The sequence below is a fragment of the Bos taurus genome, chromosome 1 (assembly GCF_002263795.3).
Source record: "Bos taurus isolate L1 Dominette 01449 registration number 42190680 breed Hereford chromosome 1, ARS-UCD2.0, whole genome shotgun sequence".
Lineage (NCBI taxonomy): Eukaryota > Metazoa > Chordata > Mammalia > Artiodactyla > Bovidae > Bos > Bos taurus.
In genome coordinates, this window is record NC_037328.1 from 144,051,804 (window position 1) to 144,173,699 (window position 121,896).

At 51.0% G+C, this 121,896-nt stretch overlaps 3 protein-coding genes and 1 long non-coding RNA gene across 10 annotated transcripts; 3 read left to right on the forward strand and 1 right to left on the reverse strand.

Annotated features, from left to right (window-relative positions):
• The first annotated feature begins 6,417 nt into the window (after positions 1 to 6,417).
• On the forward strand, positions 6,418 to 81,029 carry TRAPPC10 (trafficking protein particle complex subunit 10). Of its 4 annotated transcripts, none has more exon segments than NM_001205885.2 (23): positions 6,483 to 6,641; positions 24,510 to 24,591; positions 28,371 to 28,506; positions 36,825 to 37,021; positions 39,255 to 39,450; positions 41,246 to 41,357; positions 43,799 to 44,046; positions 50,506 to 50,652; positions 51,222 to 51,336; positions 52,166 to 52,242; positions 52,996 to 53,087; positions 55,226 to 55,366; positions 55,662 to 55,774; positions 58,475 to 58,989; positions 59,788 to 59,929; positions 61,426 to 61,584; positions 62,390 to 62,619; positions 70,315 to 70,415; positions 71,822 to 71,948; positions 72,951 to 73,121; positions 75,305 to 75,482; positions 77,332 to 77,526; positions 77,838 to 81,029. In NM_001205885.2, coding segments are annotated over 23 exon segments (3,780 nt in total). In that variant the 5' UTR covers positions 6,483 to 6,574; the 3' UTR covers positions 78,077 to 81,029.
• Positions 81,030 to 82,319: 1,290 nt separating this feature from the next.
• PWP2 (PWP2 small subunit processome component) lies at positions 82,320 to 96,146 on the forward strand. Of its 2 annotated transcripts, XM_002685144.7 has the most exons (21): positions 82,320 to 82,371; positions 83,617 to 83,729; positions 84,669 to 84,763; positions 85,024 to 85,123; positions 85,704 to 85,847; positions 86,731 to 86,866; positions 87,023 to 87,246; positions 87,449 to 87,592; positions 89,060 to 89,130; positions 89,439 to 89,575; positions 89,899 to 90,047; positions 90,194 to 90,341; positions 90,617 to 90,767; positions 91,352 to 91,532; positions 92,461 to 92,608; positions 93,097 to 93,205; positions 93,679 to 93,744; positions 94,220 to 94,438; positions 94,585 to 94,735; positions 94,878 to 94,952; positions 95,095 to 96,146. In XM_002685144.7, the coding sequence occupies exons 1-21, from the start codon at positions 82,354 to 82,356 to the stop codon at positions 95,273 to 95,275; spliced, it is 2,760 nt and encodes a 919-aa protein (XP_002685190.2). In that variant the 5' UTR covers positions 82,320 to 82,353; the 3' UTR covers positions 95,276 to 96,146. The 2 variants fall into 2 exon arrangements, with proteins under 2 accessions (XP_002685190.2, XP_024852459.1); XM_024996691.2 differs by lacking the exons at positions 82,320 to 82,371; positions 83,617 to 83,729; positions 85,024 to 85,123 and having other exon boundaries at positions 84,674 to 84,763.
• Positions 95,515 to 97,459, reverse strand: LOC132345944 (uncharacterized). The gene is made up of 2 exons (XR_009495546.1): positions 97,209 to 97,459; positions 95,515 to 96,161 (listed from the first exon to the last, which is right to left on the reverse strand). It is a non-coding gene; the product is annotated as an uncharacterized lncRNA (long non-coding RNA).
• A 29-nt stretch (positions 97,460 to 97,488) lies between these two features.
• GATD3 (glutamine amidotransferase class 1 domain containing 3) lies at positions 97,489 to 106,258 on the forward strand. 3 transcript variants are annotated; one of them, XM_059881750.1, is made up of 7 exons: positions 97,489 to 97,673; positions 97,901 to 97,953; positions 99,484 to 99,597; positions 100,403 to 100,522; positions 102,491 to 102,583; positions 105,035 to 105,190; positions 105,721 to 106,258. In XM_059881750.1, exons 1-7 carry the CDS (start codon positions 97,515 to 97,517, stop codon positions 105,848 to 105,850), a joined length of 825 nt encoding a protein of 274 aa, XP_059737733.1. In that variant the 5' UTR covers positions 97,489 to 97,514; the 3' UTR covers positions 105,851 to 106,258.
• The last annotated feature ends 15,638 nt before the right edge of the window (positions 106,259 to 121,896 follow it).

The window sequence follows — 121,896 nt, forward strand, 5'->3', positions numbered from 1 at the left end:
TATAAAGTTCTGGGAGAGGCTGTTTCCTTAAAGAGATCTAGAAGTGGAATTGTTGCATCAGAGGATGAAAGGGTGTAACTGCTTTTTAAAAAGCTGGCATCTCAGAGAATCCACTGAAGCAGAGAAACCTCCATGCAGGGGTGCTGAGCTGCTCGCTTCCCCACACCCTCACCTCTCTCATTTCCCACTGCCCAAGTTTTCTTTTTTTTAATTATTAATTTAGTTGAAAGAAAGGTTATATGGCATTTCCTCTCTAATTCACGAAGGAGATATTTCTCCACATAACTATTCAGTTCAGTCACTAAGTTGTGTCCAACTCTTTGCGACCCATGGACTGCAGAACACCAGGCTCCCCTGTCCTTCACCATCTCCTGGAGCTTGCTCAAACTCATGTCCATTGAATTGATGATGCCATCCAACCATCTCATCCTCCATCGTCCCCTCCTTCTCCTGCCTTCAATCTTTCCCAGCATCAGGGGTTTTTTCCCAATGAGTCGGCTCTTCCCATCAGGTGGTCAAAGTATCGGAGCTTCAGCTTCAGCGTCAGTCCTACCAATGAATATCCAGAGTTGATTTCCTTTAGGATTGACTGGTTTGATCTCCTTGCAGTCCAAGGGACTCTTAAGAGTCTTCTCCAGCACCATAATTCAAAAGCATCAATTCTTTGACTCTCAGCCTTCTATATGATCCAACTCTCACATCTGTACATGACTACTGGGAAAACCATAGCTTTGATTCTATGGACCTTTGTTGACAGAGTGATGTCTCTGCATTTTATTATGCTGTCTAGGTTTGTCACAGCTTTTCTACTTCTATTTCCCTCTGTGGACCATGTGCTCCCCTGAGGAGCACGGAAGGCTGGATTAAGTATAAGGGAACACTTGCCCTGAGGTCAGGACCACCCTGCCTCACTCCTCAGAGTGCTACATGCAACAATGCTCCTGCACACCAGGTGAGGGAAGGAAGTGCAGTGAGAAGCAACGGAGTGCCATGAAATGGGAGTGTTCACTGACCAGGTTCTCTGTGTGTTATGGCTTCAGAGTCAGGTGAGTTTATTAAAATTCCACTTTGAGATCATGTAGAGTCATATGCTGTTGTAGAGAGGTCCCACACACCCTTTACATAATAGGGAAAATAGGGAAAACCAAATCTGACTCTGTGCGGGTCTCTTTCTTTCACTTTAACCTGTGTGTTCTATTGCTTTTGCTACAAGTTAGTCACTAAAGGGATGCTGCCTATAGCTTGAAGTACACATAGTGCCCCAACTCCAGGAGCCCTGCCTCCAATGCCTGAGGTTAAATTGAAATACCTTTTTTTTTTTCCAGCTCGCAGGAAACACCCTGACCAGGACCGCCTGTAAAAAAGAAGGTGGTCTTCTTTCCTGCAGGAAAGAAGAAATGAACACATCCCCTCTGGGAGTCTGGCTAGAAGGAAGAAATAGTTGCAACAATTTAGGGCCTTTTTAAAAAAAAAAAATCTTTTCTTCCCCACCTACCCCCCCCCCCCCCCCGCCGCCCCCCGCCCCCCCCATTTTGCTCTGTGAAAGAAACTAGCATCTAAACCTGGGCAATGGGACTTCCCTGGTGGTCCAGTGGCTAGGACTCCATGCTCCCAATGCGGCTGGGTCGGTGGCGGGGGGTGGGGTCAGGAAACTAGATCCTACATGCTGAAACTACAATCAAAGATCCCGAGTGCCCCAACGGAGACCTGCACAGTCAAATAAATAAGTAAATATTAAAAAAAAAAAAAGATAAAGCTGGGCAAGATGGTTCTTTGGGACACTAGTCCACCCTGTCCTCGGTCTGCTGGCTTTCTGTTGGTCTCTCAATTTATTGGGTTGTCGAGCGGTATATAGTGCAAGCCTGGACTGGGTAAAATGTCCTGAGTTTCCGGCAGTGGCAGTGTCTTGTAAAACTCTAGCACAACATCACAGCAGGGAGCTGACACCAGTGCTGCCCAGACGCAGGACGCTGTGTGCCCCCAGGGCCCCTCCTCCTGCCCTTCTGTAGCCACATCCACTCCCTCCTTACCCCAGCCCCTCCTTAACCCCCAGCAGTCACTAAACTGTCCTCCATGTCTATAATTTTGTCATTTTCAAGAGTGTTCCAGAAACGGAATTCTATGATATATAGCCTTTGGGGACTGGAGTTCTTTCATTCAGCATAATTCTGTCAAGATCCATCCAGGTGGTTGTATATATCAACATTTTAGTCTTTTTGCTGCATCCACGGTGCCAATGGACCACACATTGTCAGACTAGTCACCCATCAAAGGACACCCGGTGGTTTCCAGTTTTCAGCTACTAGGAATAAACCTGCTGTGAGCAGCTGCTGCCTGGCCTTCGGTTTTGGTGCAGCCCTCTGTGGTGAGGGCCTGAGTGGTGGGGCAGAGCAAACTCTGTGAGGCCTCCCTTCAGACGAAGCATCTGCAATATCCCAATACATAATTGATCAGGCTCTCTGCAGCCTGGAGACAGCGTAACGGGCTACCAGGAAAGACTGTTCGGGCTCCAGTTCCAGCAACCTTTGAAAAAGCAAATGCTATCTCAGGAGAAAAGGATCCAGGGAAAAAACAAAAACATTCAGTGGACATCAGTTAATAGGAATAGCATCATTTTCACCAGTATTAAAAGGGATCACTAAACCAGAATGTGTGCTAAATTCAACCGTTTTCTAAATTCCCATGTGAAAAATAAAACCTCCGATAGGTCTGCTTAGGGGAAAAATAGCTCACTTACCACTCGTGAGCTGGAGTGTTGCCTAGTAGAGTTTGGAAGAACTTTGACCTCCCCTTCCCTCTGTCCAGAAAGAAAATTCTTCCAAACAAGAGTTGGCCAGTGAGGCCAGGACACAGCATTGCCATGAAGGAAGAATTTTTAGTGTCTGTCTTTTCAGAGTCTCGGCATTTACTTCTCTGTTAGAATAGATTAAGACGTGGAGACCTGGCCTTGGAGTCTACATTTGGTATCATTCGTTTCATTTTATTTTTATGTTTCTTATTTGAGTAGATGTGAAGTGATATGTTGTTGTCACTTTAATTTGCATTTCCCTGATACCTAATGGATGTTGAGCATCTTTTCATGTGATAATTGGCTGTTTGTGTTGAATCTCTCTCTCTCATTTTTTTAAAGTTTTGGTCGTGCTGCAAGACTTGCAGAATCTCAGTTCCCTGAACAGGCACTGAACATGGGCCCCAGCAGTGGAGGCACAGAGTCCTGGGAGCTCCCTGAGTTGGTCTCCTCTGATTTTTCTTCCTTCTGCTGTTCCTTTCCTGCCTCCTTTTGGATTGGACAAATATTTTATATTATTCCATTTTACTTCCTTTGGAGAAGGAAATGGCAACCCACTCCAGTATTCTTGCCTGGGAAATCCCATGGACAGAGAAGCCTGGTGGGCTACAGTCCAGGGGGGTGTAAAGAGTCGGACATGACAGAGTGCGTGCGCGCGCGAGCGCACACACACACACACACACACACACCTCTTCATATACACATTTCTCATCTCCCACTTATCACCTCACGCCTGAAATTTCTCACTTGACAACGTAACCCTTCACAAACGTGTGATGTCCTTTATCCACACATCCTTTATATTATCACTGTCATATCATTTACTTTTTTTTTTAAGTATTTATTTATTTGGCTGTGCCGGATCTTACTTGTGGCACGTGAGATCTAGCTTCCTGACCAGGGATCGAACCCATGCCCCTTGCACTGGAGCACAGAGTCTTAGCCACTGGACCATGAGGGAAGTCCCTCATTTACTTCTATATACACTTTAAAACCATCACACAAAGTTATTAAGCATGCTTTAAACAGTCAGTTGTCTGTTAAGAAAGCTATGGGAAGATGAAAAAAAGCATAATTTATGTTTCCCCATTTGTTGATTATTTCCAGGGCTATCCTTTCCTTCCCATACATCTAAGTTTCCAGTGTATTATTGATATATTATTTTCTTTCACCCTCAAGAGCATCCTAAAGTGGGAATTCCACCCCCCCACACCAAAAAAAATAATATCCTAAAGCATTTCTTGTAGTCTCTACCTGTTGGCCACAGATTCTTTCAACTTTATCAGGAAATAGCTTTATCTGTTCTTTTATAGCTTTTTTTTTTTTTTGCTGAACATATAGTTTTTGGCTGAGTTTTTAAAATTCAGCACTTTAAAGTTTTATATAGTGGGTTTTTTGTGTGGTGAAAAGTTAGTCGAAATTCTTATCATTTTCCCCCTGGAAGTAAGACAAGAAAGAACTTGTCTTTCTTGGCTGGATGCTTTCAAGACTTTTTTCTTTATGGTTTTCATCAGTTTGACTGTAGCGTGCCTAGGTGATTTTGAGATCACTTGGTGTCATTTCAGGTACCACAGCTCTTTATGTCTCTGCAGAGAAGAATACAGTGAGAGCAAAGCGGCAGATGAGAAGTGATTTATTAGAACAGGACACTGTGAGGCTTACGAGCAGGCGGACGAGAAAGGCCATACCCTGATAACTTAGGGGACACAGTTTCTAATCAAAGGAAAAGTGGGGAGGAGAGGAGAACTTCTCTTTCTCCAGTAGACGCCATGTTTCCGTCATCAGTTCCTCCTCGGGTGGGGCAGAGTTTACCTGTCCCTCCCTAGATGGTCAGGCCAGGAGTGTCATAGCACTTTGGAAAAACACTTTCAGGTCTCAGTACAATGAACGTCTTTCATTTTGAAGTCACCTTCCCATAAGTGATTTGTTTTCTGTGTGCACAGAGCTTGGTTTGGGGTCACTGACTTGTTGACACCATTGGGCAGAGTGCAGGCCCCTTTTTCTACTATTGTTTTATTGTTCTGTGGGCATTGTGTAAAAAACCTGTCTTGGGGGCCAAAGAACTGTTTCGGGGGCTCCTAACTCACTCAGCTCACTGGGTAGGATGTGGGTCTCCTGTCACCATTGTTTTGTTGTTTGGGGGCGTGTCTCGTGTTTCTGTTGCAAGATTTTGTTGTTAAGCAAACCTGCTTTCTTGAGTAATCATTAACTTACTACTAGTGGGATTAACTATTTAATCACCTATTTTGTCCATTCTGTCCCTGTCAAGTCTATTTGCAGGTATCCTACTGAAGTTGTCCTGAGTTTCTGAATCTGTAAGTCAACATTTATCATCAAGTTTGTGGACTTCTGCCCTCTTCTCACTCTCTTCTCAGCGGGTCTCTTGGAATCTCATCCAGAAAGTGCTGAGGCCAGCTGGCATGGGGCACGTACAAGGTACCCCCCCCCCCCACCCCCGCCGACTTCTCATTCCCCATCCTGAGATCGGTGCTCTGCCTCACAGGCTCCAGCTGTCCAGGATTCTGCCCTCTGCCTGCTCACCCAGCCACAGAGCACACTACGCACACACGTTTAGCAACTGTGTTCACACTCAAACTGTTTCACATACATTTGTTGCTTTTGTAAAAGGTACCCCAAACCTACTTTCCTTTCATAAGAAATGTACATGCAGTTAAAGTAAGGTTTTATTTTGTGCATTCCCCAAAGGTGCACAAGCCACGGAAGGCCCTGGTGGGTATGGAGAGGGGAGCAGGTTGGGGACAAAAGTAAAAGGCAACCCCTACTCCAAGAAGTTTTCAGTGCCATGGAGACAGGAAACCAGAGTTGTGGAAATTCAGAGATGGTTGCTTCCAACCAGAGAGAGAGGATTTATGGGGGTTGATCTCCCAGGTGAACCCTGAGGAGGTGGTGCTGGAGGGTTCAGGTTGTACCGAGAAGGTATATAATCTTGTTCTACTTCACGGCAGCAATAGTACTTCATAAAACCAGACTGACAAGAAACACAAGACCAAGAGTTTTGCAAGGGGTAACTGCCATTTGCTCAGTGGTGGGAATTAACCCGGTGTCTTAACTGATCCCCCCAGGCATCAGGTCTTTGGTAAAGATAACAATGCTAGGTTATGGGCGACAGTCCCACACCTGTTAGAAACTGACATGCCCATGTCCACTTGCTGTTCTTGGTGACTCCCGGGCCCATGTGTCAGTGTTAGTGACCCCCAGGTGGCTTCCGTGTCCGCACGCGGCTGTCAGCGACCCCTGAGTCCGTCCTCGGCGTCGGGTACACGGCGTGGGGCAGGGCGGCGCTGATGTTCCTGGGCGCCCCACGGCGGCGAGTTTGGGCTGCCCTCTCCAAGCCAGCCCAGTCTGCCCGAGGGCGCCGGCTTGGGGTGGCGGCTCTCGGCCGTCCAGCCTCTACATTAGGGGCCCAGGAGGGACGCACAACTGCCCACGGCCGGCTCACGGGTGCTGCGGCCCCCAGGCGCATAGGAGCGCTCCACCAATCCTCACTCAGCCCCAGCTACCGTTCTGTCGGAGGGTTGCGCCCGCACGGCGGAAAGGCCTCCCCTTTAAAGCGCGCGCCCCGGAAGCGGTACCCGCCGCGCGCCGGCACCGGAAGTGGATGCGGCCGGCGGGCGGCGGCGGCGGGCGGCCGGCTCTGGAGCTGCTTAGCGCTGCCGGGCGGGCGTCGCTGTGGCGGCTGCGGCGCCGCTCAGGCTTGGGCTGGCCCGGCGCGGCCTCGGGCTGCCCATGGGGCGCGAGGGGCCGGGCCGGTGACGCCGGAAGCCCATGGACGCCCCTGAGGAGCCGCTGCCGCCGGTGATATACACCATGGAGAACAAGCCCATCGTCACCTGTGAGTGCCCGGCGGCGAGGGAGGGGGCGGCGGCCGCGAGTAGCGCGGCCCAGGTCGCCGGCTCCTGGGCCCCCGCGCTCTGGCCCGGCCACTTCCTGGAATAGAGGTGTGGCCGGGGCGGCGGCTGCGGCTGGGCTCTGACCCCGCGGGCGACCTCCGACCTCCCCGGGGCCGATCTCCTAGCTCTCCTGGAGGCGACCTCTGACCTCCCTGGGGACGCCCTCCAGGTTGTTCGGCTGCAGTTGATAGCGCCGGGGACGCGGGGCGGCCCTGACCGAAGTGCGCCCCGAGGGGCCCCCGCCGTGAGCCCCGTCCGGCCACAGGGTCGGCAGCTTGCCACTCGCGGCCCGTCCTTCGCGGTGGAGACTGTCTCCTCCGGGCACACTGTTCCTTCCGACCCCGCAGCGGGTCTCCCGGCGCTCGGTCGCAAGCGTGGACGAAGTTTGCGTGCGGCTGTGGTGTTAGGAGACGGGGTGTGCACTTCAGGAACGTATTAAGTGGTGGGTCTGAGACGCAGGACGCCTGGCAGAGCCGTGCATAGCCGGCCTGGCTGGGACCGCGGGCCAGGACTCTTCCCCGCCCGCGACGCCGGCACAGAGCAGAGACCCATTTCACAGATGGCGTGTAAAGGTTCGGCGAGCTCTCCGCGCTCTGGACGGAGACGGGTGTTTCGACGTTTTGGCTGTCAGTTTGTTTTTTTTTTTTTTGGTGCCACATTTATGCACCCACAAAGGAACTGTTTGTTTCTACAAAATTCCCTCTAATATTTACAGTCGTGACCTCAGAATTCAGTACTTTCAAAAGCACTGAGTTTATGGAAAGTGTTGAAATGTTGGCTGACGTTTTGCTGACTTGCAGAGAGAGATTTCAGACTATTAGGAGTTTTGACTTTTGACAGTGCTTTTGTCGTCAGTTAATTTTTTTCAGATGGTCTTCTATACTTTGAAAGGAAGCACTCTTTGTATAGCAACATCCAGGGGCAGGCACTTAGGCCATAGTAGACAGTTCTGTAGGTAGAAGATCCTTTTAAAAATTAAAGTTTCTCTCTTTCATTCTTTTTCACTTTTTTTTTCTTCTGATTAATCGATACTCTCCTTGTGTGTTTTCTCTTGTCATATTGCTGAGAAACTATATTTAAAGTCGAATTTTGTTGCTTTATGTTTAGCTGATAAACTTTCTTAGGAAAATGGACTGTTGTCACATCTGAATTTAGACGCTTGCATAATTCAGCCAAGTTTTCTCTTTTCACCCGGACACTTACCAACTGAAAGTCTTACTCAGGACTGCACCTTCAGTCTGAGAGAGCGGGTAGATGCAGTGGTCATCTGGAGGCCCTGCAGTTAATCCCCAGGTGCTTTCTGTATCCTGAGGGAAGAGGAGCCAAACTTGGATGGTGCTCGTGTTCGGGTTCAGTGTCTCCCAGATCCTGGAGACTTCTCCCCAAGTGCCCTCCATGCTCTGAGTGCTGGATCAGTATTACTTGTGGAGACATCCAGATGTCTCATTATACCTCATAGCCTTTAGCTTCCATTTTCCTGGCAGTGTTTCTGTAGGCATTGTGTAAATACATAACTGAAGAGAAGGTTCCTAAAGCTCTGTTGGTTCAGCCTTGACTTAGTGGGGAGATTGTTATCCTCTTGGTGTTAGAGATACACGTGACGTGTTTAGTTTCATTTCATGTACATGACAGACAACTCTGGGAAAGTTTCCTTTTGTAAAAGCTACACTGGTGGAGGATTTTCCCGGTGTTTAAAGCTGTTGTCTGTACTGACGGTATCTCTGTTTTCAAAGGCACAACCATTCATTCATTGGTGCCTCAGAGAAGAAAGCGGCTTCAGTAATCTTTCAGAGAGAGTTAGCTTGAAAAATAAAAAAGATCTTTTTAAATTTAAAGATTTTTTTAACTTTTAGAAGAGCTGACTTTATAGTTCACTCTTGAAATTCCATTATGGTGTGTCTGGACTGGAGCTCCAGTAAGCACTTGCTGTCCTGGTTTTGCGTCATACTTTCTTCATTTTGTTCCATTCCTTCTGCAGCACACGTTTGATGGGAGCCCCTGGTCTAAGCAGTGTAGATAAAGGTAGTAGAAAAACTGCTTTCAAAGTCCATCTGGAGGCTTGGCTGTTGTGTACATAGCCCCCTTAGCAGCATTTTAATTTTCAAAAGTCTGTATACTACTTCTTGCAGCCAGTGCACCCTCAGGAAGTCTGTGTTTGTTCATTGTAAAAATGACAGCAGAGTTGATAACTCATTTTCAGATTTTTTTTCATATAATTTAGAACATTTTACTCTGAATGAATTGTGCATCAGCCTTTCTGAGAAGAATGTAGAATGTTACTGGTTCAGATAAATTTAAGAACTGTTTATTTGCAACTGTGAGAAGAGGGGAAAGTCCCCAGAGATTAGGGGTAAACAGGATACATCATTACTTGAAAACCTTGTTAAATTATTTTAATAATATTCTGAAGCTGTCTAGAAGTTTTAATGACTTTCAGTTCATAATTAAAATTTTCCAAAGCCACTGCCCATCTGCCTCTGGTGCAGAGTGACCACCTTAGTCGAGGATCTGCTTACACTTCCAGGGTTGGAGAAACTTCTCAGTGTTGGGAGATGTGTCTGAAATGCCCGGGGTTGTCCTCCGAGCTCTCAGTGGTGCTGCTGGTGTGATGACATTGGGTGATGAATCACCTGGCTGTAGCAATTTGAACATCTATAGCATAATTTACTAATCATGAAAGATGCACCATGAAACTGAAACCAATTCAGCAGATCCGGTTAGTCTAAATTTAAGTTGGAGCTTTGATTTTTTTCCTTCAGCCACTGGATCAGTTCTCTGCTTTGGAGTAAAGACTGGGGTTTCTGATCTAAGGATACGTTAGGAAAGAGGTGTTTCCTTTCCAGCTGTCTCGTTTAGCAGGCAAAGTTATGGTAATTCCACTGATTTGTTGCTATCCTACCCAGAATTGTTCAGTTGCTAACTGAACAGTTGTGTCTGACTCTGTGACTCCATCGACTCTGATATACCAGGCTCCCCTGTCCTCCACTATCTCCTGGAGTTTGCTCAGATTCATGTCCATTGAGTCAGTGATGCTATCTAACCATCTTATCCTCTGCCGCCCCCCCTTCTTTTCCAGTGAGTCACCTGTTGGGCACAGCACAACCTCTCTAAGCAGGGGATCAGATTGGATGCAGTGGCTCGCTTTACTTGGGGTGGGGGTGGGGTGGTACTTGCCTTTCATCACAACAGTTACCCTGTTTTGTGATGATAGTGATGTCACTGAAAGAAATACAGCCTACGTAGTACTGAAACTGACTCTCCTGGGGCCTGGAATGGCTTGGTATTGCTGTTCTCCCTGTAGATTTGGGACATCCGTTGGGCCTCTGTGGGTTTGCTGCAGTATCCTGGAGCACCTGGTAAGTATGGGAACCGATGTTACTAGTATGTTAGCCCAACTCTAGGGTGGATCTGCACCAATCATTTAGATGTGAAAAACTTCCTTTTCCATTTGAACTTCAGCTCATGGGCTTGATTTGTAAGGTGTGTTACTGAAGAGTTTCTAGTGAAGTTCGGTTTATGCAGTAAGACTCAAGGGTCTGAGTTTTTTTAAGCTCTTTGAAATAAGCATGGCACACACCATGCAGGAACCAGTCTTGACCTGGAAGGGAGCGGACAGCCAGCTGGCTGGTCCACACAAGAGGTAGGAAGGGCCTTGGTCACCTTTTATTGAAAAAGCAAGTGACTTACCTGAGAATTTCTTGTCTAAACACAGATTCTTGCCAGTTGACGGAGTGCTGGTGCCTTGTCTCCCAGGGCTCCCTGGTGATCCCCCTCCCTCTGCTCTGGCCTGGGGGGTCTGGATGACGGACCCGGGCCCCACAGATCCTCCCGTCACCCCTCCCTTCACCTCGCCTTCCCTTCTGTCCTTGCTCCCTTTGGTCCCCACTGTCAATCAGATCGTCCCCGTGGGACTGCGCTTCATGTGACTTTTAAGTGTATTCGCAGTATTTAGCTCTTTGAGAATATTTGGTTTTTAAATTTAACATTGATGACCTTGGAGTCATTCTGACTTCTCTTTCTCTCTCACAACCAACATTGTCTACCAGCAAATACCATTTTGTCTTTGAAACTGATCTAGGATTCAGCCCCTTTTCACTGCTGCTCCCCCAAACCCTGGCCCCCTTCACCTCTCCCTGGGACCCCCACAGCCTTCCAGCTGGCCGGCTCATTTCTGGCCTTACCCTTGAAGCTGATTCTCTCTGGGGTTGGGGGCAGTCCCTCCAAGAGAGAAGTTGGCACATAATTCCTTGGCTTCCACCTCTCCAGGGGCCACCCACCTTCTCGGCATGGTATTCTCAGGGCTTCCTGTGGGCTCTGAGACCCTCTGTCCGTGTCCCCCAACTCCACCCCCACCTGGCCTCCTGGCTGGGCCTCACACAGCACACGGCCCAGCAGCCCCTGCCCTGTCGCTCTCCTGACCCCCTCGGTGTTTCCCTCGCGCACTGGGGCTGCTCATGTGCCACCGCCTGGGGCTGCTCATGTGCCACCGCCCAGGCCTGCGAGGGTTTGGCATCTCTTGGACTTTGCTCAGTCTTCTGGCTCAGCACCCCTGACAAACTTTTTTTTTTTTTTTTCTCATGGTTGTTGCTCTCCACCACAACCTGGGCTGCCCTGGAATAGAATGTGAGGTTCAGAACTTTATCTGCTATGTTCACGGCTGTATTTGTGGCACCTGGATGGTGCTGGGCACATAGTTGGTGCTCAGTAAATATTTGTAGAGGAAATTAATAAGTGAGCAAACATTACTCTAAAGGGGAAACTGTGTTATATGTAAGGTAGGAGCTTTGAATGGTGTAGTTATTTTCTTTAAATACATGTCTTTGTCAGGATCAGATAGCTTTGTAGGAAAATGTTTGGAGAGTTTGGGTCCTGGCCGCTGAGACTTGGTTTCAGGTAAACTACTATGCACTTACGTGGCTCTTTGTTTTTTGGTGCTGGAGCATTTTCTCTTTGGAGTTTTTGAATCGAGGAAATACATATTAATCTAGTAGAAGAAAAGTTCCATGGCCCATAATGTTTGAACTAGTCCTTCTGAGTTGTGTTCAAGTATGGTTTCTTTACTTCAGGTCAGGAGAAATGTATGAATAAACCGAGGCATTCTCAGGTATGTGATTCAGCTTCTGCTCAGGAGCATTTAGGATGAGGGACTGTCAACCTGGCATTTGGGTGAAGCCTTTGAAAAAGATACAGCTGTAACTTTTAGAAATGAAACTTTAACCTTAAAAGTATATAAATAAAGCAGGAATACATTTTCATTATGAAGAATGAAATCTAGAAGTTTAATTGTTAGGTCAGAAGGGGAGACCCCAAATCGCCCTGTGAAAAAGCTGTCCTCCGAGTTATACTCTGCCCCACTGGGTCGGAGATATCTTTTTAATTTTTGCCAGTCTAGTGGACAGGTTATAGTTTTTTGTTTTTTCTTTTTCTGAGCAGCTTTATTGAGCTTTAGTCTACATATTATAAAATTAATATCCGTTGTACGTGTACACTTTTCAGACTGTTAGTAAATGGTCACAGTTGTGCAGCCGCCACCGTAGTTCAGTTCTAGAACATTTCCATCACCCCAAGAACTGTTAGCAGTTAATCTCTGCCCCTAGGCGTAGGCACCTCTGATCTGCTTTCTGTCTCGATAGATTGACGTTTCCTAGACGTTGCGCAGAAGTGAGTCGTGTAGCATGCAGTCTCCTATCTGGCTTCTCTCACTCTGCGGTGTTCCTGAGGTTCGTTCGTGTTACACCAGCTACAGTTGGCCCCTCCTTTTCTTGCTGTCTAGTATTCCAGTGCATGGACTCCTTTATCAGATATGTGATTTGCAGATATTTTCTTCTATTCTTTGATTGTCTTTTAGTTAATCTGTCTTCAGAAGTGCAAACATTTTAAATGTTAAGTCCAGTTACCCATTTTTTTCTCTTATACTTTCAATATCGTATCTGAGAACTCTGACCAGCCCAAGGCCATCTTCCATCATAGTTGTTTTGGTGTTATACACCTGATGATTAGTGAGGTTCTTTTTATGTGGTTCTTCGTGCTTGTACCTCTTGAGAATTGCCTCTTCATCTGTGTGTATTTCAACATATACGCGGTATAGCCAAAAGCATATCTAAAAGATGGATTGGAAGAGCACTAGGGAAGATGTGCGTGTGATTTTTGTATTTTACACCACATGTATTAGTTTTCTAGGATAGCTGTAACAAATTATCAGAAACTGAGTGGCTTAGAACAACTGAAATTTATTTTCTCACAGTTCTGGAGACTATAAGTTGAAAATCAAAGTATCAGCAAGGCTGTGCTTCTTCCTGAGGCCTTGGGGGTGGAGGTGGTCCTTTGTCACCTCTTTCCAGTGCCCAGAAATCCTTGCTGTTTCTTGACTTGTAGGTACATCACTCCAGTCTCTGCCTTGTCTTCACATGGCCTTCTCTCTCCTTGTGTTTTCCCTTCTGCCTCTTATCTGACCTGACAAGTGACTTCTTGTCATTGGATGTAGGGCCCATCTGTATATGATACAGAATGATCTTATTTGAGAGTTTGAACTTAATCATATCTATAAAGACCCCTTTTCCAAATAAGGTTCATTCCCAGGTCCTGGGTTGGAGGGGGGGTCAGGATGTGGACAAATCTTCTAGGGGTGCTGGTCAGCTCCTTGATCACGGCGTCTGCACTGGCATCCAGGTGCACGTCGGCAGTGTCCAACATGTGTCTGGTTTTATAGCACTTTCTCCGTCTAGAGGCATGTCCTTACTGTGCTCCTGACCCCTGAACAAGTCCATGGTATCTGGAATTTTGGGCTTGAGATGTTGACTCAAGGTGGGATGATCTCTTAAGAAAAGATGAACCTATTATACAAACTCTCTTTCCTTTTTTCCCCCCAAGAAAATAAATGTTTTTATTTGGCTTCCTGCACACGTGTTACATGATGTTTCATTCCTCAGTGTTGTTTTACGCCCTCATTTGCCAAATTTTTTGAAGAAGTGAGCAGGGAGGGCTTCCCTGTTGGCTCAGTGGTTAAGAATCTGCCTGCCAATGCAGGAGACATGGGTTCGATCCCTAATCCAGGAAGATCCCATAGGCCATGAAGCAACTGAGCCCGTGTGCCACAACTTCTGAGCCTGTGCTCTAGAGCCCGCGAGCAGCGCCTGCTGAGCCACATGCCTCCGCTGCTGAAGCCCGCGCACCCTGGGGCCGGTGCTCCACCACAAGAGGAGCCCCCACGATGAGAAGCCCACTCTCCGCAGTGGGAGAAAACCTGTGCAACAGCGAAGACCCAGCACAGCCAGAAATAAGATAAATGAATGAATGCATCAGTAAATAAAATTATTTTTTAAAAACAGTAAACAGAAAAATTATGAAGAAACTGACAACAGGCTTATACCTTGCTTTCACCAGCGAATGTCATGTCATGTGTTTGGAAATTTTTCCTTTTTCCAACAGATCTATTTAGTGTTTAGAAGTAGTTGCATACATTTCAGAGCTGCAATTTTAGGTAGAGTCTTAGAACTAATAGTAACGCCTGTGGTGACAATTTTTACTACACTCACAGCTCACCATTTGTAGGCACTCTTAGTCTGGCTAGGTCAGCTTGAAGGTTCCTTAAGCACTGAGGTGAACAGCGGGAAGGGCCAGCAGGCAGGTCATTTTGAGGCTGAAGACCTGAGGGCCAGTGTCTGTGCCTGACCAAGGCCCCTCAGTATTGAGTGCCGCAGCGAGGACCAGGCCCGAGGTGGCCGACTCCTGGTCCACCGCAACCTTGCCAAGGGCTCGGGGAGTCAGACCCCGTCTGCCCACACAGAAAGGGCTTGTCCCTCAAGTTATCCCTGAGGGAAAGCCTTTGCCATAGAGCTAAGCAGAATTGAAACATCAGCAGCTGAAGAACTGAGTAGGGTAGCCGTACTGGCGGTTTTTAGTGTAGTCTTACTGGTTCTAAAATTAAATCCATCTTCTGAGAACTTGACAGCCAGTGCCATCGCTCCATCTGCTGTAGGATGTTCTGGCCTTTGGGGGCCATGTGCTGTGTAGTGTAGAACGAGGCCCTGGATTCACCATCAGAGCAGGTCCTCAGCATCTGCTCCTGGCTTCTTAGAGCTTACGTTCCAGCAAGAGCGTAGATTGTGTGTGTACAGGGTAAATTATATCATGTAATAGGTGATGCATGCTAGGAGGAAAGGAGAAAGAGAAAAGGGTAAGAGAAATGGGAGAATTGTTAACATCTCAAACGTTTTATTATAGAAACTTGCAAACTTTTATTAAAAAAAAATAGTATGAAGAACCCCTCCAAGCCTGTCACTCAGTTTCAACAACTAAGTGGTCAGTCTTGCTTCTTTATACCCCTGCCCATTCCTTCCAATCCTGTTGTTATTTTGAAGCAAATCTCAGGCATCGAACATTTATCAGTAAGTCTGTGTGTTGTGGACTGAATATTTGTATGCCCCACCCAAATTCCTACATTGAAGCCCAGACCACTAATGTGGTTGTATTTGCAGATGGGGACCTTCTGGGAGATAATTAGGATTGGCTTGGATTACGAGGGTGGGGACCTCATGGTGGGGTCATTGGCCTCGTAAGAAGAGGAGGAGAGGCTGGGAGAGCAAGTCAGCAAGCAGGGAGGCCTCACTGGGAAGCCACCAGGAGGCACCTTGGACTTCAGCCTCCAGAACAAGGAGGAAGACAGTTGTATGTATTGTTTAAGCCACTCCATCTGGGGTGTTCTGTCATGGCAGCCTGAGCTAAGACAGCCTGGAGCACTGAAAGATAAGGACTTTAAAAAATAAGACTGCAAAATCTTTATCACGTCTAAAAATACAATTCTTTAGTATCAAATATTGAGTGTTTACATTTCCAGTGTCTGATGTGTCTTTTTTTTTAAATTTCTTTAAATTATTTAGTGTCAGTAGGTTTTTAGATTGATGTTTTCATTCTGTCTTGACGTCTGAGTTTCCCTCTCACCCTCTGGTTCCTTATCGCTTGTTGAAGAGCCTGGGGGGGTGTGCCTTGTGTCTGTTTGCCCGCTGGCTTCTGAGGTGTGGAATCCTTGTTGTAGGAATCTTTAGTTCCTTTGCTCTCTGGTGTGACATGATGTTCCAGACTCACTTTGTGCATTTCCTGCTCTGGCCCGGGAATCAGCCCTTCTTCGGGGAGCCTCGATTCCTTCTGGTGGGAGACTGTATTTGGAGACCCCAGTCTGTGTGCTTGGGCTTCTAGTTGCTGCTGGGCCTTTATAGGGGGAAGAGCTGGGTTGTAAATTCATTCTGATCTTTTCAGTTCAAATTCAGAAATTTAGGGCTTTATTTAACTGCTCTGTCCTCTGTATTTGGTTTCTGCCTGCTCTGTCTCGTGTATTTTTTCTTCCAGTTTTCAGGCATGCTTGGGGATGATAGAACAAGGTCCTCAGACTGGATCAGGGTCCCGTGGAGCGCTCACGGGGGGCCAGAGTTTCTGATGGAGCAGGATGGGGTGGAGCCTGGGAGTGAGGACCTCTCACAGATGCCCAGGTGATCCTGGTGCTGTGGGTCCAGGGCCCTCCTCAGTCCACCTCACACAGCCTCTGATAGCCCTGTGACTGCCACCAGCAGTGCAACAATCTAGTGTGTAGCCCTGTCCTTTCTGCCCTGTGCCTCCCTGACCTGAAGCATCTCCTTCTGTAGGAAATAGTCATACGTGTTGTATTAGTATTTCCCTTTCTTAGATAAGAGATCGCAGACTGCATACACATTCCCGACTTCACTTTCCCCCCAAGATTTCTGGGAGAACAGAGTGTAGAGATGGTGCCCTCTCTTGTTTACAGTCCTTAGAGCCCAGTTACAGAGAAGGCAGTGGCACCCCACTCCAGTACTCTTGCCTGGAAAATCCTATGGACAGAGGAGCCTGGTAGGCTGCAGTCCATGGGGTCGCTGAGAGTCGGATACGACTGAGCGACTTCACTTTCACTTTTCACTTTCCTGCATTGGAGAAGGAAATGGCAACCCACTCCAGTGTTCTTGCCTGGAGAATCCCAGGGACGGGGGAGCCTGGTGGGCTGCTGTCTATGGGGTCGCACAGAGTCGGACATGACTGAAGTGACTTAGCAGCAGCAGAGCCCTGTTATGTCGATATGCCATGGTTTACTCTGGCCATCCATCAGTGGAATTTGAATGGTTTCATCTTTTGCTGTGTGACACAGTCTTGCAATCAAATATATTTTCCCCATGTATCTGTTGGGGTCTGTCACTGTGAGGATTGCTGGGGCTGTGGTAAGCACAGTTTTGCTGGTTCAAATCCCCCTTCAAAACAGTGCTCCTTTTGAAAATGATAGTGAGACCCCATTGAGAAAGTGAGTGATCTTTTCGAACGGACTTTTAAGGAGGTGAGAGGGAAATCCAGGGGAAGAGCGGTTTGGGAGAAGCCTCCGGTCCAAGTGTGCCTGAAACAAGCAAGATATCCTCCTGAATCTCAAATGCTGTGATTCAAACGGCTGTAGCTTGACTATATTCCCTGTGTTTTAAAAATACGTAAACTTTCAAAGGCTGATTTTTTGGTCTTCTTATATATAGATGCACTTATCCAGTCTTTCTTCTGTTAAATTCCTGAGTTTTGGGTCTAATGTGGTCTCTGAGTGCTAGAGAAGGTCATTACTATCCTGTCTTTCTTCTTAAAAAAAGGAGACTTTGGGACTTTCTGTCTCGAGCGGCCTCTGTGCATTGGCTGTAGTTTCTTTTCTGCAAACTCGAACAGTCCGGAACTCGGTTAACCCTCACTGAGTGCACTTCGTCCCTTTGGTCACGCCTGCGGGCAGGGTGGTGCTGGTTGCGAAGCGAGGGAAGCAGCACGGGGAGAGCGAGCAGGTGTCTGTCACCGGCAGGCTGGGGAGCTGGTGACCAGACCTGTCAGGAAAAGCTAGTGCTGAGATGGCAGGATGGGCCGAGTTGTGATTTAAGGACATTGGAGTGGGTTGCCATTTCCTTCTCCAGGGGATCCTCCCAACCCAGGGATCAAACCCACATCTGCTGCATTGCAGGCAGATTCTTTACCAGTGAACCACCCAGGAAGCCCAAGAAACAATAAAATGAGAGAAAGAAGCATCTGCAGCAGCAGTGCATACTGTTGAGTCAGAGTGGGCAGCTGTACTCTGACGAGCTGCTTGACTCACCTGGGTAGGGAGCCGTGGGTGCCTGGGCTTCCCTGTATGGGGTGGCCCTCGGGCTGCTGGGAGGACTCCGGGTGACTGAGCACCTGCGCAGTAAACGAATGGTCCCCCCCCTGACTTCTGTCAGCTAGTTCTCACCTGGGGCCAAACCCTCTAGCGCTAATAGCAAGTCCTCCCGGATCATCAGATTGGGATAGTCCATAGATTGGGGGTGGGGAGGGCAAATCAAATGCTTCTCTTTGTTTTAAATCAGTCCTATGACTTCACTTTCTATGGTTGTGTCAGTTTCTTGTGACTGCTGTAACAAATTATGTAGACTTTGTGCCTAAAAGTAACACAGAGGTATTTTCTCTAAGTCATGGAAGTCAGAAGTCTGACATGGTTCTCTCTGGACATGGTTCCTGTGGATAGGGCTGCTCCTTCTGAGGGCTCCAGGGGAGAATCCCCTTTCCGGCAGCTGGAGGTGCCTGCTCCCTTGGCTCTCTGGGCCCCAGTTCGGTCTTTCTCGTGACTCCATCTCTCTGGTTGTGGCTCTTCCCCATGTAAGGACCCTTGGGAGCACAGTGGGCCTGTCCGGATAAGCCAGGATCATCTCTTTATTTTAAGGTCAGCTGACTAGCAGCTTTAATCCATCTGCAACCTTGATTCTTCCTTGCTGTGTAATGTAACATGTTCACAAGCCCGGGGGAGCAGGACGATTCTGTCAATTTCTGAATGCCCTTGACACATGTCTGATTCTATAAGTATGAAAGCCCTGTGTCCTTCCCAACAAATAGGTGACTTTTCTGTTTAACCTTTGGCTCCCCCTGAGGCATGATTGGTAACTTTGGAGCACTCGCACCACATTTGTTAATTTATGCCACCCTTTCTGTAGATGGTTTAGTGCTAAATGCAGTCTTATGTCATCATCAAATCTTAAAATTAAAAAAAAATTACGTAAATATTACATATACATAAATACTGCATATAAATAACCATAAATATTGCAGCTACATTAGCAACAACAAACGTATAGCTTTTTGAACAGAGATACAAATATTTTCTTCTCAATTAAGAGAATAGGTGCCTTTATGTTAGCCTAGTCTAGACACCCAGTGTTGCTGAGATGCAGACGGGGATCTCTCTCTAACCTCCACCCCAGATGGAGCCAGCTCACACGGTTTGGTTGGATGTTGATTCCAGCAGGGTTGAGCTTCATGTGCCTTTCCTCTGCTGGAGGCTCTTTCACACAGAACAGGACCCTGGACTCAACCTCTGCTCTTTAAGTATCCGCATAAGACTGATTCTGCTCTGGTCGCAGTTGACTGTTAACTGAAGATCAGGATTTAAAATTGCTTTGGCACTAAATAACCTTGTGACATTGCAGTTCTAGTGGATCCTAAAATAAAAGTTTTGTGCAGAAAAATGATTGAAAGTGAAAGTTTCCATTGCTGTTTGCATTGGTGAAGGGTGAAGCCAATGCTGTGCGACTGACCTCAGCTGTGAGTGGCCCTGAGTGCGGCTGGGCGGGTCTGCTGCGCCCTCCTGGGCTTGGTCTGGACATGTTACTCGGCTCTGCTTAGACTCTGATCTTAGTGATGGTGTGTTGGCTCTAAAAGACTGGCCTACAGGTTTCTATTTTTAGTTATAATTGATTTCTTTGAAAATTAGAGTTGTTTCAAAAATAGCCAATTTCTTACTGTCTCTTTTTGTTGTTCATTCGCTGGGTTGTTTACGACTCTTTGCGACCCCAGGGACACCAGGCTTGCCTGTCCTTCACCGTCTCCCAGAGCTTGCTCAAACTCATGTCCATTGAGTCAGTGATGCCATCCAGCCATCTCATCCTCTGCCCTCCTTCTCCTCCTGCCCTCAGTCTTTCCCAGCATCAGGGTCTTTTCCAGTGAGTCGGCTCTTTGCATCAGGTGGCCAAAGTATTGGAGCTTCAGCTTCAGCATCAGTCCTTCCAATGAATATTCAGGATTGATTTCCTTTAGGATTGACCGGTTTGATCTTCTTGCTGTCCAGGAGAGTCCAGGGGACTCTCAGGAGTCTTCTCTGGCATCGCAATTCAAAAGCATCAATTCTCTAGCACTCAGCCTTCTTTATGGTTCAACTCCCACATCTCTACATGACTACTGGAAAGACCATAGCTTTGACTATACAGACCTTTGTCGGCAAAGTGGTATCTCTGCTTTTTAATACACTGTCTAGGTTTGTCATAGCTTTTCTTCCAGTATTCACTCAAATATTCTTGGGCTTCCGTTGTGGCTCAGCTGGTAAAGAGTCTGCCTGAAATGTGGGAAACCTGGGTTCGATCCCTGGGTTAGGAAGATCCCCTGGAGAAGGGAAAGGCTACCCACTCCAGTATTCTTGCCTGAAGAGTTCCTTGGACTGTATAGTCCATGGGGTCACAAAGAGTCAGACACCACTGAGCGACTTTCACTTTCACTTTTTTCCCAGGGAGCAAGTGTCTTTTGATTTCATGGCTGCACTCACTGTCCACACTGATTCTGGAGCCCAAAAAAGAAAAGCTGCCACTGTTTTCACTGTTTCCCCATCTGTTTGCCATGAGTGATGGGACCGGATGCCATGATCTTAGTTGTTTGAATGCTGAGCTTTAAGCCAGTATTTTAACTGTCCTCTTTCACCTTCATCAAGAGGTTCTTCAGTTCTTCACTTTCTGCCATTAGAGTGGTATCATCCACATATTTGAGGTTGTTGATATTTCTCCCTGATGTACTCCTTTCCCAGTTTTGATTCCAGCTTATGCTTCATCCAGACTGGCATTTCGCATGATGTAGTCTGCATATAAGTTAAATACACAGGATGACAGTATACAGCCTTGATGTACTCCTTTCCCAGTTGTGAACCAGTTCATTTTTCCATGTCTGGTTCTACTTGTTGCTTCTTGTCCTGTATACATGTTTCTCAGGAGACAGGTAAGTTTCCTATTTGGTATTCCTATCTCTTTAAGAATTTTGCACAGTTTGTTGTGATACACACAGTCAGAAAGGCTTTAGCTTAGTCAGTGAAGCAGAAGTAGATATTTTTTTGGAATTCCCTTGCTTTTTCTTCTTTCTTTTTCTCTTGCTTTTTCTGTGATCCAGTGGATGTTGGCAGTTTGATCTCTGGTTCCTCTGCCTTTTCTAAATCCAGCTTGTACATCTGGTACTGTTGAAGCCAGCTTGAAGGATTTTGAGCATTACCTTGCTAGCATGTGAAAATCTAAATGACACATCTTTATCTATATTTATTTATATTCTGTTGGACATGTGTTAGTGTCTTCTCAATATTGGTAAAAGTTAACTTTTATAATTGAGTTCCCAAGTCCTTCTGTTTTTAAAATTTTAAGAAAATGTTCAGCTGAGTTTATTGAAATGTGACCCATATATACTTAAGTCACTGAAATCATCTTTTTTAACTCCCACCCCCCAACTGGCCATGTTTAATTAGTTCTTACTTGCTTTTAACATAGAAAGTTTAAAATTATGTGATTAATACATAAATATATGCTTCTAAAAATCTCAGAGAATGCAGTCCTAATTCAGAAAATAGTGAAGGTCTGCCTCAGATATCTGAGTGCATGGACCAGAGTCTGATCACAAATGGCAGACATGGGAAGAGAGGCATAGGTAGTCAGGAGCCCAGGGCTCCGCCGGCCTTTTTCTCAGACGTCTCTTGTTGTGGAACATGGGCTTAGTAGCCTCGCAGCGTGTGTGTGGGATCATAGTTCCCTAACCAGGGATCGCACCTGCGTCCCCTGCACTGGAAGCGGATTCTTAACTACTGGACCACCAGGGAAGTCCGAGTGAATCTTAGTAGGCCTCTTGAGAAAGAAAAATAAACACAGCAGTTTTCTGAGCAAAGTTCTCTCAACACACCATCTTAGCCTTGTTTTTGCTTCTAGTAGCTGTATTCTAACAGCAGAGCCCCTGTTGTTCTCATGCCCCTGTGCAGCCCACGGGATCAAAACGAAGCTGCTCTTAGAGTTCAGACCTCAGCACGCTAGTGGCGTTTCTACTAACTGGTTGGGCTGTTTTGGGGCACTACAAAGTATTAATACACATTGTTAATTACCTTTCAAGTGAACGGAGATTTTATTCTTCTGAGGTTTTACATATAAGCTCTTTCCTGTCTGTCTTTTATGGCTCTTTCTAGCCCATTTTCAAAGATACCTCCCTCTGTTTTCCATAATACTCAGTATAAAAACTTGAGAGTATTATCATTAATAATAGCCATGCATTCTGAGAAAATCACGGTGGCTTTTCTTCACGTTCAGTCAACATAGGGTTTCAGTGGATGGGAGTGAAAAGTAGGGTGCTGTGTCAGTTTGCTCGGGGTGCTCGGGGTAACAAAATACTCCAGGCTGGGGGTGGGGGGAGCTGAAACAGCAGAACTTTGTTTCCTCGCTGTCTGGAGGCTGGAGGGCCGAGGTCAAGGTGTCAGCAGGGCTGGCTGTGAGACCTCCCTCGGTGGCTTGTCAGTGGCCATGTCTTCTTGCTGCGTCCTCACGTGGTCTTTCCTGCCCCAGTGACTGCGTGTCCACATTTTCTCTTGTAAGGATGTCTAAGGGATTTAATCAACTTCCCTGGTGGCTCAGATGGTATAGTGTCTGGCTGCAATGTGGGAGACCCGGGTTCGATCCCTGGGTTGGGAAGATCCCTGGAGAAGGAAATGGCAACCCACTCCAGTACTCTTGCTTGGAAAATACCATGGATGGAGGAGCCTGGTAGGCTACAGTCCATGGGGTTGCAAAGAGTCAGACATGACTGAGCGACTTCACTTTCTTTCTGAAGGGATTTAATCAGGGCCCATTCAAAAGCCCTTGTTCTCACCTAATCACCTCTTTCAGATACAGTCACATAACAGAGGTGCTGAGGGGTTAGGGTTTCAATGTGTGAATTTTGCTGGGACACAGTTCAGCTCCTTAATAGGGGCTGAGATCAAATGGTCACATGTTCAGCGCCCAGTTATTATCAGACGATGTCTCTGCCCTTGAAAGGTGTGTTAATTGACCTGTAATCTTTTAAAATTAAATTTAGGACACAGATTAAAGATTTATTTCATGATTGAATGTAAGAAAAATTGTTACTTTACAGCCTCCAGTTGGACAAGTTTTGTATTGTATAACAGGATTTCCTGTGGGAGACACTTGAGAAAGGGGTGTGTAGGAGGCACTTCATTTGTTTTCCCTGTTGCAGAGGTTACTTGTACCTTTATGTGAGACTTTATTGCAAGGAGCATATATATAAAAAGTTAAGTGAAAGAGAAGAAAGCTTCCCTGTGGTTGCCCTAATTTCTTTTTAGCAGAGAGTAGTCATTTTTTTTATATGTTAATTCTAGAACCTTTTCAAGAGGCAGCAGGAGTTGGCACTCAAAGATAAGAAATTAGAAGCTAACTAAAGGTTTTCTTACTTTAATGATTTCTAAGACAATTACCAAATACATGAATGCAGTGAAAACGGATGAGTTAAAACCTAAAAGCTGTTTTTATGGCAACAATAAATTATTAATAGTAACCCTTATTAACGATTTACTCTGCGTCGGGCCTTGTTCAAGGTTATTGTGTTGACTCAGTCTCACAATGACCCTGTTGGAAGCTATTCGTATTTTCCCATTTCACAGATGGCCCCTGAGGCACAGAAAGGATGGTCTTCCCAAGTGTATTCAGCTAATAGGTGGTGGAGCTCAGAAGGGACCCAGGTGGTCAACATTGCAGCATCTGTGTCCAGTCCCCATGCCCCACTGCCTCTCTGAGGATCAGCTCAGTTGCCCAGAAACATCACTCCTCTCTGTAGTGACTTGACATTGTTATGTGGTTTGGGAAAGGTTCCATTTTGTTTGTTTTCTTTTTTTTTTTTTAGGCTCGTGGTGGCAAAATAAGTATGTATGTCAGAGGCCCACATCACTTCCCAATGATTTCTTTAAGATCAATATAAATACAGTTGGAAAAAGGTTTCGCTTAACGGTAGCGGATCCTGAGTGTAAGACTGAGCCATTGATTTTGAAAGGTTCTTTCTAGGCTGAAGTAGGATGTGGCTATACTGTCATTTTAGGAGAGCTAAGTGGATTTTTCCGTTCTGTTAAGGCCGGGATGAAAGAGCTGAGTTAACAGCTGAGCTGTGAAGTCAGAGACTCCCGAGTTCCTCACTGGTCTCTGCCACCAGCAAGCTGTGTACTCTGAGCGCGGGGCCCTTACAGCTCCTCTGTCCTCGGTGTGCGGTTGGATCTGCCTCCAGGGCTTCCCATGAGGACAAGTGAGAGCAGGTGTGTTTGGTGTCCTGGGTACCAGAGAGTAGCCTGTGTGTCTTGGCTCCTGCTGGAATTTGGTGAAGAAACTCACATCCACTTGTCCTGGCTTCCTTTTCTGCCTGGAGTTCATGGCTGTTTTATCCAAGTTGAAGAAGTGGCTGTAGGAGCTGACACAGGTGCACGGCTGGGCAGGGTTGGTCCAGCTCCGCCCTCCTTAGCTGTCAGACCTCTTCCTCCTCCTCTTACTCTTAGGGAGAATTTATCTCCTCAGGGAGGCCAGGTGGGGGCGAAGTTAGATCAAGTGCTGGCTTTTCTAGAGACCACTTCTTTAAAGATACAAAACAACCTGTTTTGTGATGTCATTTTGCTAAATTATTCAATTGTGTAAAAATACCAATTAATACATTTTAGAGCCCATTTTCCCTATATTTACCTAACAGTGCCATGTTTATTCCTGTTGTAGGTGCTGGTGATCAGAATTTATTTACCTCCATTTACCCGACACTTTCCCAGCAGCTTCCAAGAGAACCGATGGAATGGAGAAGGTATGGCATCCCCCTCCTTGTTTTGTAGGTGTCAGTGTGAGTGAGTGAAGCAGTGAAAGTGAGAGCCTGAGTTCTAAGGAGACTGAGAAGAAGGGCCCGTAATCTGTGAGCCTTTTTTTAAGGAATGTGTTGTTTTCTGAACAAGACCTGCGATGATAGAAATGGGACATGTCTTCGGACTCACAGGCCCCTCGTATAGAGGTGACTTCTGACTTGTGGTGGCATTTGGTTAAGGAGATGGGCACCCATATTCCTCAGAGGAGCTGGTGCCTCTGCGTCTTAACCAGGACTTCGTCACCCTGAGTGCCTGGGCTCTTCTCTTAAGGATGAGAAAGTGGACAGAAGGATGATCTTTAAAATTAGGAGTGCCATCAGATCAGTCCTCCCATTGGCCCTGTTGTTTGTAATTGTTCCTCTAATGACTTGTTCTGAGGAAATAATTGACTTTGAATTATTTTACTGAAAAACTAACTTCTGGTAAGATTAGATATTATTTGTAGAAAATGTTTGGATTGTTAATACTGTTTATTAATAATATTAATATTGTTAATACCTGTTAATACTGGCAGTCTGATTTTAACCAAGGTGAATGAAAAATTTCCTGTTGTTATTCATGCTCGTGTAATTCTGATTCTTGCTACATTATTCCTTTCTGACCACCAGTTTTTACCCTCCTAACGTGAAGAATTAACATTCTGGATGACTTTACCAGGCTCTCTGTTGAATCTAGTCTAATCTTTGTGCCTGCTTAGTGTTACAAGGAATGTATTTATTTACCAAAATGTAATATAAAGAATGTACAGAACTGGGAGAATTCCCTTACAGAAAAATTATTCAACTATTGAAGAGGCCCAGTGCTGTGAATGAGAGAAAACAATTCAGCAAATGGAAGAATCTAATAATATCTGAAGAAATGGAGTGATCTGGAAAGGATTTCAAACAAGTATACATTATTCAAACATTCAGAAAGATAAAAGAAATGAGAAATGGGCTTATGAGAAAAAAATGGAATAGAGACCCTGCATAGATTTAATGTGCATATTCTTTGCTTCACCGTCTTGAAAACTAAATGAGAGAAGAGTACTAGAAAGGCCTAAACGTTTAAGGACAGAGAAGGCGGAGGCGGCAGCAGCGGAGACACGGATATCTTTCTGGGAGCAGAAGGATGGACAGAGGAATGGGAGGGAAAGCCCTCTGTGTGTCTGCAGAGGGGACACCCTGAGAAGCAGGCGGGTCCCTGACAGGTGAAAGGGCCCAGGACCTGGGGAGGCAAGGGCAAGACCAGGTGCAGAGGGGTGTGTGTGTATGTGTGGCTCTTTAGTATTGTTTGACATGTTAAAGTGTGTGTATTTCACTTTGGCAAAAATGTGATTGATTAGATCTTGGGAAACAAAATTGAAGCAGAAACTTGACTTCACGCACTGAACTTCTGTGTAGCTGAAGAACAGAGTGATGAATTGGGAGATTGCACTTGGGAACTCTGGAGCTGAGAGCTGAGAGCCAGAGATGGAGGTCCGAGAGGAAAGCTGAGCCGTGAAGGCCAAGTCCATAGGTTTCCATATCCCTGTAGTCGGTATTTCAGAAGTGACTGTGCAGTGAGTGGAGAGATGGGCCCTGCTTGAGGAATTGGTGTCCAGGTTTTCCCAGAAGTGAGTTCAGAGATTTCAGGGGCTGCTGGATGTCAAGCAGAATGAAAACAAAACCAATCAAACAAAAAGCCACATCAGGAAATAGGGAGAAAAGAAAAACCGAGTCTGCAGTCTCTAACAGCATTTAAAATGCAGCCTAAGATAGAGCATTTAAGAGGAGTACTTTGACTTGAAGGCTGTACCTTGACTCTTAGTTGTATCTGACTCTTTGTGACCCCATACAGTCCATGGAATTCTCCAGGCCAGAATACTAGAGTGAGTAGCCTTTCCCTTCTCCAGGGGATCTTCCCAACCAGGGGATTAAACCCCAGTCTCCCACATTGCAGGCAGATTCTTTACCAGCTGAGCCACAAGGGAAACCCCACCTTGACTTGAGTTCTGAGGAGACTGAGAGTTGAGTTCTGAGAAGCCCCACCTTGACTCTAGAGTTGTGTATTATTCACACTCACACAGCGGGAAGACTGTCTCAGCCTCCCCCTGGCCTTGGAGAGACAGGGTTCCGGCTGGGCCCGGGGTGTCCGCACACCACCACACCGTGCTCTCTAGAGCCCTGCTCCCATCTTATATTCGCTGCTGCCACAGCATGGAAATAGCTGGAAACATGCTGTTAACAGGAACGCCTTCAGGTGTGTATGATCAGAAGCTGTACTACTGTCTCTGAAGTAATTAAGGAATGTGTCTCAAGGAAAACACATGTGTCAGGAACATGAACCCTGAATTCACAGGGTGAAGGGAGCAGCTGCCTGAAAGCAAGTCATAACAAAGATTTCACTATTTTATGGTGTCAATGCTTTTAAAAATTAAAAATCTAAAATTTCAGAATGTGGAAGAAAACAGAAAGAAAACAGTGTCGTATCTTGGTCCTGTTCAAGGAGAGATATAGACACTTACTGTACTTTTTGAAAGGGAAATGAAAAGTTTATGCATATTAAAAATTAAAATGTAAATAACAACAGAAAAGAAATAGAAGATTAAACTTTCAAGCTAACAGAGAAAAAGGATGGAAAAGGAAAACTTGACTAATCTCACCAAGGACAGAAAAAACTAGTGTGAGATAGAAAATCCACAAGTTAAAGCATAATAACATTCAGTATGGTTGTTTTCAGTTTATTCATCATGGAGAATCCTTAGGTTAGACAAAAAGAATAAAATCCATCTGTAGATATGTAAAAGAGACAGCTCACTAGAGGTGGAAAATAGAGGTGTGGAAAACAGAGGTGTGGAAAAGAGATGTATGTGGTCTAATTTATTTTTAGAAGGATAATTAAGCAGTGTCCATACTCTATGATAGCCATCGATTAGACGTGTAGCTTGTGGGATCCTGGTTCTTGGATTGAGGAAAATTGGAGGACGGGACTTCCCTGGTGATGCAGTGGGTAAGAATCTGCCTTCCAATATAGGTTTGATCCCTGTTCTAGGAAGATCCTACATGCCATGGAGCAACTGAGCCTGTGAGCCATAGCTACTGAGCCTGTGCTCTAGAGCCCAGCAACTGCTGAGCCCACGCACTGCAGCTGCTGAAGCCTGCTGCCTAGAGCCCGTGCCCTGCAACAAGAAAACCCCAAGCACTGCAACGAAGAGTAGCCCCCACTTGCTGCAACTAGAGAAAGCCCATGAAGAGCAGCAAAGACCCAGCACAGCCGAAAATAAATTTAAAAATTATTTTTAAAAATTTCCTTGAGATGTCCTTTAAAAAAAATTGAAGGATGGGTGGTTACCACTATTTATGCTGTGCAAGCAGAAACCTGTTCTTTTTCACCAGACAGTTCTCTTTTTTGGATAATGCAGTTTGTTGCAAAAATATTAGAGCAGTTTAAAGCTTTGGTAGTTTCAAACTGCACTTTTGACATTTGGGAAACACTGTGCTGCTTTTATGGTGACTGTATACTGACATTTTTCTCAGAAGTCTGTACTATTGCAAATGGAGTTATGAAGAGCTTTGACACATGAACTGTGTTTAAAGTAATTTATAGCATCTTTTCAAATGGAACATATAATAGTTAAAATTCAGGGTTAGTATCACCTATGCACTTCTGAACGCATAGATATGATGAGATTGTTGTCTTTTCTCGTTTTCCTTCTGCTGAACATTCTCATGTTTCTCAGTGACTCGTTCACAATTGTTGATAGGTCCTATGGCCGGGCTCCAAAGATGATTCACCTGGAGTCTAACTTTGTTCAGTTCAAAGAGGAGCTGCTGCCCAAAGAAGGGAACAAAGCCCTGCTGACCTTCCCCTTCCTGCACATTTACTGGACGGAGTGCTGTGTGAGTATTCATTGTGGGGAACATTATAATGGGTTGAGAACTCACAGGTCTGGGTTTTGCTGAGACAGCTATACTTTTTGAAATTTACTATTTTAATTTTTTGGTATTCTCTTTTCTCCATTCTTCAGCCAAGTGTATGACTTTGCCATGGCTTAGTTCTGCTCTGGCCCAGTGCATGTACTCATCGTAATCACCAAATACAGTCACCGAATTACTTCCTACGTTTCCAGTTCTTGTGAGCCATCTCCCTGTGTCCTGGTGGGCACTAGCTATTTCTAACAGTTCCTTTCAGCTTTGTTTTCCTCGCACCCTGTAGTCACCACATGGCTGTTATTCTCCTTGAGAATCCTTGTCTGTCTCTGGTGCTGGTTGGCAGGCTCTCTGTGGGCAGGGAGCAGTCTCCTAACTCACCCCCCGAGTCTGGTGCAGGAGGTGCTTTGTGATGCCTGTTGAGAGAGCGGACACTGCTGCTGTGGGCACCCTGGCCTTTACTTGGCAGTTCTGTACTCATGAACCTGAATTCTTTCATGAACGAATGGAAAATTCTGTGGGTCATTTGTTCTATCTGTTTCAACTCTAATAAAATAAGCAGTTAGCAGTGTACAGAGTACATGAATCATTACACATTGTGACGTTTTAACCTGGATCTGAGGATGCAGAGTAGTTATTGTAGTTCTACTTTGTAGCCTTTCCCTGTGAAGTCACATGGACAGGCTTCTTCCCCGAAAACTCTTAGGCTAGTTTATGTGAGGTGTTGTCCACCAGGGGGGCTCGTTAGAGATGCGACGCCTGGGGTTTTATTGGACCAGGCACATAGGCAACCTCTGCCTGGCACGTAGCAGTGCTCTGAACTCCTGGGGAACACAGGGGTCAGCACAAGCCATGTGATGGGTGCAGTGTGTGTGCAGGGAGGCACTTCCTATGGCACAGTGATGGGAATCCTCCAACATCCAGATTGGATTTAGCACAAGGCTGGTTCTTCCTGACCCAGACATCACCACAGCCTGCACACACCTCTTCCCAAGTTATCAGAAACCCATGTGGGCTTCTCTTTTAATGCTTTACAGTTCATTGTCTTTATTTTGATGTTCAAGTTGTCTCAGGTTTGGCCAGTGAGAGTCACTTCAAACTGGCTCCTGTGGCCTTCTGAGCACTTTCTAACTTTAGACATGACAGAATATTCTGGGTTCTTGTCCCTTTGCTACCCCTGTGTTGGAATCAGCCATTTTTTCTCAAGGCCTTGATCCCCCTGGCATGGCGGGAATGGCCCTGCTGCTGTGCCAGTTGACTCCACAGGGCTCTGAAAGCACATGTCTTAGAAATCATGACTTGATACCGATGCCTCTGATTTTAGCCTAACCCCAGGGTGCTTTCTTGCCTTAACCTGTTCTGTGTTTATATCCACCCTGGCCCTGACAACATGGGCACCTTCACTTAACCTGCTCAGGGCTGCAGTATGCATAGAATGGTTTCAGAGTTGCTATAAACACGACTGCCTGAAACAGGCTGGCTGAGAAGAGTGCAGAGCCTGTGTGCAGTGCGTGCTTTCCCGGGCCTGACAGTCCACGTTCAGACCTGGCTGGGCTGGTCGCTCTCAGGGGTCGTTCTTTTCAGTGTTTGCCTAGTTGCCCTGGCATGTTTATTTTTTCATATGAACCTTAGTATTCAATTCCTTTTCTAAGTATTTTACCTTTTTTGTTGCTATTGTCAGTAGGATTTTTTTCTCACATTTTCTTCCAGTTGGTGATTTTTTGTGTATATAGAGACTGTTGGGTTTTTTTTTTTTTTTTCATGTTAACCTTGCTGAATTTTTTTTATTGTTTGAGTTTGTTTTGTCATTGGTTCTCAAAACCAGTGTCTGCAGGCCCCAAAGTCTAGGGTTTTCCAGTCATCCTATCTTGCCACCTGCAGAGTCTTACTGCTTCCTTTTCAGTTCTTATGTCTCAAATTACTTTCCTGGTCTAGGACATTGTCTGTTAGTGGTGGAGACAGTGGGTATCTTTTCCTTGTTCCTGGTTCAGTGGGAATGCCTGTGATTGGTACCCCCCAGTAAGTAGGGTGCTGGCTGTGGGAATCAGGTGGATTTGAGTCAGTGTGTGAAGGAACTTCCATCCATTCCTATTTTCTCGAGAGTTTTTTAAATTAGGAATACACTGTTGAATTCTGTTAAAGGCTTTGTCATACCTGGTGGAGATAATCATATGATTTTTCTCACTTAGATCTACTAATACGTTGAATTACATTACTGGTAATGGGTATTTTTGAACCATACTCGTATTCCTGGTGTATTCCACTTGGTCAGAGTATTATTTTCTTAATGTGACATTGGTGTCTGTTCATTTTATTTAGGATTTTTTGCATCTGCATTCACAAGTGATTGGTCTTTAACTTTTTTGTGTATTGTGTTTATAAGGTTTAGCTACTTCCCTAGTGGCTCAGACGGTAAATCGTCTGCCTACAATGCGGGAGACCCGGGTTCAATCCCTGGGTCGGGAAGATCCCCTGGAGAAGGAAATGGCAACCCACTCCAGTATTCTTGCCTGGAAAATCACATGGACGGAGGAGCCTGGTGGGCTGCAGTCCATGGGCTCGCAAAGAGTCAGACATGACTGAGCAACTTCACTATCAATGTTATGCTTGATTCATAACTTGACAGAGTTCTGAGAAATCGTCTGGGCCTGGCACTCTCATGGGATGGTTTCTTGATTATGTTCTGTATCCCTTCCATGAAAGTTGGTCTGTTTTAACCATTTGTCTACTTTGATAAACTGTGTTTTTCTTACAAATTCTACATTTCAGTTAAATTTTAAAATCTCTTTCCATTGAGACATATGAATAGTCTTTTTTCGACTTTTGAAGTGTGCTCTGTGTCAATAGTTAGTTCTCCATTGTTATTTCTTACTTTTGTATTGGTGTTTTGGTTTTTTTTTTCTTTCTTTCTTGATGAAATTAGCTAGTTTGATTCTCCCCTTTCCTCCAGAACCAGGATTTTCATTTGTTAGTCTGATAAACAGTTGGTGTGTTTTCTGTCTCATTAATTTCTGCTTTCATTTTTCACTGTCTCCTTCCTTTTGTTTTCTTATAGTTTACTTTTTCTTTTCCTAGTTGTTTTGAGTTGGAAATACATTTATCTTCATTCTTAAGTTTTTAGTGATATAGGTCTTTAAAGATGTGAATTTAAATATATCCCAGGGCCACAGCTGACACCAGGTGGAGCAGACGAGCTGTAGACTTGGGAACAGTCAGTCTTCTGGGCCAGTCTGTTCTGTAGTGGTTTGTTACAAAATCATAGATAACTGATTGAAAAGGGAAAAACCAGAAGACTGGAGATGTTTTGATTGGGACTGCCTTGAAACTGTTAAAACATTCATCTGAGAAGAATTTTAATGATGATGGATCTTCTCCTCTGGGAACCATTCTTCATGGCTTTTTAATGTTCTTTTGTAATGTGTTGTAATGTTTTTCATAGAAGTCTTGCATTCTTACTGCAAGATGTATTTCGTGTTTGTGGACATTATGTTGTTGTTGAGTCACTCAGTCATGTCTGACTCGTCGTGACCCCATGGATTACAGCACGCCAGGCTTTCCTGTCCTTCACTACCCAGACTTTGCTCAAACTCGTGTCCATTGAGTCAGTGATGCCATCCAACCATCTCATCCTCTCTTGTTGCCTTTTCTTCCTGCCTTCAGTCTTCCCCAGCATCAGGGTCTTTTCCAATGATTTGGCTCTTTGCATCAGGTGGACATTATAGATGATTTTTTTCCTCCTTAAACTTACATTTCCTAGTAGGAATCCTGTGGAGGTTTTTTTTTCTGTTTTAGTTTTGGTTATCATCTAGTAAGAAAATTTCCATGGCTAAAGAATCCCACCATGGGATTCCATGGTGGCTCAGACGGTAAAGAGTCTGCCCACAGTGTGGGAGATTTGAGTTTGATCCCTGGGTTGGGAAGATCCCCTGGAGAAGGAAATGGCAACCCACTCCAGTATTCTTGCCTGGAAAATCCCATGGACAGAGGAGCCTGGTGGGCTACAGTCTGTAGGGTCCTAAAGAGTCAGACATGACTGAGAGACTTCACTTTCACTTTTCCTTTTATTAAGAAAAATTCCTGGAGCAAGTTGACAATGTTTAGGATTTTAGATTTAGAAGTAAAATTCCGTTGTCTTATTTTAGTGGTTGCTTTCGGGTTTGTAGTCCACACTGTAAGTTACGCCTCCTTCCTTCATGTCTGCTGTGCTGCTTGAGACAGTATGCGGGGTCACAGCACTGCCTTTCTCGCCCCTGCCTCATGTGACTGTGCGTACATTCAGCCTTACGTGTGTGGTAGACCCACAGTACATGGTTGTTGTTTTTGCTGTAAACCATCAAGCGTGTTGTAAAGAGAATAAACCTGGGAAAGTGTGTCTTTCATGTCTGCCTGCGTGTTTAGCATTTCCAGTGCACCCCCTTCCTGTGTGCATCCAGGTTTTCAGGTGGTGTTCATTTCTTTCTGCCTGAAGGACTTCTTTCTGCTTCTGTATAGTGCAGGGCCATTGGTGATGAGTTCTTCTCAGCCGTTAAATATTTGAGGAGCTATTTATTTTGCCTTTATTTTTGGAGAATATTTCCCTGATAGGTCTTGTGCGAAGGTTCTCCCTGCTCCGCGCCCCCCCGCCACCCCGCTTTTAGCACTTAGAAGATGTTGCTTCACTGTCCTTTGCTTTCCATTGTTACCCATGAAACATCTTTGAATTTTGACTGTTATTTTGTACATAAAATGTCTTTCCTTTGGTGTTTTTTTTTTCCAAACTGATGGACTAATCGACGCCCGCCCTGGGTCTTGGTTGCTGCCCGTGGGCTCTCCCCAGTTGTGGCGCCTGGGTCTCTTGCGGTGGTGGCCTCTCTTGCGGAGCACAGGCTCTGAGGTGCGCGGGCTCTAGAGCGCAGGCTCAGCCGTCGCGGTGCGTAGGCCCAGCTGTCCCATGGCACGTGGGGTCTTCTCTTATCAGGGCTGGAACTAGTGTTCCCTGCATCGGCGGGTGGATTCTTAGCCACTGGACCACCAGAGAAGTCCTCCTGTGTTGTTTTAGGATTCTTTTTCTTTATCAGTGATTTTAAGCAGTTTGATTATGCTGTGCCACGGTGGACCTTCATTTCTTGTGCTTGGATTTTGGGTTTTTGTTTTTGCTTTTTTACTTTCGGGATTTATAATTTTGATCAAATTTGGCACATTTTTGGTCATTATTTCTTCAACTATTTTTTCTGTTCCTCTTCTCTCCTTTGGGGACTCCGTTAGCTCTGTGTGAGGTCACTTGACGCCTCCCGAGTCACTGCACTGTGGGCGCGTCATCAGTCTTCATCTGTGTTTCGTTTGGATAATTTCTGTTCCTGTGCCTTCACGTTAACGGGTTGTTTCTTCTTCAGTGTCTAATCTGCTCTTAGTCCTACCCAGTGTATTTTTCAGTTTAGACATTGTGGTTTTCATCTCTTTGAGTTCCTCAGGGGTCTTCTCCTTCTTTTAAAATATCTTTTCCTGTCTCTGCTTAGCATCAGTCTTTCTCTGCCTTCATGAACATATGAAATATGGCAGCAATAGCTATTTTAATGGCCTTGTCTACTAACTCTGTTATCTGTATTTACTGAGTCTGTTTCTTTTGAGTGGTTTTTCTGCTTTTTATAGATCTTATATTCTTATTTCTTTACCTGCTTGGCAGTTTTTTATTGGATGCTAGACATTGTGAATTTTATCTTGTTTGGTGCTGTTATTTTATGTAATCCCAGAAATTTTCTTTGTGCTTTATTTAAGTTATGTTTAAATTTGATCCTTTCTGTTTGTTGTTCAGTTGCCAAGTTGTATCCGACTCCTTGTGACCCCATGAGCTGCAGCCACAGCAGGCTTCCCTGTCCTTCACTATCTCCTGGAGTTTGCTCAAACTCATGTCCATTGAGTCAGTGATGCCATCCAACCATCTCATCCTCTGCCTCCTGCCCTCAATCTTTCTCATCATCAGGGTCTTTTCCAATGAGTTGGTTCTTCACATCAGGTGGCCAAAGTACTGGGGCTTTAGCTTCAGCATCCGTCCTTCCAATGAATATTCAGGGTTGATTTCCATTAGGACTGACTGATTTAATTTCCTTGTTGTCCAAAGGACTCTCGAGAGTCTTCTCCAGCACCATAATTTGAAAGCATCTTCTTTGGTGCTCAGCTTTCTTTATGATCCAACTCCCACATCCATACATAATTATTGGAAAAACCATAGCTTTGACTATATGGACCTTTGTCTCTGATTTTTAATATGCTGTCTAGATTGGAGCCTGGTGGGCTGCAGTCCATGAGGTTGCAAAGGGTTGGACAAGACTGAGCGACTAAGGACAGCATAGGTTGGAGGATACATGTGTGCATGTGTGTATGTGTCCCCACACGTGTGTTTACACCTCCATATGTAACTCTTTGTGCCCGTGCATTTGAACGTGTGCATACACACAACCCAGTTCCAGTGCAGCACCCAGGGTCAGTTCTCATTCCTTCCCTTTGTGTGTGTGTGACTTTCTCCAGCTCAGAGAAGCCAGGCACTCACTGTCCTCCATGATGGGGTTTTCCTCTCTTCACTGTGGTTTCCTGAGAGACCCTTAGCCCCACGGGTTCAGCTTGGGTTCCTCTTCTGCAGAGTCACTGAGCCTCTCTTGGAATGTTTGTTGTTTGCTCACCATCGTGAGCCATGGCCTGGGTTCTGTCCTGATTCCTCTAGGACTTCGGGGGACTCTGTCCTTCCTGCTGCTCGTTGAGGCCTCTTCTGAGAGTCCCTGCAGGCTGCCACCCACAGCGTCCCCAGGAGAGGGGCTGGTGTCCCCTTGGGGTGTGGTTGCCCCCCTTGTGGTGGGTTCTGGCAAAGGGCGCCTGGGAAGGCCTCCTTGGAACTTATCATGTTGCCTCACCTCTCCCTGTCCGGTGGGCCTTGAGATCTGCATCTGTGCTTTGATTTTGAAACTGCTGGGTCCTGGGCTGCCACCCCCTGGCCGTCTGGTTTCACTTTCCAGGGGTCAGGTATCTGTGTTCTGACAAAACACCAGCCCTGTAAAACTTCTGGTCCTAAGCACTGCCATTGTGTGGAAAATAAGCAGTTTGTGAGTGTGTTACTGTTGGATATTAATTCACAGAAATCAGAATTTTGCGGGATGGTTTTCCTTTTAACCAAAAGTTCTTTTTCAGATTGTAGTTGTTTCAGAGTTACACTGAGGACCTAGCAGTTTTTAACGTTTTTAAGTACTGCCTTTTGGAACTTTTCACTTACTGATTAAATGAAAGGGAGGGACTCGATACAGAATTTGAGATTTAACTCATTCATGGATCAGTCACATGAGTGTTATTCAAAAGAGACTACAGAAATCCAGAGGAAATATGGGCAGAATAATAAGGAATCCTTTTCTTCAAAGAGGGAAAGAATATATTTAGACAGTAGCTATTAATTATAGTTTCCAAAGGTCTGAAAATATCTGATACTGAAATGAGTTAAGCATCTTGGTTTCGATTTTCGCTCTTAATCTGCTGAGTGGATTCATGGAGCATAAGATCAGTTGTAAACAGAGTTACAAAGCAAGGAGAATTTGTGTCTCCCTGCTTCTCTCTGGAGGAGAGCTGAGGCTGGGCTTGTTGATGTCCGGGGCAGAAGGACTACCGTCTCCAGCAGGCTGCCGTTTAGGCCCCGAGTCAGGAGTAGCTTTGATTTCCAGGCCCATGTTGGCTCCGCTGTTGAGGCCATGTGAATGAGAAAAATTTCCAAAAGTCCTGGATTGTCCTCTTTGTCTGGGTCACCTCTAAAGCTGCCTTGTCTCTGACATGGCCTGCAAGTGGCATTGAGGTTGGAGTGGTTCTAGGGGCTCCTGGAGTGCCATGGGGCTGTGGAGGAAGCCACGGTGAAGCCCCCGCCCCTAGATAGCAGTGGGCCTGCAGCGGGACCGGCCGCTCCCCTTTCCTGTCATGGTGGGGCCGTGACCGGAGGGGACCCTGCCGTGTTTGGGCCCAGGGCCCTAGCCCTGCAGACCTGGGTTTTAAAATCCCAGCCTTCTTAGCAGAGTGTGTCTCGGTGGGCAGTGTGCTGGGCCCTCTGCCTTTCCAGCTCTTCCTCATGACGTTGGAGGACCTCCCCTTGGTGCCCCTGGGCTCAGGGACGACGTGCACCTGGGGCATGGTGGGAGCCTGCCCTGAGCGCCGCGCAGACTCCATGGAGTGTCCGTGCCCCAGAGCGGAAAAGCCTGCTGCTGTCTGTTATCAGGCTCTTTTGCCCTATAAACTACAGGCTGTTGATAAATCTGTGTTCACGTTGACTCATTTATTTTCAGGATACTGAAGTGTATAAAGCTACGGTAAAGGATGACCTCACCAAGTGGCAGAATGTTCTGAAAGCTTATAGCTCCGTGGACTGGTTAATTGTGGTGGTTGAAAATGATGCCAAGAAAAAAAACAAAACCAACATACTTCCCCGAGCTTCCATTGTGGACAAAATAAGAAATGATTTCTGTAATAAACAGAGTGACAGGTACGTGTGTGTCTGCTGTTAACCTCATTGGGCTGACATCTAGGTGAGATAGTTGACTGGCTTCCAGGTGATCATAAGTATTTGCTCTGTGAGTGCCTGCCCTGTGCCTGATGCTTGAGCTTGTGGTGGATGCAGCCGAGGAGACCAGGCCCCTCCTTAATTGTCTCCTTAATGGATTCCCTAAAAGGAAAATTGGGTAAAACTTTTTGTGCATTTCCAGGCTCTTGGTGAGTATTGCTGACACAGGGTCACGTGTTGTCTTTGCAGCGGCATCCCAGTGACAGGGAGGCCCCTGCGCGGAGCTCCTTGCCACACTGGTGCCTGCTCTGTGGACGCTGCTCTGCTCAGATCAGCCCCCACCAGCCCTGACTTCATCAGCTGCTTTGGGTTCTCCTTTTCTGAGTTAACAACGCTTGATGGGAATTTCTGAAGCTTAGTTTGTTTGTTGCTTTAATTAATAAGGAGAAGATCTGGAAACAGTAAACGTTGAAGGTCTTAATGAGGGACGGAGAGTGTAAAGGATGTATTGTCTGGTTGATAAGCACCAGGTCACTGAAGGAAAATATTGTTTCGGTGGTTGCTGTTCATGTAGGTTTCTTTTTTCATCCACCCCTGTAGTAGAGAACTCTGCATCTGGTCAGAAATAAACGTGGATGATTGCAATCTTTAAGGCCTTAAGGAGAAACTGCTGAGCCAGCAGACCCTAGCAGCTCATACAGTGAACAAATGATGTTACTTCCATGGTGGGATGGGGCTTAGGAGTGAGCTGCCTGGACCCCTTTATCTTTCAGGGGAAGAAACAGTATCTAATGCGGTGGAGTGAGGTGAGTGGCGTGACTGAAATTAAGGCCAGCTACAAGTTTTAAAATTTCTTTCTTGGTACTGATTACTCATCTGGTGGGCCGTCTAGACTGTGGCTGTTTCACCCTTTGTCCTCTGGTAAATCAGTCTTTCCTGCAGGGGGGATGATGGGGCCCAAAGGAAATGAAACTTAAAATCTGTTCATTTTGCCACTTGCTGGTAATTCAGGTGAAGTATTTATAGAGGAGAAATGTTGAAATTCATAGCATCAATATTTAGAAGTTATTTCTAAGTTCAAATTTACCCATCTCTCTAGATTATATTGTTTTCAAGGATAAAGAAAGTTTTACCTTTTTCACCTGTTGGATGAACAGGTTATCTTTTCCAGATCCACTGGAAACACTTGTAACTTTATACAAGCCTTTGAGATTTGTACACCGTGGATACAGAGTTTTTTGTAGTGAAATTGTATCATACCTTTGTTGCTGTTGTTCAGTCACTCAGTTCTCTCTGAGTCTTTGCAACCCTGTGTCTGTAGCCCACCAGTCTCCTCTGTCCCTGGGATTCTCCAGGCAAGAATACTGGAGTGGGCTGCCATTTCCTTTTCTATGGGATCCTCCTGTCCCAGGGATCGAACCTGAGTCTCTAGCATTGCAGGTGGATTCTTTATGAGCCACCAGGGAAGTCCCATAAGTTAAGCCCTGTCCTTCTGAGCCTTTATTTATTGTTTATTGACGCTACTCTTGAGCTCAGCTGGTGGGAGAGACAGACTAACAGTGAGAAGTGTTTGCAGGGTGCGCTGATGGCACTGGTCCTGGAGTCGGGGGGCTGAGCTCGGAGCAGCTGGGGCGGGGCTGGGGGAGGGTCAGTGAGGGTGTGTCAGCGAGCAGGGTTGTGTGGGGTGAGCAGGAACATGTTGGGTAGAAAGACAGGAGAGCCCGAGAAGCTGAGTGGGCTTGAACTGGAGAGAGTAGGAATCAGAGCTGGACACCCGGGCTGGTCCATGTTGTCATGGTCCTCAGGTGCCATGTTAAACACCTGCCTTTTAGTCTGTCAGTCACCGGGAACCCTAAGAGGTTTTTGAAGTGGACAGGGCACCTGGGGTTTGGGAACTGAGGCGCAGTCACCTTATTTTCCAGTGCACCCTGTAGACAGGGTCTGAGTCTTGTGACTCATCATAACCCCCCCATCCATTCTGCAGCACCTCTCTCATAACAGCACTCACTGACTGCTTACATAGCCTTAGACCAGCTCACGATGAAACCATTTCCTCATCTGATGTCTCATCACCTGCCTGATGTGTTTCACCAGTTCTAGAGGGAAGAAAGGAAGAGGAGGGCGGAAGCCCGTTTGCATCCCAAGATCGTGGTCACTGTTGGGCGGTGGTCTGTGCCTGGAGTGTTTTCTGCATAATCTGTTCATGTCTTCCCAGGTGTGTCGTACTCTCCGATCCCTTGAAGGACTCCTCCCGAACTCAGGAATCCTGGAATGCCTTCCTGACCAAACTCAGGACATTACTTCTTATGTCTTTTACAAAAAACCTAGGCAAGTTTGAGGATGACATGAGAACCTTGAGAGAGAAGAGGACCGAGCCAGGCTGGAGCTTCTGTGAATACTTCATGGTGCAGGTACCTGAGTGACTACGCAGAGTGAGACTGCTTCCTTCTCTTTCCCTCCCTCTTCGTTCTTGTGAATAAGGCAGCTCTCTTGCGGTCATTCATATGGACGTAGCTTATAAGACCAAGTGACAGTGCAGTGGCCAGCTTCATTCTCATGGCTTATTAAGGAAGATCGGAGGTGGTCTCCTGAGTAGGTACTGTGTCAGCTGCCTCGCTGCTTCAGAGCTTGGCATCTAGCCTTTTATGAAATGACCTTGTCCTCAGAGCAGGTCTGCTTTTGTCGGCGCCTCGGGCCTCCTGGTCGTCGACCATGGGCCTGGCTTCGGCCGTGGGGCCCAGCACTGGTGACGGCCCTGACGATGAGATGTCTACTGCCTGCCTGGTGCTGTGGTTGAACTACTTGAGTCCCAAGTGTGTTTCCGCCATAGTTTTATAACTTTGGGTTCCAATGAAAGATTGTCTTAAGCTGGTTTCTTTACTCTAGCTTACAAAAGTGTTTAGGTTTCCAGAAATTGTGGTCTATAGTCAGTTCTCTTGTTTTTTAAGAGGAAGTGTGTGTTAAGTGAACAAAGTGATGTGAAACAGAGGAGCTAGGGGGAGGAGACCCTCCGTGCACTGCAGAGGGATGAGAGTGTTGCTGTTAGGGTCCTTGTTCTTTGTTCACCATGTTTTGCCTGGAAAAGTATGATTTTCATATTTTGTAATTTTTGTATTTAAATATCACTTGCATATTAATTACTGAAGAAATAATGAACCTTGAATAAATAAAAGACCCTAATTAGAAATTTTGAAGTTTGTCTCTTATTCTGATGCTCCTGTCGTGGTGATATTTGGGTGATTTTGGGCAACATAAGGGAGTTTGAACGTGTTCATAATTCCCTGTATGGCTGACTGTGACAGAACTTTCAGATCACCCTGTCTCTTTACCCTTCAATCGTATTAAACTTATTTCCTAAGAGTAGTGACAAGGAAAGAGAAGAGTCCAAATGAACACAGTGGTATTGGTTTAGAATCAGTGTGAACTCGTGGTTGGATAACTGGATGGCTGGGTAGATAGATTCAGAAATATTGATGTATGTGTGGGTGGTGGTTAATGCGTGTGCATGTAAATATTGCTTTGCTCTCTCCTCTGATGGGGTCTGGAAAAAATGACACCTCAGTAGCAGTGAGCAGACTTAGTGCTAAGATCTTGGTTTCTAAACTGCATTCTCCAGTAAAAGTTGCCAGGGCTCCTGGACATGATTGGTTCCAGGGCTAATGTAGGGAAAATACAATATTTTGTAGAAGCAGAAAGTAAGCAGGTGCTCAAGAAAAAGGTGGAGGTCTGTCAAAGGAGCACACACACCACCTCCAGGGGCCTCCTGACATCCAAAGCAGGAGCAGTGTGTGCAGCAAATGAGTAGTGACAGACCAGAGATGCACCCCGTGGGATAGAATCAGCATCCTTGTGTCTCCATAGATATAAATAAGTAGTTGGTTTAATAAGTAAAGGAAGGAGAAGATTCCGCTATTCCATAGAGCAGAATTCTAATTAAAGAGTGTTTGTCTGGGGAGCAAGGGAAGTACCAAGGACGAGAGGCCGAGCACTGAGGCCTGGCACGTCACAGAGGGACTCCAGGAGTCATGCTGGCCTTTTCCTGCTTCTGTCTGTGCCTGGTCATTAACTTGATTTTCTGTTTCTTAGCATAAACATTGTTCAGAATGCTGCTTGCTTTTCTCTGTTGTGATCTTTCCTGGCTTCTTACTTCAAAACACTGATTTATAATTTTGTGTTTTCCTTTTTAAACTTTCTTTGGGTGACTAGGAGGAGCTTGCCTTTGTCTTTGAGATGCTGCAGCAGTTTGAAGACGCTCTGGTGCAGTACGATGAGCTGGACGCCTTGTTTTCTCAGTATGTTGTCAACTTTGGTGCTGGGGGTGAGTAGTGAAGTTTTAGAAACAAGTTCTTTTCTCACCATAGCTTTCCCCACTTCTAACTAGTATGGAAGCTGCTGTTATTTACCTAATATTAATTACCTAATCTTCCGTGGTTTTTAAAAACAGATTATGCAGGATATATTCCCATCTTGCTATAGGGAGTGAAATGAGGGTTAGGTGTTAGTCACACTTGTGGAAGAATCTTGAGGAATCAAAGTGTTGAAGGAGTTGTTTTCAGATATAAAGTGTCATTTCTACAGCTTGAGCTGTCTGTCTAGGGATGCTCCCGATGCTGTGCCTCCTTGCTAACATAGTGTGGGGGATCTTTTTCTTTGGTTAAGAGGTTGTCTGTGTGATATTTGAGTGTTCACTACAGTGAGTCTTACATGACACCATTGTAAAGGGTGTTCATCTTTTTAACGATGTCTTAAAGTTTTCTAAAAATACGAAACTAGCACAGTGACCCGTGTACAAAGAAAAAAGTTTGTAATTGTGCTCACTGTTCTTTGCTTGGTATTTATTTTGGTAGAAATGGCATCACATTATCATGACATTTGTCTGTAGCTTGTTCTTACTAGCAGTCCATCGCAGGCATCTCTTCAGGGGGACAGGTCAGGTGCTAAGCTGTTTCTACAGTAGCTGCAGAGTGCTTCACAGTGTGGGCTCCTTAGACTTGATTCAGCCACCCCTGGTGCTGGGCATTTGGGTTGTCTCCACTCTGCTACCACAAGCAGTGCTATGATAGACATCTTTATCGGGGGTTCTTTTAAGAACCTTTGTCATAGTGTCTGAAGAAAGGCGTGATTCCCAGGAGCCATTGTCGTGTCTGCTAGGAGACCTGTAGGGAGTGAGGTGCAGGGGCCGCCCCCCTGGCCTGTGGCCCCACCCTGGTTTTCAGAGTGATTCGATGTCACCCACTGAGGCCCACTTCCAGGCAGTTTTCATTCAGTTCAGCTTTGGATCTCTTACTTTGCTGAGACACAGACAAAAGCATATAACTACAGCAATTTACTAATTAGATTTTGAAAACTTAAAGGGAGTTAAATTACATTTCTTATAACTTACATACCCATGTTATACATATATATATGTGTGTATATATATGTGTGTGTGTGTGTGTCTCAGATAGCTTACATGTTTCTTATATTTCACATAGTTTCTTTGTTCTCTCAGTTTTAAAATAAACCTGGGGCAATTTAAAATCCAAAAGTAAGCCTGGACCAGCTTTTACAGTGAAATGATAAGGTGGTTCATTTTTGTTCATTCATACACATACTTCTTGAGAGCCTTCCCTGTTCTGAATACAGTAGGGAACACAACAAAATTCCTTCTTTGATGGAGTTTACATGAAAGGGAGACATATGGAAAAACAAGTATGTCACTTAGAGTCAGGCAGTGAGGGTAGCAAGTGCAGGCTGGGCAGCAGATGCAGGTGTGGGGGAGGGTGGCGCTAAGGCTGGTTAGTGTCAGATGGGGGCCTAGGAGGCCCTCCAAGAGAGGCCTGACCAAACGGGGGGGAGCCAGGAAACCCCAGTGGGCTCCGATGGGGCCTTAGCAGAGGGATCTGCTGAGGAAGGGCCTGACAGCTGGGGGGACACCTCACTTTATGGACAGTGAGCCGCTGAGTCTCAGCTCAGGTCCGTGAGGGACGCTGGTGCTGTCGCTGGCCCTGCAGCCACGAAGCTATGCCACCATGCCAGGGTAGACGTGGACGTCCAGGGAGGTGGCTGTGAGAGAGAACAGTAGATCAAAAAGTTTTTTTCCTTAAGATTGAATGACCCTGTTATTGTAGACGCTTGTGTTTAGTTTAAAACCATATTTGAGTCTTTGGGCTCTTAGAATTGGGGGGCCTTGTTGGAAATCTCCGACAGTTAGAGGAGGTTCCCCCTGCTTCCCACTACTACTGCTTCCTCGTGCCTGTGGGCCCTTCCTCTGGGAGCTGGGCTCAGGTGTTGACAGGGTTGAGTGGCAGACAGGCAGGAGGCTTAAACACGTCAGGAAGAGTGTGGGGATGAAAGAAGAAAAAGACTGTCCCGTGGCCAGGCTGCTCCCCCGCACACGGTAGGGAGGAACCCCATAGCACACTCCCGCCTGGGCCTCCTGCCTCCTCCCCGGTGACTGACTGTGGAGCCTGAGGTGTCCCTGACCCTCAGCCCGGCGGCCTGATCGCATCCTGGCTTGTTCACAACCTTCGGGGCCTGCAACGGCGTTGTGCCTTGTGGCCTCTGTCCTGTCCCCCAATGCCAGGTGCCGAGTGGGTGTTCTTGTAGTGAGCACTCTGTCCTATGTCCCTTGCTGGGTTCCCCACAGCCTCGAGGGGGGGCTGGCGCTTCGGGCCGAACAGCAGTTGAGCCGCCCATCGGTCCCCTAGGGCTCACGGTCCCACGCAGTGAGGTGAAGGAATCTGCAGTCAGCGCCTTTCACGATGTGTGTTTGTTTAGATGGTGCCAACTGGCTGACTTTTTTCTGCCAGCCGGTGAAGAGCTGGAATGGATTGATCCTCCGAAAGCCCATAGATATGGAGAAGCGCGAATTGATACAGAGGCAAGAAGCCACCCTGTTAGATCTGCGCAGTTACCTGTTCTCTCGCCAGTGCACCCTGCTCCTCTTCCTGCAGAGGCCGTGGGAGGTGGCTCAGCGCGCCCTAGAACTGCTGCACAGCTGTGTGCAGGAGCTGAAGCTCTTGGAAGTGAGTCGTCTCTTTTCCCCATTTACCCGCTTCCTGACTGTTGGTGTAGAAACCGATTAAGTAATTGCTAGAAAATACAACTTCTGCTCTCAACACAGTGCAGTTCACATTGGCCCACAGCGAGCCTCCTAGATGAGTTTCTCAGTATAATTTTTAAGGTAACCCTGGCTTGTTCTGTAGGAGCTGGGCCTCACTGATCAAGATCACTCGTCTGGGGGACACGCAGAATCAGGTTTCGCAGGCAGTGTTTGTTTTCTTTCAGAGCTGTCCTTTCAGATGCATGAATTTGCACATGAGCGTGCCGGTGACAATGTGAGTGACACACAGCAAGCTGTGCACGTTAATCAGTAGCACCCAGTTTAATGGAGATACGTTACAAGCACACGTGTGCAGGCGTGTGGGAAAGAACACAGTTAGCTGAAGGTGTTCATTGTAGCGGAACACTTGGTTTTCTGGATTAACACCCCCAGGGCTCTGGGCTCTTTCCTGCCCTTGGCGTTGGAAGCATTTTAGTGAGGTAGGGGAGCGCTAGTGACTGTCCGTTCCGGGCGTCCTCACCTTTTTTGTTTTAGTGACCTCTTTACATGGAAAACTGCACATATACACACTCCAGTTGTTACATACACTTTCAGAGGATTCTTAGGCACCCGCTCCCACTGCCTGGTTAAGAACTGAGAGGGTGGTCTAATTCCATTTTATAAAGGAAGAAAGTAGGTGTGGAAGTGGTTAGGTGACCTCAGGTAACATAATTAACTCGTCGCAGACTCGGATCCTCCCGGCAGGCTGCGGTCCTTTCTGTTGGGCTCCACGTCAGGGCTCTGGGGGCACAGTTAGTGAAGACCCAGGGCACTGGTGGTAGGGGTAGTTTTCATATCATAGACATTTCTGTTTTATGTTCCCTAAAAAGCTAAATAAGAGACTCAATAAGATAAACTATTGTGCTAATTTCTAAAGAAGAGATGCCTAGCCTAGCTGAGCCACAAACTTGAGAATTTAGGACATTTTATCAAATTATTTTTCTTCTTTGGACATCTAATCGAACATATGAGAAAAAAAGAACACTTTCCACCTTGAGGTGATGTTCTTGTGGCCACCTGTCACCGAGTAGGTTGAGATAATCTTTGGCTATTCCAGTCTAGTTGTACAGACTCCAGGGCTGAGGGGTTGCTTCATTAATGGGACAGGGCTGCCTAGAGATTTACTGACTGAGAGATTTTCTCTTGTTAGTGGGTCAGGGGAAAACATGGGAGTGTATTAAGAGCCCAAGCAGTCCAGCCTTGGCACCTTCAAATTGGGGTCACCCAGGAGGGCTCTTTAGGACTTAGTGATGGTGTTCTCCCTGGAGAGGGCATGTGGGGCACCAGGCACAGAACTCCTCTCTCTCCTTTCTCATCTGAGATCTCTCTCTAGGTTGTTTTGGGAGCTGGGGGTGGTCCTTATATCTTAAAGAAGTTTTGCGGTTGGCAATAAAGCGGTTAAGTTTTATTCTTAGAATTTCTTTAAATTTTTATGGAGACAATGAAAATTCAAGACTCAAAATTATTTATTTTTTCTGCATATTTGATTCCGCTCTCAAAACTAGAACTCATTTCCTGTGTCTGCTAGCTTTCTTTCTGGTGATTGTTGTTGACAGTCATGTCCGTGGCCAGAGGCCAGCGTAGAGCCTTGGGTTCCCCCACACAGAGCTGGGCAGAACTGCCACTGCAGAGTCAGTTCTCAGGCAGCTTGCAGGTTGGGCCAGCACGTGGTGCTTCTAGGGTTAGGTTTGGTCATTTATCCTTATTAAGCCAAAAGCATATGTATTGCAACCATTTTGTGCATTTCTTATTGTGATGTTTCTTTTGCAGAAGATGCCTGTGTTTGCTCTTTGTGGTTTGTAAAGCAAGTTGTGGTGACTTCCTTGTTGGTGCATCAGTTGATTTATAGTATCTTCTCTGAGAGTAGGAGACGCCGAGGTGGCCAGATGCCACCTCCGTGGTGTGGCCTGGGGTCGTCACCTGCGGCGGTGCCTGCTGAGGCCGGGGGCCAGCTCCCGGCTTGGCAGTGTGTGAGTGTGGAAAGGGTGCCTGCCCACAGTGCTGCTGGTGTCAGGAGCAATAGCCCTAAGGTTGCGCCAGGTCTGTGGGGGCTCAGATGACTCCGTCACAGAGTATCTCTTTGTTGTCTACAACATTTAAACCCTCCCCCACCTGTTTACCAAAAGTCTAGGGTATTCCCTGCATAAATTTGGAAAATACAGACAGATCTGCAGAAGAAAATGTCATTGCTTATTCTAAAGTAAGAGGTTCTCTTTTTGGTCTGTGGCCTTTCTGTGTGTAGAAGGACTGTTTGGACTTTGGGACTGTTAAGCAGTGTCTGCCGTTGCAGGAGTGTGTATCCTTGTCCGTCACCCTTATTCAGTGCATTCACACGTAGGATGGCCAGTTGAAGACTGCACTTGTCTTTAACACTTCTGGTGTGCATCGTCAAATTGCTTTCTAGAAAGATCGTCCCATTTTTAGTTACACTAGTAATACTCTTTTCCTGCATCTTTGGTAAGAAAAAAGTAATACGTGTATATATTTTCATCTTTACCAGATTGGTAAGTGAGAACAATATAAGGAAGATATTTTCTAGAATGTCGTTCTACGTTCGTTATAGTGACTCCCCAAAGGATTTCTGTGTTAATGTGTTTTTCTCGGTACCGGCTTGTCTTTTATCAGCATAGGTTCTGATTATGTTCACAGACAGGGCTGGCCAAGAGATCAGGACTCTTCAGGATCTAGAGCCTGGCCAGCGCCATGCGTGAGAGGCCTGCACCCAGACTGTGTGTGGGAGAAGCTGCAGGCTGAGCAGGATGGACAAGGCCTGCCATCCAGGCCTGCCAGCTGGCGTTGGCATTCCTGGGTTCAGGCCCCACGGAGGACAGAGCAGAGGCTTTGCAGAGGAGCGAACCTCAGGGTCCTCAAGTACTTGCTCATCATGTGACCTTGAGCCCTGAGGGAGGACTCGAACTGTGAGAGGAGTGGGAGTGGACGGAGCAGGAGGCAACCGGGGAAGGCGCTGATGTTGATAAGAGCCGATGAGCCTCAGGAAGAGGGAAAGAGGGTTAGAGAAGGAACTGCCCAGCACCGTTGAGAAAGCAGCTGACCACACACAGTGGTGAGGGGAGAGAGGGCCCACTCATGAGGAAGAAACGAGTCCTGCTTGACCTCAAGAAACCCCCAGTTTGTGCACAGAGCCAGCTGTGTGAGGGGGCTCTCAGAGCCCAGAGCTGCCGGGCCATCAGAGCAAGCTGTTCCAGGGCGGGGTAGGTGGGTGGGGGTGGAATCGAGAGAGGGGCAGCTTGCGTGGGCACATGGACACTGCCTGACATGTCTGGGGTGGGAGTCAAGAGGTGGTCTTGTGTGAGCTGGGTTTTAAAGTTTCGTTCATTCAGCAGTTACTTGTTGAGCACCTGTTTTGTGCTAGCCAAGCACTCACTCTAGGAGCTGTGCTTTTAGCAGCGAGCACGACAGACCAACATCACCCCTCCTCACCCTGTGAGCTGAGTCAGGACCCACCAGGTGGACGTGGCCTGGGTGGCAGGCAGAGAGAGTGAGTTTCAGGAAGAGAACTCACTGTTGAGAAAGAACTCTCGAGGAGCTTAGTCTTGGTAGAACTTAGGGCTGAGGCAGGACATGGAGGTGAGGCTCCAAAGGTCTTGGAAGCCAGGTTTGAAAGCATACGTCACCTTGAAAGTTGGCTTTTATTCTACAGCTAGTGGGGAGCCACCCTTGGGTTGAAAGCTGGGGTGCTGTGAGAGGTGAGGGCAGAGAGAGGCTCCCGATTAGGAGAAGATGCAGAGAAGAGTTGGAGACTCAGCTGAGACCTGGGGAGAAATGTGAGGTCGGAGCAAAGGCACTGAGGTAGACTTCGAACAAATGGAATATAAATGGATTCAATGAATAAATGGGTCTGAGTAACTGAATCTCATACCACCCACAAATAATTATTAGTTTATGAAAGATAAAGCAAGAAAGCTTCTGAAAGATAATGTGGGAAAGTATCTTTATGACCTTGAGATTAGCAAATGTTTCTTAAATAGGGCAGAAAGGCTTTGGCTAGGAGGGAAGAGTGTGGAAAATGGGCAGCCTGGAAATCAGAGCCTCTCGTCATCAATCAGCACCACGGAGGAGGGGTGACGGGGTGGCTAGGAGGGGACAGAGGTCCATAGGCTGTGTAGTTAAGAAGGACTCTTACCCAGAGTATGGGAAGAACCCCTACAAATCAGCTTAAAAGACTGAAAAATCAATAGAAATTAGGCAAATGAAGATATCCAGTTGGCTAATAAGCAGATGAAAAGGTGCTCAGTCTCATTCATCATAGAGAAATGCAAACTACAATAACAGTGAAATCTACCCCCCAGGTGGCTACAGTGGAAGGGCTTGATAAGTGCTGGTGAGAGCAGGGAGCACCTGGAGTCCTTTCCTTGACGAGAAGAGTAGGAATGGGCACCCGTCTTAGGAGAGCTGTTTGGCAGCATCTGCTGGAGCCAAACCTGTGCTGCCCGTGAGCCTGCGATTTGTCCCCCTCTGTCCAGGAGGCAGTGCAGGGACGCTCGTGGTGGCCTTACCGTAACTGCCAGGCCCTGGAAATAACCCAAATGTCCACCCTGTACGAGGGAAGCAGTCACTGCTGTCTGTGTGGACAGCAGACGGGTGTGGCGGCAGAAATCAACACACTTGGAGTGGACGAGGCTGTGAACGCAGAGTCTAGCTGGAGGAGTCAGACACAAGACGTGCCTGCATGTTGATTTCGTGCGTATGAGTTCATGAGGAGGCACCAGTGGTGTGTTGGGAGCTGTGTGGTGGGCATGGCCCCGCTGTGGTCCATATAGGACACTGGGGTTTGCGTTATGTTTTAAAACATAGGTTTAGAAAAGACAAAAGAATGTCTTTAATTTTATGCTTGGAAAATGGTCAGACAGCTATTGCCATGACCAATAATACTGATATTAGAAAAGGAGAGAGGTTTGAAGAAAGATAAAGAATGTTTATGAAGAAATTATTTTTAAAAAGTCTGTTGTTCACAAAGGAGTTTATCCAGAGGGCCCCAAAGTCTATGGAAAGGCACTCAGTGTCTTTCTCATTAGGGTGCATGAAGTGTCCAGTTGCCGAGAATGCCACTGGGTTCCAGGTGGACTGGCGGAGCCTTGAGCTTGCCTAGGGCTTGTCCGTTGTGGGAGGCAGGGCTTGCTGTTTGTCAGGCGTGGGACACTGGGGTGGGTGGCCGTCAGAGGAACTCAGCCTGCCACTGTCTAAAGGTGTGTGGCTTTTGGGTGAGACCCCTGTGGGCCATTGGTACTCCTCAGCCTCGCCCCCTGTGAAGCACTGCAGTTCGACTTGGGGGAGGATATGTGCTCTGGACAGGGTCCCTGAGCTGCATCCCACCGACCAGCTCTCCGTATCCCTTTGAGGTTGATCCCTTGTCTGGACGAGAGAGTCATACCACTTTATCACCTTATGAAAGTTGCTTCTGATCACGTTGTTATTTTCCGTACTGATTTTTCATTTGAAGGGTCTAAGTAGTTTGTCTCATTTTTCAAAGACTGGGCATTGAGCACGTGTGGGAGCATTTAATGGCGTTCTCTGGGCCTTTCCAGCTGGTGCCAGGTCCTTCTGTGTGTGCTCAGGGTGCGCTGAAGAAGTGTTTCTTACAAAAGTTGGTTTCGTCAGCTTGTGCAGCTCCTCCCCTGTCAGCTGATGTGGTATCACTTCTTAGTCCCCACTGTGACTAGGACCAACTGGCGGGTCTCACCAGAGCTGGGGCCCCAGCTGTGAGACACCTCATGACGTCAGTGCCCCCGAAAAGGCAGTCTGCACTGCCAGGTGTGGCGTGAAGGTGCTGTCAATTGTGAGACACTCCTGTTTCAAAGACCCTGAAGTGCAGAGGAAAGCCCACCTTAGAACCCATCACGTACAGTGGATACTTCTGAATATCTGACAGTATAGTGTTTATTACATCCCCAAGCAACAGGCGTCCATTTTTACAAACATAATTACACCTAAAAAATTAATAGCAGTTCTCAAATACCATCAAATATCTACTTAATACTAGATTTCTATGTTGATACATGATCTGAAATGTGTTCCAGTGGTCATCTGAGGTCTTAGCTTCCCACCTTCATGATGTGTGCTCTTTAAACTGAGAGGTGACCAGTTTCCAAGCCTAGAGTACGTGCTGACAGCTCGCCTTGCAGGCATCTTTAATAAGCTTTTGAGTACATTGCTGAGATCACACCCCTGCCGAGGCCCTCCGTATCATCGGGAGTGTGAGCCACTGAGTCCTTTTGGGCACAGACAGCCCTTCCTCCTGTAGCTGAGCCACTGCCCTTGTTATTATACCCCTTTCTCTTCCCTGTGGTTTTGCAGAATCTGGGTGGCTGCCGGGAGGGGCTTCTCCAAGCGCCCTCCTCACTGCCCGCGCCTGTGCCCCCAGGTCTCCGTGCCGCCCGGTGCCCTGGACTGCTGGGTGTTCCTGAGCTGCCTGGAGGTGCTGCAGAGGATAGAAGGGTGCTGTGACCGGGCGCAGATAGACTCGAACATTGCCCACACCGTGGGCTTGTGGAGCTACGCCACGGAGAAGGTAGCTGCAGAGTGCAGAGGGAGCCTGTCTGGGCTGTGCCCCTGGGGTGGGGCTGGAGTTCGCTGTTGGGGAAGTGCTGCACACGTGGTCCCTCCTGTGGCTCTGGCTGCTTCAGGGGCGTCCAGTAGCAACATGGACGCGGTGGGTCCCTGCCAGTGTCTGACTCCAGTAGACAATGGAGTCAGACACTTGCTGCGCTCGTGCAAAAGGTGGACTCTGCACCAGGAATGAGGGTGGTGGAGACAAAGCAGGGTGAGCGTGAAACCTGTGCAGAAATCAGATGAGGACAGCGGTCCTGTGTGGGCAGCAGGAAAGTTTGGTGGCAATGCAGACAGAGTAGGGGACCTTGCAGCTTGGGAATGACCAGAGTCAGAGGCACTCCCAGGATGATTGTGTAGAAGGTTTGAGTTTGAAAGGATCATAGCAAGATGTATTTTTATATCTAGATAAAAATCTTTTGGGTAGGAAAGCTAAATTTCTTGCATTTAGATGGATGTTAACTTTAAATTTGTAAATTCTCTACTGGTTCTTATAGCAGATTAATTGATATTTGGGGTCTATCTCAACAGCTGAAGTCCCTGGGCTATCTGTGTGGACTTGTGTCAGAAAAGGGACCTAACTCAGAGGACCTCAATAGGACCGTGGATCTTTTGGCGGGTTTGGGAGCCGAGCGGCCTGAGACAGGTACTTTTTGAAATGTACCCAAAAGCACCGAGAACGTGGGCTGTGCTTGTCATGTATAACTCAGATTCTGGCAATAGGACTACTCACCATTTGGGAAATTAGACTCATTATTAGCTGACCAGATTAAGACACGGGATATTTTACCCTTTAATCACATAAAGAGATGTCAGAAATAGTTTAAGAAAGTATAAGCGTTCTTAAAACTGTGTCTGAGTTTCTGGTAGGCTTATATTGAGCTGGTCAGGAATTTGTACAGCCCTCATGAAGTTTAAATGCGCCAGTCTCCCCCAGTTACAGGTGATTTATTTTTCTGATAATATGGCCAGCCAAGTCCTTTTATGGAGTAAATTGCTCCTAGGTGATAGAGCACTTTGAAAGGAGCATTACTGATTCGTTTAGCATAATGATGAGTGTGAGTTAGCAGGGCTGTTGCTGACTGAAGCACACCTAGTGACCCAAGGGGACTCCCGCCGGCTCAGATCAGTTCCTCAGGGAAAGTGTGTGATGTGTGTGTTGCTCTGTTTCAACCTGAGACCACTTCACAGCATTCAGAAAGTAATTCAGTTCATTGTAGGATTTGTAATACATGCTTAACAACTTCTGGCCTCAGTTAAAGATAAAAGCATTGCACGAAGTGTTTAGACTATTTCATGAGTATATTAACTGGACAAGAACGTGAGTAGTAGTATGGTTTCAGCTGACATGGGTGTGTTGGTAGTTTCCTCAAGCATCAGACAAAGTCCTGTACCTGTGACATTTGAGGCTGAACATAAAGTCATGACTGGATGTAATGAAGATGAGTAAGGATTCTTATTTCTTTCTGTTTAAGCCAACACAGCTCAGAGTCCTTATAAGAAACTCAAAGAAGCATTGTCATCAGTAGAAGCTTTTGAAAAGCACTACTTAGTAAGTATTTCAAGTGTTCCCTGTCCACTGGCGGCAGAGGGCCTGTCTCTGTGAGACTTTGCTACATTTGTAGCATTTTGGACTGGGAGTGAGCTGGTGTCTGGGACCTCCTCCTTGCTGGCGGGTTAAGTTTCCTCAGTGCCCTAGGGAATTGTCAGTGCACCTGGAGTACTTGGGTCGGTATCCACAGTGCCGTAATCAGGCATAAAAGCATCCTTGGGTATTTACTGTTCTGTTCCCCATGCTCATTCAGTAGAGCAGAAATTGTAAGAAAGGCTAGTGAAGGATTTTCTGTACACAGAGGAACAGTTTGAACCTGAACAGGGCTTGTTGTACTTGATTTTAAAGGACTTAAATTTGGGCGTCTTAGAAAGCAGTGCAGTAGAAGTCCAGTGGACCACCTGCGTTCCCAAGTCACGGTTAATTGGAGAGCATCTGACAGTTGCCTCTGTTACTCAGAGAGTGAAAAAACGCTAAAAATGTTACCTGCATGTGGAAAATACACCAAAAAAATTATTCTATGCCTGCTGAGTTTATGTTTCTTTCATTATTATGCTTCATACTTTATATACAAGTTGATGACTTTGTATAAATCACTGTTTTGTAAAAACTCAAATAACACAAAAAGATCCAGAGTAAAAAAATGTTATATTAATAAAGAAGTCTTTTGCTTCAGCTTTGGGTAAATGAATGTCGGGTCTGTATAGCATTAAATTTGAAGTACAGAGTTACTTGGTCTTTGCTTTTCCGCAGGACTTGTCCCATGCCACCATCGAAATGTTCACGAGTATCGGAAGGATTCGATCTGCTAAGCTTGTTGGAAAGGATCTGGCAGAGTTTTACATGTAATTGATTTTGAACTTTTCTCTGAATTTCAGACATCTCCCAAGTGTAGTAAGAGGTTTGTTATGTAGGAGTTAATATGAAGTGTACCTAACTTTGTAGAATGAAAATATAAACTGTTAACCAACCATCATCATTTTTTTAGACAATTCCTTCTGAATACCAGAGATTATTAACGATAGTAATTGTTACTAATCTTTGTGTTTCTTTAATTAATTTGGTGAACTTTTACATAAATGTTGCACGTATGTAGATAATGTGTGCCCTGTTGTATGCAGCATATGGTGTGTGTTCTACACCATTTTCCCTGGTTGCTCGTGAGTGTCCCCGTGAGGTCAGTGGTGTGGAGTACATGCATGTGTCGCCTCCACGAGAGAGGCTGAGTTGTGAGTGCCCGAGAGCCGGAGTGTACAGAGATGGTGAATGTTTCTAATCTGGCTCCAGCTTCCAAGTTGGATTCCAGAGAAAAGACTCAAAACCTGGTATATTTCATATGGATTTGGTAAATAGCCTATCAAAGAAAAGAACCCTGGCTGGCAATGCAGCTGCTAATTCAAAGCACTGGAAAAGATACAAGTTATGAGGGAAAAGATGGTTGTTTTCTCAAAAAAAATACGTGTTTGAAGTGGTATCTGGATATATACAGTTTGTCATTTTGTTAGATGAAACAGGAAACAGTAATTTATTGTAACTGGTTGAGTAGGCAGGGAAGGGATTAGTAGATCATCTAAGGGAACGTCTTGATGTTTTAGGTGTGGTTGGAGCAGCCAGCAGTCAGAGCTGAGGTGGGGTCTCTTGAGTCTCCATCTGGTGTACTGAGGAATGAGATTATTGGTTACTGGAACAAAGAAGCCGTGTCCTCAGATGCTATGAGCTCAGCCCCCTAAGGCTGGCACTGCGGTGGGGTGACGCTGGCCTGCTAACAGGAGACTTGGGTTCTGGTTCTGGTGTCACCATGGACTAGCCAGCTGGGTGACCCTCAGCCTGCATCTCTACGGGCTGGGTGGCAGTGGTCTCGCATCCTGCACTACAGTGTACAAATCATTGGCTGGAGATACTAACTGAAGAAGTATGGAAGGTTCTGGCCCCTTCAAATGACAGGATGAGAGAGGACCAGAAAAGTCTAGAAAAACTGGCATTTGAAATTTGAGAATTTGGAAACTCTTACTGTTTCAGAGTAAGGTCCTGAGGACTAGGATGTTTTCCCAAGATGCCAGGAGAGCAGATGCTTGTTCATTGTTGGCCTTTATCCTGCAAGATCAGCAGTCCCAAGCCCTCTGGGAAAGGCCAGGGCATCCGTGTTGTCACTGAAGCTTGGGCAAGCTTCATTAATCATATTTTAAACTTTGGTTTGTTCTGAATATCTTGAGGTTTAAATTGGGCCTGGGAAGATGTTCTTTTATGTGATATGTGTTGCTATTTAAATCCTTCACGAAGTGAAGTGAAGTCGCTCAGTCGTGTCCGACTCTTTGCAACCCTCATGGACTGTAGCCTGCCAGGCTTCTCTGTCCATGGGATTTTCCAGGCAAGAGTACTGGAGTGGGTTGCCATTTTCTTCTCCAGGGGATCTTCCCAACCCAGGGATCGAACCCAGGTCTCCCACATTGCAGGCAGATGCTTTGCCCTCTGCTCAGGGCATTGGCCTGCGTTTTGGAGTTAGCCCAAGCTCCCATTGGTTGGTCCATGGAAACCACTCTGTTTTGGTCTGTCTTCAGGAGCTAGGGTGGCTTCAAGCCCAGGTTTCTAGCTTCCTCCATACCTGCTTCTGTGCTGGTGGGCACATCCATCCCCTTTCTTCATGCTTGGCGGCCTCACAGCAGCTTGAAGTCATAAGCGATGGCCTCACACTCTTATCCAGAGACTGAACTCTGAAGGCCCTTCAGCTAGTGTAGGATGCTGGACAAACAGCATGCATGGGGTTACCAGCCTGGCATGTTTCTCGGGTCTGGTTATGTGTTCCTGATTTTGTGTTCTTTCTCACCTTGGGGGCTGGGTTGGGGGCAGTGGTCAGGAGGACTCTGGATGGCACCAGTGTCATGGTGTCGCCGAGATCACCAAGGGTGGGGAGCAAGCCATGAAAGGTCTGAGTTTGTTGATTATCGTGACCCATTATGAAAGCTTCTGTTTGTTGATTTGCAAGGAGGAAGAAGTCTCCTCAGAAGGCAGAGATGTATCTTCAAGGAGCCTTGAAAAATTACCTGGCTGAGGGCTGGGCGCTGCCAATCACACACACAAGGAAGCAGCTTGCCGAATGTCAGAAACGCCTTGGACAGATTGAGAAGTATCCTTTAAGTCGAGTACATTCATGGAATAGGATAATTGCTGTCTGTCCATATAGCAGCAGGGCCCACAGTCGCATGTCCGTAGGTGCCTGGATATTAGGAGAGGGAAGCCTGCCTTGACATGTGCCCCTGTTGGGTAGAAGCTGGTCACGTGTCTGCCTGTCTGACTTGTGCGCGAGTCCCTAGGACCCTGGAGGAAGGGGCGCACCTGCCGGCTGCACCCCCTGGGACTGGGGGCTGTGTGTGCAGCGCCCCACCACGTGGTCCTCTCCGGCCCCTTGACTCTGCACTCAGCTACCTTCAGACCAGCAGCCTCCTGGCCAGCGACCAGCACCTGACCACGGACGAGCGGGAGTACTTCTGCAGAGAGATCCTCAGCTTTGCCAGCCAGCAGACGGACAGCCCAGGTGAGACGCATTTCTGAAACTTGTTACAGGGACATCCCTGGTGGTCCAGTGGGTAAGACTTCACCTTCCCGTGCAGGGGCTTTGGGTTCAGCCTTGATATGGGAAGTAGGATCTCACATGGCACTCGGCCAGAAAACCCAAACCTTAAAACAAGCAATGTTGGGACTTCCCTGGTGGTCCAGTGGCTAAGACTCCCTGCTCCCAATGCTGGGGCCCTGAGTTCAACCCCTGGTCAGGGACCTAGATCCCACATGCCACACCTAAGAGTTTGAATGCTGCAATGAAGACGTGACACAGCCAAATAAATAAATACATTAAAAAAAAAAAACAAAAAAACAAGCAATGTTGTAACAAATTCAATAAAGGCTTAAAAAACTTCATTGTGAAAAATGTCAAATACCCTAGAAAAGTAAAAAAGAATAACACTGTGTATAATAGGTGACGTATGCTGACCGCCTGGATTCCGCAGCTGCTAACATTTTGCTGCATAGCACCCTTGTGTCTGTCTGCCTACTTTTTGCTTTGTGCTGAACTTCAGAGCTGCTCCAGACCACAAGGGCCACTCCACCTTGGGACAGTGTCGCATCTTCTGAAAACAAGAGTGGTCTCCGAAACTCCTTGCCCACAGAAGGACAATGTTCTGGCTCGGGCTTCCAACTTGGCCCTCTTCAGGTCTCGCTCATTGTCTCAAACAGTGTTTTTATGATTATTTTTTTTTATGATTATTTTATATTAAAAATCACTGGCCTGTACTAGTCCAATCAGGGATCACATACTGCATCTGATTGTTACATCTCAGTTCTCCTTTACCATCTTCCCATCTTTTTTTCCAGACACTGACCTTTTAAAATATAGGTTTTATTGAGATAGAATTCACATATCGTGTCATGCCCCGTTTGCAGCGTGTAGCCTAGTGGTTTTAGTCTAGTCACAGGTATGTGCAGCCATCACCACCGTGAAGTTTAGAACACTTTTCCCTCAAAAGCAGCCCGTCCCATACTCATTTCCTCCCAACCTTCTCCCACCCCCACCTTCTCTCACACCCCCACCCCGCCAAGTCCCTGGGAGTCAGTAGCCTGCCTTCCGTCTGAGGATACGTGTTATGGGTATTTCACGTAGATGGAATCATGCAGTGTGTAGTTTCTTGTGACCAGTTTATTTCACACAGCACATCTCAGGATTCGCCTGTGTTGTAGCGTGTGCCAGCGTTTCATTCCCTTTCGTGGCTGAATAGTATTCCATTGGATCGGTGGACCACACTTATCCCCTCAGCAGCTGCGGGTTGTAAGACACTGACTTCTGAAAGGCATAGAGCCAGGTGTCTCATAGACCAGCTCACCTTTGGAGGTTTGTTGTTTCCTTGTGGGCGTGTCCAGCAGGAGAGTAGATCTGAAAGACTTTGCTTCTGAGTGTTCTAGCAAATATACTTTATACACATCGCTGTGTGGTAAGATTAGGTTTATGGTAATACTTGGCTTCTCATATTCAGTTCATCAAGATGAGGGTTTATTTTAAACAGTCACTGTCTCCATCAGTGTGTCTTGGCGGCCATGACAAAGTGCTGCAGACTGAGTGAGTGGCTTCTGGAGGCTGACCGCCCAGGGCCACATGCCCTCGTGGCCGGCTCCTGATGAGGCCTCCTCTCTTCCTGACTTGTCCTTTCATGACCAGGGGCGCAGGAGGAGAGACGAGACAGGAGAGAGAGGGGTAGATTCAGAGACAGACAGGGCTCTCTGGTGCATCCTTCTGTCAGGGCATGACCATCCCTGACCTCACCCAACCCTAATAACTTGCCCCGGGGAGCCAGTTCCAGTCACCGTCACCCTGCGGGGATCACATGCTGTCCACAGCTGTTGCTGACTGCTGGGTGCGCGCCCCTCACACACAGCCATCTGGAGGGGCTCTCAGGGCCAGTGTGGCATTGGTTTGTGCATTAGTTTCTTCAGGGTGCCCAGACTGGCATCACAGGGCTGTGTGCCACGTCTGCTGTGTGTGAGACCATGGACTTCCACTTTTCCACCGTTCCGTGGCCTCTCCGTGAAGAAACTCTACTGTGCTTGTCCCTGTTTTCTTGTGGTTTCATACCGTCGATCTCAGCACAGCCTCCAGTTACTGGGTATTTATAAATACCTCCTGGTCAGTCCAGCGGCCTGGTGGGTTCTCTCGACGCACAGTGCTGGTGGAGGGTGCAGTGGATTTGCTCCTTTGGTGCCCTAGGGCTGGGACTTGCTGCCCTCCTAACTCCCTGCATCCTTGGCTGAGCCCCCAGGGTGGCACACACCTGGGCTTATTTATTGCCAGATGTAGGGGGGAACTCAGGCGTTTTCACTAGAGAACTTCTTGTGTGAGTTGGAGGGTGGTGGACTTCCTGAAACAGCTCTAGGAGTTGGACTTACAAATCTCATTTTGAAATTGAGGAGTTAGTTGATCTGTATTTACCTTGGGTTTGCCAAAACGGGAGTTAGAGACCTTAAATTTCTTCAGGTTTTATGATTTCCAGGAGGTATCTGGGCATGTGCTCCTGTTCTGCTTTTTACAAAGTAACTGCTTTTGACAGAGTAACTCCTTTTGGTGTGTGAAGATGGCGTGGGGTTGGGAGGGTCCAAACTGTCTCTGTCACTCGTCACTGCTTCTGGCCGGCGTGACTCTGAGCCTCTGACAGTGTGCCTGGGGAGTGAAATGTGTTCTGTGCGTCCACAGGTCACAGGGTCGCCCTCCCCATGCACTCCTTCGCACAGCTGCGCGATCTCCGCTTCACCCCTGCCAACGCCGTGGTCCACGTGGGTGGCGTCCTGTCTGTGGAGATAACTGTGTGCAGTCAGATGCCTGTTCCCATCCACGTGGAGCAGATCGCCATCCACGTCCACTTCAGCATAGAGAAGAACAGTTACCGGAAGACCGCCGAGTGGCTCACCAAGCACAAGACGGCCAACGGGGTTGTTAACTTCCCGGCGGAGGCCTCACCCTTTCCCACATCCCAGAGCAGCCTCCCCGCGCTGGAGCTGTACGAGATGTTTGAGAGGAGTCCTTCCGACAACTCCTTGAACACCACAGGGATCATATGCAAGAACGTCCACATGCTCCTGCGGAGGCAGGAGAGCAGCACGTCTCTGGAGGCGTCCTCGGGCCTGGCTCTGGAGGACGGGGCCCATGTGCTGAGGTGTGCCGGCGTGACCCTGCAGCCGGGGCCCAACACCATCGTGTTCAGGACGCAGGTATGTGCCGAGCAGGAGCTGGCTTTGGGGCGGTCAGAACGGTGGTGCTTGCAAGCACCGTCTGGAGAAGCTGAGAGTCCAGTGGTGGCCTCTGCTCCATTAGCCTGGCTCTGGTTTATCCTTATAGAAAAATAGATTGGTGTTTTGAAAAAAATCTATACTTGCATAGTTGTAAGGCAGTCGATAAGTTGTGGATAAAGTTCTCAACGTAGATAATTATTTGTGTTCTCACTGGATTTAGACTTTTCCCCTTTGTATTTGTTAAAATGAGGATATTTCAAAGAGGCAGCACTTTCACGTTAAACATTCTTTTCCTTCTGTGGCGGCTCAGATGGATGTCAGAACAGTCTCTTCTGTCCACTCGATATAACTCTCCCCCCGCCCCCCCAGCCAGCACAGCATGTTCCGTTGGTTCCTCTGAGCCTGCACAGAGGCTGGGTCGGTGGAAAGTACCGCTGTTCGCCACTCGCGTTTTCAGTCTAGTCCTGGAGCAAGTCTTAAATTTCATGCTCCGTGTCTCCATTGACTACCTTTTCCAGAAGAGAATGCCACAGATAAAGCTTGTTAAATTGAGAAAGCACTGTTAGAAGCGTCAAGTCAAACTTAACCACCAGTTACTCACCCAGACCTCAACTAAGAGATTCTGAGGGATCTTTGGAAGAGCCCGAACGTAGACGTGTTAGCACAGAGCAGCAGGATAAAGAGGGTGAGAAGAGGGACCGCTATGGCCCAGCCTTCCCTTGAGAAGCTTGTTGTCACAAGTGGGGACGACTGTGCCAACGCTTGTCTTACCCGTAGGCCAGGGAGCCGGGAACGTACACGCTGCGGCAGTTGTGCGCCTCGCTGGGCCCAGTGTGGTTTGTGCTTCCTCACATCTACCCGCTGGTGCAGTACGACGTGTACTCGCAGGAGCCGCAGCTGCTTGTGGAACCACTGGCCGGTGAGGGGGCCTGGGTGGGTGGGGCGCCGTGCGGATGGATGTCTGAGGGCCCGGGGCGGGCGGGGCCGGGGCGGGCAAGGCGCTGTGCAGATGTCAGGGCTGCGCTTTGCTCCTTTACTGGAGGGAGTCACATAGGAGGAGGCTTTCTCCTGCATCACATTCCAGTCCTCTGTGACCATGTCCTCTCTAGGTGACACTGTTGGGAGCATTGTGGAGATTTTGCCTGGGAACTGTGGCTCTTTTGTTCATCTGAATACTTGCTTCTCTGTAATTGCTGCTTTCATGTTTACTGAACATTCTGTATCTAAAAATATGAAAAATAAGGGAAAAGTTGGCTAAATCAGCTGATGTCTGCTGCATGGAATTTAATCAGTAAATATTATAGTTTCCTGCTTAGAATTCCAAAGGCTAAATGCTAGATTTAGTTATGATCTATACTGTGATCAAAAGTCTTTTCATTGAAAGTGTTGATTAATCTTGACCCCTGGGCGTGGCATTTGAGAATTCAGTGCTGCTGTCCTTTTTGTTAAGTTCTCAAATTAGGAGGGCTTGGCATAAACGAATTATTGAAGACAACATGGCTCTTCAGTAAAACACTAACGATCAAGTGTCTCAGTTAATAGCTGGGAGCAGTGTATTTATTTGCTCATTTCTTCCATTTGTGGAAAAAAATCAAGGAAACCTTTTTTGCTGTTTAATCTGTTCAAACTCCCCATTTTTACACTGTTAAACTACTCCCTTGACTTCCTGGAAAGGCCCTCAGATGTGGAGCACAGAGTCTCACAAATGATTCTTCGTCAGAGAACCTTTTGTGAGGAAGGCTGGGCCGTGTGGCTGGGAGGTGCTGGCTTGCGCCTCTGCCCTCCTCTGGGCCCCACTCCCTCACCACCTCTCACCTCCCCCTCCCTGCTTCTTGTCAGCTGTTCGTCCTCCTTGTGTCTTATCTGTTGCTTCTTCCTTCGGCCTTCCCTGGAGCCGATTCTCAGAAACCTCAGCCCATTCCCTCCCCTCCATTTCCATCCAGGAGAAAATGTAGCTGTATCTTCTGCCAAGCTGTTTCTGAACCAAAGATCTGGAGGAGGCCTGACCTGAAAAAAGCCAGAGGAAAATCTGAATAGCAGCAGCACATGCGATTTCACTAGTTTTTTTCTTTAGTGTCGTTATTATCTGATTCTCTCTTAGTAACTGACAAGCAGGTACATTGTGAGAACCTCATAGATGTGGTTGCCACCATGACCCCTAGCTTTCTGAACCGAGGTGGTGATGAGGTTCCCCCAGGCTCACAGATTATTCTAGGCAAGGGCCCCTCAGCTCTGCAGTCTGTGTAATTGAGATGAGAAGTGAGGGTGGACAGGTGGACACTGAGTGAATGGATGGAGTATTTAGAGTGAACAGATCTTTTCTAGAAGAGAAAACACACTCTTCTAACTTACAGTAGGCCTTCCATTGGTCCTCTTGGTTGATAGCAATGCTAATTGCAGTCTTTTTCCCTTTAGATAGCCTTTTGGCTGGTATTCCTCAGAAGGTCAAGTTCACTGTCACTACTGGCCATTATACAGTAAAAAATGGAGACAGCCTACAGCTCAGCAACGTAGACGCTATGCTTATCCTGTGTCCTGAGGAGAACAGAGCCGTGATCTACTCTAACACAAGAGGTAAGGGGCACTCACGGGTGAAGGCAGGCCTTTGGCCTTGGTGTGCACCATCAGGCTCTAAGGCTCTGTCATCCGCGCATCCTCAGGTGGCATCCAAGCACCTGTCTCCTTGTAGCTCTCTGCTGGCAGCGTTCCGCCTGTAGGTGGACAGTAACCCTGCCCCAGACATGGCGTGGCATCTGAGGGGATAGACATAGAACTGTGCAGCGCCCTGCGGCCAGGCGGTGTGAACCTTGCTACAAGTCTGTGATGCAGCATTACCTCCTGGCTCGTGCTCCCTGGCGATGCCTTGGTGGCCTCCAGCCTCCTTCCACCCCCCTCAACTTGCATCTGCAAAAAGCAAAAGCAAATCAACCTATGAAGGCACTGGTTGGAAGCCCTAAAAAAATCCCATCTCCCGCAGTCCCCAGCCTTGAGGTTGGAGATGGAAGGATTCAGCACTCTTCCTGAGTGGGGATTGGTCTGGTGGTGGGATGGGGTGGGGCCACCTCAAGCTGGGACACAGGCCATCTCAGGTGGGCTGTGAGGAAGTGTCTCTTTTCTGTCTTCAGACGGAGCAGAGTGACAGTTCTCTGAGCCCAGCTCTACCAGACAGCTCTCATGCAGTCCTGCTTTGTCTCACAGGATTCTGTTCCTGATTTTCCTGTCTCTCTTCCTCTGTAATCCTTCCTGGTTACACCCTTGCACGTGTGTACACACAGCAGGAGCTGGGCTGGAACTTCACTACAGGGCTGTCATCTACGAGAGGAGAAAGGAACAAGGAAACGGAGGCCCTGTGTTAAAGGTGACTTTTTCTCTTTCCTAGAAAAGGTTTCTGACGCGCTGCTCCGGGTTCAGTCATCCGACAAGGTCACGAGCATCAGTCTGCCGGCTGCACCCACATACCACCTGATCGAATTTGAACTGGAAGTTCTCTCTTTACCTTCGGCTCCAGCAGCAGGAGGGGAGAGCACCCTGCTGGGGGTGACAGAGCCCCACGGGAAGCATAAGGACACGCAGAAGACTGGCCACTGCATGGCTACCACGGACCACAAAGTAAGGAGGGACTGGAGCTGTGCAGCCTGTGCGGGCAGCTTCTGCCTGTCCTCCTTGATTTGAAGATAGCACATTCGAAATGACTTCTGTTGAGAGGGCAGATTTCCCAGTTGCTAACACCACAGGTTCTGGTTGGGTTTAGCGTTTATATCTGTGAATCAGCCTTAGATAAGGGGTACATCTTTCAAAGACAGAGACAAACAGGCTTTAACTTTTCTGTCGCACCTTGAGGAAGGACAGTTCACTGTAAGAGATACAGGTTTTGTTTAGAAGGCAGAAGTTTTGCCTCTGTGGTCCATTTGTCCTGGTGATTAGGCTAGATGGAGTTCTGTGTCTTGGTGTGCTTCACTTTTTGTTCCCTGAAACATCACATCGTACTTAGCAAGGAAGACTGCTATCATTTTATCCTTTGATATGGGTATTTATTGATTGTTATTTGAGGGATTCATAACGTTAGTCCTAAGTCCACAATCCATCAGCTCGCAGAACCTGCACTTGCATCATGCTTACTCTGATTCTGTCCATGTCTCGTAACACAGATACCCGTTCTGAGGGCTTTTGAACAACCCAAGGGTTGAAGTGTATACTTGTGGTCCCATGGGACTGTCTTTCTGGCAAACTTTTAAAAGCTGCTGCCTGAGAGTCTAGCTTCCAAACATTCAGTCTAGCCTGAATGTAGTTGCTGAGATCCTCCCTTTCGGGACTGTGACAGGTCCTGGCGCATCCTCAGCTTCTCGAGCCATTGAAAATCTAATAGGCTGCTTGGGCAAACACAGAGACAACCGAGAGCTGGGGCAAAGCGGACTGTTTGTCTCCTACGTGAGGCCTCTGTCAGGACTGGGAGAGGTGGTTGCTTCAGCCACTGTGTAGACAGAGGAACGGAGGAGCGTGTTCCAGAATGAAAGAGCAGGTAATGCCTCAGTAGAAACCTTAATGAAACAGAGATCAGTAATTTATCTGATAGACAATTCAAAGTGATGGTTGTAAAGATGCGTATTGAACTGGGAGAAAAATGGATGAAAACAGCAAATAGAGAGAAGACATAAGAAAGTACCAAATAAAAGTCTCAGAGCTGAAGGGTACAATGCTGCTGCTGCTGCTAAGTCGCTTCAGTCGTGTCCGACTGTGTGCGACCCCATAGACGGCAGCCCACCAGGCTCCCCTGTCCCTGGGATTCTCCAGGCAAGAACACTGGGGTGGGTTGCCATTTCCTTCTCCAATGCTTGAAAGTGAAAGGTGAAAGTGAAGTCGCTCAGTCGTGTCCGACTCTTAGCAACCCCATGGACTGCAGCCTACCAGGCTCCTCGGTCCATGGGATTTTCCAGGCAAGAGTACTGGAGTGGGGTGCCATTGCCTTCTCCGAAAGGGTACAATAGATGAGCTGAAAAATACACTAGAGGGGGTCAGCAGCAGACTAGATGCCGGAAGGGAGGGGCGCAATGTACTAAAATGCTGGGGGGAAAAAGACTTCCAACCAAGAATACGTGGCAAAGTTGTTATTCAGAATTGAAGGAAAGATAGAGTTTTCCAGACAAGTAAAAATTAAAGGAGTTTATCACCACTAAACTGGCCATCTATGAAATGTTAAAGAGATTTCTTTAAGATGAAAAGATACTCTTAATTACAGTAACAGAAACACAATGGAAAGGTAATGGATTTGATAAAGGTAATGGGTTAGTCACTTATAAAGCTAGTATGAAGGGTTTTTTAAAAAGTGAAAATAGCTATGATTATAATTTAAGAGGGATGGATGCACAAGATAAAAAGATGTAAAATATGATTATCTCAAAAGCAAACATTGGAGGAGGGAGTTAAAATTTTGAGGTTTAAAATGAGATCAAACTTAAGTTGTTAATCAGCTTAAAATAGACTGTTATAAATATAATTTGTTATATATAAGCATCATGATAATCACAAAGCAAAAACCTATGGTAAGGCTACAAGAGATAAAGGAATATAGACATACCACTAAAGAAAGGCATCAAACCACAAAGGAAGCGAGCAAGAGAAGATAGGAACAAAGATGAACTGTAAAAACAGCCAGAAAAGAATTAACAAAATGACAGTAAGTATGTACCTATCAATAATTACTTTAAATATAAATGGACTAAGTTCTCCACTTAGAAGACAAAGTAGCTGTATGAATTAAAAAACCAAGATCTGGGACTTCCCTGGTGGTTCAGTGGCTAGGACTCTGTGATCCCAATGCTAATTATGCTAATGGCCCGGGTTTGATCCCTGGTCAGGGAACTGGATCCCACGTGCCACAACTAAGAGTTCCTGCGCTGCAAATAAAAATCCCACGTAACCACAACGAAGACCCCACACAGCCAAATGAACAATAAGTAAATAACAATAAATATTTTAAAAAAAAAAAAAAAGACCCATCTTTAAGTTGCCTACAAGAGACTTTAGATGTAAGGACACACGGAGTAAAGGGATGGAAAAGCTAATTCATGCAAATGAAAAGCAGTAGCTACACTTACATCAGAAAAAGGAGACTTTAAGACTATTAATAAAAGACAAGGCAGGATGTTAGGTAATTATAAAGGGGTCAGTCCATTAAGAAGATATCATTTGTAAGTATTTATGTGCCGAACACAGGAGCACCTAAAATATAAAGCAAATATTAACATATTTAAACAAAGAAATAGCAATATAGTAATAGTAGGGGGCTGTAATACTCCACTTCTATAAATGGATAGATCCCTCAGACAAAATGAATAAGGACACATTGGCCTTAAGTGTGTTAGACTAGATGGATTTAACAGACATTTACAGAATATACCATCAAGAAACAACAAAATACACATTCTTCTGAATTACACATGAAATATTTTCCAAGATAGAGTATATCGGGCTGCAACAGAAGTCTTGGTAAACTTAATTGGGTGGAAATCATATCAAGCATCTTTTCTAGCCACAGTGGTATAAAACTGGAAATTAATTTCATGAAGACAACTGCAAAATGCACACATATCTAGAGATTAAACAATGTGTTGTTGAATAGCCAGTGGGTCAAAGAAGAAACCAAAAGAGAAATAAAAACCTACCTTGAGACAAGTGCACGTGGAAATGTAACATATCAGAATGTCTGGGATCCATTATAAGCAGTTCTGAGAGGGAAAGTCATAGCAATACATGCTTTCCTTAAGAAATAAAATCTCAAACAACTTCAGACCTCAGGGAACTAGAAAAAGAAGGGCAAAGCCCAGATTTAATGGAAGGAAGAAATTACAGATGATCATAGGAGAAACAAATGAAGTAGATACTGAAAAGACAGTAGAAGAGATCAGTGAAACCAAGAGCTGGTTCTTTGACAAGATAAAATTGACCAACCTTTAGCCAGACTCACCAAGAACAAAAGAGAGAACTCAAAATCAGAAAGGAAAGAGATGTTACAGCTGCCCTCACAGATAGTGTCGTAAGAGACTACTATGAATGCAGAGTTCCAAAGAATAGCGAGGAGAGATAAGAAAGCCTTCTTCATGATCAGTGCAAAGAAATAGAGGAAAACAATATAATGGGAAAGACTAGAGATCTCTTCAAGAAAATTGAGATACTAAGGGAACATTTCATGCCAAGATGGGCACAATAAAGGACAGAAACGGTATGGATCTAACAGAAGCAGAAGATATTAAGAAGAGGTGGCAAGAATACACAGGACTGTACAAAAAAGATCTTCATGACCCAGATAACCACTCAGATGGTGTGATCACTCACCTAGAGCCAGACATCCTGGAACACAAAGTCAAGTGGATCTTAGGAAGCATCACTATGAACAAAGCTAGTGGAGGTGATGGAATTCCAGTTGAGCTATTTCAAATCCTAAAAGATGATGGTGTGAAAGTGCTGCACTCAATATGCTAGCACATTTGGAAGACTCAGCAGTGGCCACAGAACTGGAAAAGGTCAGTTTTCTTTCCAATTCCAAAGGCAGACAGTGCCAAAGAATATTCAAAGTACCGCAGAGTTGCACTCATCTCAAACACTAGCAAAGTAATGGTCAAAATTCTCCAAGGCAGGCTTCGAGAGTATGTGAACTAAGAACTTCCAGATGTTCAAACTGGATTTAGAAAAGGCAGAGGAACCAGAGATCAAATTGCCAACATCTGTTGGATCATACAACCTACCAAGACTGAATCATGATGAAATAGGAAATCTGAATGGACTGATTACTAATAAGGAAATTGAATCAGAAATCAGAAAACCCCCAACAAAAGTCTAAGACCAGATGGCTTCACTGGTGATTCTACTGAACATTCAAGTACCAGTCCTCTCAACCTCTTCCCAGAAATAGAAGAGGAAGGAACTCTTGTTCCAAACTTATTTTATGAGGCCAGCATTACCCAGATACCAAAACCGGATAAGGACACCACAAGAAAAGAAAATTACAGACCAGTATCTCTGATGAACATGAGTACAAAAATCCTGCGCCAAATACTAGCAAACCAAATTCAGCATATATTATGCACCATGATCAAACGGGATTATATGGTCTTGTTGATAGATACAGCAAAGGTGTATCAAAATTCAACATCCATTTATGATAAAAATTATCAACCAAGTCAGAATAGAGGGAATGTACCTCAACATAATAAAGGCCGTATATGGTGGGCCCACAGTCAGTATCATACTCAACGGTGAAAAGCTGAAAGCGCTTCTTCTCAGATCAGGAAAAAGACAAGGACACTCACCACTTTTTCTCAATATTGTATTGGAAATCTTAGAGCAATTAGGCAAGAAAAATAAAAGTCATCTCTGTTGGAAAGGAAGAAATAAAACTCACTATTTGAAGATGACATGATATTATGTATATTGAAAAATCTAAAGATTCCAACAAAAAACTATTGTTTGCTTAGTCTCAGTCGTGTCCAACTCTTTGTGACCCCTTGGACTGTAGCCCGCCAGGCTTCTCTGTCCATGGGGATTCTCCAGGCAAGAATACTGAAGTGGGTTGCCATGCCCTCCTTCAGGGGATCTTCCCAACCCAGGGATCAAACCCAGGTCTCCTGCATTGTGGGTGGATTCTTTACCAGCTGAGCTACCAGGAAGCCCCTTTTTATATATAGAAAAATCTAAAGATTCCAACAAAAAACTATTTGAACTAGTAAACAAATTTCATGAAGTTGCAGGATAAAAAATCAATATGTAGAAATCTGTTACATTTCTTTACACTAATAATGAGCTGTCAGATACATTAAGAAAATCCTGTTTTCAATTGCATCAAAAAAATAAAACACCTAGGAATAAATTTAACGAAGAAGGTAAGAGACTTGTATATTGACACTGAAAAGACATTTATGAAAGAAATGGAAGAAGACACAAATAAATGGAAAGATATTGCATGCTTATGTGTTAGAAAAATTAGTGCTGTTCAAGTGTCCATACTACCCAAGGCAATGTACAGATTCAGTGCAGCCTTTTTAAAAATTCCAATGGCATTTTTCACAGAAATAGAAGAAATAATCCTAAAGTTTGTGCATAACCACAAAAGTCCCCAAATAGCAAAAGCAGTCTTGAGAAAGAGGTACAAGCTGGGAATAACATGCTCTCTGATTTCAAATTACATTACCAAGCTATAGTAATTCAAACAGTGTCTAGGATACTGGCATAAAAATAGACACCTAGATCAGTGGAACAGAATAGAGAGCCTTTAAATAAATCTTTGCATATATGGTCAATTAATTTATAATAAAGGATACAAGAATATATATTGGAGAAAGGACATTCAGTAAAAGATGTTGGTAAAACTGGAGAGCCACATGCAAAGGAATGAAACTGGAGTTTACACGGTACACAAAAATGAACCCAAAATGAATTAAAGACTTGAAAGTAAGGCCCGAAACAGTAAAACTCCTAGAAGAAAGCACAGGTAGTAAGTTCTTGACATAGGCCTCGGTGACGGTTTTTTCAGTCTGACACCAAAAACAGTAAAAGCAAAACTAAACAAATGGGGCTCCATCAAACTAAGACGCCTCTACCCAGCAGAGAGACTCAACGAGATGGAAGGGCAGCCTGCTGAGCGGAGGGCAGTATTCCCAGATCATACGTGTGGTAAGTGTCTGTATATAAGGAACTCATGGAACTTAATAGCAAAAAAAAGCAATCCAATTTAAAAATGGGCAGAAGATCTGAACAGACATTTTTCCAAAGAAGACATATAGAAGGCCAAAAAATTCATGAAAGAAATGCTCAACATCACTGATCATCAGGGAAGTTTAACCAAAGCCACAATGAGATCACGTCTTACACCTGTCAGAGTGACTGTTCTCAGAAAGACAATAGATACCAAGTGTGAGCGGAAGAGTACCCCTCCTGTATTATTGGTGGGGGATGTAAAGTGGTGCAGCCACTGTAGAAAACAGTATGGAATTTCCTCAAAAAATTAAAAATCGATCTGCCACACAATCTTGCAATTCTACTCCTTGGTATTTTTCTGAAGACAACAGAAACACTAACTCAAAAAGATATCTGCACCCCATGTTCATTGCAGCATTGCTAATAGTAGCCAAGATATGGAAGCAAACTAAAGCGCCCACCAATGAATGAGTTTAAGATGAACACACACACACACACAAGAATATTATTGAGCCATAAAGAAGAATGAAATCTCACCATTTGTGACAGCATGGGTGGAGGATGGATCTAGGGCATGATGCTGAGTGAAATATGTCAGAGAAAGACATATACCACGTGATCTAACTTATATGTGGAATCTGGAAAATAAAAATAAAGACAAGCTCATAGACGGAGAGTAGGTTGGTGGCTGCATGAGGTATGGAGAAGGGATTGAGAAAAAGGGGTGAACTTTTTTTGTTACTTGTTTTTGTTTTTTGTTACTTGTGCAAAAAGAAGTATATGCACAAAAGCAGTAAGATAAAAGGCTAATAAACGCAGTCATTTCAGAAGGATTATGGCATCAAATATCAGACAGGGCAGCACCTGAAGAATAATGTTTTAATTTTCAGTCCTTGGAATTTCTTCCCTCCTTACCTGATACAGAGTCAGGAAGCAGAGACGAGACTTACATCAATATGTGCACGCTCTTTACTCGGTATATGCATTTGTTCCATGAGGGAAATAAATAGAAGTTTGAGACCTGGTTCCTGCCCTTAAGGAAGTTAGTAGCTTCCTTAAGCTGAAAACCAATCAATCTGAGGGCATCGTGGAGACCCTCCACGATGGAATTTCCTCAAAAAATTAAAAGTCGATCTGCCGTACCCTCCATCGTGGAGGGTCTCCACGATGCCCTCAGATTGATTGGTTTATGTGGTCAGTGTCATGTGGATTAAGAGTTTGGACAATTCATTTAATTTTATAATAGTTAATGATTGATTAGCGTCATCTGCACATATGTGACTAAAAGCACTTTGTCATATCCTCCTGCATGTTAAAGAACGCATTTAGTGTTGTGGCCACGCGTATGTGAGAATAGTGTGTGTATGTTCGGCGGGGTGGTGGCTGCACTTTCAGCTGCGGTGTCTGCTTGGGAGCCGTTGAAACGTGCCGGTGACTCCCTTTTCTCTCCTTCCTTTGTGGTATGTTCAGTGGGGTTTTTCTTTCTGAATAAGGAATGGTAAACACATTAACGGTCTAGGAAATTGGCAGCCACCACAGATCTGGCCGGCCAGGGGTGGCGGTGGCTGTCCCTGTGACGAGTGGTCTGAAGACCTGTTCCCGGTTTCTCCTCAGGTGTCCATCGATTGCCCATGGTCCATCTACTCCACCGTCATCGCGCTCACATTCAGCGTGCCCTTCAGGACCACGCACTCCCTACTGTCGTCCGGGACACGGTAAAGGACCTCAGGCCCTGCTTCTTTCCCACTCTCCCCCACACACAGGCCCTGTTGTTCAGAGCTTGACTTTGGTGACGCTGAGCGTGTTTTATCACAGCCATAATGCTGCGGTCCACCTGTCAAATTCACAGTCATTCCCTGGATCCTAAGTGCACGGGCTCTACTCAGATTTCCCCAGCTCTCTCAGGAGTGAGTTTGCACAGCTGGTTTGTAGGATGTGGGATTCAGACAGTCTCCTCTGTTTCTGAGATCCCTTTTTATCCCTCCTTCCCTATTTTCAAGCCACTGGCCCATTGACAGACCTGGGTCAGCTGCCAACCTGGATTCCACTGATCACATCATCATGGGTTTGTGTAACTAGTTCCCTGTCAGCTGCCATCTCTTACCTCAAAGGTGGGGTTTTCAACTTCAGCTCTTCTGACACTCCCTTAGGTAACCCCACGTGGGGGGTGATTGGCAGCACCCCTGGCTCTCCCCCACTTTTTGCCAGGGGCACTCTTCACCCTCCCTACCCCCAGTGTGAGAACCACAGATGTCTCCAGACATTGGCCCCACTTGAGAGCCGCTGCTTTGGAGGCTGGACCAAGTTCAGATTCAGTGTCTGAACAAGGAAGTCCGCGGGTGTCGTCCCACCCTTCATGTGTCTGGGCATCAGGAGATGCAGTGTCTGGTGCTTGGAAACACCAGCAGTGGACTTTCCCGTGGTGTCAGTGTAGGGGACACAGGTTTCATCACTGGTCTGGGAAGATCCCACATGCCATGAAGCAGCTAAGCCTGTGCGCCAGCACCGCTGAGCCCATGCTCTGGAGCCAGGGAACCACAACTGTTGGGCGCCTGTGCCCTGAAGCCCACGCTCTGCAACAAGAGAAGCCGCCGCAATGAGAAGCCCGCACACCACAGCTAGAGACGCAATGAGAAGTCCGCACACCGCAGCTAGAGAGAGTAGCGTCTGCTCTCCACAACTCGAGAAAGCCTGAACAAAGCACTGAAGACCCAGTGCGGCCAAAGATTAATTAGAAAAAAAAGAAACACCAGCAGTTCTACAGATATTAATGATTCAGCAATTCTGTAGATATTAATGGTTAAAAACACCAATGACTTTACAGAGAATCTGAGTTGCTGCATTTGAGACTGATTTTTCAAAATTTCTCATGTATAACAGAAATTCAAGTTAATTCTACTTACCTAGTGGAGTTTGTTACAGTTTTGCTTCTGTTTTACATTTTGGTTTTTTGGCATAAGGCATGTGGGATCGTAGCCACCGTCCCCCACCCCCACCCCCCGCATTAGAAGGTGGAGTCCTAACCACTGGACCACGAGGAAAGTGCCCCAGTGTTTTCTTAACACAGCCAAAGTGCATTTAATAAGGTTCCCAAACATCAGGATCTTTTTTTCTCCTTTAGGAAATATGTTCAAGTGTGTGTCCAGAATTTGTCAGAACTTGACTTTCAACTGTCAGATAGTCGTCTTGTAGACACCCATGATAGTACCGACCTGCGACTAATACCGCTAAACACGGAATCTGAACAGGTAACCTCTCAGTAGAATGCAGAGTGAGAAGCGTGTGCTGGCGTCATGGAGCTGACCATGTACAGGGAGCAGCCACGCAGGCAGTAGTGGGGCGTGCACGCCCAGGGAGGAGCACCCTGACATGCCGGCTCAGGGTCCTCTGTGGGCCAGGGGGCACAGCGCACAGAGTAGGAAACAGATTGTGTTTTTAGAAGAATTAAATCTTGCATTTGTCAGACTCCACGCACAGATTTACTCTAAGCTCTTCCTCGAGTCTCATGGTGATGCGTAGATGCCATCACCCCAGCAACAGTGGCTGCTGCATCCTGCCCACAGTCACACGCTGCCTTGCCCAGTGGCGAGCTCTGGGTTGTCAGGGTAGCTTCGTAAAGGAGTCACGTTCGTGTTCATGCTGCCTGGCTGAATCCTGGCCCCGCCTTTCTGTTCATTTGTTGCGTTTGTTTTTAGACAGTCAGTGCTGAGTGTTTAGAAGATCAAAGGTTTTCTTAAGGCTATCTGATGTCTAGCATTTTCAAAGGACTTTCCCCCACATTTGGCCAACCTCAGTGCTTCCTGAGTCTGTCCACACTTAAAGATGCGGACTTGATGCCTGAGGTGCACCAGTTCTTTTCCCCACTTCACTTAGTGGTAGGTCATAGTGATTGTCATGGTGTAAAGGTGTCCCTGTAATTGTTTGATGACATTTCCCACTTGGGAAACGTATGGGATACTGTGTACTAAGAAATATTCTTTACCCCTGTGCTGTCGAGCTTAGGGAATACTGAGGAATCAAGCCCTTTGACCAGTTCCGGATGGTCTTTGCAGGCAGGGCCTCGGGAGGTGCTGGGAGGCGGGGCGGCGGCAGCACACACCTGTGTGTCAGGAGGCGGGCCTGGGGACAGCCTCCCAGCTCCCTCCCGCTCGCCTGGTGGGGCACACACACCTTGCCCTGAGCGTCTGGTGTGTGTGTGTGCCTGCGTGTGCGTGTGTGCGTGTGCACAGCGACAGCCAACTCTCTTGCAGTGCATCCACAGCAGGCAGGCCGTGTTCTTTGTCTGGGAGCTGAAGTGGACACAGGAGCCTCCCCCCTCTCTGCACTGCCGCTTCTCCACTGGATTCTCCCCAGCTTCCGAAGAACAGCTGTCTGTCTCCTTAAAGCCCTACACCTATGAATTTCAAGTGGAAAATTTTTTTGTATGTATCGCCTTATTTTTTTGGTGGGGTTCTGGGGTGGAAGCATGGAAGGTGATGTCATATTCTTTACCTTCTAAAAATCAAACAGACAAAATCTTCCAGTATAATGAAGCAACCCGTCGTGGAAAAGGCCAGTGGTAGGGGCATGGGGGCAGTGGCCAGCTGTGGTTAGAGCCCTGGTCCCATCAGTGGCGCGTCTGCCCCTTGGGCCCTCCTGCGCGACCCCCACTGAGCATGACCGTCTGCAGCCTCTCCTCCCTGTTGTCTTCCTTACACTGACTTCCTCGTGTCCTGCACCTGTTCCTTTTCATCTGGAGCATTAGCGGCTACATCTCTAGGCTTTTAAAAGAAAGCAGATCTTCTTTCACGTGCACGTTAGGTGTGGAGCTAACAGCAGCCCGGAGCTGGGTGAGTCAGGCCGTCGTGCGCTGTTTGTCCAGTGCGACGATTGGGCTTGGTGTTACGCAAACCAGAGTGTGGACACACAGCTTTGTGGTGTTTTCTTCTCTAAACGACGGAGACTGTCAAGCAACGCTTCATTTGAGAAGGTGTTTGTGTGCATAGCTCTTGATATTAGCGGTTTTTTTAATACCTCCTTCTGACCAAAAGACTGTTTAAACCCACCTGTTTTCCTGAGTGTTCCATACTGGCCTTAAAGTTAAACATAGCCACTAGCGTAGTTCATCATTTTGTGGACAAGCAGATGCCCCTTTGGTGTGGTGATAGCTATTGAACATTAGATTATTCACATGGTGAAGAGTCAGCAGAAACTTAATGTGGTTTGCTTACTGCCAGTGACAGTGAACTCATTAGCAGATTCCACTGGTACTTTGTCTTTTTTGCTTCCTTTTCAAATTGAGCATAGGAAAAATTTTCCTTTAGACCTGTACAAGGTTAGTAAAAAAGCTAGAGAAAAATACCTGGTAGATTGCTGTCTTCAAAACTGGTATTCTGAGGACCAGAAATACAGAATTATTATTATTTTTTAAAGTTTCATTTCTGTACCATGAAGTTCCCCGGTGGTGCAGATGGTAAACAGTCTGCCTGCAATGTGGGAGACCTGGGTTTGATCCCTGGGTCGGGAAGATCCCCTGGAGAAGGAAATGGCAACCCACTCTAGTGTTCTTGCCTGGGCCATACCGTGGATGGATCACAGAGAGTCAAACACGACTGAGCGACTAGCTCTTTCACTTTCACCGTTAAGTTCACCGTTAGGGGCGTTCGCTTCATTGAAGTTAGTATATTGAAAGAGCTGGGCCACCGGCACCACGATCGTATTCATTCTTCCAAGAGGAAAGCCTGTGCCCATTCACACGCCCCCCTCCTGTTCGCAGCCCTGAGCTACCCCGCTCTAGAGCAGGGTGCCTGAGCCTTGCCTGTGCAAGGACAGTCGCATTCAGTGTGATCGTCTCGAGACTGACGGCTTTGATATGACGTGATGTTTCCAGCATTCGTTCATCTTGGGGAGCGTGTCAGGACTCTATCCTTTGTTACAGCTGGGCTCCAGCCGTGGGCTTCCCCGGCCGGGCCTCTTCCCTCCGCCCTGCTGGTGTGGCCGTTCACCTCTCCTGTGGCAGTGGGGCTGCCAGCACGTGGAGGGGCAGGCTCTCATCCCCTGTGCGGGTTTGGGGCCTTTGTCCTGGGTGGTGAGCAAGTGTGAGCAGGTGTGACTGTCAGGTAGGGAGGTCACAGAGACGGAACATCGTGGAGAAGGTTCAGGATGGACTTACTGTGGGGTAGTTCCAAGGAACTCTGTTCATTTTACTGGTTGTGGTAACGCGTTGTGTCTTTTACTGACGCATCTGAAGTGTCCAGGGTGACATGGCAGGTCCAGAGCCTGCTTTACAGTAGCCCCGGCAGATAAGTCAGTGTGTGTTGGTGGGGAGAGGAGGCTCGTGAAGCGCGACACTGGTGACAGGCCTGTGCGGAATCACCGGGCCAGCCTCCCTCCTCCTGAGAGGCTTGACCATGTTCACGTTAAGAAGAGTTTAAGGTTCTCGGGGTGGGGCTTCCCGAGGACATGTCTCCACAGGGATTCAGTCGGTCAGAGGGCGCCAACACACAGCTGCTCCTCTGGTCCATTCTCGAAATTTCGAGTCTGCAGGCAGCACCATGACGGCCTCAGAGAGCTGTCTGCTCAGATTGTTGACTGTCTCCTTTGCCCTCTCTCCTTTCTGGCCCAGACCTTGTACAACGTGAGAGCGGAGATATCGCCCCCTCCGGGCACGGAGCACTGTAGGACGGGCTCACTGTGCTCCCTGGACGTGTCCATCACGCGGCTCTCGGACCTCCTGGAGGTGGATAAGGATGAAGCCCTGATGGAATCCGACGAGTATTTTTCAACAAAGCTGATGTATGAAGGTGGGTCCCGAGGCTTCTTGGCCCTGACTGTTGTGCTCGGCCCTGTCGTTCACAACGTGCAGTGCTCCTCATCTGAAGAGAGAACATTCTAGAGTTGAAAGAATGTTTGAATGTCCCACTGTATGGTGTGGCCCTGGACTCACAGGGTGTTGAACGTGGTTACTGAGAGCTGTTGCTCTGAGAGGTGTTGGAGGAGCTGTGGGGCTCGGGGCTGGGGCACAGTGATGCCTGGAGCTGCTCTGTCCTCTGCCTGTGAGTCAAGGCCCCCTCGCTCAGCAGGCCAGGCATCCTGTGCTCACGCTCCCGCCCTCTCCCTCCAGCCTCCTTTCACCCCTTTCACCCCTCTACCCAGACCCTGGCCCCTCCTCCTTGCCGCCTCCCAGACGCCCCTCGATAGCCCTCCTCTTCTGGGGCCTGGGCTGCTTCTCTAAGATTCTCAGGTTTTGGTGTCAGGCCCTTTATGCTCTAAAAATGCTTAGGGAGGCAAGTCTTCATTTACTTTCTTTAAGATATTAGGAAAGCCATTAACGATAGTGCTCTTGAGAAAGAACTATTTTCCGAACAGTTGTGCGTTCACACTAGTTCTGGGCTCATCACCGCACTTGAGTTGGGACTCTACCAAGCTCACAGTGGCAAATGCACATTTCCCAGAATGCTGAGTTTTGGTCAGTTTTGAACTGTACCACGGGCAGCCTCTTCCAAGCACCAGGCTTGTGCCACTGATTTTTAAGAAGGTATCTGCTGAATACCTGACGCTGAGGAGCTCGCCTCCGAGGGCCGCCAGCCCAGTGCCTGGTGACCTGTGCTAGGCCTGGGCCTGTGTCCCCTGGCACAGGAAGCCGGGTGGTGGGTGCATGGACCTCTCACTACTACTATTTTGCAACTTCTTGTGAGTGTGTAATCATCTCAGAGTTAAAGTTAAAAAAACGACGTGTACGAAAGGGCTGAATTGATTAGATTTTGACTGTTACGTGCAGAGCATCCGTAACTGACAGCAGCAGTTTTTTCTCTTCAGTCTGTAGCGGTGGGAAACACGGTGCCTCTGCTCTGAGAGCCAGTGGCCCGGCCAGCACTCAGGCTGCGGGCTTCCTGCCAGAGGGCACACCAGCACAGTGAGGCAGGGCCAGGGGCCCTCGGGCGCCCTGAGGACCAGCTCTGTGAGCCGCTGTTCAGTGTGCCCCTCCCCGTGCTGCTGTGGCCTCTGCACGGCCTCAGCTGCGGGCAGCTTGCCCTCTGCTGCCCCTGCTTCCTCATCGGCCTTTGTTGAGCCAACGAGGATCCTGCCCTCCTTGCCCGTGGGTGACTGCTCAGTCCAGCGTTTGACTCGCACTGAGTTACATCACAGTCACGGCCTCTCAGCATCCCTAGCAGCGCCTGCCGTGTGTGCGGCCTCCCCGTGGTTCCCGAAGAGGAGCTCCGTGCTTCATGTGTACCGTTTTTTCCCAAACCGTTGGGGGCTGATGTGAGCGGCAGAGCTGGGATCAGATGCGCTGGTCAGTACCACGCGTAATGGAGGAACCCGCGCCCAACTCCATCCTCACTCCTGATGCTGCCTCCGTGGTGCTGGGTGGGAGGTTACACCGCATTTTCAAGGGGCTTTCAAGGCAGCGTTGACTCTGCTCACTTACGAACGTGAGGAGAAAGAAGCCATCTTCCCCCGTGTAGCCAGCCTCTACCTTCCTTTCTCAGTCAGAGGTGTTCTACTTTGAGATGCAGCTCCAGGGCACCAAGATATGGGACAAACCCCCACTTCTGGACTTCACTCGAGCGTGGACTGGCTGCCTCTTCTTTGGTGTGAACCCTGGAGGCCCTTTCTGGGTAAACATGGCGCTTTCCCTCTCTGTTTCAGTTGTGGACAACAGCAGCAACTGGGCAGTGTGCGGGAAGAGCTCCGGAGTCATCTCCATGCCCGTGACGGCCCAGGCCACGCACCGAGTCCACATGGAGGTGATGCCGCTCTTTGCAGGCTACCTGCCGCTCCCCGACGTCAGGCTATTCAAGTACCTCCCCCACCACTCTGCACAGTCTTCACAGCTGGACGCGGGTAGGGACCCTGTTGGGTAACGGACGCAGCACGCCCTCGGTGCAGTGTGTGTGGCAGCTCCGTGCTGCTCAACAGCCCCACACTCGGAACCGGGGTGCTCTAATACCAAACACTTGGTCAGGGTCACTCGTCCTGGGCCTCTGCTCCCGAGGATGATCCACCCGGGACCTGTGTACTGGCATCTCTCCAAAGGCGTGGCGGCTGTTGACATCCTTGTGCCTTGAAGGGCGGCTTGGGAGGCGAGCAGCTCCCCGGGGTGGGGAGAGGCCACCGCAGGGTAGCCTCTGTCTCACTTCCTGTTCGTTTTGCAGATAGCTGGATAGAAAATGACAGCCTGTCGGTGGACAAGCACGTGGATGACCAGCTGGACAGCGGCAGCGTCAAGAGCAGGGGCAGTGTGCACTCAGCTGCCAGCAGCGAGCACAAAGGCCTGCCGATGCCCCGGCTCCGAGCACTGCCCCCCGGCCAGGCCTTCAACTCGAGTGCGGGCACGCAGGTCCTGGTCATCCCCAGCAAAGACGACCACGTCCTCGAGGTCAGCGTCACATGACGCACAGGGCTCACACAGTCCCCGGGCCAGGCGTGTGTGCGCCGGAAGGATCCTGACTCAATGGCAGCCTCCTCGCTCTAGCCTGCCTTGTGTGACTCTGCCTGGCCGTGGGAGTGTCAGAGAAGTCCCCGTGCTCAGCTGGTTGTTCATGTCACCCGGGGTGTCAGAGGCCGTTAACTTCCTCCCCCTGCCCCCTGATATCCTCCAGGTTTGCCCAGAGCCCCGCCGCCTCCCTCCTCCTCCCTGCTCCCTGGAGAGCTTTCTGGAGCCCACTCGTCTGAGCAGTCTGTCATCTACCAGTCTTCACCTGAAGCCCAGATGTCTTTCAGGTGGACACACAGAGGCCCTGTGGGCTTGTTAGTGGCGCGTATGCCTTTCTGCCACATGGCTGCCCAGTTTCTGGGCCAGGTGGGCTTGTGTGTCTCCTCAGGAGGAAAGCACAGCCCTTTACCCCAGGTCATCTAGTCGCGCTTTTCTAGAATAACTCCCTCTCTGGGCAGAGGGATGGGGGTGAGGAGGGAATAAAAACCCCTTCTGTGCCTTGGGACGTCAGACTGGGAGGGCCTGGAGCATCTGACAGCTGGAGCCATTTTAAAGGTACTTAAAGACTAGGCCAGGGCATGAGAAACCACTCGGCACTGAGATGATTTAGGCATAAATGTTTCTGGAGCCCTTCCTCTCCTCTCCCCCCATGTGGATTAGGTATCATAGGCACTTGGAATTAAATATATATTTATTTTAATTATCATTTTATATGTGGGGGTTAATATGTTGTGTTTTTCTCTCTCTTTTTGAGTCTTTACATGTAATTGTTTCTGTATAATCAGTATTTTTTTTTTGCACCTTAAGTCTCAGAAATTAAGAGGTTCCATTTAAATGACGATTAGAGGGGTCTTCTCAGCATATTTCTAGTCTGGTTGTATGAGGGCAAGAGTCTTGGACTATTACTGTCCTGCCTGCTACATGGCAGTCATACCATACAAATGGGTTAATTTGCTTTAGGTTGTACATTTAATTGTACATATGGTTGATTTATTATTTTTAAAAGTACATACTAACTGATGTTTATGTATAAGTTGCACCAAAAATCAAGGACAAAATAAATGTGTGTTTGTTTTTATTGGTGTGAAAGTCACAGCTTGTAAATAAGTGTTGTATGTATTAAACCTTTTCCAGCTCTCCAAAGCGATGTATTTTTGTACATATGAAATAGAGAACTCTTAATTCATTAGGAAAGTGTGCTTGGAATTGAACCTGACCAGATTAATGCAAGTGAGTGTAGTCGGTCCAGCAGAGGGTGGGCCCTCACGAATAACCTCAGATGTGTGAGCCTTAGAGAAAAAGGAGGCTTCTGCAGCCACCACTGCCCCTGGCTGTCACCTCCTGGTGGCCTGAGGGCAAGAAGGCACAGGGCAAAATGAACAGAGAGCAGAGCATCACAGTCTCTTCAGTATATGGTCTTCCGGCTTATTTAACAAATAAAGGTGGTGATCCTTGCTCCCCTGGTTTTCATTATAGAAATTGGAGAAATGTACAAAGAAGATAAATACTGGTACATTTAATTAAATTTTTCAGAAATTTACCTTCCTTGTGTGCAGTTTAAAGCTAATAAACTAAGCAAATTAGAAGTTCAGAATCTAATGGTAGTTAACAGTTTCTAACACGAGTTTGCTTTATTGTAAAAATTGGTGATTGCCCTGCAGATCCGCCAGTGTCAGAAAAGCCTCTCACCCATCTGCATGGTGAGCCTCAAGAGTCCAGGGCGGCACCCTCCTCCATGTGTGACCTTCCAGAGGGGGATGTGGGTCTGTGCTTCCCGATACCCAGTTGACTTTTGCCCTGGGTTCTGATTCCACTATGAAATTCTCTTAATTACATACATATTCAGAAGGGAAAAAATGAAGTGGAAGTACAAAATGTTTATGGTGGTTTCTTATGTCTGAAAATTGAATGACATGAAATTTATCACAGGTTTATTTTTTCCTTGTTGATTACCCAAGAAGATCTTTTGCAATCTAAGTTACATGGGTACCTCTGTTGTTGTTGTTTTTAACATAAATGAAGAATGTCACCTAAAACTTTTTTTTTTAGTCTAAACGGCTGTAACTGAATTTTTGTTGTGTTTAAAATAAGGCTTATGTGTTTGAGACAAGCTGGTTTTGTAGGTAAAAATGAAGCAGCTGTTAAACAACTGTAAAGCCGGAAATGTGCATCCTAAGAAGCGGTATGCAGCCATTTTACAAATATCTGTGGAAGATGTAAATACTAGCCAATGGAAAAGGAAATAAGTTATAATTTTGGTGAATTTCATAGGGTCTCCTATGACTGGAAAAATTATAACTCTTAATGTGGGAATTCTTGTATTTAATCTGAAAATGACTTCTACCTGCAACTCCATCATCAGCTCAGCCTCTCATGGGCCAGGTTCCCATCCTGGTCTTAGGTGATGGGGCTGGGTATCCCAGAGTTGGCGGAGAAAAGACACACAGGCTTCTGGTCAATTCTAGTAGTGTTTAAAATAAAACTGAGTTACAAAATGAAGTTAAAACACTCCAGGTGTGTATATGAAATGAAAACTTGTACTACTTTTTATAAAACAACAAACTAACCTGATCTAAATGTTTTATTGTCAATTGTAATCTTTAAAAGAAATCCTATGTGATTTTAAAATTTGACTTTTCATGAAAATGCCCCTTTCTCTAAATGTATTCACCCTGTGCACCAGGCTGTAAGACCTGAGAGTGTGGTCAAGATGGTTTGCTGGCGTTCCGTGGCTGGAAAAGGTGACAAGTTGGTGACTTTGATACTGCAGGTATTAACTCCATTTTCATAGATTACTATGAAAGTCATTTTTCACATTATTCTGTAATATATTGTTAGACTAAAGCCATTGTATTAAGACTGTTTAAAATGTAAGCATTATAATTCTGAAAATACACATTTTAAGAAGAAACCTGCTGGTTTGGACTTCATTCTTATCCTGTGGCGTGTGAAAATTGAGTGTGTAAAAACGAATATTCTTGTTTTCTTTCCCTAATCCTTGTTCCTGACTACTAAACATTAATTATTTGGGGGGGTAACATTAGGGATTGTTTTTCACAACTTACTGCCCAGTTGTTGTTGTTTAGTGGCTAGGTCGTTCCTGACTCTTGCGACCCCATGGACTGTATAACCTGACAGGCCCCTCTGTCCATGGGATTTTTCAGGGAGGAATACTAGAGTAGGTTGCCATTTTCTCCTCTAGGAGATCTTCCGGACTCAGGGATGGAACCTGTGTCTCCTGTAGTGGCAGGTAGATTCTTTACTGCTGAGCCACCAGGGAAGCCCCTTACTGCTCAATAGCACACTAGAAGTAAGACATCTGAGTCTAGAGAGTTTTTGAGGTTTTTCTGTAGACATATTTGCCATCCTACAGTTTGACATCTTAGACTTCAAAGAGATCAATGCAGTCAATCCTAAAGGAAATCAACCCTGAATATTCATTGGAAGGACTGACGCTGAAGCTGAAACTCCAGGGTTTTGGCCTCCTTTTGTGAAGAGCTGACTCATGGAAAAGACCCTAATGCTGGGAAAGGTTGAGGGCAGGAGAAGGGGTGGCGGAGGAAGAGTCGGTTAGATAGCATCACCGACTCAATGGACATGATTTTGAGCATTTTCTGGGCGATAGTGGAGGACAGAGGAGCCTAGCAGGCTGCAGTCCATTGGGTTGCAGACAGTTGGACACCACTTAGCCCCTTGAACAACAGTCTGATAAGGTAGCTGCCTCTGTCACATTTGGTATCTTCACTAATACAATTCTTTTCTTCTGAAAAGGTTTTCCATTTACTTAGTCTTGCTGTTTTGCCCCCACTTAATAACCTAGAGCTTTTAAACAAGTAAGCGTGGAATCGGACGATCTAATCATCATCCATAGTGCTGGGATGGTTTGTCAAAGCAGCCGGGCAAGCCACCCCAAGCCCAAGAGGACCTGAGCCTGACCTGTGGGGTGCGGAGCGGGCGGGGGCTGGGGCTGCGCCTTGGGACCGTGCCGGCTGCAAAGAACCCGCGCTTGGGGGAGGGGCCGGTGGGTGGGGCTTCGCCTCCGGGGCTGGACCGGCAGCCAGGAAACCACCCTTGGGGCGGGGTCGGCCGGCTGGGACCCCACCTCGGGCCGCGCCGCTCCTCCAGGCCTCGAGGGGGCGCTGTGGCGCATGGCCGCGCTCCCACCCCGGAAGTGCTTGCTGCGGGCCGAGGGGCGGGGCGCAGAGACTGCAAGCAACACACGTGTGGCTGCCGGGATGAAGTTCGCATACAGGGTGAGCGCGGGCCAGGGGTGGTGAAGGGTTCTTAATTCGGGGTCCGGATGGAGTCGCTTCTCGAGACTGTTCCCTCGGGGTCCGGGAACCGAGCCTGGGTTGACTGGGTCAGGCACCACCGACCGGTTCCTCACCCGGCAGCCTGAGAGAGCGGCCTGGGGCTGCAGAGCCCCAACTAGGACCGAGCGGCTCGCGCGGACGAAAAGAGCAGGAGCGCTAAGGAAGGGTCACGCCGAGATCCGAGCTGGGCAGCGGAGGCCAGCCCGGACGGAAGTCCTGGTTCCCAGGCTCCGCAGCTAGAGACGTGGGGAGGACGCGGGGGCAGAGGGCGGGACCTGGGTGCCGAGCTCACTGGACGCGCTTCTGCATCTTCCCCGCGTCTCGGTCCCCTTGGCACAGCGGGCCACCTGTGTGTCTGGAGCCGTGAGCGTTTGCGCGGCCCTGCCTGCTGCTGCCACTGCCCTGAAGGCTGTTCTTCCGCAGGTTCGTCGTTTCCAGCCTTTCTCTCTCTGTCAGGTCCCAGCTCCTCACGTCCAAGGCTTGGCCTGGCCCTAGCCTCAGCGGGAGCTTCCTCAGGTCCACCCCACACCCAGGCTGCCCCTACCCAATCTGGTCGTCCTGCTCAGAATGCTCCCCCACTGTGAACCCAACCTTCCCCATCCAGCTCCTCTCGGTGTGCCCTTCATCCTCGGCTCTCCAGTCCCCCGTAGCCTCCTGGGGTTCCCAGGGCCCTGCCTACCTGCAGCTCCAGATGCTCCTTGGTGATCCCTCCCATCTCAGTGGCCCACACGCGGGTCACGGGACCTGCAGGTGGTTGATGGTTGAATGAATGATTGAACGGATGGGCTGCCAGCAGGTTACCCTGTTCAGGAAGCCTTGAACCCCACATGCAGTCGGGAGGCTGTTCCGCAGCAGTTCTCTTCCTGCACCAGGAGTCCTGTCCTCCCCTCCCTCCAGCAGACGCCTCCTATGTGGAGGCTTCCTTGCGCTGACCCTGCCCTTTGTCCACCCCAGTGGAAGCTCAGAGCCCCTGGGGACTGGGTTTATGTATTCTCTCTTGCTCGGGGCCGGACTGAGAGGTGCCCAGAAACTGTCATGGGAGGAGGGGGGTGGCTCGAGGGACCCTGGGAATAATCAGGGAGCCTGTGAGAGTCTGCACCATCTCCTTGACCAGAAGCCTCGCTTTGTCGTTTCCAAGAATTGTGTTTTCTTTATATTATAAAGACAGTTTTGTTTTCTTTTCAGTTTTCAAATTTGCTGGGGACAGTCTATCGGTGTGGAAACTTAAATTTTACCTGTGATGGGAATTCAGTTATCAGCCCTGTGGGAAACAGAGTTACTGTGTTCGACTTGAAAAAGTAAGTATGCTAAAATGATCTTAGCAATAGTGATGCTTGTAGTTTGCAAGTAAAAACAGCTTTTTCCTCACCTGTCTAAAGCACACCTTTTACTTTTACTAAAGCTCAAGAGGGGCCTGCAGATTCACATAGTGCCAATGGGTCAGCAGTGGGACTGGCTGTAGGGGTCCCGGTTTCTCCCTTCTATCCTCTCCACTGGACCTTGTGTATTGAGGTGGTATCACTTGGCTGAAACATCTGGTAGAGGATGCCTGGGCATGGGACCAGCCCTGGACTGCTGCCTGGCCAGCCTGCTCAGGTTCACTCTGTCTCCACTGAGCACGCACGTGGCTCTGTTCCTGTCTTCTCAGATGTGTGTGGCCTGGGTGAGACCCTCCTGTTGCAGAGGCTGCTTGGATCTCTGCAGGCCTCAGTTTTTTCATCTGTAAGATGGGGCCATAGTACCTGCCTTGCTTGTGAGTTGTTTCCTGAAGTGCGGGGTGCACCCCGGGCCAGTTCCTGGCAGGTCATTGCTGATGTCAACTGTTTAAGTGATGTGTGGCAGGGGCACTCCAAGGTCGAGGCCCTGTGGCTGCTGAAGAAGAACTGGAAAGTGATACGATAAAGGACAGAATTAGAATGTGATCCAGGGGTTATTTATCTTTACTTAGTTTTCCATGACTCTACATTTTTTCATTCCTGCAGAAGGCCTTATTGGGCGTGCTATCCCTGGGCTTACCCTCTTATTGGGCAGCTCGGTCATTTCTGGTTTCCTGATTGTATATTTGCAGGTCCTTTTGGTATGAGGCCCTAGAAGCAGAACTGACATGTTCAAAACCCATTTGTAAGGTTTTTATGTGTTTTGTGCAGGGGTGAGGGCTGCTGGTGCAGGCTGGCCTGCCCCCACCCCCCGCCCGACGACACGAGCATAGTGACTCAGCTCTGGTTTTTGTCTCCCAGCAACAAGTCCAACACCCTGCCCCTGGCCACTCGCTACAACATCAAGTGTGTGGGGCTGTCCCCGGACGGCCGCCTGGCCATCATTGTTGACGAAGGTAACCGCCTTGACTGGGGGCAGGTGTGGTAGTGTCCAGATGACTAGAGGCCAACACTGAGACCCTTGGGGGTCGAGGCCCACACAGTCCCTCCACTGCCTCGGCTGCTTCTGTGTCTGGGCCTGGGTGGGCCTCGGGTGGGCATATGAGGCATCCTCCCTGGCGGTGTGCTGCCCACACCGCAGGGCCCAGGGCCTGCCTTCAAGGCCTGGTGCGTGCGTGCCATGTGTGGGGACTCGGTCTGCTCTCCCTTCCCACAGGGGGCGATGCGCTGCTGGTCAGCCTGGTCTGCAGGTCTGTGCTGCACCACTTCCACTTCAAGGGTGCCGTGCACAGCGTCTCCTTCTCCCCCGATGGCAGGTACGCATCTGCGGGCGGGGTGGGAGCCGTGGAGCTGCATTACTCATATGGTGGGCTCAGATGGCCCACGATCCGAGCCACAGACGGCCCCTGAGCCCTGAGGGAGCCATGGTGTTGGGTGGCATGGGCCCCTGGCCTCAATGTCCACCATGAGGACGATGGGGCCAGACCTGGCCTGTTCTTGGACTGCAGGAAAGGGGGCTCGATCTTGGGTTGCTCACACCTGGGCCAGCCTGGCCGTGTTGGGGAGGAGGCGCTCCAGTGGTCAGCTGTGAGCCCCGGCTCCGTGTCCACACTCTGAAACGCAGTAGAGGGCGTGCTGGGCCGGGGCTGTCCAAGTTTGCCCTGACCTTGGCGACCACCTCCCAGGCCGGTGGGAGGGCCTGAAGGGGCAGAAGTGTGGCGTGACCTAGAGTCTGTCTGCTTCTTCCCCGACTGTCCACCCAGAGGAGAGGGGACTGGGGTCCGTGAGAGGCAGGTGAGGGTCAGGGCCCCACCCAGGTTTGCCTCCTGTGGGAAGCCGGCCTCGGCCCAGGACCTGCCCTGGTGTCGGATGTTGACGACACCGTTTCTACGGCAGGAAATTCGTCGTCACGAAAGGCAACATTGCTCAGGTGTACCACGCCCCTGGGAGGAAGCGGGAATTCAACGCATTCGTCCTGGACAAAACCTACTTTGGGCCATACGACGAGACCACATGCATTGACTGGACGGACGACTCCCGGTGAGGCAGGGGCGCTGGACATAGGAGGGGCCTGAAGGGGCACCTGTGAAGTGTCTCATCACGTGGGGTGACTTGTCACATCCCCGGCTCTTTTTCAAATGGCCTCTCACAAGCCTCTCGTGTGGGTTGGATGCAGGCCTGGCTCTTGAGTCTGAGTCAGGTCTGCCTGGCCCTGGTCACTGGAGAGCAGCGCGAAGCATGGCCCAGGGTGAGGGCCGCCCGAGCCAGCGCCTTGTGGCCCAGCTTCCAGGGTGGCCGTGGGCAGCGGGAGCACTGGCAGCACCTCCCAGTCGGGCTGCCCGGGCAGTGCTCTGCCCCAGCTGTCCTCAAAGGCGTCCTGGGGCTGTGTCTGCTGCCCTGCGTTCGGGGGGTGGGGGCAGGGAAGGAGGGTGCGGCTGGAGGTGGCTGCCACTTTGTAGGCAGGCCAACTCTTCCCACGTTCTCTGGGCTGCGGTGCAGGAACAGCCCCAGGCTCACAGTGTGTCCGTGGGAGACGCTGGTGGGCTGTGGGCTGCCACAGCCAAGAGGTCGTGCCCTTTTGCATGGCCTGGGCCCACACCTGGCTCTTCTCCTGCCAAGAGCACAGTTGGCTCTGATTGGGGTCAGGGAGATGGGAGGCACAGGATCCCCCAGGCAGCCCTCTGTTGGGCTCAGTGGTCGGTCCTTGGGCTCCCCTGGGCCAAGGGGAGAGACTGTTTTGCAATGAGGGGCAGCAACACACGTGCAGTGAGATTCCTGGCCCTGGGAGAAGCACAGGTGGACCCTGGCCCCGCCCAGGGCAGATGCAGACCCGAGCCGACCTTGGGCGTCGCCCCTGTGCCCGGGACGCTGTGGAAGGTGGACACCCGCGAACCCAGGCCGAGCTGTGACCCCCTGTCCCCAGGTGCTTTGCAGTCGGGAGCAGAGACATGTCCACATGGGTGTTTGGGGCCGAGCGCTGGGACAACCTCATCTACTACGCGCTGGGGGGACACAAGGATGCCATCGTGGCCTGCTTCTTCGAGGCCAGCAGCCTGGACGTATGTCCCCATCGCAGCCCCTCCCCTGGGGACGTGGGGGCCCTGGGGGCCAGGCAGGCTTCGGCAGCACCGGGCCACGTTCTCGTCCCCGCAGCCCAGGTGGGTGTGGGCTGGGGGTTGGGGAAACCACCTGGGCTCACACGTCTTCCTCTGCAGCTGTACACGCTCAGCCAGGATGGTGCCCTGTGCGTGTGGCAGTGCGACACCCTTCCTGAGGGCCTGAGGCTGAAGGCCCCCACAGGCTGGAAGGCAGACCTGCTGCAGAGGGAGGAGGAGCAGGAGGAGGAGGAGGGGGCAGAGAGCGAGACCACCATCCGCGGGAAGGCCACGCCGGCCGCCGAGGAGCAGCAGGGGAAAGTGAAGTACTCGCGGGTGGCCAAGTAGGTGCCTGTCCTGCACCGGGGCGGGGGGTGAGGACCTGGGGCACTGCGGGGCAGCACCAACCTGCTGTCCCCTGCCTGCCCTCGGGGGCTGGGGTCTCCACCTGCCCCGGGGGGCCGGGGTGGAGGCTGGGGTGAGGGTGTGGGACCAGCCGGGCTCTCTGGTCCTTCTCCAACAGTTCTTGTGTCCCTGTCTGTTTAGGTACTTTTTCAACAAAGAAGGCGATTTTAACAATCTGACGGCTGCTGCATATCATAAGAAGGTCCACCTCTTGGTCACTGGTTTTGCTTCTGGAATCTTCCACCTTCACGAGCTCCCAGAGTTCAACCTTATCCACTCGCTGAGGTCAGCGCCTCTGCTGTGTGTGGGCAGTTGTGTACATGTGCGTGTGCGGTCGTGTACCTGTGTGTGTATGCCGTCGTGTACCTGTGTGTGCGCGGTCGTGTACCTGTGTGTGTGGTCGTGTACCTGTGTGTGTGGTCGTGTACCTGTGTGTGTATGCAATCATGTACCTGTGTGTGTGGTCATATATCTGTGTGCAGTCATGTACCTGTCTGTGTATGCAATCGTGTACCTGTGTGTGTGGTCATATACCTGTGTGTGCAGTCGTGTACCTATGTGTGTATGCGATCGTGTACCTATGTGTGCGGTCGTGTATCTGTGTGTGCTGTTGTGTACACACGTGTGTACAGTCATGTGCCTGTGTGTGCAGCCGTGTACCTGTGTGTGTGTGCAATCGTGTACCTGTGTGTGCGGTAGTGTACCTGTGTGTGTTTGTGATCGTGTACCTATGTGTGCAGTCATGTATCTGTGTGTGCTGTTGTGTACACACATGTGTGTACAGTCGTGTACCTGTGTGTGCGGTCGTGTACCTGTGTGTGTATGCGATCATGTACCTTTGTGTGCGGTCGTGTATCTGTGTGTGCTGTTGTGTACACACATGTGTGTACAGTCATGTGCCTGTGTGTGCAGCCGTGTACCTGTGTGTGTATGCAATCGTGTACCTGTGTGTGCGGTCATATACTTGTGTGTGCGGTCATGTACCTGTGTGTGTATGCAATCGTGTACCTATGTGTGCGGTCATATACTTGTGTGTGTGGTCGTGTACCTGTGTATGTATGCAGTCGTGTACCTGTGTGTGTGGTCATATACCTGTGTGTGTGGTCGTGTACCTGTGTGTGTATGCGATCGTGTACCTGTGTGTGCGCTCATGTGCACACGTGTGTACAGTCATGTGCCTGTGTGTGCAGTCATGTACTTATATGTGCAGTCGTGTGTACATTTGTGCTCTCCATCTGCCAGGCGGGCAGGGTGGGTGGAAGCCACACCATGCCTGTCAGGACTGAGGCCATGGAAGGATCAGGAGGCCAGGACTGAGGCCATGGAGGGATTAGGAGGCCTGACCGGCTGCATGGTTGGCTTCCCAGAACACCTGTACCCACCTCTGTCCTGGGTTGAGGGGCTTGGGGAGCTGTGCCACCCTCCATCTCAGATGTGCCGCTCCCACCCCCAGTCACGGGGAGGTGTATGTGGGTCATGTTCTTATCTTCCGTTTTCGTTTTCCCGCCTGTATCTTTGGAGTGTGGAGGAAATCGAAGTGTTGGTTTCATGAAGCCACAAAGCTCTGAGTTTTTGAACACAGGGTGCAGAAGCTCTGGGTTTTCTGTTGTTCCGAGTGAAGTAAACAGTAACCGGGTGGGGAGGAGGTGGGTGCCGCCAGCCAGGAGACCTGGCCTGTCCTGGCTCGTGCAGCCACCATGGGGTGGGGACGGAGGCCTTGCTGTGCTGACCGGGTCCCGTGTGTCTCCCCAGCATCTCGGATCAGAGGGTTGCGTCCGTCGCCATCAACAGCTCTGGGGACTGGATCGCCTTTGGGTGCTCAGGTTGGTGCCTGGGTTTGTGAGGTGACCCGAGTGGAGCTCCTCCTCCCCGGGAAGCGTGCCCTGCCCCACCTTGCTCCCGAGGCTCCGGGGCCAGGCTGGCAGGCTGCTGGCTCACTGTGAAGAAGCAGCCGATGAAACCTTGAGAACAAAGGCTCCTCTGAGTCCTGAGTCCCGTTGCCACCTGGAACTCTTAGTCTGTGGCCCCGGCCTCTGGAGGCGACGTGGGAGGCTGGCATCTCCGCTTTGGGTCCCCGTGTTCAGGCCCGGACGGGAAACGGGGGTCACGAGCGGTCCTGTGCGCCCCGCAGGCCTGGGCCAGCTGCTGGTGTGGGAGTGGCAGAGCGAGTCCTACGTGCTCAAGCAGCAGGGCCACTTCAACAGCATGGTGTCCCTGGCCTACTCCCCCGACGGGCAGTACATCGTGACTGGCGGGGACGATGGCAAGGTGGGCCGGCTGCATCCCATCCGGGGTTGGGGGGATCCCCCTCCTGTCTCTGTTCTGCTGACCGGCCGGGGGTACTGCACTGGTGGTCTGGCCCCGATAGCAAGGCCCCACCCGGGCTCCTGAGAAGCTGTTCACAGGCTCACCGGGGTGGGAACGAAGAGCCTTGTAGCGTCTGTTTCCCTTCCTGACTTGATTTTCCATACATGGCTCGGGTCCGTGCTGCCAGCAGCTGCTCTGACATGGGAGGCCCCCCCCGCAGCCCCCAGTCCTCACTCACTAGGGCACCCACCTGGGCTGTCCTGAGCTGTGGCCTCCCCGCACAGGTCAAGGTGTGGAACAGCCTCAGTGGCTTCTGCTTTGTCACTTTCACGGAGCACTCAAGTGGGGTCACCGGCGTGACCTTCACCACCACTGGCTACGTCATCGTGACCTCCTCCATGGACGGGACTGTGCGCGCCTTTGATCTTCACAGGTGACTTCCTGTGGGGACCTTGGCTCTTCAGGCTCCCCCTGAGCTCTGGGCTGTGAGACCAAGGTCAAGGGGTCGGGGCTTGTCGGGAAGACATGGGTGAGGGCATGTGGCCCCGGAACTGTTCCAACTGGGCCGTCCTCCCACAGGTACCGGAACTTCCGTACCTTCACATCCCCACGCCCCACCCAGTTCTCCTGCGTGGCTGTGGACTCGAGCGGGGAGATCGTCTCTGCTGGAGCACAGGACTCTTTCGAGGTCTTCATCTGGTCCATGCAGACAGGCCGGCTCCTTGATGTAAGGGCCGCAAGTCTGGGAGGGGCCAGGGTGTGGGGAGGGGGCCTTACTGACGCGAGAGGAGTGGGGGACGGGTCATGTCCAGCACAGGTGGCACCGTTTACATGCATTTCCTGGCAGTCTCCACTCCCTGGCCCAACCAAGGTGGGGTTCCCTCACCCCCAGCCCAGGGGCCGTGGCCTCTGCACACCAGCATCCAGCAGGCGAGTCCGGCCCCGGGGTGGAGGGACCCCGAGGGTCTCAGGTCCTCAGAGCTCTCTTCTGAATGGCCACAGGTTTTGTCCGGCCACGAGGGGCCCATCAGCGGACTGTGTTTTAACCCCATGAAGTCAGTCCTGGCCAGCGCCTCCTGGGACAGGACAGTGCATCTGTGGGACATGGCGGACAGCTGGAGGACCACAGAGACGCTGGCCCTCACCTCTGACGGTGAGTGGCACCCAGGGGAAGGCCCGGTCTTAGTCACGTGCTTGGATAAACCCAGGGTCCCAAGCGCATGTGCTGTCAGGACTGGCAGCCCCAGAGTTTCGTGGGCTGTTGGGGTTGGCAGCCCAGTCGTGTGGCTTGGCATCAGGCTCCGCAGCAGAGCGAGCGAGCAAGGGCCCTGCTGCAGCTGGCTTCCCTCCTGTTCCTGGGAGCGAGGCCCTACCCCGCCGCCTGCCCGTGCCTAGCCTTCACAGAACCCAGTCGTCAGCCCTGGGGTTCTCAGTCTCTGTGGTGGTCATGGCTTCCTGCTGCCCCACATGGACCTGATCCAGGCTTTTAGCTGTGGGCCCTGCGTCTTCTTGGGGCCTGTACTGACCCTGCCTCCAGCAGGTCTGTTTCTAGCCTGCCCACGGCCTCCACATGGCACCTCCTGCCCAGACTCTGTCACCAGGCTGCCCGGCTCGGTCATGCTTGTGTGGGTCCTGCAGCCCCCAGACCCTCAGGGTGCCAGGATGAGGGCAGGGCAGAGTGGCCCAATGGCTGGAGCCCAGGGTTTTCCCCAGCCCTGATTACACATCTCTTCTTAGCTCTGGCCGTGACCTTTCGCCCTGATGGTGCCGAGCTGGCCGTGGCCACACTGAACTCACAGATCACCTTCTGGGACCCCGAGAACGCGGTGCAGACGGGCTCCATCGAGGGCAGGCACGACCTCAAGACAGGCCGGAAGGAGCTGGACAAGATCACCGCCAAGCACTCAGCCAAGGGGAAGTGAGTGCCCAGTGGGGTGTGTCCTGGAGCCTGGGGGCTCCCTGGCTGGGACCCCAGAGGGAGCAGGTTGTCCTGGGGTCCATGTGGGTTAACAGGTGTCCATGTTCTCACACCCTGAGGATGAGTGTTTGTGGGTCCTGTTATCAGGTCTAGGGGTGCATCCCTGGCAGTCTACTGCCCCGCTGGCCGTTTTTCAAAGAGCCTGTACCATTTACACCCGTCCAGGGCAGGGGCTTCTGGTCTCCTCACATCATAAGCAGTGCTCTTTACTCTGATTTACAGTCACAGCTGCGCTGGGGGGGCCGGGCGGCGGGGTGGTGTAGCCATGCCTGGGCTTGGCGTCTCCCATGCACTGGTGTTCTGGGCGTCTGCTCGTCGGCTGACAGGCCATCGTGTGTGGGCTATGTTAATGGGTGCGTGTCTGTGGTGCCGAGTTGCAAGGGCTCTCTGCAGACTCGAGATACAAGGCCGCATCAAATACACTATCTGCAGGTACCTCCTTCCCCTGTGGCTTGTCTCCACTTCTCTCGAGGATGTTAATGTGAAGCACAAATGTTTTTAATTGTGACAAAGGCCCACTTGTTTTTTTTTGGTCACTTGAGCTCTTTGTGTCATATCTAAGAATCCTTTGCCAAACCCCAGGTTGCAGTCTCAAGTTTTGGGAGCCAGCCAGGGCAGCGCAGGCCTGAGCTCTGGTCCTGTCCGCGGCCGCTGTGGGGGTAGTGGGTGGACTGACCCATCTCCGTGCTGACTTCAGTTGGAAGCGCCCTGACGCAGCGCCGCGGTCCTTGACCTCCTCCAGGGGTCGTGGTCCCCCCAGGGAGCCGGGTGACGGGGCTGCAGGGTTTGGGCTGGAGCCCTGGAGGGGGCAGGGGCGCGTGCCATTTGCCCTCTGGGTGGTGACTAAGCCTGCATGCCCTCTGCCCAGGGCCTTCACCACTCTCTGCTACTCCGCGGATGGCCAGAGCATCCTGGCGGGAGGGATGTCCAAGTTCGTGTGCATCTATCACGTCAGGGAGCAGATTCTCAGGAAGAAGTTCGAGATCTCCTGCAACCTGTCACTGGACGCCATGGAGGTGAGTGAGGTCCGGGGCTGCTGCAGGGCTCCGTGGTCCCCAGAGCTGTCCGGCCTCACCTGGAGGCCTCCTCACACCCTGGCCCCACAGGCAACCTGGGGACCCTCCAGACAGGCGTGCTTGCCTGGGTTCACCTGTCCTGGCCTCGTGCCGGGTGAGGGGCTAATCTCTGCAGCCGCAGCCCACCCCTCCGAGCTGTCAGGGCCGGGGTGTCCTCATTGTCCCAGGACAGGCCAAGGCAAGTGGCAGCAGAGGCTCCCCATGTGCACCGCCCTCGCAGGTCACGCGCACCCTCAGACGTTGAGTTACAAGAACCCACCCTCTTCAGGCCTGACTGTGGGCCCCGGGCTGTCTTGTCTCGGGCTCCCTGGGTCCCGTTTGGGTTCCAGGCAGGATTGGGCCCCATGTTGGTGATACAGGGGGAGGTGGGGCAGATGAGTGCACCCTTCCCACCTCCCACAGTGGGACGTCTGGGTTTCGCCCTTCAGGAATTTTTGAACCGAAGGAAAATGACGGAGTTCGGCAACCTGGCGCTCATTGACCAAGATGCTGCGGAGGAGGGCGGGGTCGCCATACCGTTGCCAAGCGTGAAGAAAGGTGAGCAGGGGGTTCTCTCGTGTCCCGCAGCCAGGCCGTGGCAGGCCGTCCTGCTCCCTGGCCGTTTTCCTGGGTGATAGCCGCTTTGCTCCTTGTCGAGGCTATAGCGATTGATGTCCAGGAACCTGGCCTGGGTGCCCCCTCTGTGAGCAGCTGGACGTCTGGCTGGTGCCCAGCCCTGTGCCTTGCTCCTAGTACCTGTCCCCATGTGGCCAGAGAGGAAGCCTTGTGTCAGGAGTGCGGGCCCTGAAACCCGCTGCCTGGCAGCCCTGGGCTGGGCGGGGCTTTCCCTAGGAGCAGGGGGGCTGCTCTAGGCTGGGCCCTAGCCCACGGGAGTGTCTACACTGCGGGTTTGCCTCTGGAGGCCGCTGGCACCCGTGAAGCAGTACCTGAGGCCCTGCAGCGTGGGCCTCCCTTTGTAGGGGGTGCTGAGGTGTGTGCAGCCCTGTGAGTAGGAGGATCTCTGTTCCCAGGTGACATGAGCTCCCGGCACTTCAAACCTGAGATCAGGGTGACTTCGCTCCGCTTCTCCCCCACCGGTGAGCCCTGGGCTTTGGGTCATCAGGGTGGGAGAGGTGGGCTTGGTCCCAATGGGCTTCTGGGCCTGTCACCCTGCTCCCAGGGCCAGCTCTGGGCACCACAGTCCCCCTGGGGTCAGATGTCGTCTGTGTCCTTGCTGGAGGGCAGCTGTGGCTGCAGACATGCCTGGCATGGGGCCACGGAGACAGGCGGCTCCCCCACCCCCTCACAGTGGTGTCATCCTTGGGCTTCATCCCCTGCCCGCCCCCACCCCTGGTGTGTCCGGCAGGGGCAGAACAGGACAGGGTCTCAGTGGCTGGGGTTCACAGGGGCCATAGCAGAGGCCAGGCACCCCTTCCTGAGGGTCCAGCATCCCCAGGCTCCCCCTACACTTGCACTCGGGGTCCCAGATATGTTCAGGACCTGTTCTTCAAAAAAGGGGGGAAGTGGAAAAAACGTTCAGGAAGCCTTTCTCAAGTCTGCTTTTCGTTGCAGGGCGCTGCTGGGCGGCCACCACCACCGAGGGGCTCCTCATTTACTCCCTGGATGCCCAGATGCTCTTTGACCCGTTTGAGCTGGACACCAGCGTCACCCCTGTGCGGATCCGGGCGGCGCTGCGCCAGCGGGACTTCACCAGGGCCATCCTCCTAGCCTTCCGGCTCAACGAGAGGAAGCTGCTGCAGGAGACCCTGGAGGCGGTGCCCTGGGACGAGAGTGAGCCTGGGCCGGAGGAGCGGGGGGGCTGGGGGCCTGCGTTCACACGTGCTGGCCGGTTCTGCACGTGCAGAAGCCACAAGCTGTGAGCACGTCTCTCCTGACGGGGTCTTTGCGGGCTGAGTGCGCCTGTCCTTCCCTCACAGTCGAGGTCATAAGCTCCTCCCTGCCCGACTTGTACGTTGAGAAGGTGCTGGAATTTTTAGCTTCATCCTTTGAAGTATCTCACCATCTAGAATTCTACCTCATATGGACTCAGAAACTGCTCATGGTGCACGGACAGAAGTTGAAGTCCAGGTACACCCTGCCCACTCACCGTGGACTCCCGTCACTGGGGCTGCTGGTCGGGGTGGGGGCAGCAGTCTTTACCCAGGGACAGCGTGGAGCGGGTCCCAGGGGCCTTGGGTGGCGGCTCGTGCTGAGGAACGTCTTTTTCCAGAGTGGGGACGCTGCTGCCGGCCGTTCAGTTCCTTCAGAAGAGCATCCAGCGCCACTTGGACGATGTCTCCAAACTGTACGTGACGTCTCCGGGGGCGGGGGCGGGGGGCTTTTACTGTCGCCAGCTGGTCCATCCAGGGCTGCTCCCCACATTGTCAGACCTGGCCTCAAAGGCCCCGCGTCAGTCTCACTGACTCGAGTCCCGTGTGTCCTCACAGCTGCGACTGGAACCGCTACAACCTGCAGTATGCGCTGGCCGTCTCGAAGCAGCGGGGCCTGAAGCGGCCCTCAGAGCCGCTGGGCAGCGAGGAGGAGGCAGGCGCGTCCGAGGACGACGACGACGACAGTCTGCACCTGCTCGGAGGAGGGCCTGGGCACGCAGACGCGCCGCTGGCCTAGGGCCGCACCCCACGGCTCTGGTCGGGACGCTGGGCGAGGAGGGGCCACCACCACGGGGGGCAGCTGTCCCGAGAGCCAGAGCCCCAGCACTGGGACTTGCTCCGCGGCAGGCACCAAACACCGCCGCGGGGTCGGGTTCCCGGCGGGCACAGCTCAGCGCTCAGGCCCGGGAGCAGCTGCTGCTGAAAACACCTTGCAGAGAGGCTAGTGGGCCAACGTGTGTGGACACAAACTTTGTATGAGGATTTTTATATTTTTAATATAAAGTTTTGATAATTTTAGGGATGAAAAAGACATGTATTTCTAAAACACAGGTATTAAGGCTGATCTCTGAATTTAAAGTGTTTGTAACGTATCCTGGGTGTGACTGTCGTGCTGGCACCTCCATGCCAGCGAACAGGTGAGCTGGGCAGGTAGCCTGGCCACCAGCCCCATCTCCCTGCACAGGGTTGGAGCAGGGAGCATCTGCTGGACTCTGAGTTTGGAGACGGCCTGGGAGCCCCAGGGCTGGGCCTGGATGGGCTTCCCAGGGAGACCTGTCAGACCTGCTTGCCAGCTCCAAGGAGGACTCCATCCCGCAAGGCCCATCAGGAAGGGTCACCATGAGGGTGGTCCAGACCACAGCCAGGCGCCTGGCCTCTCAGCAGTGACGGCCTCCAGGGTCGGGACACAGGCCTCAGCCTGCAGGTCTCCAGAGGTGTGGCCAGGAGTCACTGGACTGTTACCGGGAAGAGCAGCAGGCAGGTCCTTGCTTGTCGGTCGGGACCGTGCGTCACCTTGCGGTGCCCTTCTATCTGCTTGTGAAACGTGTGTGCTACCTCCAGAGGAATCCTTTCTTTTGTAAATAAAATATCTATCAGATCCTCTTCCATCATTGGGTCTTAAGCTATAAAATAAACACATGGATGGTTATGTATGTTCAGACACAGACACATCTGTAAGCTATCCTCGTGGTCCTGAAAAGAATTCAGACAGACCTTTTTCTCCCCTCTCCCTGCTGGTGGTTGTCACCCACCAAGATTGGGACACAAACACTCTGAATCACTGTCAAAAGCCACTACAGCAGCAGGCGGTGAAGAGCGGTGTAGGGTCTGTCTTCCCACGCCCATCTAGGGGTCAGGCTCCCCGACTAATAATCAAAAGAGGACTGAGTAATGTAACCTTGACCTTCTCTAGAGGCTACCCCAACATCACTCCTGAAACAAAATTCCTGTGTTAATTTGACTTCCCCTTACATGCGGCTATACAGTTCTCGTCGTTTTAAAAGATTTTTGCGTATTTATTTTTGGCGGCGCTGGGTCTGCACTGCATGCGGGCTTTCTCTAGTGGCAAGCAGGGCCACTCCTCCTTGCGCGCAGGCTTCTCACTGCGGTGGCTTGTCTTACTGCAGAGCACCAGCTCTAGGCAGGCAGGCTTGGTAGTTCAGGCACGCGGGCTTACTTTTCTCCCTGACAAATGGGATCCTCCCTGACCAGTGATTGAACCCATGTCTCCCTCATTGTCAGGCAGATTGTGTACCACTGAGCCACTAGGAAAGCCCACACACCACTAGACAGTTCCCTTAACGATGTACTGAAATGCCTCCCTACAGAGCTCGGATCTGCCGTTATCCGCAACCCAGGACACCCTAGCAATTGGGTGCTACTTTCCATCAATCCTACCCTTCCCTTGCCCTTTCGAAGCCCTCAGGTATACACATCTGAGCTTCACCCCCTGGTCCTTGCCTGGCCCCGTGGGATAAAGCCCTTTCTCCGCAAAGACCTGGCCTCTACCTGACCTTCCCCTTGCACAACAGGGTCAATGGAAACTGGAAGAGCGGCGGGGGGTGGGGGTTGGGGAACGGCGGCGGGGGCGGGGCGGGGGTGGGACGGGGTGGGGTAAGGTCGCCAGGCCGCTGAAGTCGGGACCCTCACTCCGTCCCAACTCAGCGAACCGGAAAGGGGGCCGTGGATGAGAGCTGGACAAGCGGGCGCCAGCCACTCGGTGACGCCAGTCAGGTTGAGGTCTTATGGCGACACTGAAGTTAACTTTCCGGAACCGGTATCTCAGCACGTTATTTCTCGGGGGCTGCGACCCTGCGTCGTCCCGCCCCGGGAAAACCGGCGCGGAGAGGCGACAGCGCTCGAGACCGCGCAGACCACTTGGGACCACCTGCACTCGCGGGGCGGAGCCCGACTCCCGGGCTACTGCGCAGGCGCGGCCCCGCCCACCGTGACCTGTGACCCTGTTCTTGCGCAGCATGGCGGCGTTCAGGGCTCTGGCGGCGGCAAGGCTGGCGGTGACCCCCGGGTTCGCGCCGCGTCCCGGCCTGTGGCCGCTGCCCTTCGGCGGACCGGCGCCCTCCTCGCGCGCGGCCTTCCACGCCTCCGCGCCGCGCCCCGGGCCCAGGGTTGCAGTGGTGAGCGGACGCGGGCACCTGGGGAGATTGGAACCTGGGGCCGTGGGGGCCGAGCGCCAAGGTCCGCCTTCCCACCGTCTCTGCCCGCGGTCGGCTCCTCTGCACCCACGCCCTCCCTCGGCTATCCAGCCCTTCCCCGCCCCCGAAGTCGTCCTTTACCCACGTTGGAGGCGGTCGGCCGCCCGGCGGACCCCTTGACCCTGGTGACCGGCCCTCCATCCCCGCAGGTGCTGTCTGGATGCGGGGTCTATGATGGAACCGAGCTCCACGAGGCCTCATCGTAAGCCCCCGGGCGGCTCACCCTCGGGAGGGCCGGTCCCCCTTTTCCTGAACCGTCTGGAGAAACCTTCCTGCTGGTTAGAAAGGCAGAGACCATGGTGGACGCGAAGGAAAACGTTTGAAATCATGCATGTGAAATACAGGGAGGCAAAAAATAAGCTTTTTAGCGTCACCTCTGATGTTGTCACCCAGCAGTAAACACCCTCTCCCCTCCTGTTTTTCCACACCCCTGTGTTACACGCGTTGGAATCACAAGATTCTGTGTTTTGGAGATCAAGCTCCATCCCGTGTTTACAGCGTGATTGTTAAGGGTGGTGCAGTGACCTCACTGTTGGAGAAGGCAATGGCAACCCACTCCAGTACTCTTGCCTTGGAAGTCCCATGGCCGGAGGAGCCTGGTGGGCTGCAATCCATGGGGTCGGGAAGAGTCGGACATGACTTAGCGACTTCACTTTCACTTTTCACTTTCATGCATTGGAGAAGGAAATGGCAACCCACTCCAGTATTCTTGCCTGGAGAATCCCAGGGATGGGAGCCTGGTGGACTGCCGTCTATGGGGTCGCACAGAGTCGGACACGACTGACGTGACTCAGCAGCAGCAATGACCTCACTGTAGACAGGTGTTACTGGTGTAGCCTGTCAGTTGTTACCAAGTAGTTTATATTTTGGCTTTTCATTTATTTGAGAAGTTACTGTGAGCAGGACTGAAGAGGCTGTGAGATTCAAAGTTAGTTGGACGGGAGAGTTAGGTAGTGGTTAGAGAACACCCCCCCCCTCCCAAGCCTGGGACCTCACTGGCCCCAGAGGACCCTGACGCTGGTGTGTGCACTGAGCCCTCCCATTGTGGGTGGCCAGCGTGTGCTGGTGTTGGCTGGACAGGGAGTGAATTTCATGGGTCGAATGTACACGAGGTCTGAGGAGTGGAGACCAGATCCAGGGATTCCCAGCCCTACCAGGAGATGGCTGTGATCTCTCTTGAGGTCATGCTCTCATGCCACCTCCTTCCCTGGAAGGGGGTGGTGACAGCCCTGCCAGGGATGGATCACAAGCCAGTGTTTGGGCTTGGGCTGGCACCAAGCAGCCCTGGGCAACGCTGCTATCATCAGCAGCTCCCAGGATGCCTGCGTGTCTTCCTGCCTCCCACCCCCATGAGGGGAAGGTTGAGGGGACCAGGACCACCAGAAGCCCTCCTCAAACCCTTGAGCTGGCCTGTGGGAGGACAAGTGCCCAGAGGCCGCCTGGGAACCCAGACATCCAGGCAGTGACCACAGCTGGTCGCCCGTCCCCACACCCTGGTTTGTAGAAGGAGCTTGGGCACTGGCTGGTCTCCTCCAGGTCAGTGACGGCGACTCACGTGGAGGGCGTTTGGGTTGTTCGCGAGCCAGCTATAGCTATTTTCAGACCAAGGAGACTTAAGCTGTGTGAGGAGTGTGCACCTATCAGTCAGCTGAAACCCTGTGTTTACAAACACCTGTGGGCAGGAAAGGTTGGGCTGGGCACAGGTCAGTCTGGTCTGATTCCCCCCATGCAGGATCCTGGTCCACTTGAGCCGCGGGGGTGCCGAGGTCCAGATCTTCGCCCCTGATGTCCCTCAGATGCACGTGATTGACCACATCAAGGGACAGCCTTCCGAGGGCGAGACCAGGTACGAGCCCTCTGCCTCATCCCTCAGTGAGGACGCGGCGGGTTGAAACTCCCCGAGAGCCCACCCGCAGTTGCTTCGTCTTAGCTGTGAGCCGAGTCCGTGTTCAGGTGGACTTCACAGCAGTGGTCCTGGGCTTGTCCCGGGCCTCGGGGTGTTCTCGCTTCTTGCGCTACAGAAACATTGAAGGCGGGTCTCTGCAGTGAGCTCTCATACCTGCCTCTGACCGAAGGCGTGTGTGTTCCTTTGGCCTTGAACCTCATCCACCCACCTGGGCCCCAGATATCTGTGAGCAACTCCTACCAGCGTTTCTGTTCTGAGGGCGTGCAGCCCTGCTCTCGGATTCCGTCCTGCCTGGGCTATGGGGTGATGGCCCCTGGAGGCTGTGTTTCCCAGGTGCCCTCAGGCCAGGGTGTGGACAGTGAGGGACGGGGTGGTGGGAAGGAAGCGTGGTGCCCTCTCCTGGGATTGAGGGCCCCAGGTGAGGACCCTGGCCCTGGGCTGCCCACAGGGCGGGAAGAAGTTCCCTCAAAGTCACCTCTTAACACTCCGCCCACAGTTCCGTCCCATCTGCTCTCTTCACTGAGCGCCACCTGGTGGCCCTGCCTGACGCTGGTGTCTGAGTGACCAGGTGTAGTGGTTCTGAGCACCATTTGACAGGGTCTGGAGACTGAGTGGTCCCTGTCACCGTGTGGCCTGTGAGCCGGGAGGACGGGTTCTCTTGGTCATGGCAGCTCCACCCCGCCCCCATCCATGCTGAGGGATGGACTGTCCGCACTGGCCCTTTGGGGCCTCTGCTCTTCCCTAGGAACGTTCTGACTGAGTCGGCGAGGATCGCGCGAGGCAAGATCACTGACCTGGCCAAGCTCACTGCCGTCAACCACGATGCGGCCATCTTCCCCGGGGGCTTCGGGGCTGCCAAAAACCTGTATGTGTTGCTGCTTGGGCTCTCCTCCTTTTCCCTCGGGGCGTTGGGTGGGGACACGATGGTGACAGGAGCAGCTGTGGGGGGACAGTGATGATGTAGCTGCCCTAGGACAGGGGACCCCAGAGGGAGGAGGCTCCCGGACCAGGCCATCAGGCGTGGAGTTGGGAGGCCGCTCCCTGGAGCTGTTCCCCGCAGACACCCGCCCTCCTGTGGACCTTGCAGTGGGGTCATTTGGAGCACGGTCCTGATGAGGCCGGGCACCCTGTTCTTTCTGCCCCGTGGGGAACCAGAGGGTAACTGGGCCTCGAGCCGGGAGGCCGTCATGACCGCAGCCGTGACGTATTTTGGCTTTCAGGTCCTCTTTCTGTTCTCCGTTCCTTTAACTCTCTTCTCCACGTTTCATGGAAGTCCTCTTACGCTGGCCTCTCGGGCCCAGCACATCCCTTCCGCCTTGCGTAGGGCTGCTGCTCCCATGACGGAGGGGCTCGCTGCAGCTGGGGCTGTGCCAGGAGGCACCAGACAGCTGTGCCCACGGCTCTGGGGCTCCAGCGCGGTGCGTTGTGCCCAACACCACCATTCTCCTCCGTTGAGCCGTTCACTTGTGGTGGTTCTGCTGCAGCACGATGGCCTCCCAGTTGGCGCTGTGCCCGGGTGCTGTGCCCCCAGAAGCGAGAGCAGAGGTGCTTCTATTCCGAGTCTATCCCTGCCCTCGGCCCTTCACCTCCAGGCTCCCCTCTGCTCGCGGACGTCCCTGGAGAGCCTCCTCTCTCCACATTCCCAGCAGTTTCCACAGTCCTTCCTTCGCACTCCTGCTACACCTCGTGTCCACTGCCTCTCTCACGGCGAGCCTTGGGGTGCTCTCCACCGTCTCTGTGCTCCCGAGCCTCTTGGCAGGAGGTAGTAGGTCTCGTCTGCGTCAGCTGGGCTTGTCCCCCTGGTGGCACCAGGCTTCCATCTCTGAAGAATGCCTGGATTCACAGAGCCTGCCCCAGTCCCTAGACCCTGCCCAGTCTGAGGGCAGCGGCACCAGTGTGTCCTTGTGTGTGTGCTGGGGAGGGGGTTGGGGTTGTGTCCCTGGTGTGGCTCACGACCTGCCTCAGGTGACTTAGCGGTTGTGAGGAAGCGGGGCCTCGGGTCAGCATCCTTGTCTGAGCTCACAGACCCTGGGGAGCTCTGTCTGACCTTTCCAGAAGAAAGGCCAGCTCCTTGCCAGTGGTCTGTGCAATACACATGGGGCAGCAGGCGAGCTCAGTGTGACCCATTCCCTGTGGAACCCCAGTTCTTCCAGCAGGGGACCCCAGGACCCCTCTCCAGCACCGTTGCCACCTCTGTTTTCCACGAGATTTACACACGTGTCTTAAAAATCCAGTAAGATGGTAGCCTCTTGTTCTGCACCTTGTATTTTTCAGTTAAAGCTGCGACTTGTCCCTTAACAGGTGCCGTACATGCAGATCCCATCATGTAGTGACGGGCTGACGAGACTCCGGGACTCTTCATCACTGGTGGGGGTTTAGCTGATGTGCATTTGGTTAAAGTGTAAAGTCCGACCCGTTTTGAGGCTCTCACACAGCCTGAGAGCCTACCAGGGCAGAGGCCTTGACCACATGAGCCTGGCAGAGGGGGCTCGTGGCAGAGACTGCTGTGGCGTCGCCAGGTCTGAGCCCACCTGCTGGAGGGGGACCATCCAGACCCTCGGTGCTCTTGTCCTGTGAAGAAGACGGGTCATGTTTGACTTGACTCTCATCCCTGTTAGTGATACGCAGGCTCCGTCGTGGGTTTCAGACCAGTGGCACTTGCTGCTGCTCCGGGGCTGACCGAGCAGACGGCTGAGCACCCACACGTGTGTGCACACATGTCACTTCTTCAGCTGCTGAGAAGCTGACGAAGCACTCGGGATCCAGGAGGGGGTGCTCCCCAGGCCGGCGGAGGTGGAGCCCCGAGGTCTGAGGAGTCCTCTTCTCGTGGCAGGAGCACATTTGCCGTGGATGGGGGCACCTGCAAGGTCAACAGAGACGTAGAGCGCGTGCTGAAGGAGTTCCACCAGGCTGGAAAGCCCATTGGGTAGGTGCGGCTGGGAGGGCCGGCCAAAGCCGGGTGGTGGGAGGGCCGTGGTGGAGCCCGCGGCGTGGCCATGCCGGGTCCCCCAGCCAGGAGCTGGGCTTGGAGCTGTGTGGTTTTGGAAACTCTCGGCCCTTTACTCACCGTAACTCAGGGGATTTTGTGTGAGTTCACAAAGCCTTCCAGCTCTGAGAATTCTGAAGTTGTGTGATTGCATTAGTGTTTCTGGGTGACATAACAGAGAGGGGAGAGGGTGAGTCTGTCCATGTCTAGAAGGTTCCCTGGTCCTGCTCTGGCCCTAGGCTAGCTGGCCTGTCCTTCCTGGAGCCACAGCCACCCTGAGCACCATGCTGGCCCCTGTGACACAGCTGAGCTGCTTTGGGGACTAGGTCCTGTGGCGGTCGCACACTGGGCCGACACTCAGGGCCAGCCACTCCTCACCGCCCGATCCTTGGTCTTCGGTCCTGGTCCCAAGAGACTGGCTATAACTCACACCAGGAGGCTCTCAGGGACAAGAAATGGCCATGTCATCATCAGACTTGCTCGTCAGGCTGTCCTGTTCACGAGCATCCCCAGGGGGCTCCTTGGTTCTGCTTTATTGAGACAGTGGTGCTGGAGTGCATGGGTCGCGTGGGATGGGATCATCCCTGACTGGGGAAGTCCTCCCAGGAGCACAGTGGTGCACAAACGCATTGAAAGCAATATTTGCCAGTCCTCCATCACACAGCTGCTTGCTGCTTTATCTCGGCCAACTGGAGAAGGAGGTATAGAGTGCTCAGTCTGGAGGAAGCACGGAGGCTGGAGAGGACAGCCTACCAAGGGTTCAACGTCCAGGACACACATCCCGCTGCGCCAGCGGCCATAGCTCCGGAGGGCATGTGCCCGTACAACACCTCTGCCCCAGACCCTGGATGCTCTGACTGCCTGTGGGAGGCGGTGCCGAGCAATTGCAGAGCCCAGCTGATCAGCCCTGGCGCCTCGCTGAGGCAGGGCCTCGCGCTCTTCCTCTTAAGAATTCGATGGCACGACGAACAGGACGGGTCCCCAGCAGACTGACCACCTCCCGGCAGGCGCTCCTCCACCTCCCAGTGGGCACTCCTGCTCCAGTGAGCAGACGCCTCAGCCGAGCTGCATGGGAGCCGGGGGGAGGCGCAGGGTGGGGACGTGGCCCTGTGCTGGCTGCCGGGTCCCTCTGGGCAGCTCTGTTCGGGGCCTCCTACAGCAGCTCGCCCGTTTCTTTCTGTGAGTGGCCGTGTCATTTGACCATGAGCGAATGCCCTTTCTAGGTCAGGGCTCCTCACATCCTGCTTCCAAGCCGCCTGCCCATCACTCCTCGGCCTGCTCGTCAGGATTATGGACGGTGTAGGGGTGCAGCCAGCTTTGTGCCAGGCCTCTGCATTCATCCCCGCACTGCAGGAGCCCCTGGAAGCCTGCACCTCGGCATCGCCTGCTGAGTTAGGTGCCTGTGACCTGGTGACACGACAGGCCCCCAGGGCGCTGGTTCTGATGACGCTCACCTGGTCCAGGCAGCAGGGATTTCTCTTGTTCCCAGATGTTGGGGTACCAATTAGTGAGTGTGAAGATTACATTCTTATGATGTTTTATGACAGGGAGTGCACGCTTGGTCTTAAGGTAAGCTCAGGACCAGATGAACAGGTGGGGAGGTAGGGCACAGCCCCTTGGGGGCATTTGGGCCCCAGGGGAGTGGGGCTGGCCAGGCCCGGAGCTGCTGTGGCAGGTGTCACGCGTGCTGTCTTGGGGAGCAGGGCACTGGTGCAGCCCTGGCTCCCGTGGGCCTCAGTGTTTGCTGATCCAGGGGCTCAGGAGCTGCCGGTTGGAAGCCCCCCGATGAAGAGCAGGACCTCAGAGCAGGCACCCACGTGGCAGGTGTCCCCATGAACCTGCTGGGCGCCTCTGGGGACAGCCTGCTCTGTGGGGCAGGGGTGGGCTCGGCCTGCTGCTAGGACAGGGCCCTCACCTCCCCTCAACAGGCCAGTCGAGGCTGCTGGTTGGACCACGTTCCCCAGGCCCTGCTCTCTCTCCAGAGAAGGAGGTCGGGTTGGAGCCGGTCAGTACTGCACGGCTTTTCTGCGCTGTGTGACAAACCGGCCGAAAGCCTTGGCCAGAGACAGTGCTCCCGTGTATGGTCTGCTCCCCGGCACACGGGATGCTGCCGGGCGCCTGGTGCACGTGTGGCAGCCAGGGCCTCAGCTGACTGCCCCCCAAGGCTCCCCAGCCTGGCGCCGGGCCCTCCACTGCCCCACGCTCCGCAGGTGTCAGTCACGCGGGCAGCCCGGGGTTGGGGTCAGACTGCAGCCCTCGGAGCCGGCAGAGCCCACAGCACGGGGGTCACGCTCCTTTCTGAGGCTCACTGTGTTCCCCAGGTGCCTCACTGTGCCCTGGGCCGGGCGGCCACGTGTGGTCCTGAGCTGACCCCTTCTCGTCCCCTTTCAGCTTGTGCTGCATCGCTCCCGTGCTCGCGGCCAAAGTGCTCAGAGGCGTCGAGGTCACTGTGGGCCATGAGCAGGAGGAAGGCGGCAAGTGGCCACATGCCGGGACCGCGGAGGTCATCAAAGCTCTGGGTGCCAAGCACTGTGTCATGGGCGTGACCATATCCTTCCAACAGCCTGCGTGGCGTGGGGACCCCCTCCGGCCCCTCGGGGCTGCTCTGGGGCACTGCAGGGTGTGGGTGCCCAGGGCACCTGAGTGATGGGTGTGGCAGAGAGGCTGATGGCTCTCCTGCGCAGTGGCTTTGTTCCCATGTCCCCGCAGTGGTGCCCGCTGACCTCAGCGCACCTCAGACTCAGGCTTCGTGGGTGGGTCGAGGAGACGGTCTTGGGCTCATGGCGGGGGCGGGGGTGGGGGTGGGGGTGGCTGTGTGGTGTGGAGATGCCCTGCAGCTGGCCCCTCAGTGGCTTGCCACTGGGATGCAGGTCAGGAAGCAGCGCTCTGTTCGTGGAGTCTCAGCAGCTCGCTGGCTGGTCTCGGGTCTTTGCTGAAGCAGCGCAGTCAGTGCCAGAAGCCCCTTCCAGGTGCTGTTGCAGGGCGAGAGGGGGATGCACTTCTGGGGGCACGGGGTGGCGCTGGACACCAGATCATCCTGGTCCTGCCTGCGGGTGTTTTTCCATAACCTGTGTGCACGAGGCTCACGTGGACCAGAAGAACAAGGTGGTCACAACCCCAGCCTTCATGTGCGACACCGCCCTCCACCATATCCACGACGGCATCGGCGCCATGGTGCGGAAGGTGCTGGAGCTCGCTGGCCGCTGAGGCCTTGGCACAGGCCCGCCCAGCTCCCCGCACAGCCACCCTCCCGCCGGCCTGGGACCCTGCAGGGGCTGACTCTTTGCTTAAACATGTAGGCATCGTCTTTGTAAGGAGGCCGCTTCTCACACACTCGCGGCTGGGAGGCTGACGTGAGAGATTCCCCCAGCAAGGAGGGAGGGGTGGCAGGGCCCACCCTCTGAGGAGCGCTGGCTACTTGCTCTGCAGGCTCAGGCTTCAGCTCGAGTCTGCTCTTCAGCACAAGCAGCAGTTGAGGCGACGCCAGGCTGAGGTCAGGCTCGCTTCAGGGCACCTTATGTAGCGTTTGGAAGAAACATTTTTGAAGCTTACAAATCTCATATTTAGAAAACCAAAATACCATCTCATCGGTAATTAAAGATTCTCTCACCTGGAGTAGACGTGTCCTGATTAGAACGACCTGCAGCTTTTCTAGAGCAGCAGGCCATCGCCTGGGAGGGTAAACTTGTATCCAAAACAGATAAGGACGCCCCGTCCAGGCCTGAGCCCGCAAATGAGGGGCGGCCCGCGTGAGCGCTCAGCTTGGGCTCAGGTCTGCTCCTTTCAGGAAGGAAGGGTGGGCACTGGGGGTGGTGCCCTGAGCAGGGGGGCAAGGGGACCGGGACGTGAGGGCGGAGCCATGAAGTGTGAGCTGTGCCGGCTGGCACCCTCCTCTGAGCGAGGGTGGTGTCTGTCCCGGGACAGAGCCCAGGGCTCCGCTCATGACAGCACAGCCCTGCCCGCCTGTCCTTAGGGACCGCCGCTCAGTGCCGCCACGTCTCCGCCTGGTCCCGAGAAGGCTGCTGGAGCTGTGTCTGGGTGGCCTAGGCAGGGGCCTGGACAGGGCCCCCACCCCACATCAGGTACAACGCGCCCCCTAGCGGCTGTCTGGGTTCTCGGGTAGCGTGGGTGGGGCAGGGGCCTGCGGAAGGCTCAGTGGAGCCTGAGTCCATGCCTGCCCAGTCCCCTCAGCGCCCCCGTGTCTCGTGTCCGCCGTTCTTTCCTCCCCGAGAGCTCGTTCTCTGGTTGCCTGTCGTCCTCCCACGAGGCTGGGTCCCCTGGGACACAAGCCCCTGGGCCCCCTTGGGGCCACCAGCCTGGCTGGCCAGGACTGTCCTGCCCCAGGCAGCTGCAGAGGGCTCGCAGGGCCTGCGGAGGTCAGGGAGCTGAGGGTGACAACTCCTCCTACGGAGCTTGTTTACGGACAATTTCACTACAAATGTGTGTGTGCCCGTGAGTGCCTGCGTATGCACGTCGCACAGTGCAGAGTCAGGCGTGCATCTCCCCTTGCTGCCTGCGTTTCTGTCCTGAGGAAGAGCTTCCTCCCCAGGAAGGAAGTCACGTTCTCCTGTGCTTCCGCTGAAACCTGGGTCTGCTGTTCCTCTGCGTCCGTGTTAGGTCAGTGGTTGGTCTGGAACTCTGCTCTGCATTCCATCCTTCTCTTCCAGAAATCCCGGGGCCATGCCCACGGAGCAGCGTGGTGTGGCGGCCTGAGAACCATCGCCACGAGGCCACCAGGGGCCCTGCTTGCTCGGGTTCATCCCACGACTGGGGGCGAGGCTGTGGGCTGTGGAGCTTCGGTGTCCAAGGGGTGGGACCCCTGGATTTCTCCTCTGCTGCCACCTGCCGTGAACTGCCCAGAGTGCAGGTGACCAGGGAGGGCAGGGAGAGCTCATGAGAAAGCCCCCCAAGGACGTTGGTGTGGTCACTGGGTGTTGTCATGTGGTTCCTCGTTGTCTGCGCTGGACTCTTCCACACAAAGCACGTGGGTGTCAGGTCCAGGTGCCAGCCATCACGCTGTCGTGTGGGCTGTGCATCTGCCTGTTTAGCCGTGGTTCCAGCCGTAGGAGGGGTCCTCAACTAGGGGCCTAGGTCAGGCAGCAAGACCAGCGAAGAACGTGGTTCTGGAAATACATCTGAGACATTTAGAAGCCCCGGAGGGACCAGCAAACCAGAGCCAGAGGGAGTCCAGGCACGAGTCCAGTTGACAAGGACTGAGTGCCTGCCTCATGCCAGGCAGTGTCCCCGGCTGGGGTGCAAGGGGCAGGGATATGTGTGGCAAGAGGGCCGCCAGGGAGGGGATGGTCACCATCTGAGCAGGGTTGACGGCAGAGAGAGCAGGTGGCTGTGTGTGAAGAGCGGTCCTGGCAGGAGTGGCATGCAGGGGCCCAGCAGGGGGCCTGGGGTCAAGGACAGCGTGGCACTGATGGTGGGAGGCGCTGGTGCGGCAGAGCTGCGGGTCCCTGGAGGCTTCTTGACAGGAGGCGGCCACCAGGGGCGCTGCAGAGCCATCCTCAGGCCTGGTGCTGGCTCCAGGGTTGACCCCGCCCGGTGGGCAGCCTCCCCAAGCCGCTTCCTCCCGCACCCCAAGGGCAGGGCTTGTCATTTCTCCCCAAGGCCCTCCTGGCCCCCGCCGTCTCTCCCTGTCCCCCTGTCTGGGCCCCTTCGTGGGCACCTCCTCACCACGCCTCCAGTCCCTTCTACCTGGAGAGCCTGCTTCTGGACTACCAGCCCCTCGGCCCTCAGCTCCCTGCCCAGTGTCGCCCTGCTGAGGACTTGCCTGCTGTCTGGCTGAGGTGGTGCCCCCTGGTTTGCTGCCTTGCACTCTTGGTTTGTGACCCGTGTGTGTGTGTGTGTGCGCACGCCCACGTGAACATGCCTGTGCACACGCATATGCACGTTCTCATCACTGGCTTGTCAGTGGTCCTGTCCACAAGGACTCAGAGCTCCGAAAGAGAAGACACTGGACTGCTCCTCGGTCTCCCCTGGACCAGGCTGTGAGCTTACTAGTGGGCACCGGAAGCTGCGCAGCTTGCTGGCCGGGGTGGGGCTCACATGGAGGCCCTGGTGCTGCCCTCAGCCTGCCCCAGGCCTGCCCCGTGGCCCCTCCGCTTGACAGACCTGCTTTTCCGCAGCTTCCTCTTCCTGCAGGACTTCCTGTGATAACATGGTTCTCTGTTTGTCTTACACAGATTTATTTTTCATCTCAGTCTTTAGTTTGCAGGAAGGTTGATGGGAAGGTACAGGGTTCCCACCTCCCATGCACACAACCTCTCCCTCTGTCAGCAACCCCACCAGATGTGCAGCTGCTACAGCTGAGAGGCCTGCACTGATGCCCCGCCCGCCCGAGTCCACAGTGTGCCCGGGGGTCACTCCTGGTGGTGGACGGCCTGTGTGTCGAGATGCACATGTGATGACGTGTGATACCATGACATGTGTAATGACAGTGATACCATGGTGGTGTCATACAGATGGGTTTGCTCTAAAACAGCTCCACCTGGGCAGCCCTCCCAGCCTTCTCCTGGCAGCCTCTGATCTTACTGTCTCCAGAGTTGATCCTTTTCCAGAATGCTGTGCAGTTGGAAGCAGTCTGTAGCCTTTGCAGACCGGCTTCTTTCACGTACTGTATTCATTAAGGTTCCTCTAGGCCTTGACTTGGTGGCTCATTTCTTCTTGGTGCTGAAACGATACTCCATGGTCAGAATGGACCCGTTGTTTATCCCTTTACCACCTGAAGGGCATCTTGTTTGCTCCCAAGTTTTGGCAGTTGTGAAAAAAAAGCTGCTGTAGATGTGTGTGTGCAGGTTTTTTGTGTGGACACAGTTTTTAGCTCCTTTGGGTAAACCCCCAGGAGCACAACCGCTGGATTGTACGGTGGGAGTATTTCAGTTTGAAAGAGACCTCAGTGTGTCCCTCACGATGGCTGTGGCATTCTGCATGCCCTCCAGCAGTGAGGGAGGGCACCGCGCCCTCCCTGGCCTTGGGTGTGTCAGGTGTGGGCTTTCGGCCCCACAAGAGCCACTGTTTCCGTTTTCCTCCTGATGATGCGTGACGTGGCGAATCTCTTCATAGGCTCGTTTGCCACGTGTGCATCTTCAGTGAGGTATGTTTTCAGATCTCTTGTCCACTTTAAAATCTGTTGTTCATTTACTTTTTGTTATGTTTTAAGAATTGGTATGTTTTGGATAACAGCCCTTTCTCAGATACGTCTTCTGTAATTATCTCAGTCTGTGGCTTTTCTCGGGAGAAGGCAGTGGCACCCTACTCCAGTACTGTTGCCCGGAAAATCCCATGGATTCCTAGTGCAGTCCATGGGGTCGCTAAGAGTCAGACACGACTGAGCGACTTCACTTTCACTTTCCACTTTCATGCATTGGAGAAGGAAATGGTAACCCACTCCAGTGTTCTTGCCTGGAGAATCCCATGGACGGAGAAGCCTGGTAGGCTGCAGTCCATGGCGTCGCACAGAGTCGGACACGACTGAAGCGACTTAGCAGCAGCAGCAGCAGTGGCTTTTCTTATTCTCCTGATCGTATCTTTGTAGAGCAGAAATGTTTGTGCTGTACATTGTGTGTACAGCTGAGCTATTTCAAATCCTAAGAGACGATGCTATTCAAGTGCTGCACTCATAATGCCAACAAATTTGGAAAACTCAGTGGTTGTTACTGGAAAAGGTTGACTGGAAAAGGTCAGTTTTCAATCCAATCCCAAAGAAAGGCAATGCCAAAGAATGTTCAAACTATTGCACAGTTGCACTCATCTCACACACTAGCAAAGTAATGCTCAAAATTCTCCAAGCTAGGCTTCAACAGTACGTGAACTGATAACTTCCAGATGTTCAAGCTGGATTGAGAAAAGGCAGAGGAACCAGAGATCAAATTGCCAGTATTTGTTGGATAATACAAAAAGCAAGAGAGTTCCAGAAAAACATCTACTTCTGCTTTACTGACTATGCTAAAGCCTTTGACTGTGGATCACAACAAACTGGAAAATTTTTCAAGAGATGGGAATACCAGACCACCTGACCTGCCTCTTGAGAAACCTATATGCAGGTCAGGAAGCAACAGTTAGAACCGGACATGGAACAACAGACTGGTTCCATATTGGGAAAAGAGTACATCAAGGCTGTATATTGTCACCCTGCTTGTTTAATTTATATGCAGAGTACATCATGAGAAATGCTGGGCTGCATGAAGCACAGGCTGGAATCAAGATTGCCAAGAGAAACATCGATAACCTCAGATATGCAGATGACCATCCTTATGGTATAAAGTGAAGAGGAACTAAAGAGCTTCTTAATGAAAGTGAAAGAGGAGAATTAAAAAGCTGGCTTAAAACTCAACATTCAAAAAATGAAGATCATGGCATCTGGTCCCATCACTTCATGGCAAATAGATGGGGAAACAATGGAAACAGTGACAGACTTTATTTTCTTGGGCTCCAAAATCACTGCAGATGGTGACTGCAGCCATGAAATTAAAAGATGCTTGCTCCTTGGAAGAAAAGCTATGACCAACCTAGACAGCATATTAAAAAGCAGAGCCATTACTTTGCTGACAAAGGTCCATCTAGTCAAAGCTATGGTTTTTCCAATTGTCATGTATGGATGTGAGAGTTGGACCATAAAGAAAGCTGAGCGCTGAAGGATTGATGCTTTTGAACTGTGGTGTTGGAGAAGACTCTTGAGTCCCTTGGTTTGCAAGGAGATCAAAGCAGTCAATCCTAAAGGAAGTCAGTCCTAAATATTCATTGGAAGGACTGATGCTGAAGCTGAAGCTCCAATACTTTGGCCACCTGATGTGAAGAACTGACTTATTGGAAAAGACCCTGATGCTGGGAAAAATTAAAAGCAGGAAGAGAAGGGGATGACAGAGGATTAAATGGTTGGATGGCGTTACCAGCTTGACGGACATGAGTCTGAACAAACTCCGGGAGTTGGTGATGGACAGGGAAGTGTGGTGTGCTGCAGTTCATGGGGTTGCAAAGAGTCAGATGTGACAGAGCAACTGAACTGAACTGAATAAACCACTGGACCACCAGGGAAGCACCCCCCTCCCCCGGCCTTTTAATAGCTAAGTAAATTCTGCCTTGATGTGAATTGAAGATGAATTTCAAAAGTGGGGCATAAGGATTCAGAATGCATCATTCCAAAACCGAGACCCACACACACGGGCTTACACAGGGGAGGGGTTCCTGAGCTTGCCCTGGAGGATTCTGGGAGTGAGCTGGCCTCAGGTGAAGTTGCCAATGGTCAAGTCCCTTTTCCTCATCAGCCCTGTGTGGCTGGCGTCTCCTTATACCAGGGACTCCTGTGCCCTCGACCGCCCTACTGGGGAGCGTCTCGAGTTAGCAGCTCAAGTCCTGAGGGTCACACTGACCCAGCGCTGGCCCAGCTCACCAGAGTCCCCCCAACCAGTTATGCCATATGCATGCCTGCAGGCCTGGGCTCCAAGGATCTGGAGAAGGGGGCTCACTGGGCAGAGGGCCCTGCAGCCGGGTTGCTTGGTGAGTCCACAGTGAAAGGAGTGGTGAGGGGCTTCAGGAGTCACAGATGTAAAAATCCAAAGCCATTGTTCATCCAAGAGAGAACCAGAACAGTCTCACAGGGAATAAATGCCCAAGGTGTTATGTGTGCTGGGGGCTCTTCTATGTGTAGACTGGAGCTCCCCGGTGGGCAACAGGTGTTTCCAGAACAGGCCTCCCCAGCGAGGCAGGCCCGCCTCCCTGGAAGCTCTGCGGTCAGGTCCAGTGGCCCCACGCCCGTCCTCAGGAAACAGAGGTTGGATGTTTTGGATTTCCGGGAGGGTAGACGTTTGGCATGAGCTTGAGTGCTGGAGGAGTCCAGGTGCTCCACGTCCACTGGAGCTGCCTGAGGGAGGTCCTTGCTGGCCTCTCTGTCCTGTGGGCATGTGAGCCCTATGCCCAATGCCAGAGGGAGGTCTGTGCTGGCCTCTGTGTGCTGTGGGCATGTGAGTCCTGTGACCACCAGCAGCACCACCCCCCCCAACCCAGGGCACTGCTGGGCAAAGAATAGTGTTTGGTCTGCACCTTCATCCCTTCTCCTGCGTGACCACAGGCAAATCTCATGACTGCTGAGGCCACAGAGAAATGGAGGTGACAGCGCCTGCTCATGGGGGCTTTTGAGGACTTGGGCTGTGTGTGGTTGAGTGTGTACATACATGTGCACAAGTGTGTACATGCATGTATAGGGTATATGTGTACAAGTGTGTGCATGTGTGTATAGGGTATATGCACACAAGTGTGTGCAGATAGGCGTGTACATGCATGTTGGTGTGTCATGTGAGTGTGCACAGACAAATAGGCATGTGTGGTTCTGTGTGTGGTGCTGGTACATATACGTGTGTTGGTGTGTGTGTTGTGCGCATTAATGTGTGCATGGATGCCAGGGAGATGCCAGTTTGCATAAACAATAATTATTATTTTTATTATTATTACATAGCATGGGTTACCTTCTTAGAAAACCACTGCAGGGAGTGCCAGTTTGCATAAACAATAATTATTATTTTTGTTATTATTACATAGCATGAGTTACCTTCTTAGAAAACCACTGCAGCCATAAGAAAACAACCACCACTCAGTCACTTGAGCCCTGAACTTCACTGCCAGGGGCAGCAGAACCTTGTGTGGGGAACGGGTGGGATGTCACTTCTGACCTCAGAGCCCAGCTGCCCCTGTTGCTATGACAACAGCAGCCCAGGGTCCCACCCCCAAGAAAGGCTTTCGCAGCTCCTGAGGGCCTGGCTGTGTGGGTCCCCACCTCTGCCTGGAGGGGAGGGTGACTCAGGGGGTTGGTGTGCTGAAACAGGAAGCCAGGAATGTCCTGACAACACAGGGTTGGATGGGGGAGGGGCGCTGCTTTTAAAGGCAGAGGTCAGTGATTTACTCCTGCGGTGGTGGGGCCTGACCCAGCCCACAGGGCCCAGCCTCCTGCCTTGGCCTGGGGACTGTGGGCCTTGGGGCCTCACAGTGCTCAGTTTGGAGCTCCACTGCTGATCCCTGCCCACGATTCCCACGTGGAGACAGCGGCCGCCCTGGCCTTTCTGGTCAACGCTGCAGCCCCTCAGGCCCCACCCCCAGCCCCCCAACATGTGCAGCCTGACCTCTTGGCTCCAGAAGGGCATTCCCGAAGGGGCTGAGGCCCAGGAACACACTGTGGGGCTCGGGAAGAATTTATGGAATTCAGACATCATAACCTGTGGCTCCTTTTGAAAATGTTATCTTTACTTTCTGTCTCCGTGGCATGCATCCCTGCACTTCCTTGTTTGGGCTGAGGTCAAATAGCAGAAGTACTAAAATATTTCTCATCAAATGTCTCATGGTTCTCTGATCTGGCCCCAAACAGCAAGTTCCCTGAGACTTGCCGCCGGAAGTCTCCACGTCCACTGCGGGTTTGGTGGCCCTGGCTGGGGTCCTGCAGGGATGCGGGGCCCTCAGCCCGAAAGGCCTGTCCGTGACTTGGGGATGACACCAGAGCTTACAGGGACTGAGGTCATTCGGGGAAGCTTGGAACCCAGTCCTCTCAGGCTGTCGTATCTGACACCATGGACAGGGCGGCTTTCACGGCAGAAATTTGTTCTTTCTCAGTCGAGACTGGAGGCCTGAGACCAAGGCGTCAGCAGGATCCCTCTGATGCCTCCTCCTGAGCATGTGACAGCCGTCCCCGCCCCGTGTCTCCCATGCTTGTCCCTTGTCTATATCTGATCTTCCCTGATCATAAGGACACCGGCCACGTTGAATTGCACCCACTCCGGTGACCTCCCTATAACACAGTCACGTCTCTGGAGGCCTTACCTCCACACATCGTCACATTTCCAGTGCTGGGGACCGGGGCTCCAACATACAGATTTTGGAGGACACCAGTCAACTCATAAAGCCATCTTTTTTTAAAGTCAGTACAGAGGCTGAAGGTGAGGCTGTTGACCACCTGGGGTCAGGCAGTGCCCATCTGACAGCAGAGCTCATTCTGGGTGGACCCTCTTGGACAGGGTGAACAGGCTTGCAGGGCCCCTGCCCACAGCTGACCCCGACACAGCCCAGGATGAGGGCACTGGCCCCCACTCCCCCACCCCACTCCTGGCCCATGGACTTTCCGGGGTGACCACAGGTTGTTTTTATCTGTTACCATTTTAGCTGTATTAAAGCAGATGGTTCTGTGGTTGACAAGGACAATCCTGATGCCATAAGGCCACCAGCAGAGTCAGTTCCAGGTACCCTCCCTCGTCGCCCCGGATGCCACCTGGCAGCGGCCCGCCCACCTGCCTGGGAGACTTGTCGGCTCAAGGTGGACATGGGTTTTGGATCTGGACACGCTCAGAGGAAAAATTAAGAGGCCACTTGGGTGTCAGACCCCAGCTCTTCCCAGCAGTGCTGAAGCCTCGGCCATGCCCCGAGCCTGTCTGCCTCTCTCCGCCGGTCTGTGAGCACAGCAGCGGGGCCCCAGCACTGAGGGGGTCTGAGGAAGTCCTGACAGCCACTTTGTCCCCAGAGCCCACCCTCTTCTGGTGCCCCAGGGCTGGGACATGACTCCATGGTGCCCACAGGGACTCCCTCTTCTGAGCCAGGGCTCCTATGGGCTGCCTCAGACCAGTGCTGTAGAAGCTGCCTGGGGCGGAGGTCAAGGGGGTTGTGGAGGAGGGGTGTGAACATGGGCAGACAGGTTGGGGGGCAAGCATGGCAGGTTCAAGGTGGATCCTGGGCCCTAGAGGGTGAGTTAACTTCGGGATTCCAACCGGCAAGGTGGGCAGGCTCCTGTTACCCCTGCCCCGTCCATCAGGCCCAGGACACAGGTTCCCAGGTGCCTCTGCCTGGGTAGGGGCTTCAGGACTGGCTCCTGGAGCCCACTGCCCCGAGTGCCTGCCGTGGGCAGGCTGGGATGAGGCACAGAAGGACGGAGGAGCTGGGAGAGGATCTGTGAGAGTGGCGTTGTCCCCCACCAGCTCTGGGCCTGTGATGTCCTGGGCGGGACCTCCTTGTCCCTTCACCTGCCTGACTGCTTCTGCAGGGCGGGGCTGGCACAGGTCTGGAGCTGGGCAGGTGGCAGCCAGTGGCACAGACTTCAGCTCCGTTTGGAGGAGGAAGTTGGTTTCTGGAGCCCGTGGGGGTTTTGTGGGTGGGGTGGGGTGGGGGGAGTTCTGTTCAGGCACCAGCTTTCATGGAGGCGCTGGATGGCTCTGAAAGGTCAGTCCTTGCCAAGTGAGTCACCTTAGAGCTTAAAACCCAGCTCCTCGGGTCCGTGCTGTGCTCACTGGGGCTCAGTCCTACGGGCTCCTGAGTGAGGACAGGCAGCAGGGCATCCCCACCTGGCCCTTGGTCCCAGCAGGCCGATGCCCAGTTCATGTGTTACCTGCATCTTGGGGTGCTTCTGGGAGGGTCTGACTCGGTGGACCCTGCCTTCTTCCCCAGCAATCCCACTAAAGCCAACAGGAAACCAGAGCACACACCAGCACCCTATGAGCCCCCAGCCCTGACCTGGGGCTACCCCCTCACTGGCTCAAGGCTGCTGTGCTGACAAGGGGCTCGCCTGACACACGATGTGGGTCTGCTGTCCCCCTGGGGCTCCCGGAGGCTGAGCAGGGTGGAGGGGGACAGTGGGCAGCACAGCCGAGGCCGGTGCCTCTTCAGAGGTGGCCATGCCGCCCTCTGCCCTGGTGGACATGGAGGCGGCCCTTCCCTTGGAAAAGCCTTTAGTTACCCCTGGACCGACAAAGCAGGGCCCGCCATGCCGCCAGTGTGGGAAGCTGAGGGAGGGCTGCCCAGGGGCTCCTCTGGCTGCTGAGTTGCCTCCGCGGTGGTGTCATGCGGGGGAGGGGCCCCGAAGCAGCCGCATGTCGTGTTTGGTGTGTTTTGGGCACGCACACTCACGTGCACCCTGCAGCCAGTTTGACAAGCCCTGGGTCTCATGGCCTTTCCGACGTCCCTGCCGGGACCTGGGTCCTCCAAGTGGCCGTGGTGTTTTCTCCATGGGGCCTTTACATAAAACTCCTTCCTCTCCCCATTACTGTGACCCACGTTGGGGTTGTTTGCGATTTTTCCTGATGAAAATAACATTGGCAAGAACAGTTTGGCCTCTAAGGCTTTTTCCTCAGAGTATTTTCTCAGAAGCGGGTTACAGGACCGAGGTTGTGAACATGCACAGCTGAGCTGCAGTGGAGGAGGTTCTCATGGCGGGAGCTGCTCTTCAAGGGACGTTCCCAACGTGACGGGCCAGGACCGGGGCCGCTGGGGTCCTGGTGGAGGGGCTGGGTGTCCTCGGGCTGGGCAGGAGGGTCCCCAGGCCTCCCCTGGGGCTGCTGCAGAGACGCCCTTCTCCCAGGAATCCCGTGTTAGGTCCCTCCGCTATGCATGTGGCCCTGGCTTGTGCTGGGCATCCCCAGAGGCTTCCCTAGTGGCTCAGGGAAGGCGGGAGACCTGATTCGATTCCTGTTGGGAAGATCCCCTGGAGGAGGGAATGGCATCCCCACAGCCTGGCCCGGGGCTCACGGGTCACTGGCTGGCAGGTGGAGGCCCCGCTCTGTGTGTAGTTGGTCTGAGAGGAGCCGTGTTCGGAGCACACTCGAGGTTGTCTGCACATGCAGGTGGTCGGGCAGTGGGTCAGGAGGTGAAGGCGGAGCTTCCAGGCAGGATCCAAGGGCAGGGGGGGCTGCCCAGGACCGTGGGCCAGGGCCCCGCTCCTGGCCCCCTGTCACCACAGGCTCCAGGCAGGTCAGAGCATGTGTGGAGCTTGGGGCTCTGGGGGTCCGCTGGCTGCCCCCAGCCTGGCCCTCAAGGTCACCTCCTCCCCTGAGACTTTCTACTGGAACCTTCAGCAAATCGTGGGAAGGACATGGAAAGGAAGGTTCGGCCCCCTGGCCCGCCACCACGCTCCCCGCTCACCCTGTCTTCTCTCCTGGTATCTCCACCCCCTGTTCCCAACCCCCCCTGCCACCATCCAGCCACAGCTTTTGCCCCGGGCCAGACGTGTTCCTTCCTCTTCATGCTGACGTAGAGCCTGGGGCAGATGCACCAGTAAGGCTCCTCTGTGCACCTCCCTCCCCACTGGGACCCCCCCAGCCCTGCCCTCTATATGTGACACCTCACCCTCTTGTCCCCTGAGCCATCTGATCACCTACTCACCCCCAGCACCGGGATCTCCGAGCAGCCAGCCCCCTCTGTCACCCCAGTACTCAGGCTGAGCCGAGGCCCTGAGTGTCTCCTCATGTTAAGAGTTGTCACACGGCTTCCTCCCTCTGAAGCTCCCTCCAGACTGGGCCAGGGCTCTGGGTTTAAGTAACCGCTGCCCAGCCTGGGTTCCCAGGTGCCTCCAACCCCGAGTCTTTTCCTAGGCTTCTGTCCTGAGCCCAGCAGCTGGCCCTGGTTTCCAGCTCACTCCCGAGGGCCTCCTGGAGCCCCAGGGGTGACGGAGGACGGGGGATGACCCCACTGACCCCACCAACCTTCTTTGCTTGTGTCTTGCTCCAGTCATGCTGTGGAGCCCTGCCCTGAGGAGCTCCTTCCTGGGACCTGGACTAAAGGCGTTGGCATCATAAACAACACCCCACCCCTTCTCTGCAATCCTGCTGGGGGTGCTGTCCAGGACCCTGCATCCCCAAGGTGCTGGTCTGCAGAGCACATGTGGATGCGGTCTGGACACGGCTGCTTTTCTGGGAAGGAGTATACTGGTCCAGATCCTATAGAGGGTTGAATCATGCCCGCCCCAAAGATGCTTCCACCTGGACCCCTTTCCTGGAAGCGAGGTCTTTGCAAAGGTTGATTACATTGAGGATCCTGAGATGAGATGGTCCTGGTTACCAGGGTCAGTCCTAAGTCCAGGGACAGGTGTCCCTACAGGAAACACGGCGGGAGGAGGAGGCTGTGTAGTGATGGCATGACGTGGCTGCGAGTGGAGGACGTGCAGGGCCCCTGGAACTGGAGGCCAGGCTGGAGCAGGGCCTCCCTGAGTCTCCAGGAGGGGACAACCCTGCAGACACCTGGGTTTCCAACCCTGACCTTGGAACGTGAGGGGCTGGATCTCTGTTGCCTGAAGGCCCCATGTCTGTGCTTACGGCAGCTCCAGGGAGCTGATACGATGGCGAATGAGGGTGGGGGCTGCCTTTCTTAGAGTGGACGTGGCCGCTCCCTCAAGCTGATCCCCAGGTTCTCAGCAAGCAGCCCACCGAACCCGCGGCTGGGCACGGAATCCTCGGCCTCCTGCTGAAAAGCAGACTCAGCATCTGGGCAGCCAGACTGGGCTTCCCACTGGTTCTGGGTGAGTTTCTCAGAAACAAAACCAGAGACACCCCCCCCCCCACCTCCCCGCCCCCAGCAGCACCTCTGACGCTGCTGGGAGCTTCCCCATGCCCTGGAGGATCCGCGCTCACTGCCCTGGTTGGATTGATGGGGTGTGTGCTGGGCAGCAGATGTTAACAGCTCCCTGGGATCCCCCCCCTTCACAGCCCGGCTGGGAACCCCATGCCCAGCAGCCCCCAGTCCTGACACTGACGATGGAGGGTGCCTGTCGGCACCAGGAGGGCAGTGTCCCCAGAAGAGCCATGAGCATTCCCAGGGGCAGGCAGGGGCCCTCCCTACGTGTTCTAGCACCAGCGAAAGGGACATGACTCTGGGCGGAGCACAGCCCCGGGGCACAGGAAGGCCAGGACCTGACCTGGAAACCGAGACTCAGGTCTGAGAAGGAGGTGGGTGCCCGCGGCGGCCAGCAAGGTGGGCGGCTCCCAAGTCAGCTTCCTCTCCTGGGGTCCATGGGGTCCTAGGTCAGGAGAGGCCTGAGGAAGAGCAGGGGTGCCGTGTGGGGGCCTATCCGCCAGACAGGGTGTCAGCTGGGGTTTGCAGTGTGATCACTATCTGAGTAGGGACAGACCCTGTCTGCCCTGGGCGGGCCTCAGCCTCGGACCCCACTGCCCAGGGAGCCATCCCCTCCCCTCCCAGTCGGTTCCTCTCACTGACCTCAGTCCAGACCTCCCGCCTGCCCAGGCTGTTGAACTTGGACCTCAGGCTATCCTCTGTTGCGAAACAGGCGCCTGACCAAGTGCTGTCCAGGGCCAGACGCTGGGGGAGCCCAGCTGGTGAGAGCAGTGGCCTGACCCTGACCCTCAGAGCGGCCATCACATGGAGCTTCAGGTATGGGTGCTGAGCGTCCGCATTTCAGCCTGGAGTCACCACTGTGGAGGAGACCCTAGTGGTGCAGGGAGGTGGCACCACACCCTGGCGTGTCCCCCACCCCCACCCCCACGCCTGGGCTCAGAGCCGGTGGCCTCAGGCACCCACTCAGCACAGGGGTGGCCGCTGCTCCATCTGTCCACCTGCCCACAGTGACCTGAGGAAGACCCAGAGGCAGGGAAACGCCCCCAGTCTGAAGGGTTTTGGAAGGACCCCAGGGGTCACACCAATGCCGTCTCTATGGTTCGACAGCCTGACCAAGGAGAAGCTGGTGGCCAGACTGCCCTGCAGCACCAGCCTCAGGGCTGCCCCCTCCCAGGACCCCTGGCCTCCCTGTAGTGGGGCCCCGGGCTGAGGCCGTGGGGCATGGTCTCCACCAGCCAGGGGAGGGGGGCCAGGACCCCAGTTCCCAGGTCCAGCGCTGTGTTGGCCTGTTCTGATAATCTCCTCCCCCACGCCCAACTGTCCCAGGTCCCTGTGTATCTGGGCACCCTCCTTGGCACTGGGTGCCCTCTGATCCCTGACCCCTAGCCTCCAGCCAGCACCAGCCCAGCCACAGCCTGACTCCTCCCTGTCCACCTCCAGCCCCAGGGAGTGCCATTTGGTCATCTGCAGGGGTCGCCTCCACAAGGGAGGGGACGTCCCTCTGGAACAGGGATGAGGTCTGGGGGGCAAGTGGGTGGGGCGGGTGACCCCGGCTGAGCTGCTTTATGAAAACTTCTCCCCAACCTCAGGAGGGTACCCCCACTTCCAGGAGGAGGCCAGCCTGGACCAAGAGAGCAGCCATGTGGGGGGCTCACCTGGAGGCTGGGGGGCTGTGATGCCGATTAGAGTGTTTGCCCGGTGACCCCCCACATTCCCAGGTGCCCAGGGGTGGCTGCAGATGGGAGCCAGTTCCTGGTCCCACGATTGCCTCCTGCTCAGCCCCACAGGCCCCTCCAGGTTTGGGACAAGTGAAGGGTGAACAGTGTGGGCTACAGGACACGGGTAGACGAGGAAGCTGCCCCTGGAGCAAGTGGGGAGAAATCCCAGAACCCCCAGGTGGGGGCAGCCAGCTGCGCGTGTTCCAGCCACAGTGCCGGCTTCCCTCAGAGCAGGGTGTCAGGCTGCGGTCTCAGGAAATATTGGGGAAGTGCTAGAGGTTGGTGGGCAGTGGGGAGGCCTGAATTTCAGGACCACTGAGTGGGCAGTTGTCAGACTCAGGAAGATAGAGCGGAAGTCCACCTCCTCCCCCGCGGTGGCCCAGCGACTGGAGCTGCCAGGGCCCTGTTCCCCTCTCTCCCAGCCCCCGCCTCCCACTCACCAGCTGCAGACACCGAGCAGGGCTGACGTGAGAGGGCCTTCTTTCCAGAAAGGACCCTGGGGTCCGAGGGAAGTTTTCTCCAGTGCTTTGTTGTGAAAACGTGTTTTGAAACCAGTATTTCCTTCTTTAAAACTGTAGGAAAATATATAGAATGTAGAACTTGTCACCATAACCATTAAGTACACTCGTGGTGTCGTGCAAGTGTTCCCGCCATCATCTCCAGGACTTCCCATCTTCCAAACTGAACCTCTGTCCCCAGGAAACACTCACTCCCTCTCCGCACCCCAGCCCCTGGCCCCCACCATCTACTTCCTGTCTCTATGGATCTGACCCCTCCAGGAGCCTCAGGTAAGTGGATCACAGTATTCGTCTTGTGTCTGGCTGGGGTCACTGAGCATCGTGTCCTCAAAGTTCACCCATGTGTAGAACCTCCTTCCTTTTCAAGGCTGGCAGATGGACCTTGTGTAGATGGACCACGTTTTGTCCGTGCATCCATCCACCCACGGGCCCTGGAGTGGTGTCCACCCGTTAGCAGTTGTGAGTAATGCTGCTATGAACACAGATGTACTGATATATCTCAAAATACCTGTTTGAGGCCCTGCTTTCAATTCCTTGGTGTCTATACCTAGAAGTGAGTCATATGGAAATTCTATTTTTCACTTTTTGAGGAACCACCATCCTGTGGTTGCACCACGGCAGTTGCACCACTTTACACGCTCGTTGTCACCAACACTTGTGTTCCCGTTTCTTTGTTTCTACATCACAGTCATCTCAGTGG

Bases quoted from the DNA above. Each gene is read 5' to 3' on its own strand.
- TRAPPC10 (XM_059884617.1), top strand. The intron at 55,775-58,474 runs GTGAGACGCATT...GTGCGTCCACAG, and splicing joins CCAGCAGACGGACAGCCCAG to GTCACAGGGTCGCCCTCCCC. The intron at 77,527-77,837 runs GTAGGGACCCTG...TTCGTTTTGCAG, and splicing joins GTCTTCACAGCTGGACGCGG to ATAGCTGGATAGAAAATGAC.
- PWP2 (XM_002685144.7), top strand. The intron at 85,848-86,730 runs GTGAGGCAGGGG...CCCTGTCCCCAG, and splicing joins GACTGGACGGACGACTCCCG to GTGCTTTGCAGTCGGGAGCA. The intron at 93,745-94,219 runs GTGAGCCCTGGG...TTTTCGTTGCAG, and splicing joins GCTCCGCTTCTCCCCCACCG to GGCGCTGCTGGGCGGCCACC.
- GATD3 (XM_059881712.1), top strand. From the start codon at position 97,515: ATGGCGGCGTTCAGGGCTCTGGCGGCGGCAAGGCTGGCGGTGACCCCC. The intron at 97,954-99,483 runs GTAAGCCCCCGG...CCCCCCATGCAG, and splicing joins GAGCTCCACGAGGCCTCATC to GATCCTGGTCCACTTGAGCC. The intron at 102,584-103,866 runs GTAGGTGCGGCT...TGCCCTTTCTAG, and splicing joins CAGGCTGGAAAGCCCATTGG to GTCAGGGCTCCTCACATCCT.